Source organism: Hippoglossus hippoglossus, chromosome 5 (genome assembly GCF_009819705.1).
Source record: "Hippoglossus hippoglossus isolate fHipHip1 chromosome 5, fHipHip1.pri, whole genome shotgun sequence".
Classification (NCBI taxonomy): domain Eukaryota; kingdom Metazoa; phylum Chordata; class Actinopteri; order Pleuronectiformes; family Pleuronectidae; genus Hippoglossus; species Hippoglossus hippoglossus.
In genome coordinates, this window is record NC_047155.1 from 9,489,709 (window position 1) to 9,633,887 (window position 144,179).

The following is a 144,179-nucleotide window of genomic DNA, read 5'->3' on the forward strand; positions in this document are numbered from 1 at the left end:
AGGCTTTAATACACAAGTCACACTGCTCACAGGTAACAGCAGTCAGTTAAATTGATATTATGAGTTACATGATAGAGGAGTTTATACCATATATCCCTATATGTTTATTCTAAGAATTGAATGTTATTTTTATGTAAATTGTTCTTGCTGATGTTCTTGATCCGTGCTCTCACTTATGTTAGGTTATGCTTTGCTAGGTTATGTTTAGGCTGTGTTAGGCTCGGTTATGTCATGAAATCTTTTTGTTCTGTTAATTTTAACCGAGTCTTTGTTGTGCCTTACAGTTTTGCCTTGTGAATAAATCTTTATTGTAGAAGTTATAATATTACCCTCCCCAGATAAATGTAATGTATGACATATCTGAAAGAATTGCTTGTTAGTAATTTGCCAATATGATTCAACTTGCTCCTTCTCCACTAACTCTGCTGGAGAAAACACTCACAAAGACTTAATAATGAATAATTGTATTTATTCATTATTATAGCTTATTGCTGCCCAGCTGTTATAACACGTGTAATGGTCCCAGTGACATCATGTAGCCCTGAGTGGTTTCATGACACAACTCACCGAGGAGACCCAACACGGTTACACCTTTAAATTGCTCCTCCCTCCCTCCAGTCTTCTGCGGTTGCGCGTCAGTGCTCATTGGCTGTGGCTGATAATCGGTCAACAGAGGAGCGGAGGGAGGGAGGCAGGCAGGAGGACAGCAGCATGTTTACAGCTGCTCGCGGGCTCAGTACGTGTCGTGAACGACCCCCTCGCTTCGTCCGATTGTATTAAAAAACGCGACAAATCCTCCAGCGGGACGTGGACGACGATGTTTTGGTGGCGCGCGGGCAGGCTGTCTGCAGCGGCTGCGGATCAGGCGCTCAGGTCCCCGGGCTGCTGTTTGGTGCGAGTCAATGCAAACAGACTGAGGCACGTCACCGGGACGTTACGCAAAGGTCACACGGTTCGGTGCAGGTCTGTCTGTGGATCCGTGGACTCCACCACACATGCGCACCTGGGGGCGCAACAGTCGGAGCCGCGTCCGCTCCTGAGCTGGACGCTTGGGGTCGCGGACTCGGACCGGAGACACTGGGAGCGAGTGGCCGAGAATCTCTTCAGAAGCGTGCGAAGCGAGGGCGGGAGTTCAGATGTTATCAAACCGCCGCCTGTGCACGCAAAGAGGCGCCACGGCAGCGGAGAGCAGCCGCTGGGTCGTGTGTTGTTTACAGGCACCTGGAGAGTCTCCAGCAGGACCGTGCACACCAGGGCTTCATCCATCGCTGCAGCCGCCAAGAGGAGCGACCCCGGGGAGGAGACAGGCGCCGACAAACGGGTGAATTTAACTGCTCAGCTCGATTGTTTGTGTAACCGCAGTGATCCGTTCATAAGAGAATAGGGGTCGCGTCGAGCCGGTCTGTCTGTGTCCCGGTGGCGCCAGTGTTGACAACAAAAGCATGAAATATGCAGAGAGCAGCTCGTCAGTGAGCAGGAGTGTGTTCACTGACAGCCATGATGAGAACAGGCTGAACATGAGGCCCCAAGCTGTGGGGTCTGTTACACATACACACAAGTCTACTGCATTATTTATCTATGTAACACACACACAAACACAACCTTGTAGTTCTATCTTAAAGAGGACACTCATTGGCATAATGCATTGCGAGCCCCTCACCCTTACTCTAATCCTAATTCTTAGCCTAACCCCAACCAAGCTCTAATCCTAACCCTAAAATCAAGTCTTAACCCTCAAGCCCTTTAAAAGTGGGTCAGAAAGTGAGGACTGGCCAAAACGTCCTGACTCTGTAGGTTCTAGGCTCAAAATGGTCACAGACACACACTTGTCTCTCTATAGTTGTGATGACACTCATTGGCATAATGCGTTTCGTAGCCCCAAACCGTAACCTAACTCTAACCCTAAAACCAAGTCTTAACTCTCAACCAGACCTTTGAATTTGTGAGAACCAGCTAAAATGTCCTCACAATGATAGTATTGAACCAAAAATGGCCCTCATAACAAAAGACAGACAATCACGCACACACACACCTATCCTTATTTTGGCGAAACCTTATCCTAAAGCTCAGCCATGACCAGTTAATGCCTAACCTTAACTTAAACACTATTCACTTCTCACCCCTAAACAGGCTTTAGTCCCCATGAGGGCACAACAAACTCATTATAGCTCCTCCTAAGTCATTAAGTCCAAACCCATTAGCTGTGAATGAGAAACTGGCCTATGCTGCTCTGCTGGTGAGTCAGCAGCAGTGGGAAGTGGATAACGATGTAGGTGAACCTGATCTGTGGTGAGCAGTTCTTAGAAAGCACAACACACACCACTACACTAAAGTATTCTGTGTTTTCTTCCTGTTATTCTATATTACGTAATCATTATCTCACACAAGAAGCTCATGCCAGCAGCTCTGTGAGGCTGTTGGCTTCCTGAGGGGCTTCAGCAAAATGCTAACATTAGCTTGCTAACATGCCGACATTTGCAACATGCTGCTATTTTGTATTCATAATGTTTATCATGTTCACCATCCTCATTAAATTTATGACCTGATGTCAGTAGAGTAAAAGTTGGACAATCATCTTTTATCACCTTGGCACCATGTGTTGCCTGAAGTTTTATGGCAAGTCAGCCAGTAGCTGTTGAGATACTTCAGTCTGTACCCAAGTGATGGACTAACCTAACCAACACTGCTCTATCGCTAATTGGGCTAACTAAATATTTTAAATTGCTTTAAACTTATATTTGGTTAACAAACCTAACATAAAAAAAAAGGTTCTTTGCTTGTAAAAAGTGAATATTTCATTTAGGTCAAGACTAGTCTGGCCCACTGGATGAAGGCTGTGGGTGTTTGGTTGCCACTGGCTGCACATTTCATGCAGCATTCTCCAGTTTGTGCCCATTCCCGCCTTAAACAGGTTGTATAAATAGAGGGCTGCTGTTAAGCTTCAGACTCCCACAGGAGGCATTCACTACTTGAACATTTCCCTCGTGCTCTGTCTGTGCACGTGAGTGTGTCTTTGTCCGTGTTTGCATGCCACCGTGACTCTGCATGTGTTTTCCTGCCTCTGAAAAGCTGTTATCAGACACAGCAGTGCCACTGTTCCCCTCCCATACACCCTCCCTTGCACAAGTCTCTTTGGCCGCACACTCACATGACCCTCCCACGCTGCAGCCCGCCTTTACTTTTAGCTCGGCCTGACTCGCCTCTGAAAAGCAAAGGCCTGCTCCCTCGCCCACTTCAGACTTTCTATTGTCCATTGTTTGCACGACAGTGAATACATCAACAGGACTGAGGCTTCATGCAGGCGGCTCAGATTTATATTTAGCAAAACAAATTACAACAAAGAGAAAAGATCATTTTGTTCTCCTTCTGTTCCCTTCTTCATCTTCTTCTTCATTGTCTCTACTCACTTGATTAATTATCTGACTGACACCCACAAGAGAAGACAGTCAGAGGAAAGCAGAATGTCACTATAGCAACTCAGGCACAGATGGATATGAACGAAAGTCAAGTGAATGTATGTATTTCAAAAAAACATCTTAGATTATTACACCATGTGATGCTGAAAAGGGAGCATGGAGTCACTGGTGTAAAAGCAGTTTGAGGTATAGACTGTAAGTAAAGATGTCTCCACTTCTTCAAGTTGTGCAAAAACTAAAACTTGAACTAAAATATCCTGGATACCGGTGCTGTCATCGTGCTCTTTTGATGTAATCGTGGAGTGGAGCCACAGTATTGAGGTCTCAGCTGTGATTCATGATGTTTCACCCTTCATATCACTTAATTATAAGAACCACCTAAAGTGACAGAAGAAAAATGTATTCAGTATTTAAATTACATTTTATTTTGGTGCATGTCTCATCCGTGGAGGAGGCAGGGTTTATGACCAAGGCTGTAGCCACCAGGGGATGATCTAGAAAATGTGGCTTCACTTTTGGTAGCTGTCAGCATCCATCTTTATATGCAGTCTCTGGTTTGAGGCCCTGAGGTCATCATGTAACCAGAATTCATTTATTTTTTATTATTAAAATAGTTTCACAACAAAAATGTAGTTATACATTTTATAAATGCTCAAACTTTGTACATTTCTCCACAGTTCTTTAACTCATTTGGATTTGTCCCAAATCTGTATTTAAAACATTGTTTATACAGAACCCCTGTTTGTTTTATGGATAAGAAACATGTGACATTTAATAGTCACTTTTAATTCACATGATATCCAATGTTCTCTCTCTGTCATTATTTAATTGTCTCATTTCTACTATATTATAATCAGCCTACATTTTGTCCTCATCATTGTGTTAGTTGACTTTGACTTGATTAGCTTCTATACTCAGAAAATGCCTGTTAAAGGTCTCTGTGTAGGCAGCATTCCAAGTACTTAATAAGTTGACTCAGCTTTGTAGGCATCATATCAGTAGTTTGTCTAAAAATACTTAACGACATACAGGCCTGAGCTATTTCCTGTTTCTTTAAGAAGGATTGTGTTTCCTCTTGCCAGAGGAATATTTTTTTTAATGGGAAGGCTACAAAAGAGCCAGTGAACACGATGCCCTCCTGCCGCTTGATACTAAGCTTCTAATGAAAAAGAAAAGAAAGTGGAAAACTGGCAATAAAACTGAAACTGTGATTATTCTTCACCAAGTATGTTTAATCATAATGGAAAACCCTGAGTTAACCTGAGGGGATCCATAAAAGACATTTAGTTGTAATTGTATCACCACAGCAGGGTGATCAGATAAATGAGTGTCAGACAGGCCCATGAGCAAGGTCTCACATGTTCATCTAGAAACAGAGTCCTTCAAAGTTATATGAAAAGCTCTGAGATTCATAAACTGAGGTATTGCATGTTACCTCTAAATGCTTGAAATGTTTGGTACATTATGTCATTCAGATATGTCCTGATTAAAATAATAACTTTATTCCACACTGAATCATACAGAGTTATTGCTTCACAGCTCTCTGTGGGTCTCTCTGCTGTAAATTCATGGTCCTAAGTTTCTAAGTCCTGACACCTAAGAAACCCACTTGAAATGCTGTCGACACAGATGGATCGAATAGTCTGAGAAAATGCAGATGTTTCTTCAGTAAATCTGCAGTTTTGCTGCTCAGTGTCAGGACAATGAAAATCAACATCATAACACATCTAAATAATTTTATCCAATGATGGTTTGTAGCCAAATTTCTTATACACTTGTTGCACATGTTCTACTGCAGTTAACATAACCACATGTGGAAAGGCAGCCCGCCAGGCATTATTCAGATTAAGGATTAAGTGGATTTACATTCTCTAAACATATTGTAGCTTCTTTTTGTTTTAAATTAATTATTTCTTAGCTGCAATGGGTCATATGTCTTTATCGATGCTGTGAGGTCCTGCTGTTTGTTGTAGTTCACAAACCAATTTTATAATCAGCACACACTGTGACCTGAACGCTCCCTGCTACACGTCAGGACAGCGTGTTTGGCGTGTGTTCATCTCAGAGAGTGGTGGAGGTCACAAACACAGAGCTGTGTGCGCGCGCGCGTGTGCGTGTGCGAGATAATATGAATTATCAAACCACACAGCAGCAGCCTCATGTTTAAAACCAGCTCATTCAGCTGTACATTGAATAGAGGAAGCTCATACAAGTTCAGGCTCCGATTGACCTACTTGGATGACCTCAACTTTTAAGCAGATGATGCACAAGACACACTTTTTTGATGATGCATGTATTTCTATATGTGGCCTAAAACTGAAAAAAATAACGTTTAGTCCTTGTTCCTGCCGAGCATCACAAACAGGACATTCTGGCTTTGCTTCTTAAAAACAACTGATTCGGTTTCAGTAAACTTATAAGTTGAGCTGTAACAAGATTAATCAATTAATTAATTTGGCTCGAACTCCAGTTGCTCTTTGGCTCAAGCTTTTAAATATGAGAATGTGCCATATATTAATATCCTCTGTTTCTTTCATAATGTGCTGTCTGTCTTCATCCTCCCGTTCAAATATATTCCGCTCACTCTCAGATATTTTATTTCTGTCTTCATCCAGGACGAGCAGAATTTAAAGGAGGCCTCTTCTACCTCCTCGTCTGCTGAAAAGGTCCCGGGGGAGCCTGAGCCAGAAGGAGGGAAACCTACCAAGATCCAGCAGCTAAAGAAAGTCTTCAAGGAGTACGGAGCAGTGGGAGTCTGCTTTCACGTCGGGATCTCCCTCATGTCTCTGGGAATGTTCTACCTCCTGATATCCAGGTAACTGAAGAGCTCACTGCTTGTTCTATAAGTGGAGGGTCGGGGGGGGCACTTACATTAAGACTGGCTGGGAAACGCAGCTGCATTGATCCTACTTTTGTTTAGTTTTTTTTCTTTTCTAAATTGATATTAGGGTTTGACTAGAGCCCGACTGATATGGATTTTTGGAACCTGATACTGATACCAACATTAGGGAGTAGAGAGTATTGACCGACATTATATATATATATATGAGCAATTTAATCAAAACACCTAGAGCATTACAATAGTGTGATATGTATTACAGTTTAGTTGCAAATAACTATTACTTTAATTATTGAAGTAATGATCATTTCAACAAATCACTTTGTCTCTAAATGGTCAGAAAACAGTGAAAAATGCTCATCACATCTTCTTTGTTGACGTCATCAAATGTCTTGTTTTGTCCAACACACAGTCCAAAAAATAAGATATTCAATTTACAGTGATATTTAAGAACGAAAGCTACCAAATCCTCACACTGAAGAAGCTGATACAAGAGATTTTCATTGACCAACAAATTACTCTACACATTTTTGGTCATCTAAATTTGATATTTAATTTATCAAGGAAGCCATAAGTATCTTGATGGATAATGAAAATAATTGTTAATTGCAGCCCTATAAGAGTCACAGTGAATCAAAGAGCATATTTATAAAGAAGAGAGTCCGGTGAAAAAGGACCGTAAACCATAACAGAACCCATTGATAGTCTGAATCAGTAAGTGATATAAAAGGCTCTGTGACTGAGGGAAAGAGGGAACAGTGAGCAGGACTACAACGCGGCCAACATGTTAAACAATTGAATGCATTCAACATCACTTACTGATATTATCTCGCAGTGCGAGAGCGTCGGGGGTGTAACATTTCCTTTAAACCTAAAGACGAGTGCAGGAAATGACCGACCCGTGGGCAGCTTTTACACCGAGGAACACTGAAACGTCTGCTGTAAATTGGCAGGAAATGGGACCTGTTATGTGAGAGACAGCAGAGTGCGGGCTCTCGAAAATGTTTCCACTCACTCAGCCACATTGTAGCGGCTCTGCTGTTGTTGAAATATCACGACTGGCTCCATCAGACGCAGACACTAAAATCCCGGCGAGTGCTTGAATAAAACATGAGGGCGTTTTCTCATCTCGCTACCGCGTTTTCAGACTTTTAACTTTTCAACAAGATGTGCAGAATTTCAAATCCCTGACATTGATGGTGATGGACAGAGAAATGCCAAAGCAGCACAACACCCACCAACAGTTCTGACAAGAGCATAAGTTTCCTACCCTCGTCTCTCTGTCTGTCTCTCTGTCTGTCTGTCTGGCCACATGCCAGGGCCTTGAATATTAGAGCGACTTGGCAGAGGTTATCTGACAGCTCAGTGATTTCCTTCTGCAGCTCGTAATGACCCTTGAACTGAAACCTGACTCTGTAGCCAGCAGCCATGGAGCATTATCGCTGTGTGTCCAGAGAGCCCAGGCATGTGGCCTGCTAATACAGAGCTGAGAGCTAAGTAAACAGTCGGCAGTGTGCAGATGGATCCTTGTATTTAGCTGAGTACATTTTACAGAGCTGTTAATGTGACAGAGACAGAGAGGCTGAAAAGCCTTGCGCTGCTCTAAACCTCTTGTTTTCACATTCTTCACATATTTATTTCCATAAATAGCTCAGAAAAATGCCACAACTTTACAACAGTGTCCCACATGGACAGTGTAACGTGTAGCTTGTTAGACCCACTTTGGTTAGTTTGATTTCATGTACAGTGTACTTCCTCTTGCAGTGCTGCTTGTGCTAATGTCACCAGTTTAAATGGGTCAAAAGGAAAAACTTATGAAACATTATTTATTGTCCATAGCTCCCTCTGGTGGAAGTAAGAGTGAGTTGCACCATTTACGCAGAACCAAATACACACTACATGTTGGGATCTATTTTCATCTATTTTGGGGCATTAGAGAACCTTCATGTGTAGATGTCAGTATTATTCCAGTATATAACCACACCGTAGTCTGGCCGGGATCTTTTTGTGTGGAGTTTTCATGTTCTCCTTGTTTCCGTGTGGGTTTTTTAAGTAATCTTTCTGTTGCCAGGTAGGACTCAGTGCTCTGATTAACACATCACAGTAAAAACCTCATCCTCCCATCGCTCAGCAGTAAAGTTCCGTACAGAAAATAGATGTATGATACGTTTAATGTAAATATTTGTTCTTGGGTTTGCAGTTTGTTGTAATTCAGACAATAGCTTATAGAAAGTGACCCTATTGTTGAAAAGTAATGCATTGGGATTTGGATGGTTTGGATTTCTGAATGTCAATGTTTGACATTATTAATTGTTATATTTTTTTATGTTGTTAGTGTTATTACTTTGAATTTCTATCCATCCATCTAACCACCTAATGATAGAATTCATGGTTATGTCACACGTATGGTGCTGCAGTGTTAGTTTACTATGTGTCTGAAGCTAGACACTCCAATGTAAAGTGTGCATGTTTTCACTCTTGATAAAAACTGGAGGAAGAGGTAATGTGAGTGAACCTAATTTGTGAATTCTCTGCACCTCTAACCTGTGTGCTGTGTCATTTGTCTCCGCAGTGGGTTCGATATGGCGGCTGTGCTGTGCAAACTGGGCTTCAGTGAGGCCGTCGTTCGCTCTAAAATGGCAGCAGGAACCAGCACGTTCGTCCTGGCCTACGCCATCCACAAGCTCTTCGCTCCGGTCCGCATCAGCATCACTCTGGTGTCCGTCCCTCTCATTGTGCGCTACTTAAGAAAGACTGGTCTCTTTAAACCCCCCACACCGGCCCCCTGATGCCCCCTGATGGACATAGTTCAAACAACTGTATATTTAATTACTCATGTGCTTTTGGCTACAAATGCCTCTTCTCATCTCTCATTGCATTTTTTGAATTCAGGTTAAATATTTCTCGTTGTAACAGAATCCTGTCTCTGTGTGATTAAAAAGACATAAGTGTGACAGTTCTCCAAACACCCGTCTATTTGGAGTCGAGTCTTAACGTGTGTGCATTTTCACAAACCAGAGAGAAAAGTGCAAAGAAAGCTAAAATATTTATAAACAATCAGATGTGAGATCAGGGATTTTGAGTTTCACTGCTAAGCTCTGAGTGGGCAGAGTTTTCTATTAATGCTGTGAAGGTTGCCACCGGGGACACCAGGAAGGAAAAAGCTGATTTCTCCTCCACTGTTCCCTGAGAGCTGACTAGGCCATGTTCTGGTGTTATGTGAATCAGCAGAATAATTCAGGTTGTCTCCGTCTCCTACCTCTCTCCTCTCTCCTCTCTCGCCTTTGCTCAGACTCTTTTTCTCCTCTCACCTATCATCCTATTTTCTGCTGTTGTTGTTTTGCCTCCCTTCTATTTTTCTTCTCAACATCTCTCCCGGCATCCACTTCCTTCCCTCCTCTCATCCATTTTCCTCTTCATTTTCTCCCTCTTGTTCTCTAACTTTGCTAATGCCACTGCCCAAACAGTTTGCAAACACATTAATCTCTGAGTGAGGCTGATTATTGTTCATTGCAAGCTTTGAATGAAGAATGTTGGACGTTGAACTTTAACTATTAAACATGAAGTTGTATTTTATATTTGCTGTGTTTGTCATGAAATACCTTATTATTATTATTATTATTATTATTATTAGTTATATAAGATACCACATGAATTTGTTTTGCCCCTTTTTAGTATAGAATTGCTGTGGATGGATAAAATTACTTTGTCAGGGCAGACAAATACGAACGGAGATAAATGACAAACGCTGCTGAGGAGAATTACGTATCATCGCTGGCTGAATGTGAGCAGTGCCAGATGCCACCAATGACAGCCAAGTGGGTGAACCACACAAATATTGTTGCTATTTTGAGTTTGAGGCTGTTACATCATCAGTCAAAGTTGAACTCCATGCAAAGTCATGCTGTGGATTTGCTTCGCCACAGGAAGGGAATGTTTTAATCACCCCCTCGCTCGCACTGCATGAAAGTGGATGGGGGGGGTGCGACAGTTCACCACTTCTGCATTTGCATACGTGTGACTGTGCCCTGTCTGAAATGGGAAATGGGGTCAGTTGTATTAACAAACCCACTGAGCATAAAACCTGGTTTCCTTCAAGTCTAAGCCTTCAGTGTTCAGTGCAGGCTGATGTTTTCAATGAATTAAATCTACTGTAAACTACCGGGTCAGTGCCAAATGATGGATTGGCAAAGTTTAGCTTCTTGCTTGTGATCACTAATCACTAAGGGCCAATGAATTTGATAGTGAATGGTAGTTTCTCTCTGTATGTTGGCGACCTGTCCAGGGTGTTCCCCTACCTCTCGGCCAATGTCTGCTGATATCGTCTCCAACTTTCCCATGATGTCAAAAGAAAAGTGGTATAGACGATGTATGGATGTGTACAGAAACCAAAATACTGCACTTCCACATTTTCACCACACTGAGGAGCTCCTGAACTACAAAAGCAGTGCAGCCGATCCTCTGGTACAACCACATCCTATCACTCATCTCAGACTGAACATCACAAGAAGGAGAATCACACCTCATGCGTCACACAGACGAGATGCAATGACATGTTTAAGTGATGGTCAATGTCTATAAAATAAGTAAGTGTACCAATGCTATACAATCTCTAAACATTTCTGTCATGATGGTGCAGTCTATGCTTCATTAGGGGGTCAGGTCACCACACACTGACCAGTTTGACTCTTCATAAGAAATCATTATTTTAAGCTCTACTTGATCACAACAGGTCCGGTGCCTGTCTCTCTTCTTGCTCTGTCTTTTCTCCCGACCTCCCTTGCTCCTTCCTTGAAAGTTTGCCGGCACAGCGAGCAGGCCTCAGCTTGTGTTGAGTCCCTGAAGATCTGCAGTGTATTGAATGGTAGCTGCCTTGAACAAGACCCGATCTCTTATCTTCTCTATCTGTGTGTGTGTGTGTGTGTGTGTGTGTGTGAGTGTTTCTTGGCCCGGTAAATAATTCAACCAGGAGAGGTGTTAGCTAAGAGAAAAATACAAGTGCAGGGTGGTCTATGCCAGATATCAACCGCAGGTTTTTCAGGAACAGGAGCTTTGGCAGCATTGTGACACAAACTGATACAAACCAATGTCTCTCCATCTCTCGCTGCTTTCAGACATGCACTGGACTCCACAGATCCTCTGTATGTTTTCTGGAGAAGGTGCATGTGTGAACGCAAATGTTCGAGTGAGACGCGCAGCAGTTTCTAAAGACTTCATCCACCTGACCACCTAATATAAAGTCCGTAGAAATCCTGGAGAATTCGATGTGTAAACATAGCAGGGGATCACCTGCTGGATTCACGACGAGCGAGTGGGGGGGTTGATGACGCTTCTAACACACGACAGATGCAAAAATGAAAAAAACAGAGAAAAGAAAACTAATATCTCCTGATGAAAACACACATTGAAGACACAGACGAACATGTCAAGAGAGTTTGTGGTGATAAGAGCTGAGAAACGATGTCGGCGTTCTGTAAACAAGATCCTGTGATCTCCGCTGTGGAGTTAATACGTCACTTCCTGTCTCTGCCTGCTGCACCCGGCTGCTCCAGCTCTCGCCTGAATAATGCGGAGTATTTGTTGCTGTTGTGAATGCGTCTGTGCAGAAAACCTCCAGCTGTGTTGTGCATGTGTGAAAAGCAAACTCAGGGTAAACTCCTAAACGTAAGCAATTCTCCGGATTTTACCTGGAGGACATGTCTGAAAACGTCTTCTCTCTGTCTCTCTCTCACACACAAACAGACACACTGATACAATGCATTTCCTCGCCCCTTACCCTAATTCCAACTATAACCATAACATGGTCTTAAACCCTTAAACTGACCTTTGAAGGTTAGTTATAAAGTAAAAACCACCCAAAATGTCCACCTCCAATGGACTGAAACTCAAATTGGTCCTCACAATGTATAGCCATACCAGTACATACACACACACATGCATGCGCATGCACACATAGATCCACAGAGGAAGAAGGAGGGAGAAGCCTGGGCCTCATTAGCCATGATGAGGACAGGGAGCTGCCATCGCCTCTCCATCCCCTGCATGTCCCCCATGGCTAGGAACAAATTGGTGACAGCGCTCCCAGCCACTCTGTCGGGCTACCTGCGATTTGGTTCCTCTCCTTCCACACAACTGTGCATTTGTATATGGAGTGTGTGTGTGTGTGTGTGTGAGCGTGTGTGTGTGTGTGTGTGTGTGTGTGTGTGTGTGTGTGAGCGTGTGTAAGTGGGAATTGTAGATGCACACAGCAGAAAGAAGAGAGGGCGGATCAGGATCAGCTCCTTGGCTACATCCCCCCTCACCTTTCCTTCCTGTGAACACTTCATCTGCTCGGCCTTGAGTTTGATGAAGGGGCCCTACCCCTTCCTCCCCCCAATGCATCAGGTTCAAGGGGGTTCAACTTCCTGCCTCAGCTCCTGACTAGTTCTCGCTGCACCTTTTGTTAATGTCAGATACGTCGTCGGCGTCACCCACTGTCACTGCGACGCACACATCGCATCCATTATGGGCGTACAATATATTCAGACAGGCTGCGTTTCTGACGCAAGAGTTGGAAAAGTGTGTGTGTGTGTGTGGGGTAGTTGCAGAAGTGCTGATGCATGCAATGATATATAAACATACGGCAAGAGCACATACTCTCTCTCTTACACACACACACTAATACACACACCTCCTGACAAGCTGCATTTTTCCCCCATGCACCTTCTTTCATTTAATTTCTTCATTCTAATTATTTCTTTCCGTTTCCTCTCCATTATTTTCTGCACCGGCTCATTATCCCTCCTTATTACCTTTCTCCCACTATCTCCCCATCTCCTGACCCGCTCAGTAAACTTGTTAGCCCTCCTGAGTGACAGTGTCTCGACGGAGAGGCACCTATTCCGTCAACCCCGCAGCTTCAAAGACACCCCTGGAGTTTCTTTACAGGAGGAGGCTGGCGTAAAGTTTCAAGGTGCATGCAATCGAACACACTGCGTACACAAACAAACACACCCTCTCTCCCCCTCTCTCTCGTCTGCCTTCAACCCATCGTCTTCCTCCACCTTTTCTCCCTTTTAACCCCCTTTTCTTTATATTTTTTGGCCACTCCTCCCTTCCTCACTTTTTCCACTGGAGCATCTTTCTCTCCAGCTCTCTTTTCTCCCTCTCCACCTCTCTCTCTCTCCTCCTCCTCCTCTCCCTGTCTGAGTTAAGTTTAGCAGAAGCACCTGATGGCGGCATCATCCTGGAGCACCTGTCAGCTGTCTGCCTTCATCATGGCTCCTGTGCTGCCACAGGGGCCACGGGGAAGTAAACCTGGAGACAGTCGCTACTATCAACAGCTGCATCTTATTATTTTAAACACCAGTGCCACTCAATTTCCACCAGAGATGCGTGCTTTTATTTATTTATTTTGTGTTTGTGTGTCGCCGCGTGTGCCTCCTCCTCCTCATTGCTCCTCAGGATTCAGAAGCTCAGCTGTTAAATGCGAGCAATTATAATTGAGCAGAGAGGGAGACGGAGAGACAGAGTTTATCCAGCCTGTGACAGAGAAGAGGAGGCAGCAGGGATAAGTTGTCAAAGTGCTTTTGGCAGCGCTGGAATGTTTTTGACTGACTGTAACTGTAACTCTAGCTCAGTGTCTGTCACTTGTCTAACAGGGAGCTTGGTCACTCCGTTTCCTCTTTGTTAATGTGGATATACTTTAGGATACTTCATGTGGTAGACACAAGATGTGTAATGATACTGAGATTCTTCATCCTGTCTCAGGTCCTCTTAATGCCTCGGCTCCCGTCTTCAGTCAAAATGTCCTCAGTGGAGTCGCAAACTGTTTTTTAAATAGTTCAGACACCATGGGCATGAAACATTGATTTGGCTGAAGGGTGAAAAAAGGATTTGTTTCTACAAAAGCAAAGATTTACATACACTTAACATAAACTATATCCAGTATTAAGATGCCAGCCTGGATATAAAATGAAACACAAGCGCATCTCCTACACCATGGTGACTTCACATGGTTGTGTTTCCATACAGATTGGCACAAACCTGATGTCCTACAGTAGCATTGGATCATTGGTAGTCTGGGTGCTAGTTATTATATATCTATGATGATATGTGCATTATGAAAAGATTCTCATCCACATACAGCTGCTGCGGATGTTTTGCAGTACGGTGCCTGGTTTATCTCACTACGTGTTGAATAATGTACACACAGCAGGTGACAGGAGATATAACAACAGGGAGGCAAAGCCAGGAGAAGATTTCTTCCAGCTTGTTCCACCTCTAAAATCTCCTGAGCACAATAAGGATGTATTTAACAAGGACGGATTGTGTTGTATTGGTGGGAGGCACAAGTCCGTACTACACCCCCCCCCCCTCCTCTTTTCCTCTACACTCTTGAGAATAAATGCAAAAATAGTGATTCATGACAGATTTTTCATTGTCTAAAATGTAATTAGTCATTTCTTTACATTACTTTGAGATGTTGCCATATTACAAACTTTAAAGGAACTGTATTTTTTCAGTCAAAGGCCACAGATGGCATTTTACTATCTAAATATCAGATTTCCCAACTAACTATGCCAAGGCCCAACAGTCCACTTATAAAAACACATTTTAATTTGTTATATCCGTTTTTTTATTTGGATCTACGCCAGCCTATTAAATGTACCTGATTTTTTTCATCCAGATCCATGAATTATTCCCTGGGAAATTGGTGATTATATCAGATAAAAAGATAGATCTTGCAATGTTAGAGAAACTTAAAAAAAAAGTTTATATCCGGCCCTTTGTCTGGATCTGCTCCAAAACCTTATTGGTCGAAGAAATTATTAGATTTTCTTATCTGAACAATTTATTTATGTGTCAAAAGTTGTTGTTTTTTGTTTATACATGTGCATACAACTATGGCAAGAATGTTAGGTCAAGTTTAAATTAAAAAGTAGGTCTGTAAGATCTAATAGAGGTGCAGTGCGCAGGGGTCACCACATCTTTAGATCTCATCAATAACGCTAAATAAAACTTTTAGGGGACAAAAGATATCCGCCTATTCAGATAAGGGTTTCTGAACTGGCAGCAACATCAGTGGAAACAGCCTGTGACCCTCAGATTTCAAGACAAAAAAGTTTACAATTGCCTCTAATTACTTGGACACCATATAATAATGATGATCAATATACCAACCACAATGCAACTTGCAATAACTTGCAGCTATAATTCCATGTTGTATTTTATGGGAGATCCTGGTGCGGCACCAGAAACAATACTTCAAAATCAAAGTTGCGAGATGATCAGTCATAATCAGCGCGTTGCACTCCAGGAGAGGAGCGAACCAAAATAACAACAAGTACAGACACAGCGTTGTAAGCCATTACTGAGCTGCCATTACCGATCGAAGTCTGTTTGCCTCTACACACTTCATAATGAATGCATCTCATAAATCCTCCCTAAACGATTCCTCCTTAAATGATTCCCACAGCTCCGGGTGTCTGCTCAGTGGAGGGCGCTCATGGATCAAACCATTAAACGGGGAACCAGGGCGAGGTGAGGAATGGGGGGCAGCAAGCTCAGGCCCCAGATCATCACCCCGCCCCGAACCACCACCCTTTACAGACCTAATAGAAAGCAAACAGACAGACAATTTCTTTCAATTAGCCCGAACTGGCCGGCCCAATAAATTTTAGTTTGTTCCTCAAGACGTAAGGGCCCTGTTGCATGTCTTGCTGAAAATGAAGACTAATGGGGTATTGTGGAGCTGCTGAGTGCTTGATTTTGTGCCACTATACCACTGCCACTCGGCGGCTCTTCTTTTCACCCACCCCCCCACCAACACCAACCCCCATCTCTCGCCTTCCCTCCTCCTTCCTTCAGCAAACTGGAATCCGTGCTGACCAGGCACAACACAAATGTTTAATACATTTATTCACGACTTGGATTCATTTTCTGTTTTAAGCATTATTCCTGAGTAGTTAGGCGGAGCTATTCATCACAGTGTGACAACAGCAATGAATGTGACCATTGTTCACCCCCAGTGTCATGCTGACGTGAGGGCCTGAAGAATAAGAGTCAGCCACTCAGCTGTTTGCTGAAATACCTCAAATTCAAATAAGTTTCAAAAGTAACAGAGCTCACTATGCAGATAATTCCCCACAACAGTGTCATATTAATAAATATTATAATCTTTAGTCCTTTCTTTATTCAGGTGCATTTAGCATTTTGCGTTTCATTGTCTAATCAACAATAAAATAAATGAATATCAGGGGTTAATCTTTTGTAGATCTAGACACGGCGGTGCTCCACACAGTCAAGACTAATGCTCTGTTGACATTTACATGAACATAGATAAATATAACTTAAAATGTCTTGACAAAAACAAGTGGAAAAGTTTAACCAAAGCATTAATGATCTGACACTGAGACTTACCCTGTTATCTATTTAGTTTTTCATAAATATTCTATAATTATCATTTGTGCCCTGTCTTTCCTTGATTTCCTTTTTTTGTGTTGGTTTTGTCTTGGTTTGTGTGTTTGTTTGTTGGAGTTTGTATTTTGTTTTCGTGTCCGCTGATGTTTGTCCTGTTTTATTTGATAAAATTGTTAAATATATATATAAAAAATAACAAATTATTTTGAGATGATCAAATATTTTGTACATAAAGTGAAGTAAAAGTATAAGTTGCTGAGTAATGTGTAGTTACTATGGTCTTAACTGTGCAGTTTCAGTTAAAGTGAGATTAGATTAATAAAACGACCAGTGGACGGCACTTTTCCTTTGTAATAAAACTGACATAACAGCGATGCTGATAACAACAATAAAGAGGAATAGTTTGAGTTATATTTGCCATCAAACGCTGATGTATCGGAGATCCTCGGGCCACCTCTGCTTGATGAAGGAAGAATCAAAGTTGCTTTGCCATATGGAGAAATATTAACTACAAGTGAAAAGGAGGCAAGGAGACATTGATTTTACAATTCAGGACTCAATCAAAGAGAATTATGGATGGCGATACGAATGTGATTTGCCTGTGTTGCTCATTAAAGTGTGCGTCTCCCTCACTCCCCCGGCAATAAGATTTACCGGGATAGGTTAAATACAGTTCAATACCGCAGAGAGGTGAAGTCACGTGATGGTTGATAAAGGTGGGTGAGCTCGAGGAGGTGGTCGGATGTACAGCGCGGGAGAAGGAAGGAAGGGGGAGAAGAGAGGAACTGAGAGGAAGAGGAAGTGAGACAGAGAGGGAGGAGAAGGAAAAAGGAAGGATGCACACAAATACAGAGAGGGAGGGGAGGGGGGGGGGGGGGGGGGGGGGGGGGGGGGGGAGAGTCCATTATTGTAGCCTGAACAGAAACTATGCATCAAAGTGGAGCGTTTATTGAAAAAACATTTTTATGTGTGCTTCGAGGGCATGAAAATGAGAGGCCCCGTGTTCAAACACATCAATACAACACTGCAGCAACCTATGTATTCTTTTTCTTTTTTCTCCACCCTTCTTCTTTTCCCCAAGATTCCCAATCAGATCTTGTGGCTCCCTGCAGGCTTTTATGCCAGCCACAAATGGTGCGACTGCCAGACTGACAAACACGCAATCACTCAGAGTGTGGAGAGGAGGGGGAAAAAAGAGAAAATACAGCGTCTCTCACTCAGCCTTCTATCACAAAGGACCTTTTAATAAGGCCGTGAAAAAAAGAGCACGTAATCCTGCGATTTCATTAAATGCCCTCATCACACCTGCAGATAATTCCATTATGATTGTGGCAATAAAATGAGGTTTTCATCAAGACGCGCAGACAGAAGGAGGAAAAGCTATTATTCCTCTCATATTCAGAGATGACGCTGCCTCTTATGTTGTGATATTAGGCCATTTGGCAGAATTTATGCCACTCAAGACGATCCATAATGTTGGTAGAGAGAGTTTCTGCACCGACAAAACCAGACACTTGACAGGCTTCATGCTGAATCCGCCGAGGGGTAATCGTTTGTGGTTTTTGTAATACCCCAAAATCTACAGCAAAACTTTATTTTGTTTCTTCACCTTCACCCTTTAATTTTCACATGTGTATTTTTTGCCTCGTCTTAATACGTCTAAAGCGTTTTAAAAGTGTTTACAGGTGCTGAATTTGCAAACAAATCCAGCACCTGTAAACTAAAGGTGTAAAAAGTCTTACCTATGAAGTGTGAAGGGCCTTTTTTCACACTACAGGATAATAATACATTATTAAATTAAAGCTGAAAAACACACACACAGACATAAATTCCCTTTGTCAGGTTGTCTGTCAGTATTATTTATTCAAAACATATTTCGGGCCTCCTGCAGGAATACCAGTTAATTAATAAGATATTATTCACTCTCCTTTCAGCTGATATGCATTCACCTGCTGGTCATTGACCTTTTGGTGCAAGCCTGGAAAACTGATTAAACTATTTGACCCTTTTGAAATTAAGAGGACAGTTTATTGTACAATGGGTTTATTTCTGCTTTTCCCTCCCAAAATACCAGTGAGAATCACAGGTTGTGGGTAAAAAATGTTTTTACATAATGAGTTAAAAATGTTAAAAAGCATAAAGTCAGGTAATGATTACCTCTGTTATGCTTTGAGTGTTGTCCCTCAGCAGGATTACTCAAAAAACCGCTGACCTGATTTTCTTGAAACTCTGTGGAAGGGCAGGGTATGAGCCAAGGAAGAATCCACCAAATCTTATTCGGATTTAAATAAAGGGGAAGATCCAGGAAGTGTTTGATTCCTCTAACATTGTGAGATAGGGCTTTATTTATTTATTTCAATTTTTTTTTTTATTTATCAAGAAATAATGTGGAAATCTTCATGAAAAAAGGAGGCGCAGTGTGTGAATATCTATGAACAGATTACATGTGATGCATATCCAGAAAATGATCACAATGTATCTGATCTCAATACATTTATATGCAATATGGTGATAAAGTGGCCAATCAGATGTGGCGAAGGTATGCACTCTCAAAGTGCTCTTCTGGGTTTGTCATTTCACATCACACATAGTCTTTTGATCCATTGTCAATATTAAGTTATTGATTTGTGCAGCTTTAAGTTAATCTCCAAAGCAGTGATGGGAAATGTATTTAAAATGACAATAAATCGAAAATCAATAGGGTTAAATTGGTTATTGAGGTGAGACAATATTTAGATATTCCAGGTTTATGTATCCTTGAGGGTTGAATGAACACAAACCTACAGAAAATAAGGTCTAACCTACAAAACATTAGGGTAGACAGAGATGAATAGAAGAAGAGGAGAGAGTAGATAAAGAGTTTTATTACAAAGTGTACCCAGGCAGAACTTCAGCACTGCCACGATTCTGTCAGCTGGCACTGTGGATGTACAGTATAGGGGCTTCTCCACAGAACTTATATTACTGCAACAAAAATTCCAGCACGGCATGGAATATGTGACAAAGGAGAAATGGCGAGGATTCTGTGTGCTGTCTGGAAGAATTGGAAGCTATGTGTTTTTGGCATTCATGTCACATCCCTTTTGAAAAATGCATCAAAGCAATTGCAGAACTCGCGGGACTGGGTTTGGGCACACAAAGTCGTGACCATCATCCAAACCTCACTGGTGGTGAGGGTGGAGGCGAGCTGCTGCTCATGGTGGAGGGTTTGAAACGCGCTATACTGTGCCACTTAATAATAAAAACAAGTGCCCAGCTAGAGCATGCTAACACAGATTCCTGTAATTTCTGCGGATGAGCCTGTTTAGATTTTGAGAGAGAGTTTGTGTGTGTGTGTGTGTGCGCCTGCATGCATGTGTGATGCCTCTTGAAAAAGTTGGAAACAGATTGTGTTGTTTTTCATGTTTACATTCACACATGGCGATTAGCTGGAATGCCTTCTGCTTTAAGAACAGCTCTCTCTCCCACCTTCTGCTCAGAGAAATCAGAAATAACGATGGCCACAGTCTAACCATGACTTTCTTACATGTGCACTAACTGTTAGGGACTGAAATTAGAACAGTCGCAGATGGATAATTACCCACAGATGTCGTACTCTCTACTCATCTTCTACTTTTTTTTTTAACTCTTAGCCTAGACTACTCTAAAAAAAGAAAAATAAGTTACTCTCTTTGGGTTGTTAAAGAAAAAAGCCTGTTTCTATTACAGGTGGGAATTGTGTTCCTTGTTTAAATAACACTACAGTACGCAACTATCAAATAAAAAACTATAGGGCTGCAGCTAAATTATTTTCATTATGATTTAAGCTACCAAATATTTTCTCAATTCATCGATTGCTTCTTAAAAATTAGGTCAGAGAATTGTTTTTAAAAATAGGTCAAATATACAGATATAGAAAATGAACTGGCTCTCAAACGTGTAGTGCTGACATTTTAACCTACCTCCAAAATATCTCTGAGATCTCTGCACAGCAATATCTTATTACTTAGCAACTGACCTATACGCCAATACCAATATATCATAGATTAAAAAACCACCTGATAATATCAGACGTGCTGCTTTATCAGTCAGGCTGTAATTTATAATGAAGTTGGTTGTGGCAGGACAGTATTTCACATTACGCGTCTCAGTCCATCACACCACACTGCACTTGGTGGTCTATTAAAAGGCCTTCACGCTCACAATCACTCTGTCTGCAGTAACTGCTGCTGCTAACACAGCCACAAGGTTCTGCTCTGTTTATATCAAAACCTGCACACTCTGTTTTCAAAGTAAATTCACTGGAGGATTTCACAATGCACCCTGCATGTTATTTATCATGTTGTCCTTCCACATATGGTATTTCTAACAACAATCCGTCATAGGGTGTATAGTACATTTCCACATCCATTGTATTGCTGCATCCTATATAACCACAGAAAGATGCGAAAATTGATATGTACTGTATGCATCATGCTCTGTGGAAGATTATTGACTTCCTTCTAAACATAAATAAAACATGAGAAGCAAAATAAAATGAAAACAAAATTTTGCATCTGAGGAAATATGATCAGTTATCCCCCAGATGAAAAGCTACAAAACATTTAGATCACAGATTTCCGAATACATTTTAAAGAAGTAAGATCTTCGCAACTGGATCTCCTTTGTTATTAGTAATTATAACTTTTGCACATGAGGAACCTGATATTTCAAGTGATGCAGTGCATTCTTTTTCAGTGTGTTCCTGTCAGAGATGAAAGATAAATATTCCTCTGGGGTCTATGCAAGAAGGTGACACTGTATGATGACACCCAATATCCCAAATCTTGAGAACATTCACTCTTTTCATGAGGTAAGAGCCAATAAAAGGTCATTGTCTCTTACTCAGCACCACTAAAAAAAACCTTTAAATTCTGCTTTAAGAAAAGATGTTGCAAGGCAGCCCTGATGGTTTTATATATACAGTATATACAGTGTAGATTTTATGCATTAAGGTAGAGGGTCTATCTCACCCTCTTATAAGGACTAGAATTGAATAGTGGCACCCCTGCTCCTGTGTCCAGGCACTGGAAATAGAGGTCAAGATTCTAAATAAACACAGTAACAGTCAATCTCTGTACGATCATGAGCCACAATCTTAGGGAGAGAAATGAGGAACGGAGCCATCTATTATTTGAAAGCCATCCTGGTGGGATCAAATGTCGCAGTCACCACTTATTTGTACATGGGTGAAGATGTTTGATAAGGCTCCTGTATTCCCTGGATGTATCAGACTTGTGTCACTGAGGGGACACATGAGTACTCACTACTCTCTGAGGAATGAAAGAAAAACATGTTGAGAATTTATGGAAGTTGTGTGTGTGTGTGTGTGTGTGTGTGTGTGTGTGTGTGTGTGTGTGTGTGTCTGTGTGTCTGTGTGTGTCTGTGCGTGGTGGATTTCTGAAACACAACAGGTTTCATAACCTCATTGTAAAGACTTTAAGAAGAAAACAGATGGACACTCAACACATCACTGAATGGTTTGATGCGAATGGGAAATATGACAATTATATGCTATGACCTTCATAGTCACCACATCTCAACGTGAGTAGCTATGTGTGATTTTGACACCACCATCATCAACACACAAATGTGCGAATGAGGAAATATAAGCTACACATTTTAGTGTTACTGCCCTTCCCTTTAAAATCATAAACTTGCCTACAGTTTTTCAAGGTACTTGGCAGCTTGTTCCCAGCATCTTGGAGAACTTGCCACAGTTCTTCTGTGGATTTAAATCGTCTCTGGCTATGTCCGTAATCCCACAGTCACTCAGTAATCCCTACTTCAATAAAAGGTGACTTCTATTCAGACGACATTATAGTGAGCTGATCGGGAGAAGAGAAAAACGCTTTTAAACGCTACATTTTCTCTGCGTCGGTCATTGTCGCAGGATTCTGAAAAACAACAAAAACAATGTGGTCTTCCAGTAAAAAATCCCACAATCAAATTTAAATGTTAATTTTATTCTCAGTATTAAAAATTTCAGGTAAAAAACAAGTTGAATGACTGTGTTTAAATGTATAAATAAACTTGTTTGCTGCAGTTTGTGATGCACTGATCTGCTCGTATTTAGATTTGTACAAAAGATCGGGCGGTTCCTGAGGCCCTCTCTCTGCCGCAAGCGCAATGCATGATGCTATAAAGTGCTAGGTTAGGGACTATCCGTTGTATGCTACTTTTCACGATGCATTGTTGGAAACAATGTGTCCACTATATAGGGGCTAAACAAATTGACAATCGGACAGCACTATAAAATGGCGAACGAGTACTACTACTACTACATAATGGACTATACAGTGATTAGTGAGTGATTTCGGACCCAGCCTCTGTGTTTTCTGTCTCTTCATGTAATCTGAGTCGACTGAGGTCGAGATAGTGGCTCTGTAGAGGCCACTTGTTCTTCTCGTAGTTCTTTGGGACAGTGGCTTTATATTTTAAGTAGCTGTCATGTTGCAGAAATGATTAAGTCCGATGCCTCAGTGATGATTTGCATCATGGATAAATATCATATGGACATCTTGAGTACCTAAAACTTTTGATCAATACTACAAACTGTATGTACAATATTGATATAGCTGCTTTAAGAATGAAACAGATGTGTAGACAGAATGCAAGTGTAGGAATGTAGTGGTGCTTTGTCTGGAGGTTGGGTCAAGTCTAGACTACTGTATTCATACATACCAAAGAAATCTGATTAAAGCCACTCAGCCTCTGCTACATCACCAGTGGGAAACACATTTGGATATTGCACTCTTTCACTGTATTTTCTTTTAAACACTTGGCCGGCAATCTGTTATGGGGAACAATGGAGGAGACTGATGAGGGAGGGGGGGTGGACATATTGACTTTTTCTCTCCCCTCTTTCGTCTTAATGCATCTCATTTCCCCCCCATCCTCTTTTGTTGAAAACCCTTCCTTCCCCATCAACCTTCATCAATCTCTCTATCCTTGCTGGGTGAAAAATTGCACCCATTACCCTTGTCATGTGGTATACAGAAATAGCAATCTTTCCACTGACAAATGTCAGGTAAAACAACTTAGGGTGACTCACAAGACTGCAGGACGAGGGCACCGCAGCATAAATCACTCCCAAATAATAGACAACTTTGGTACAGTAAACACGTTAAAGTTGATGAAATTGATGCACATCCCAAAATATTGTAGGTTGTGCAGAATGAATCTCTGCACATGGATGAATGGTTTTATATCCTCCTCATACTCGGAAATATTGATCTCACAAACTGCTAAAGGAGATAAAAAATGTGTTTTGTATTTGGCCAGTTACATGAGGGGAAACCTACAGTTACAGCAGGGCTCTGTCTTGTAGACTTGAACCTAGGGTTGGTAAGATGTTTGTCAAACACTTTAATCATATTTGTTAAAATCCTCTCTACATTCTGATAGCCATCAATAAAAATAATAAATAATAAAAAACTCATCCTGCAAGGATCAATAATATTAAATCAAAATTCATGCGAATTACACAAAACACAGTTTCAAAGTCATCAAGATACATCATCAAGAAAACGCAGATGTCTAAACAAACATTTTTTACAGTACACGTTGAAATAGTGAGCTAGAGTGAAAACATTGACCCTTCTGGTGGTGTCTGACTGTATATCGAGATGGACAACATGACGGCTCCCCGAAAGTGAAGCCAAATCATCTGGATAATCGCCCTGATAATTCCATCACCAAAGTCAATGGTATTTATCCTCTCACGAGGACATTCCAGATATTTCAGTCTGGATCAGAGTAAAAGTTGTGGCCCATCAGACTAGGGTTGCCATCCCTAGAGCCATTACATCAGCATGACTAAAAAATGAAACCACTCTGCCTCGTCCACATAAGCATGATAAATGATGCAACCAGTACTTTAAATAAGGAATAATAATTACCTGTGCCATTTTGCCCAGCGTAGCAGTTTGGTGTTAATTACATTAGGTTGCAAACTGTTGTTAAGGAACCTGAAAGGTCTGCAGGTGCTGCATCACAGACCAATCAATTGTCATTACCGGAGACAAAGGTCTCAACCCAAGGGACATGTTGGACACCGCTATTACTTCTCTGCTCTTTACACTGAACGAGATCGGCAGCAACATTTATTGGCTGCTGGGGGATGATTTAAAGTATCAGAGTGATGGCTATCCATAAAAACAGTCATTTTAGAAATAACAATATAACATGGAACTATCCAACACAATAGCTGCAGTGTGGGTGTGAGGTTTAAATATGAACCCATTATTGGAGCTGGCTGCTCTATTGCTGCACCACCAGGAGAAAATGTTCGGAAAATATCTGTGTGTATCTGTTGTGTCAGTAAAAATGGGACTTTCAGTACCTGCAGTTTTGTTGCTGTCTAACAAAACACTTTAGAGAACCCAGTGAGCCTCAGTGGAAACTTAGTGTCCTCAGCTGACATGATTACGAGGATTAGGACTGTCGCTCCCTCTCTCTCCCCCTTTCTCCCTCTCGCCTCTGACCCCCTGGTTTATCCAATGGGAGGGAGGGAGCGGTGGCAGAGCAGAGGGGAGAGATTGTCAACAGGCTTCTGTGCACTGGCAAGGGCACTGTTCGACAGCTAACAATCAGCTCTTTCTGTCAATCTGCACAGAGACACTCACTCAAGTGGAGACATTTGTCAGACTTTAGTTGAGTTTTTGTTTTCATTTGGTGGATTATATTTTCGTTGAAGAACAGTAAAAGATGATTAAGACCATGATCCAACAAGCGAAGAAACACCCAGGGGTAGGTTGCATCACATCATGTATCTGGTATAATTCTTTGACTATTTATGATAGTTATGTAGGCCTAATAAACTGATGGTATAGTAATATATGCTACGCTACATTTTAGTTTGTGAATACATTTTCTGAGACTTTTGGCATTAGTTTTTCACCATTTCTTTTTTTCAGTAGTTTTAAATTAATGGAGGAAGAACACCTCAGCCCATTCTAATTACTCAAAGTCAATCTTTGAGCTTCTTTTAGATTATAAACAATTATAATTTCATAAGCAGTGTGAACGCACATCATTATTTTGGCATGTTAATTTGCTATAATACTTTGTTTATGATGAAAGACGACAGAAAGAAAGACACAGAAGCTGTCTGTGCTTGTTTTTTTCCCCCCTCCCTGTTGCCTCTGTGGTTTTCTGAGGGTGACCCAAATTTGAGGATTGACGGGGTTGGCTTGGCAGTGCACCAGAAAAGTAATAAGGGCAGCAACAGCATCAAACTAAGTATAAAACACTTTCTAAAGCAGTCAGGCTGAATGGTGAAAAGGTGAAAGCCTCACTTTTGTGCAGGATATGAAGATATCAGCACTGGGGAATGGACAGCTCCCCTCACGCAGGCCTGTGTGTGTGTTTGTGTGTTTGTGTGTGAGAGTGAGTGATCAAAGCTGACCTGCTTCTTCTGTGCGGTAGTGTGTGTGTGTGTGGTGGGTTGTGTTTGCCTCGATGATCGAATTTGATCATCTGCAGTCAGTCCACAGTATATCTGCACTTGTGCATGTTTTGACGTTCATGTGGATGTGAAAGAGAAAGAAAACTTGTATTTTTTTCCAGGTTTACTTGGAGAAGTTGAGAAGTTTATAGTAAACCTGCACAGAGAAGAATTCAGCAAACATAAACCCCATGCTGGGTGAGCTCAGGGTACGAGACATGACTGAGCAACTCTGTGTCCTAGAAAGCAACTGGAAATATGGTTTGTATTAACTTGATCTGGTTAGTTAAGTTTTCTGTTAATGTAACAAGAATGACATTCATTTATTTGACACTATAGTTATCAGTAAAATAGTCACTGTTATTATTATATGTAGGTTTTCCACAAATATAATAAGTACAACAAGTATAATATCCATTTGTACTGATTGCAGCTTTAATGAAATGTTTTTATGGTTAAACATGGTCTGGTTTAATGCAAAAAAGTTCACAGAGACTAAACACACAACCTACTTCAACAAAAATCATAATCTGTCCTGATGACTTTAACCAAAATGTTTTTTTTGCCTGAACCTAACCAATCATGAGTGTGGATGTGAACAGTTATATGTGGTGTTAGATGGCTAGATGTATATCTAAAAGATAGAAAAATTGTTTATCAATTAATTTGTCAATTAGTTATTCAAGAAAAATAAATCGGCAACTACATCGATACTTGGTTAATAATTTCAGTGATTGTTTTGCCCGAATCCAAGGCAACTCCAATGTCTCAAATTACATATTATTCTGCTTTAAACTGAAAATACTTTTCATGTATTGAGTTAAAGTTATTACACAGCTGTGTCCCAAGTGGTTTTAAGTGTGTGGCAGAGGGAGGGGATATTTTCTTTAAGGGAGTGAGTTTTGTCAGCAGACATTCTGCTAATCAAGAAGACGGCAAGTGACAAGGAAATCAGACAGAAGACAGATGTCTAGATACAGCTGAGTAGAGACATCCTTCAGTTCAACCTGATCAAACTGTCATCTCTCTACAGCTCGACTAGATCTGTGTGGGCTGAGAACATCTGTTCACCAGCGGTGTGACTCTGTCTGCCTCTCTGCCTCCGTCTCAGACATGAGAGTATCACATGGCGGAGCAGAGAGGAAATGTATGGCAATGTGTTGTTGATGAATAGATGCTGCACGGCGAGAGGATTTTCACACTTAAGCCTTGGGTGTTTAAGACGACATATCACATTATCCCCCTGTCCCCCTAATGTGCTTTTCTATTTTAATTCCTGTCATCATCACAACTCAGAACATCAAATTAAACTGTGTCTGCATGTGTGCACACATTGAGTGTGCAGCCTAGGTGTGTAGGCTCATTTCTGTGTGTGTGTGTGTGTGTGTGTGTGTGTGTGTCTGTCTGTCTGTCTGTCTGTGTGTGTGTGTGTGTGTGTGTGTGTGTGTGTGTGTGTGTGTGTAATGCGGTCGCTCAGTCTGACAGGTATACTGTAGTGTTGAGGAGGTAAGGCTGGCACACACTGACATGCGGCAGCTCTCTCTTCCACCGCGTCCTTGCCCATTCAACCCAGGCTGACAGTGAGCTGCCTTACACATGGCCTGGGCCTCATGCATATGGAGGAGGGCAGCGAGAGGGAAAACAAGAATAACAACTATCCATGTTTGTGTGTGTGTATGTGTGTGTGAATTTCACACAAGTTTGTGTTACCATATCACAGTCAACCACTTAAAAGAAAATGGTTGTTTACCTTCATATGTCTCTTTATCTGAGATTAATTTGTTCCTACTCTCCTCTCTCCTCTCTCCTCTCTCCTCCTTTCATCTTCTCTCCTCTCCTCAGCTAATCCCTCAATTTTTCTTCACGACTCTGGGCATGACCGGGGCCATCCTCTACCTGATCCGTCTGTCAAGAGGGCCTCATGTCACGTAAGTCTTTCTGATGTGTACTTTAGTAATCTTCCACCTTTCCTATGGAAATATGTGCATTTACAGAATGTGAGCTGAATCTAAACTCGGGATTATTGTCATTTGATATTAACATTTTCAATATGGCCCATAGGGTTGGGTCCTGTTAGTCCCATGTTGGATCTGGGTATATTTTTGGTAATGGATTAGAGGTAAATTAATCTCTTACAGAATCTGTCTTTTTTTTTAAATTATTTTATTAGCAAAGAGCAGCACAAAAAACATTAGGGTAAAGGAGTTTTACTTTTAGTGAGTGCTGTCTATGTTTTTCACCAGAAGAAAGTAAATATCAACAGTAAAAGATTATCAGATGTACATTTTTAACAAGGCCAAAAGGATAGTGGGATATTGTCTCTGCAAAATAGTTTCTCATTAAACGTGTCAGGTACTCATATAATTAACTTTTCATATGTTATGATGCTGATGACTTTCGATGATGGTGGGTGTGAACTTTAGCTTCACTGCAGCAGTTTTAGGTATTCATCATTTATTTGTGCAACTTAGAAATTTGAGTCAAATCAAATCTAATAACTGACAAACAAACAAACGCTGGTGGCAACAAGGTCCTTTGTGGAGGTAAAAATAAACTTGTTATTGTTTTGTGATGAACAAACTATACACAGTTAAAACATTATTGGCAGTTATGCAATTTGTTGGGCAACACATCCAATCAATCATCAGTGCCAAGTTCAAATCTGCACATAATGTCAGCCTGTTGATTTAATTGTTGAACACTGTAGCAAACATTGATAGTGAAACTCAGGTGTGATAAAATACTGTCCATTCATACAAGTGCACTGAATTTGATACGACTATCACAACAAAGCTTTTATACAAGCTGCATGTTAAATTAGAGTTTACAACAAACGCAGGTGGCTGGATTAACCTGTCATGTTTCAGAATGACAATTTGCACCAACCACGGTGAACTCAGTGACTGCTTACATGAAGCAAATGTGCACGCTCATGTCCTATTTTGAGCCACACAGAACCACTTGTTCTGAGGGTCAGCCATAAAGCCTGACCTCATCATCAGCTGGTGATGAGTGCTGTGGTCAGCCTCTGCCTCCCTCTCTCTCTGTGCCCGTCTAATGTTTGTGATAATGGAGAGAGGGGGGGTGCTCGCTCTGCCATCAGTCTCTCAGTGTCTTTGTTTGTGCTTTGGCGGCATGACATGCTACCGCAGGGGGAAGAGGAGGAGGGAAGGACAGTCGCTGTGAAATCCAGACTTTGGTTAATGAACAGAGGAGCGATGCCAAGTCACTGGGCTGAGTTCACCTCATCTCATAATCACCTCTCTTTTTTCATCATTTGTCTCCATCCGCCATCTACATCTTTCTCCCTTTTGTCTCTGACCTCCTGCTCTTTTTTTCCCGTCCTATTTGTTTACATTTCGGAAAGTTTCTCCCCGTCTCTTCTTTATTCTCTGCATCCCCTCTTTGCCATGATCAAGTATGCCTCTCTCATAATCCTCCTGTCTCTTCTCTTCCCTCTTTCACGCCCCTTTTTTCTCCATACTCCATACATAATCTTTCCACTTTTGCAGCCTCTGGAACAAGAACAAGAACCCAGAGCCCTGGAACCAGCTTGACCCGACCTACCAGTACAAGGTGACTCTTCCCATCACACTCTCATGGCCTCCTGGCTCAAACCAATCAAGTTTGTTAGAAACGTATCCATGCAAAAATCATTTCATCAACTCAAAAACCTCCCCAAAATAGATTTAAACAAACCAGGGTTGGCAAAATGATGTCAGATCAATATAGTTGCTTCCTGGCTTTCAGCACATCTGTTCAAATAAAAGGAAACAACGAAGGAAAACATGTCTTTCAAAACTAAATGAAAGCAAATGGAACAAGGAGCTCTTAGTGGTTGGCAGTAATTTCCCTTACCTCCTGAACTAGGCCAGCACGCCTGACCAGCTAATGAAAATATTAACCACCCAGACAAACTCCACAATAGAGCAGAAAAACAACCAGCTGACAGAAGACGCGATCTGGATGATGTGTTTTTCAGAGAAAAGAACGTTTTCTGAGGGTTTCAAGGCTGCGTTGCTTGCCAGTGGAATGAAAGACTCTGCAGACAAAAGGTCAGGACATGGCATGTTTAATTCTCCACAGCAAGGCAAAGGTCTCACATCGAAATTCCACTGAAGTCCAAACAACGATCATAATGAGGACGGGGAAGCGAGAGAGAGGGGAAAGAGAAGGGGATAGGCGAGAGTTTTAATGGCAGTCAGAATAAAGAAAAATACACAGGGAGGAAATAATCACTGCCAGTGGAGAAATGTGTCTTTTTCATGGTTGGAGAGCTGCTATGTATGCTGACATCCAAGCAGTCACACAATGCATATTATCCATGACCTATGTATTCATGTTTTCCTAAAAGACTCAGCAAGATAAACATCTGTAAAAAAGCTCGAAAGAATCTTTGGTGAGCAAATGCAGGCATCAAAATCCATATCTGCTCTATAGATGAGAAGGCAACACCTTAAACTCAGTTTTTTTGGCCAGTGAAGTCTCCAAAAGACAACACTGATTAATTTAATTTAAGCAAAGCAGATTTAAATGTATTCCTCCTGCCTTCCGCAGTTTGTGGCCATCGACACAGACTACAAGAACCTGAAGAAAGAGGGCCCTGACTTCTAAAGGTCCTCCAGCAGGCTCCGGCTGCACTAGGTTTGGCAGGACCCCCCGCTGTCCCCTCACTGATGTGAAACGTCTTCCTCTACATTTCCTCAGTCTCACATCGTGCTCTGAATTAACACTGTAACCTTGTGAATACAAATGATTAAAAACGACACAAGACAGAGAGCTGGTTCTTCTGTGTATGAGCATTTACATTGTTTATATGCAACTTATTTTCATGTTGGGTATTAATCATCACAAAATAATCTACTTGGGGCTTCAGTGAAACGGTAAAAATGATGATAATCTGTTGGAGAACTTTCTTGTGTGAACCATTAACTGTTAATAAAGATGGACAAGACATCTTCACTTCCTCCTATTGTACAAAAATGAAGCCGATTCCAGATATGGGTGCCGCCCTTTTGTATTTTTAACATCATTTGGAGCCAGAGTCCGTGCAGTAGTGATTGTGGAGCCGTGGTCTCAAGGTCCCACCGATACACACACTCAAAAAACATGAATTAGTCTCAGCTGTCAATCGTGACGTTACACTTGTTTGTTTTGCATCAAATAACAAATTTAAACCAAAGTTAACGGATAAACTAACACTTGCATCAATGTGATAAGAAAAACCTGAGATAAATAAATACCATCTTTGAGAAAAACAATTTTGATGGGTACTTTCACTATTTTGTTCCATCTCCCATCCAATAACATGGAGGAGGTGGGGTTTATGACCTACACTGCAGCAAGCCACCACGGAGCAATCGAGATTATTTGACTTCACTTTTGGGAAACCCATAGCTTCTCTATTAAAAGCTGCAATAATCAATATATTTTATAGTCGCACTGGATCAAGCCAGAGTATTATTACCAGACTCAGCTGTTCCTCTGTGCTATAGATCTTTCTACCATCTTCAAGCTCATTGTATTGTTTTTCTAAACTGAAACTAGGCTGTTTTCGGTTCATGGTCATTCATTTGCAGCAGACAGCTGTTTTCAGACAAAAAAAAAACTCCATGTACACTACCTGATGACCAGCAAGTGGCACACAAACATTAGCTGGTAAACCATAGTGGATCCTTTAACAGCTTGGTTGAACACAGTGCTTAATCACATCACTTCAAAATGTAGATTACAACAAAAAAGAGGACACATAAGAATAACTACCACATCTGCAACAACAAGAGACGGCATCATAATATTTTGAAGAACTGGTGATGCACCACATGGTAAAGTAAAACATAGATATTGAACAAAATAATAGAATAAGGACAATGACACACAGAGGAAACAAAAGAAAAGAGTTTCCACACACTTCATATTGTGACAGAAGAGACGTAGCACCATAAATTCAAGGGTTAGGTTCATGTATTCGATAAAACAGCAGAGGACACCTTTTCCAGGGACGCCAGGTGAAGGACAACCTCTCTACTTATTATGCCATCCGTGCTGCTAAATTAATAAGCGTGTGACTATTATTATTATGCACACCATGAAAAGCCAATATTTGTGGTTGACTGTGTTAATGAACCCACGAAGCTCCACAAAACCAGACTTTTGCTTTTAATTTCCAAGGGAGAGACATTATTTACTGAGCTCATCACTTCACAAATCCAGCACCGCGGTGACAAGTAAGTCACACATGCACTCACGCTGAGATATGAAGTTGCAGATGAAGAGGACCAAAATAGAAATTAACCATGAGAGATGAATATTCGTGTGGGTCATAGCTCTCTTTTTCAACCAGTTTTCAGTCCTAGAAAGATGCAGTCCAAGGAGACGAATCGCTCGACTGTTTGATCACTGCCCGTCTGGAAAGACCAAAACATTTTCACTTTGCTGAGGAGCAGGAAAACGACAGACACAGAAAGTGTGCCTCCTACTGGCATAATCTCCCCATGTCGGAGTGCTCATTGAATGATGAATTTTGGTGTCTGTGTACACCTGTGTGTCTATGTATCCGCTTTCAGTATCACTGTACACCCGACAACATAATATCCAGCACTAATGGCACACAAACTGTCTGGATGTCGGACCCCTGAGTTCTCCTAATATACTACTTAATAGACAATCTATGTTCCAGGCCCCGCATGGGTCCATTTATGTGTGTGCGTGCACGTCTGCTCCCTTTAAACAGCAATATGCTTCCTGCAGCAGCATGGTGACCTGCCCAGTGGGTATTGTCTGTTGCTGGGAGGTGATTTGTGTGTGTGTGTTTCAAATGCACGAAACCCGCTGACAGGTAATCAGCCGGGCCAAAGCATCACACTGGGGCATAATCACAAGGTCACACACACACACACACACACACACACAAACACATGCACACAAAGAGGGATAGTTATTATAGAACCTAAACGGCTTTGTTGAGATTGGACTGGCTCGGTGCGTTATATTATCGGTACAAAACTTTAAAGCCGAGAGTGACTCACAGCAGCAAATCGCTGCCAAACAATTTACCAATTAGGATAAATGCTTGTAGAATATGTCAAGATTCTGTTTGTATTGTCGCCGTCTCTTTTTTTTCCCATGCCATTCGCATTCTCCCCTTTCATTTTCCAACACTTCGAACACAATGTCCCTTTTCAGATGTCTATTCTGAGCTTTCTTTATTCAATAATATGTTGTCCTTGCCTGCTTTTAGTCATTTCAACTCAGGCTACCAATAAAATAGGCCCATAGAGCTAAATTACAACATTCGTATGGCTTCAGCTGTTAGAGACTGTGTCAACAAACCCACGCAGTCCTCCTCTAAAACAGCAAACACTAAGGCAGACATGCAATCCCAATCAGGCCTCAGTAGGCAGCCAAGCACGGCGGTGTGTGATTAAGATCTCCGTTTTACAAACACAGGTTGTGTTTGTCAGTTTTCTACTTCAGAAGTTGAAGTGAGAGCACTTTCTCGACACGCAGACACTTCAGCACTTGTCAGTTAAGAGGCAGAGTGAGGGAGATTGAGAGAGAGAGAGAGACCATCTCCTCCTAGATTACATCCTCTCTGACGAGCAAGAGCAGATATTTTTAGATGAGGATTAATTTTAATGGGTGAGATAAGAAGTGAGTCGTGGGTGGAGGAAGGGACGAATAAATAAGTAAATAGGACATGCCGCAAAACAGGAGGCAGCGGTGGCAGCGCTCGGGTAGAGTGGCTGTTGTTGCGAGGCCCTGGGCAGATCCACTGATCCAGTGGAGATAGTGAGGCCTTTCATCCTTGAATGTTTTCTCCCACAGCTTGAAAAACAAAATCAAAAGAGCAAACCAGTGCTTGCCCATATCTACAAATGGAGAGACCTTTCACATCGGAGAGGCTGCAAGGTTAGATGGTGCAGAAAAATAAGCCAAGAAAAGCTGCTATGATAGTTTTGAGGTTTAACAGAAAAATACATCTTGGTTAAGCATGTTTCAGAACTGAAGACAAAAGCTTTAAGAGTTCATTTGATAAAAATGCCGGGGGGTTGTACTGATGCAACAGCCCACTGGCATTTGTCTCTGTATGGCTGATGTCTATAAAAATAATTATGTATCTATGTGTATGTATATACTGTATTTTTAATCACACATTTCAGCAGCTGTAGCCATAATGAAACATGGTTTTGTATTCACATTTTTCTGTATTTTAAGTTTACTTAGAAAAGTACACTGCTGTGACCAATACAGATTGTGTTTACAAGTGAACCACTGGTAAGCACAGCTGAAGAAAACAAACAGCAGATCCCACTAAAAATACGACAATGTACAAGGCAACATTCTTCCTCCATATGTACACACACACTGTATATCTATATATGAGTCCCTAAAACTGCCAGCAGCGAGTTTATGATATACAGCATGAGAATAGCTCATACCGTGTTAAAAGCAGGACAAAGAATTATGCTGCATTGGCAGTATTGTTGCTTGAATCCCTCCTCGCTCCTGAAGCGAGGAGGGATTCCATTGAGTTAGACCAGGTGAAAAAAAACCCAGGTTTCATTCATTATTGGCTGCCTGCTGCAGGTTTGCTGCAGGAGTGGAGGAAGTGTTTGTTTGCTGAAGGTATTCTGGTAAAAATAATAAAATCTGTGTGTGGAAGAGGTATAACCGACTCTTTCAGACACAATCTCACTGACTTCATTAACACAGATACAGACACCTGCTGGGACACAGTTTCCTGGATTGGAGATCAGGGGCACTTTCTAGACGATTATTTGAGGATGGAAAGATTTCCTTGTCCTCCTGAGTATCATCTGAGTGTCATTAATGCAGCCGATAGCCTGGATACAAAGAGACAAACAATAAAAAGTCTGTTTTGCTTTAGGAGCTCAAAGATAGTGTTTCTTTTTCTTGAAGAAAGTGAAATTTATAATTGAAGTAATACATTGCAGTGACCCAACCCCAATACATTAAAAGTAAAAGCCAAAGTTTCCAAGAGGCCTTTTTCACTGCAGACATTTTTTACTTTTTTCATTGATGACTATTCTATTCAAGGGTCAAGGCCATGACAATGTGACAGTGAGTCAGCATGAACAAAAACCAGGAATCTCAAACATGGAATTCAGCCATCATCAATTATTTTTATTTACACCTTACACCTACTGAAAAAATTAGTTTAATTGTATGGCCACAGTCTCCTGTTTGATTGGGTGATATGCTCTTGTCCAATCAAACTCTCAACAGGAAGTCACCAGAGTTACATTCATAAAGGGAAAAGCGATTATTACATTGTTTTTGGCAGCAGGAGGAACAGACTACCTGAATCTTTTTATGGAAGAAGATTAAAAAGTTTTACTGCAACAGGCGTACTTGGTCTGGTATCCCTAGTACTTGCAGGCAGCATTACATTTTCAGCAATAACAATTATCTCTTAATTGTCACAGTCAGCGATGTTGAAATTAAGTTACATATTCTATATTTAAATCCCTCTGATCACCTGTGCTAGTCCAACACATCAGATTTAAATATTGGTAGACAGGTCTTGATTGACATTTCCCCAAATATTAAGTTAACTTTGTTGCACCTGTTAGGAATTTATTGTTATTCGCTACATTAGTAGCAGCAGCAAGGTGTGGTATAAAAGATTAGGAGTATGATTAGGATTATTGTACAGAGGCAATACTTGTGTTTCATTACAAGGTAAATGCAGTCAGTGCATTATCATGGCTTGGATGTCTAAATAAGACTTGGTACATCATTACAGACAGACAGACAGACCCTCCTGTCCTGTGTTTTAGTATCACATAACTTCTGTCAGGACAGGTATATGACAAAAGGACATGCATGAACACTCTATACACACACACAAACCAGTTAGGCAGACTGAAGATACATTTTCTAATTAATTGCTGGCATTGTCATTTATCCCTCTCTTCATTAAACAGACGTGATTTATTGTCAGATCAGCTACGATGGGGACTGAATTTTATCATCTTTTCAATTTGTGTGTGCGTGTGTGTGTGTGTGTGTGGGTTCCTGCAACAACAAGGGGAGGATCAGAGGGGAGTTTGTAAGGCTTTGATATATGACCAGCATTACGAGGAAATGTACCAGATGGGCAAAACAGTGTACAATTATTACAATTATAATTTCATTACATTTTTTCTTGCTTACGGACCTATTTATTTTACAGAGCGATTTCACAATCCGCTCTGCTGCTAAAAGATATCGTTCATATGGACAGACGTGTGAAAGACTGTTTGGTCTTGGCAGAGCTATGCGTTCTACTGCGTGCCATTTTTGTTAAGGTACGCTAATAGCATAGTCAGAAGCTGAATCATTCCAAAGAAGGCAACACCTCAACACAGATACCATTAGTCAGTTTCTCTTTAGCTATGGCCTTTTGATATAGTTTTGAATTCTCCATATTCTTTTATTCAACCCTGCTAGCATACACCAACCTCAACACACCAGGCATTGTTACAGAGCTGGAATGAAAACATGCAAGAATGCCAATAATAAAGAGGCATTAGCAATGAGGCCAAAGGTCTGCTTACATGTACTACTACTACTACTACTACCAATACTTCTACAATGCAGCACCAGATGCCATGTGGGGAGTCTTCAGTATGCTTAGTATTTAGTGGATTGAGCTGGATCTATATATAAACACAGTTTTACACCTGATTTGTCAGTCACAGGTCAAATCATTGCGACAGATACTCAATTATTATTAATATGAGTAACATTGATTGTAGATGCAAACCTCTTATGAAATGTTATGGACTGATGAGCAGAGAAAAACAGCAGTGAACTGATCTATAGTTTAAGTTGAGTATGAATGCAGGCGACGCAGCAGCATTAAACTGCAGAGAAATAAGCATCCGATTCAAATATGACGTTAAGAAAAAAAAAGCAAACAGTAAATCAGACAATCACATCAACACAGAATGGCTTCCAGTTTAAATATTTCTCTAAAGTGTCCCATTAAGGCAATATTACAGAGGAATAGTGTGTGGATGGGCCACTGGAAAGGCAGCATGGGAATTACAGGATAATGTCAGCACCATCCAACCAAAGCAAACAACATGACAGCAGATCACCGTCAACAAAAAGGATGACAGCAAATAAGACCCAGCAGACAAACACAAACAAAACAAGCCAAGTTAGCATGAGTAGCAATCACTTACCTTGATGAAGAAGAGTTCCCTGGTATCTGAGTTGACAGTAAATCCTTTGGAAAAAGTATCACAAGTTGTCGAGGGCAGCTATTCCAAGTGTTTGTTGAATCCAATAATCCACGTAAAGAGTAACTGAACTGAGCAGGTGCATGCTAACAGCTAGGAGAAGTTAGCAGAAGTTAGCAGCAGGTAGCAGAAGATAAGAGAAGCTAGCAGCAGTTAGCAGCTGGTGGCATAAATTAGCAGAAGTTAGCCACAGGTGGCAGACGTTAGCAACAGGAAGAAGAAGCTAGCAGAAAGTAGTAGAAGTTAGCAGCAGGTGGCATAAATTAGCAGGAGTTAGCCCCAGGTGGCAGAAGTTACGATAAGCTAGCAGCAGTTAGCAACAGGTAGTAGAAGTTAGCAGTAGGTGGCAGAAATTAGCAGCAAGTAGTAGAAGTTACCAATAGGGGGCAGAAATTAGGAGAAGTTAGCAGTAGGTGGCAGAAATTAGCAGCAAGTAGTAGAAGTTACCAATAGGGGGCAGAAATTAGGAGAAGTGAGCAGTAGGTGGCAGAAATTAGCAGCAAGTAGTAGAAGTTACCAATAGGGGGCAGAAATTAGGAGAAGTTAGCAGTAGGTGGCAGAAATTAGCAGCAAGTAGTAGAAGTTACCAATAGGGGGCAGAAATTAGCAGCAAGTAGTAGAAGTTACCAATAGGGGGCAGATATTAGGATAAGTTAGCAGTAGGTGGCAGAAATTAGCAGCAAGTAGTAGAAGTTAGCAGTAGGGGGCAGAAGTTAGTAGACGTCAGCAGTAGGGGGCAGAGGTTAAGATAAGCTAGCAGCAAGCAGTAGAAGCTAGCAGCAGAAGCTAGCAGCAGGTGGCAGCAGTGTTACATATCTTTCACAAAGTCTTTTTTTCTATGGTAGACTTTGTTATCAGAGTGTTGACGGGTTAGCTTGTTTCTAAAATAGTTCATGTACAGCTAATAAGCATCTGTAGAGCTTCACTGCAGGAGGACAGATGCAGACAACACGTGGGACCCTGTGTGGGACACAGGTTTATGTAGCCCGCCCTGTCAGTGAGGGGTTGTTAGATTTGTGTTACAGCTGCTAGAGGAGGTCACATGTGAGTGAAGGTGTTTCTACAAGGACCACAGCAGCTCTGAGCCATAGACTGTACATAAAGAACCTGCTCAGGACACAGATCACTGTTTGGTTCATATATTCACGCTTTTGGACCCTGCTAAGGAAATATAACCTTTAATAGTGGTGTAATAAACCTCTAACCACTGTCCCTCAACCCATTACTAAATGAAAACATCTTCAAAACAGCAGTGGAGGAAATAAAACGTATCTTATAATTTTGTCAAAGCCTTTCGTTAGTAAAATACGTGTGTAATTAGTACAATGTTTTTAAGATAAAAGTAATTAGTGTATTATACACTGATTATGTGGTTTGTATGTAAAATTGTATTTGTAAAGTAACTAGTAAGTTAATGTAAAATAAATGTAGTGGAGTAAAAGTTACGATGTGTTTTATATTAGTATCATATAAATGTTAAGTACTTCAAAGTTAATCATACAGTACTTGAGTGCAGTAAAAGTACTTTGCAACACTTCAGAGCTGAAAACCAGGTCTCAGGCGTTAGATCACACAATTTATAGAAAACTTTCCATGGTTATTATTTCTCTGTATGATTTTCATTTCCAAACCTTAACCAGATGAATCATCAATGAGAAGACCGACCTGATTAAGTGATTTAATTAATCACTTTGTACACATCTTATTAAAAATGTGTTACTGCAGTCACAATTTCAAACAATATAACACACAAATACATCAGTGCTCCCAGACAAATGTGCATCATCACAGTCTAGATAAACACACACATAGAATGATGGCCTTGTAGTGTATGTGTATGACAAGAAATGTATAATAATATCACTCAGACAACATCAGTTACGTTTGAGTTATTGCGATTTTTATTAGATTTCAGCTATTAACATAAAAATGTTCTGTAAAAGGCAGTTCAAACTTGATGTACAATCGCTGGCAACACATCAGAGATGAAAACAAACAAATAGTGCATTTACGAACACTTTAGTAAAATACTTGTTGGTGCATTTGGCAACATCTACCCTATTGGCTGTCAAGAAATTATCCAGTGATGTGGATAATTCATATAATTCCGTTGACTTTAGAATCTGGGTTCTGTGCAATGTAAGAGAGAAACACCCCGTTTCTAATGGCCTCTTTTCAGTTGTGCTGTAAGACCATTTCACAGACAGAAATCTCGCTTCCTCACTGATGCAGTGATAATGACAACAGTGCCAATCTGAGAACCAGAGAGACAACAAAGTACCGTGAAAATGTTTTATCAAATCCAGCTGCATCACAGTTTTCATGTGGTAAAGTAAATGACACTCAGAACAGACACACTGCACAACAAATCACTTTTCCCTCTAAATCCACAAATCATATTGATACTCGAGGTGAAACGATAGTTACACAGTTAATTCTATTTAAACAATATATACAAAAGTATATACTCTTTGTAAATGCACTTGAAGGAAATAATCCAGGATGACATCTGTATTTCATTTGGTTGTTTATGACATAACTAATATATAGCGCAATTATAATCTGACATCTATTATACGAGTGCCGAGAAAAAAAGATGCAATTATAAGCGTAAAAAAGAACCTCGTTATTTTCACACCAAGGAGATGTTTCCAAGGCGGGCTTATTATATTGTAAAGCAATCTGATACAAACTGAGTACTTCTACTTCTTGGAGCAAATTTGATTATTTGCTTTAACTGTTGGCATTAAATGTATTTTTTTTTAAATGTGACTAAGTTTGTAGCGATGCTTTATATTAATATTTCAGTCTCCTGTGCACTCAGACCTAGACCCTTGAGAGACAAGGGTCGAGACAAATCTTTACTGAGTTAAAGGGATACATTTCAAAAATTATATTTTGAGAGAATTTCAGATTTTCAAGAAAATTCTCCTTTGGGAAATTGTTATATGGTCAACACAACATTTTTGATAAAACAATCCTTCACATTATGAAGCTTTCTTATGAACCTGGTTATGTAAACAGTAAATTAGTAAAAAAAACAAACATGCATGCATCTCCATGTGAATATAGCAATTTACATTACTGATTTTAGTTAGGACTCCTTACAGCATTAAGACTCTTTAGCATAATTTATTATATTTACCAATTATACATTACTCAGGCCACAGAGGCTGTGTGACCAATAACTGTTGGTTTTATTTGATTCAACATGTTGATTTAATCCTCGCTCTAACCAATGTTACAGAAATGTGTGTAAAAACAAGTGATAAAGATCTTCTACACATACAATAGAAAATATTTTCTTCGCCCCTAAAAAAACCCCTCTGTAATATTGTATTTTTTTCTTTGCCTCAATATGAAGGCCAGGTTTCTCCCCCCCTAAAGAATATTAAAATGATGACTGCAAAGAAGTATAAAAAGGCAGTTTCCCAAATCTGACTGATTACAAGGAAACTTACGTTTCATCCCACTTTACTGGCACCAAGCACATTTGACTACCACATGACATTTTTCCCGTCTCCTTAGACATTTCTGCTCAGCCAGCTTTCTATCACCTGGCTTTCAGCACGCTGAGTCCGCACAGACTGGCCTAATGGTCGTCGAAGCCTGGCATGGGGAAGGGCCTGGCAAAAGCTTCAACGCGGTGGCGTAGGTCAGCGATGCGAGCCACAGTCTCTGGGTCCTGGAGAAGAAAGTTCTTGAAGTCTTGGAGCTTTCCTGGAAAAGACAACGGAAAAGAGTGTGTTCATAATATTTTTAGTAACCACAGAGCCTTCTTTTACTCTCACGTTTCTGGATTCAACAATTTATTATAGCATAATACGATTTATTTGTTGCATTTCAACTACCAGGCTAAACTGTAATCTGTCTCCCTCCTCACATTAGGCTTACCTGTCTTTTTCTTAACATCCAACGCAATCTTAAAGCCCTCGTCCATGAACTCCACCACTTGTACAAAGTCTCCTTCTTTGAACTGCCTGGATGTCAAGGCTGGAGCACCTGGAACGGAGAAGATTACATATTTTATTTATTTATCTTTTAATTTAGCCTTTATTTAACAGGAAGGTCTCATTGAGAAACAATATATATTTTGCCAAGGAGTCCTGTTCATGATGGGCAGCAAATGAAATAAAAAAAAGTTTCAGACATAAATACAAGCAGAAACAGATGAAACAAAAAAATCATACTAACAAATCCTGCAGCTTGAAATAAAAAGTAAAGACTGGTAATTTCTTCCTTTTACTTTTACAGTTTAACTGTCTGCTTTTCCTTTTCGTGCTTTTTTTAAACTGAGGAACCATATGGTCTTTGGAAATAAAAAATAAAAAAACAGAACCTTCTGGAAATTTTGAAATAGTAGATTCTAGATTTGTCAAATCCAAACAGATGCTGACAGACTCCAGATGTGTCAAATCCAAACAGATGCTGACAATCAATAGGTTACAAAGGTGCAGTCCAAGTTTAAATAATAAGAGCAGAGCATTGTGCTGCTGGTGAAGTATTTGCCTTAAGATGATGCTAAATATGTCACAGTGTAGAAGTGGAGCTCTTGAACTTCCTGGAAGATGATTAAAAAGCCAAACATGCTTAATTAATTATGTTTTGCTCAGTGCTTGTGGCTTAATTGGTGGCTGACTAATTTCCATATGCAAAACTACATTTTAGAAAACTAAGCAAAACAGACCAAGTGGAGTCGACTGCAAAGTAACTATGACAAAAATAAACTCACTCCGTCTCAGTGTGTTGGTCAGAACAACTGACCAGCACAACTGGACTCATTATGTTGAGAGTAGGAATATCATTTACAGTCTTTTGAGCTATAAAACTTTCTGATTACACAAATCAGCACAGTTATTTTTGTTTGCTAATAAGTATGACATGAACTTGTCTGAGTGGAGCTAAATGTGGTGATGTCTGAAGCTGTTCCTTACCTAGCCTGAGGCCACCAGGAGTCAGGGCGCTCTTGTCCCCGGGGCAGGTGTTCTTATTGGCAGTGATGGACGCGAGCTCCAGCACCCTCTCGGCTCGAGCTCCGTCGATGCCCTTAGGCCGCAGGTCCACGAGGACCAGGTGGTTCTCGGTCCCGCCTGAAATATTCAGCATTAACAGTTAAAACTTTTGAAGAGGTGGAAAGTCCAAAGCTTCATGGACACATACTTCACTTTTTAGCTTTTGATCAAACCCTCTCAACTTTGAAGTAATGTTGATGAGGTAATGTAACAGTTTTATTAAAAAATGAACATGACAACCTTCATGAAGTTAGCATTTAGTGCAGTACTGCTGCATTAGACTACTTTAGTTTTAAATGGGTGTACCTAATAAATTAGCATCTGACTGTATTTTATTCTAAAAGGACATAGCTGAAAATGTCTAAATCATAAATAAGCAGCTTACTTGAGAAAGTGCACGATTATTTCTTTTACAAGTTTCTAATTTAATTTAATCAGTATAAAACACCTCTTTCCTCTTTCTCTTTTCGAAGCGACATCTACAAAGGGATTAAAAATAAAAAGAGTATGCAAATAATGCAGTGTAAGCACAGGACGAGTCTGTATTTGTTAGGGTTTCAAATGAAGGCTTCACATTCAAAAAGAAGCTGAGGCCAGCGTATCGAATGCAGTACAAGATTCTATTTTTCAGTCACAACCACAAAGTGACCACTTTCTGGTTCCATTTTCTTGACTGACGAGGTAGTTACTCTGACATAAGCCCATTTGCACATCATGAATTTAAATGCATTTCCTTTTTTTTTTTTACAATGTAATTTCGATGCGGTGACAGGACATTTCTCTTTATTGACCTGTGTTTTAGATTTTTCTTTATCGTGTTTGCTGAGCCAGTGTTTAAAAGTAAGAGAATGCTTAAATATAAATTAGATTACCTGATACCAGGGTGTAGCCTTTACTGAGAAGAGCTGTGGCCATTGTCTTAGAATTCTTCAACACCTGGGCAATATACTCCTTGAACATGGGAGAATTAGCCTGGTCACATAGAAAAGATAAGGCATTAATATATACACGACATAGTATTTTTCTTTATTTTTTAAAACTCAAAAGTCTTTCTTATTTGTGTCTTGGGAGATAAATACAGGATACTTTCCTAATATGACCTAAACTAAGTGAAACAAAGCCAAACATGTTGAGAACTTCCCTCCAGTGGTTAAAGTAAAATATGCGGCTTGTCTGTCCTCTTTAACATATTCAATTTCAATAACCGTTTATCACAACATTAATGACCACACAGTTCACACTTGGGAAAGAGAACAGACAGATGTCTGCCTGTAGCTCAGGGAACAAGCTCCTGATCCAGGTGGTGTCAAAGCATCTCAGGGGTAAGATTTTGTTTCACTGTAAAATTTGATTCACCAGTTATCAGTGTCTTATTACGAGATAACAGAGCAGCGTAATAAAGCGCTACATCAATACAAAATTAGTTATGAAACAGGGCATGTGTGTGCAGTACTGACCTGTTTGAGTGCCACAGCCACACCAGCGATAGCGTGGTTGTGAGGTCCACCCTGCAGCGAGGGGAAGACAGAGAAGTTGACCTTGTCCTCGAGGTCATACATGATCTCCTTCCCCTTCTTGTCCACTGAGCGGACGCCCTTACGGTAGAAGATGAGGCCAGCCCTGGACAAAACAGAGCAATTTACTAACCAGACATTTTTAGCATTTAATCTTTCTCTAAAACCCAAGTCAAGGTGCCTCCTCTTGCACATTGGCTGTGCTTCTTACCTGGCTCCACGGAGGGATTTGTGTGTGGTAGTCGAGACCAAGTCAGCGTATTCAAAGGGAGAGGGGATGGCTTTGGCTGCTACCAGACCGCTGATGTGGGCCATGTCAGCAAGCATGTAGGCCTTGATGTCAGTACACAGCTGAAAGAGAACGGGTGTAAAAGAGGGAACAAAGACCAAATTATACCCCACTGCAGGAAATATTCAGTTTTTATCTTTGTTTGTTTGTTAGATAGCAGGATTATGCAAAAACTACCGGACAATTCACAGTATGGGTCAGGGGAGAAACTATAAAATATTGGTACGGATCAGGGGTCATTTTTCAACTTCCTTTAATGTTGTGGGATAGGCTTTTTCTTCATTACATTTTTACAAATTTCCTAAGGAATAATTAGTAATAATTCATGGATATTAGCAAAAAAGATCAGGTTAGTTTAGGGGAGTGGTATCTTTGCATGTGTGCTATTTGGTACAGCTTGATTGAATTTAAGGAGACTGTTGGGTCTTGATGGAGGTGTACTGAGAACTTTGCAGTCAGAAACTGCCTGAAGTTTACAACCTTCCTCTACACTTCAGGGAGTTTCAGTCTGATCTTCAGGATCTCAGGACAAAAACTCTGACCGTCAGGTGCCTGACTTGGTTTGCTGACAATATTCCACTGTTTAGCAAAATAAACATCTTTAATCTTCTTTTCAGTTTACTTTGCCAAATTGGGAGACTAAGTACCAAAACGGGTTAGTCGTCTTACCCAAGAGTACAGACTGTGCTCTGTACTGTATGTTGAAATGTGAGATAAAGAGATACGATCTCCGGGCTCTAATACGTTTACATTTTTCCCCCACGGTTAAGATTTGATAACTAACACTACATCTGTTAGCAGTTCCTACCAACTCAAATGGCAGATATTTCAAATGGGAGCTGGTATAATTACACTCTTCAGTTGTCTTCAGAGGCCAGAAATATTACAGTATAATTCAATAAATCCTGGCTGTCCCTTGCCAGTATTTATTGAAAAAGAGACAAACAATAAATAGCTCGCTAACATGCAAATGACTTGCTGGCGAATGATCAGAGTAGTAAACAATCTTTTTAGTGCTCCAATTAATATGCATTATCATGACAACCTCCCTTCCCTCATATCTAAACTGGATCAGCGCATGTTTATTAGATTAAAAGGCATGGGAGATGGCAGGGTTACTGGAGGGGGTAAAGAACACAAGAGGGTGATGTGCAGTAGCTGATGAACACAGATAGTGAATCAAATTTCAGATGTGGGGTGTGTGTTGGGGGGGTGGGGGCTGCTTCAATCTAGGTAACAATGCTGAAAGTCTGGAGAGGAGCCCGGCCCAGCAGATTCTGCCATAAAACAGAGAGAACAGTTCCACAGAGACATGCCAGGAGGAAAATATGGCCCCACTTCAGGCCTAGTGGCAAAGTAGTTATGGTGCTTAATAAAAACACAGCTCTGTAATGGTGGGACACTCCATCTGATGGTGCAGGCTAAAGTGGAGCTCTGCAACAAAGGGAAGCAGTCACGGACTGAATGAAGTGATTCAGCGAGTGGGTATAACAAAACAGATAAAGGGGCCTCTTGTGCACTGCCAAAGAGCAGTGAAGTGTGCGGCTAGAAGTTGGTGCTGCGTATGCGTGAGTCGGGGCCATGTTTAGTTTGGTCGAGTAGGCAAGAGAGGAAGACAGCATCTGTGTTGGTGTGCAAAAGGTGAAAAGAGCCTCAAAATCGGTTTGTGTTTGGAAGTCAAAAGTTAAAAAGTGAATATTTAGACCAGTCGCCGTCTCTTTCTGCTCTAGTTTTTAGAACAGACAGAAATATGTTTAGAAATAATCCTAGCTGGGTTTCACCAAGGGAATCAGGTGAAGTGACAGGTGAGTTTAAAATAAGATGTCCTTCTTACGGCAGGATGAGAAGTGGAATAAACAGGCTGCTGGTAGAGTGAAACACATAAATAGAGAGATGGATGGGGTAAAAGCTGGGGGACTTTTGAATATACAGAGTTCTCCGTGCACCTTCTTGATGCGGGCGTAGTCAATGAGGCGGGCATAGGCGCTGGTGCCAGCGATGATGAGCTTGGGTCGGAACAGCTTGGCCGTCAACTCCAACTGCTCGTAGTCTATGAGTCCTGTTGCAATCTGCAGAGACACAGAGAGAGAGACAGTGTGAGAGGAAAGAATAAAGAGGACGTGGAGGAGGAATATGACAATATTAGAGGGAGAGTAAGGGTCAGGAGAAAAAAACAAAAGCAGAGAGATATCTTGAGGATCCAGAGAAAAGATAACACACTGGAGGGTTTTTTTTCCATTTGAAGATTATTTGAAGCAGCTGCAATTGAGGTACTTTGGCTACCTTAAAAGGGGAAGAAATGTATCTAAGGGAGACATTTCAACCCATCATATCATGGAGGAAGATGGTGCAATTGCAGTAATCCCCCCCTACTTATCCTAATTTAACCTTTCAGGGATCTACTCAACTGGTGTAATGAGGCTGAACAGATTGGAGGTTGGTTTGGAGACTTTTCCTGCTTTTTTCACTGAACTGAGCAATAAAGAGGCATGCTCGACAGTCTATTGTTCAGTGGGTGTACTTCAGAGTCACATGAAATGGAGTCAGGAGCACTCAACTGACCAGTTTGTCTTGTGTCAGAATCTGAGGTTTTAGCCCCAAGCCTTCACTCCAAGAACCAGAAAAGAGAGACAAAAGAGAGAAAGGACAAGATGGAGGAGAGAAACAAAGTGAGAGACAAAAAGGATTGAGAAGAAGGCAGACAAGAAAAAAAAGAGAGAAAAGAAGAAGGGAAAGCTTTATTTAGACAACCTGATAATCTCCCATCTCCAGAGCACATCTATGGATGCCCCCTCACTCCATCAAGCTGCTCATTGTGAAGACAGAGCCAGTGGTGCTGGCCAGCCTGTCGATTTCCCATTATCTCTCTCGCAGAGGGGTCCTGCCAGCCCATACATCAGCAGGTCTGGACATGCAGACTTTCATGGCCATCCATCAGCCGCTAGCAACACTACCACACAACTATGTCCCAAGGAAATAAAATGCTGCACACTAACACATGATGATGATCTTATCTACATTTTTAACTTGAAAAATTACTGGTCACATCCGAGTGGGCCTGTTAGTACAGATCATCATGTAGGTGGAAAGCAGCACTTCAGTTGTTTTATGCTAATAGGACTGAATGGCTAGATTGGGGAAAGATTGGCCACACATCAAACAACACTTGAGTTTAAGTTGCTCTGTCTGGCGAGCACCAGTTAGCGAGCGAATGTCTGATGGGATAATGATTCCCTGAGTTAGATACTGAGGCTTCATCCACACTAATACGTTTTTGTTTTAAAAATAAAACGATCTCCGTTCAGGCAAAATTTTCAGTTCATATAACAAACCCTAATTCCATTCAAATCCCAAACTTGTACAAAGTATAATAGAATAATAGGAAGGTAAGTCAGGGGTAGCTGTTTACAATAACTTCAAACTGAGAAAATCTGCCTTCTGAGGTGGCTCAGTCAGAGCCCAGACCATAACCCAGTGAGGACAGATGCTGTGGTATGACCCCAAGAGAGCGGTTCACACCAGACGTCCTAAAAATATCACTGAACTAGTTCTGCAGATACATTTTTTCCACCAGCAATGTAAGTTTTATGTCTGTGTTGTTACATTTTTTGTTGTTCGTTATGCTTGGTGTCTACACTTGTGAGTAAGATAAAGCTGAGGTCACATTTTATGACATTTCATTCCAGATGTTTCACATACATTTTCTTGCCTCACGGTCCAATAAATTATTTTGCTAAATATCCACATTAAGTGCAGTTTATCAATAAATACCTGCACAATTTAATAAGTAGCAGAGATGACCTTGTACAGAGTGCTGCTGCAGAACAAGTAAAGCTTTGCACTGGCAAGTCCAGATATCTGAGAAGTCTGTGGCAGCTCTGACCAAATGTACACGTTCAAGTGCTGGTTTATAAGTGAGTCATAGAAAACAACTGACCCTGAAATCCTGCACACGACTGTCTGAACTTTAAAGGACCAAATTATAGGAATTTAGAGAAGTCTTCTCATCCGACAAGCCAACTTGATCATACATAACATTGATTAATTAATTTCAAATATGGTTCTGTATAAACTGTATCAGCTGCACAGCTCTCATGATACTATGACAGGCTTTTATCACTGTTTTATCAATTTGTTTAACCAAAAATCATCACCATTTTTAGGAATCTTGTTTATCACTGGTAGAAGACTCCACTTGTTTGTTAGTTGATACCAGTAGTAGGGGTCTCTACTTACGTTTAGCTTGTATGGCATGGACTCAAAATAGATCGAGGTTGCTGAGATCCTCTTTACGTCAGACATGTAGCCATGGGTCAGACTTGAGTGACAAAAACATACATGCAGACAGACAAACAGGCAGACACATCAGTTACAATACTTTGCAAACAACTTGATTTAGGTAAAACAAAAGTAAAACAATTTGCAGCTAAAGAAAAAAAAAAAAAAAATTCATTCCTCTGGTCCTAAATATGACGCAGTAGCATTGACATAGAAAACGGGGCAACTTCGAAAAGTGTGAGTAGAGGAGAAAATAAGTGACAGGGCAGTGATTAAGTGTTAAAAAGAAACCACAGTAACTACTCACTGTCCTCCGTCGGGCAGGTCCAGGCCCATGATGCGGTCGTGGGGGTTGAGGACGGCCGTGTAGACGGCAAAGTTAGCGGGTGAGCCTGAGTATGGCTGAACGTTGACACCCCACAGAGATGGGTCCAGGTCAAAGGCCTCCAGGGCTCGCTTCTGACACAGAAGCTCAATTTGGTCGACCACTTCTGCTCCGCCATAGTATCTTTGAATGTATGGTCACAGGTGTTTGAGAGAAGGAAAGAAAAGGAAACGTGATTTTCTTTGAATGAAAAATACACCACGTACAAACAGATCCTGGAAATCACTTGCGTAATGACGTTAAGATATGAAATCAGTTTAAGCCAATCTCAACGATGGTCAGCAGATGTTGACCTGACATCAGATCTGGGACATATCAGGTGAAATTACAGAGACCTTTTGGCTTCATTCATTTAAATTAGTTCATGACATTTAGGTGTAAGATTACAGACAAGTATAAGGTGGGGGGAAAAAAAGATTAAACATATTCATTAGGAGGGAGATTTACTTTAGGCAAAAGAAAAATCAAAGGAGGAACATTTCAACAGTTCTGTTTGCTGCTGTTAAATGTGAATTATCCGAGGGAAATAATGGAAAACAGAAAATAGAAAACATCCAACTATCCGCCTGGCACCAAATTCTTCCCATGTATCCCCTTAGGAATCTTTTTTGGCAAAGCAGAGGCTGTGGATTATTCGCTGTGTGGTTGGCACAGTAATAAGGCTAGAATGCACAGTATAAATCAGTGCGGGCCTATACGTGTGTTTGTGTGCGTGACAAATATCCCGAAGCGGATATCAACAGCGTTAATAATCTGGGGTGTGGCTGGATAAATGCTCACCTTTTCCCTGGGTAGCCTTCAGAGTATTTGTTGTTCAGACAGGAGCCCTGAGCTTCCAGAGCTGCTCGGCTGCAGAAATTCTGTGGTGGTGACACAAGCACACACACACACACACACAGTCAGATCAATGACGCCATTGGACAAAAGGGACAAGGATGGCAAATTAAAGTCTGTTAAGTGATAGTGAGAAATCCCCCCCCAGCTAAAGGCAATCATTACAGTATTGAACCTCTGGGCTTCCATAGACTAACACTCTGCACTTCACAATGCTGCTTGAGGATACAAGATAATATAATAAACTTTTCTGCCGTTTTCATCATTTTGCAATGTGTGTGTGAAAAATACTTTTATTTCAGTGAGTGTGGTTTTCTGCAAAGGACAATTATTCCACACATTTATAAAACATCTGGTCCATGTTATTGAACATAAGACATGTTAAATAAGATTTGTTTAATATACCATTACCAATAACTGATACAGAACTGAGATATTTATGAACCCAAATTCAGTAAACTCATTGCATTGATTTATTTTACTAAATTACTATGATACATTAGATTGGACCAATAATGATCTTCAAGAAGAATCATGATCACAATAAGATACAACTTTAGTTTATTAATAAGATCATACTTAAGAGGTATTTTGACAAATATTTTAGAAAGCTTTGGTTTAAGCCTTGTTTTTAGAAAACCATTCCCTCATTTTAGCTTCTCAAAAGGGGAGGATTATCTATCACGATGAAGGCCTTATGATTCCATATGTTGGGATATACAACAATACTGAAAGGTGATATTTCAATCTAATCTTGTTTTTTGTTTTAAAAACATAGTATAAAGAACAAACAACCATATGAATTAAATAATTGTTGTTTTTTCCTTTATAGAACAGTTGGATCTGCATTTGCATTCATCACAGTCCCGGTCACATCCAACATCCTTGCACTAGTTTTTATGCAATCAGCGAAGCAAGAATCTTTTGGTAAACATATTATGTAAATAAACAAAATGTGAACTGACAGTTTTACATAGAGTAGTTGAGAGGGATCCACTCATTCCATTTGCTGTGCTCTCAATTTTGTTGTGTCCCCAAAGTGTTTGATGTTGGCACAGTACATTTTGCAGCTTGCAAGGCTCTTGTCAAATGGCTCCTTGATTGTGGAAGCCTAATCCTCAGCTCTGTACTCCACGGGAGCAAGTAACACTATTTGGTTTCAGCCATTAGTGGTAACATCATCGTCACCAGCCAACATTAACGCATACCACTTCCTGTCTCGGTTCATGTTGGATATGATGAGTAGAATAGGTGAGTAATACAAATTTAGCAATTGAGGATTTAAATACAACACAAAACTTTTGTCCTGCCACAATTTCGGCCCTGCTCTGTATGCGCGTAACCCCCCACAGCTTTTATGGCAACCTCGGATTAAATTTTTTTTTCCTGTTTGACTTTCCTCCACTGAAGTTTCTTTTTTTCTCATTTTTAGAGAGTAAAAGGTTTCTGTATTTCAGAGGATGCATTTGTGAATATGTATTCTGGAGATCAGGAGAGTTTCTCCAAATCATGTCAAAACCTTCCTGCAACACAGACACTCTTCCCTCTTATTTATTTTATAAAATTAAAGGACAATGTACATTTTTTTTTAAATAAAGCATCACAGGACTTTATATTAAATTGCTTTAACGTTTTTATTGTAAGCTTAGCACTGGCAAAGTGTTGAGCTGCATGTTTATGGGCACATGCATTATGTAGGAAAATATGTCAATTTCATAAAAACAACACATTGCCGTTTTAATCATGCTGGCCAGTTATAGGCTCTGACACAAAGAACACACAAACACCTACAGACTCCACCTGCTCCGGTGGTGTGCGTGTTGTGTGTGGTTATGCTAATGTTTCACCTGGGAGCCAAGAGAAGATCAAGGGAGATAAGAGCTCCAGTACCAGCTTTCTGCCGCGTCCGTCTGTCATGCTGACGACTGTGCATATATTAGAAAAATAAATTAATTAGCTTTTCGGGGACTTGAATGTGTGCGAGTGCGGCTGTTTTTACATCCCGATGGCGACTTCAACCTGAATACACAAATCCGTAGAGTCCATGTAGTCCAGCCAACTTTATACAACTGTATTTTTTAACAAAGGCCACATTTTAGCACAGAGGCTCCAGTTAATGACAAGTACTTTAACTGCATTAAAGTAAAAGGTCAATAGGTACTTTATCAAATCAGCTGTGCGTAGAAAGATACTATTTTTAGGGTCAGGGTGGGTTCAGGTAGTGTTAGGGTAACAGTTAGCACTGCAGCATTTAGTTAGTTAATGTCAGGGTAAAGGGTTAAGGAACTCATTTTGTGTACGAGTGTGTGTGTGTGTGTGTGCGCGTGTGTTAGTGAGATGCGCCTTCAGAGAAAGAGGTGGGAAAGAGGCAGAATGAAGATATCAGCTTTATCTCACACTCGAGTGGTCAGGCTTTGTGCTGAGAGGGAGCTGATATACTCCACTGAACAACTACTGTGGCAAAGAGACAGGAGCAGAGAGAAAAAGAGCCACACAGGATAAAACCTTGCCTGCTCTTTTGAAGAGTAAAACATTTTACATTTCACACCATGCAGCTTTGGAGTGAAAACAAAGTGTTACACAAATGTGCTGCAAATTATTCAAGCCACGTTTGAATGAAGAACAGCAAACTGTGCACAGCTGGTCAGTGGGTGAATAATGAATGAAGAGTGAGGTCAATTTGAACTGCACATGTCAGAGTTCATGATATCGGTTTTGTGTATGCCTGAGTCAGAAGGTCACAATTATGCTGGAGAAGCAGTTCACTAAAACTAAATTAACTGTTATGTAATATTAAGTAATTTTTCCAGTTGTTACTGAAACGTACATATACATGTTCATAATGTTTGTGTCCTTAAAGCACTGGACAAATGAAATCATATTTAAAAGAAAATTAAAGAATCTTGAACACTAAATTGAATCTTAATTTCTGACTCATTGGGCAGCCAAACAAACTCATGCATTTCTTGGAAATATTGGGAAATATTTATTGGGAAATATAATCTGTGGAAATGTATTCCCAACACTGGTGCAGAAGCTCCCACAAATGTGCTGCACTTTGCATTTTCACTTTCTGTCCAGTTCATACCAAACCAGCTTGATCGGGTTTAAGTCCAGAGACTGTGCTGCTCTTCCATTATTGGATTCCACAGTGTGACAACCAGTGTGTCTTTGTTTCCTGCCTTTTCCCCACCATTCTGATAACAATAGGCACCAACACTTCCTGTCCTGATACTAGAGGTGTAGTAACAGTTTGTTCCTACACTGACTTTTTCACACCAAGTTTCTAACCTTGGTTTTCTTGCTTATATTAGCAAGGTTATTTAAGGTTATTCACTTAACTTGAACCTCTTAAATCTCAATGAAACCAGAGCAATGGGGCTCTTTTAATTTTTTAAACTGTAGTGTGTATATTTGAAAGTTGTTTTACCTCAGACGCAATGAGCTCCAAGCCTCGGCACTGCCTGTCCTTCTCTTTCTGCAGAAGATACCACATCTCAGGGTCGTCCTGGGCCAGGCTATCCTGGCCTGTCCATGGACGATCTTCATTCGCGGTATGAGTGGCAGCGTGGGACTGCTGCCCACGTACACTGGCAAGAAGAGGGGCTCTGTGGCACAGAGGCTGTGGACAGAAACAAACGGTTAGGGGTTTTAATAAAAAGAGCGGGGATACAAAGAAAGGAAAACAATCGAGTGACATATTAACTTAGTGCATATCTTATCGGCAGATTGTACTACTTCAAAGAATCCACAATACATCCACAGTATATCCACTACACACCCATGCCTTTCCAGACACGTATACAAATGTACGGAAAACTGATCAAATTTTATGAAAGGTATTGAGTGTATTTTGTCATATTTAGTACAAGAATAATTAGGTGATGACTCATGACCAAAATTGTGTTTTGTGAGGTCACAGCAACATTGACCTTTTACCACTGAATTCTAATCAGGCCATCCTCCAGTCCAAGTAGACGTTTGTTCCAGATGTAATGAAGTTTGCTAGAATTCTTCAAAACCATTATGTCCCCAGTGAGGGTGTTGTTGGCACTTAGGTTTAATTTGGACAACTGTAGGTTTTTTGGTGATTAGGAAACATTAAGCAAGATGAATTATCTTTGTAAAAAATGTGGCCCTGTTAAAGGAGGGAAGAATCGATAACAATGTGTCCGATGAGAATGTGCTGATAAAGGTAGTTGGGGCTCTTCTCTTAAACAGGCACCAACAAATAATAAGAGACAGGTTACACAGAAAACAATTTCTCTGCAGAATGTATCAGATCCTTTTACACACTTGAAGTGACACTCTGATTTGTCCTACATAAATACAGAGACATTTGAAGTCTCTTGCCCTCCTCTGTTCCTCACAGTCTAATATGTAGCCTGGTATAATTAGAAGCTGGCGTGTTTGCATGATATCAATTATCAGCATGGTTGTTCAATTATGCCTCTATCAGCACTTCCACAAACTGAAGGACTGACTTTTACAGCCCCAGTGTACCAAAGGAGGCATATAGAGAACAGATTCAGCACTTCCTGCTTATCTAATCTGGACTGGAACTGGCGAGTTTTTCCTCTGCTGCTGCTGCAGTGCCTGATCATGTGAGTGTGCACAGTCCATGCAATTTTCACTGGCTCTATATCTTTTTTTTAAAGTTTAACATGAATACTGCTACTCGCTGGGCTAAGTCCCTGGTGCTATCCCTGGCTTGATATCACATACAGTAGATGCTTTGACTAGATAATAATAAAATGTTAAAGCTACATGCGTGTGCCCTTTAGTGCACAAGTCTCCTTTATAAACCATTAAACAACAGGGAAAGCACCGAGTGGAAGAACTCTGAGGTTAAAAAAATCCCCGACAGGTTGATTGCACTCAGAAAAAATTGGCTGTCTCCTGTCATTTAATCAACAACATGATGATGACTCTGTGATGAGATCAATCCCACCACAACCAACCTATAGTTATCATCTGTACAGGTGTGCTGGGGTGTGAGGGACAACCTCTCTTTAATAGCACCATTAAAAAGCAATTAACACAATGCTCAGGACCGACTGAGGACACCCATAAGACAAAAAAAAATGGTTGAGAGCTTAATCTTTTGTAGTGGTTTTATTGCACCGTAAATCTAACAAAGACACTAACTATGAGATTTTATACTTAAAAATAATGAATATTTGTCTAAGGCAGAATGATAAATGCTTCGTACACCAAATGAGGTAAACTTCTCCGCAGGCAAAACGACCAACCATTAGTTTACAATGGTTTCTACTGTAGTTTATATTGGATTTTAATAAGTGTAATTAAAATAAGACTATGCACACATGTCATGTGTACCAACTATGTGCTACAACTATATAAACATGTATGCGTTTGTAGATTCATTTGTACACGGGAAACTGGCTCTGCACCGTTGTCAATCGCTTGCTCTCGGTTTGTGGACGACATGATATTTGGAACTTCCGTCTCAATCTTTGGCAGATTTTTGACCAATTCGCACAGAGAAGAGCTGCAAGACTAAAACAAGAGTCTACCTAGAATCTGGATCCGTACAACAGGAGACAGGCTTCAATCAGCAGATGACAGACAAAGTCAAGCATGTTTAATAACCCACTGGTCGTATTTCAGGACAGAGTTCATCATTGTCTTCTCCTGGTCAGTGTGTGCTTTGCTCATGTATCCTGCATTATCTTGAGTTTTCTAACTAAGTGTTATTTTTGTGTTGATAGGGAACTTGGGCTCAAAGCAAAAATAAATATTTTTTTAGATTTAGCCCAAATGCAAAAACATTAAGGGGGCAATCTACACACTTTGCCTGATGGAGGTGGCAGTTTCTGGAGGAAACATTTGTAATCTACTGACACACCTCTAAGTGCACTGCAAGAGTTCAGTCACAACATGGCATTCCTTTCATAACTCTCACACAAACTGACAGGAAGCCACCCACAAATATTCAAAACCCATTTCATAAATAGAAATGGATCCAAAAACATGAAGATGTGCACAGAATAAGTTCTGTGAATTTGCCAAGATTTCAGTATTGAATGAGCTTACACAACAAAAATAAAAAATGACATGTTTGTGGACAAATAAATTCTGTGAGTTATAACTATTCAAATCCAATAAACCATAGTCTGAGAAGCTTGAAGATCGGCTCTTATCTAGTCCCTCGCTGTTTGTCCAATCCTCTCTACTCCGCTGCTTCCTCTGCTCCCCGGGGTGGCAGAGGGGACACTGGTGACACACCAGGGGAGGCGACAGCCACATTAATGGACGATTTCTAACAATCTCTACCTTGGCCTTCTGTCACCAGTGGCAGTGGTGATGGTGGGGAAGGGGAGAGGGGCCCCCCCGGGGGTTCTGGCTGAGATGAGGGCCTGGGGAGACAGGTCAGGCTGCCTCTGAGGACACGTTTCTCGCAGAGAAATCACACGGGTCATTAAATCTTGACGGGAACTGTCCTTCGCTGTCTGGGTTTCTGCTGGGACACACCAGGGCCAGGGTAAGCAGCCAAAGAAAAACCCAACACAAGGCAAAGCTGCCATGGTTATAGCGCAACTGACGACTGCAAAACAGACAAGGGTACCTCTCCCTCCTCCTCTGCACCTCCACACTTCTCTCTGCTTTACTTTCCCCCTCCTTCTGTCCCCATCATGTCACCCTACACTGCTAAGCACACTCAGCCAAGTTGCACCCGTGTGGCATTTTTATTAGTTCCTCATGTCAACCGTATCACTGCCATGGTGTCCAAAGAGGACAGCTCTGGGCCTAAACAAACACAGAGGTCAGTCCCAGTGGTCTTCCTCGCTGCCTTCCCGCCTCATTTCACAGCACTGATCATTACAGGAGATTAATTAATAAACACAAGATAAACTGATCCAAGAAGTGTGAGATCCAAGAACAAGCACCAATATGTCACAGAAGAACTATTTTTGGCGACAGATTATGCTGTCGTTTGAAGGTGAACTGGATGAAAACTCTGCTGTGAGAAGAGGGGCAGGATAGGCCACATCAACCTGGGCGTTGAGCACAAAATAATGGCAGAGTCACAGATGTGCTGTATCTGCATGACAATGATAAGGTAATTGTCAGCAGTTTGCCTTTCCTGTCAAACATCTGTGGCCAGATGACAATGGCAGAGGAAAAGTAACAGAAAGACTGAAAATCATTTCTTTCATTAATCCTACTTCTGTGTTATTTTTGCCCATTTCCTGATGCAGCTTCCAAAGCAAGGCAATTTTACAGATGACTGCTGTCCATCAGTGGCTGTACCAAACAGCATGGTAACACAAGAAAAACAGAGGGAACTAAAGAGAAGGAGAAAAAAAAGGTATGTACGGTCAGAGAGTAGAAGTGTCAACAGGGCAACAGCATCCGTCAGTCTGACATGCAGTTGCTTCTTTCCCTGTCACTGACTAATAGTAGGGCTGTCCGTTACAAATTGCCCTGTGATTCAGTCTAGATGACACCAGACGGAGAGATCTGGATGGGGTGAAGTAGCGTGAAGGGACAAAGGCAGAGTCTGAAGCGTTTCCACTCTATTTGGGTCAAAGGGTTGTACGGGTGACAATCACAGATTTAAGCGATGCCAGAACGACTCAGTTTTGGTGTAATTCTTCCATAACGCTTTGTGCAGTGAAGAAGATGATGGTGAAAGGGCTCTTCACGGGGCTTCCTGATGCTTTAGTGAGTCAAGATACATGTGCATGGCCTTTCTTGAACCTGTGCCCTGTTGGGGAATACCAATACAGACATGTCCTTCTTTGACGAGGAATAAACATGCTTTGCTGTTGACATTTGTCTAGGGGTTCAGATGTGCTTTCATAGGGTGGGTTAATCGGGCAATACACTACATATATAGTTCTGCAAGTGATTCTGGTCTTAATGAGGAACTTTTTTACCAGTTTGAGGGATGTACAAATGGGCACAGCAAGGCCTAAAAATAAGGACCTCCAGTTCATATAAAGTATAGTAGTTTAAAAGACAGTTTCTGATGGGTGTACAGATGTAGCTGGACAGCAGTCAGTCTCATACACTAACTCTAACCCTGTTTCTTTTTCCTTTATTCCCCAGATGTTCAACAGAACTGTCAAATTAAAAATCTGCCAAAAAAAAGAGAAAGTTTAAATACTTACTTACATACTAGCTACACTTAGTTTGCTGCACTAATGCATTACATGATAAATGTGTCCTTTTGAATTCAGATGTTCTAAGGTTTAAGCTTTTGTCATCCATGTGCTGTAGATTGAATCTAAGATTAAGAACCTTCAAAAGTCCCTTTATTTGGTACCTATGCAATTCAAACATCATCTGTAACAGAAAAGAGAGTATGTTAAAGTCGTACGTTAAAGTCTGAGGCTGTACTTGAGCTCAGCATCGCAATACGAAGGAAAGTTAGTCTTATTCAGGCGTAGCTCTGACACTGATGTAATGTGAAGCACCAAGATGTCTCACCCAGTATGATTTGTTGGAAGTGCAGAAACTCAGTTCGCTCATGGTTGTGCAGTAGTGTTACAGAGTGATGGCTCTTCTCCCACAAAATATCCCTGACAAGCACTGACTGTGGTGTGCAGAGACAGACAAGTTTAATTTAGACTTGTCATCTAGTTAATTAGTTTGAGCAGATTCGAGGACTCATCAGCACCAGGTAAAAATGAAAAGCTGCAGCTGAATGTTTCCTACACTGCATTCATTACTTATGTTAATGATGTTCACTTATTTGCATTGGAGCTTTCTAAACCTGTACAGTCTGAACTGGAATCCAATACCTGCAGCAACTAGCCCAATTCAGAACAACCATGCCAGTGATGAATAAGTAAATGTGTGTTTGTCAAAGAAAGAAATATCAACAAAGTTTCCCTGGTAACAAGTAATCTTCATGGCACCAATCCTTAATCTGTCCCCTAAAGATATCGAGGTCAACTGAAACAAGAAAAAACTGCACTATGACACATGATTTCACCTAAAGGAAGACGGTCTTGTGAGTCCTTTGATAATTCAATGAAGAGTCACATTTAACCACTTAGCATCAATAGGAAATGTGTGCAAGCATGTGAACCACTTAGTTTAATAGGAACCGTCCAACATACTGATGGTGACTTATAAAATCTAGGTCTGAGTGAGAGCCATCTCCTGTAGGACATTTTTGTGAGTGATGGCAATGTGTGCCATACAAAAACAACACTGGTAAAACAAGACTTGTAGCGAATGGATTTGAACTGCAATTTTCTCATCCCCCCCCCATAACCACCTGAAACTGTAACAGCGTTTGGCTGCTTTCAAAAATCTTTGTTCGACTGGACGTCTGTAGACAGCTCACTTTTCCAGTGACCAGCTCTACAACTGTACAATGAAGCAACAGCACAAAACACTCATCTTTTGTGCTATTGTGGGAAGTGTAAGAAAATGTCAGATCATTAAGAAACAAGACGACCACCACAGTCTGGGTAATTAAGGGGACTCTCTCCAGAGTGGTAGAGTACCCTACAATTACTGTCACAGTGAAAAAACATTAAAAAATGAGGGATTTTTATGCTAAGAATCGCACTGCATATTGTCCGAGGATAATATCCTGTCATTAAATTACAACTTCATGAAGCGTATAACCAACAGTGACAGATGTCAATAGAGAGAGCAAATTCCAAAAGGGAGAGAGGGGCTGCTTCACTAGTCCAGATATCAACAAACAGGCGAACTCTGGATCCAAAAACAAATCATGACACTAAGAATTGAGAAATCTTGTACCTTGCCTCGTGATAAACAAGGCACAGCAAAAAGCAAGGTATGCTGCTTTACAAAAATCTAAAGCTCTAAGTGTTTCAACTCAAATTCTTCATCACAATGTAAAAGTAAGTGGCAGCTAATTGTTTACAGCTAAGTTCAGGTAATACACCGACAGCTGTGTGTATTGGGTCAGTGGACCTTGGACCTTAGACTCTCTATATGAGGATAATATCTATATTGTATCATAATCAAAAATAAGATTACAATACCATGGCAGATACAATGCGGTTATAAATATTCCAGCAGTCAAGAAACTGCTGACACTGCTGAAACGTTAGATATTACTTCCCTTATATGACAAAAAAAAAAAATACAGTGTTATCTGTTTCATAATTTTCTCAAAGTTGGAAGTTAATATTTGCTTGAAGCTTGCAGAGTACATTTCAGACCTTTATTGCACTTTGGACGTTGTTGAGGCCAGGACAACTGATTTCTAGTTAATATATCAGTGTGTGACGCTTCTCTTATATCTGCATTGAGTAACAAAGACTGAGGCTCCTAACCTGAGGTGCACTTCAGTTCAAAAACAGCATATATAAAGCTGTAAAATGGCAAAGTGCAGTTCTCGTGTTTTCATAACCGAGACCAAGTCATAAATGCCGAGAACAAAGTAAAAGATCAAAGTGACATGTCAGGAACGATTTATGTGGCAATGACTATGTGCAGCGTCAGTGCTGGTACCTGTATGAACCAAGTCAACATGTGAACACATGTTAAAATAGCACTTTTTAAAGCAGAATGTGCTGCACTTCACACAGCAGCACACTCAGCACAAAAGTTTCAGGTGGCATATGATGCAATCAGGTTTTTGCTTACATTTTCCAGGATGGTGTGTGTGGGTAGCAGCAATGTCACCAACTGAGGGATTTTATGTATAAATTTATGTTTTGATAAAATGGTGATCAATAGGAACTTAAACTCCTTGTTTCAGAAACACTGGAATAAAAGTCTGTATGTCTTCTTTTAATCCCTGTGGACTTGTAACGTGTGATCATTGTGTTTCTATATTTTTGCTCTGTATTTTGTCATTTATCTTCTTTCTCTTTCTTAGGATCCCCATGCGCACCAGCATAAGCTCTTCCTTCTGGGGTCCACCTCACACACAGTCATACACATTACTTAAACATAAGACACAAACACAAACAATAAAAACATTTACAGCTCATCTCGTTAAGCCTTTTAAGTTCATACAGAAGAGAATCAAAATGTGTCATTATTTTATCAAATATTGGGCAAAACACCAGATTTCAGATCATTTATAATTCTTTTAAAACTTCATAACACATTTTCCCTTTTCCTTCACACAGTTAAGTAATAATTCTTAACAAAGAATGATATCTTTATAATAACTTCTAAGTTTTGTTTTACCCATCCTGCACAATTCCAAGGAAACAAGGTTATAATACTTCTACTTTCACCATAATCCAAATATTATCTTACTGATGAGGACCCGTGAGTCTGAAACAAAGTTAAACTCAGTCAGATAAACTGAACAAGTTCTTTTGATGCATAGAAAAGTGTCCGTCGTGTTGCTGCTGACTTTTCCCCACATGATGAAACTGAGCACTCGCTGTTGCATCATTACGTGGACTCTACACCAGCTCTACACCACGCAGGCACGTCTAGCCTGCTAGCTTAGCAGCTAGCTAACAACTGACAGCGTTCCCATTGAGAAACAAGAACAACAACAACAACAACAACACGAGCAGAGCAGGAACACAAATAGCAGCAAATGGTCGTTAATCATTTTTTTTAGAAGGTGACTGAGCTTACTCAGGCAGAAGTGGACAACTGGACCCCCCCCTCATGGCTGTAGTATTAAGTAACCCTGACGTTCATCTTGCTAACAGCTCACAGAGAGCCGCCATCTCTCCCTACCTGGGAAACAGTGAGATACAAACTGTGTTGATCGATGGACGTACCCGTGTGAGCCGCCTCAGCGTGAAGGACAGCATGTTTCCAGTTCTCCGTCCAGAGGAAGAAGCAGCGCTGACTGGCTCAGGAAGGACTGCGAGGATGTCACCGATGAGCCTGCCGCAAGGGCTGCTGGGAGTCGTAGTTCCGCTGCGAGGAAGCCGCCTACACGATCAGCTGTCTGTCGTTCATGTACTCACACGTTGCATATCCGTGCAAAGGCTCATGGGGATTCTGAGCACATGGTAGCTAATATCGATATTTATCACAATTCATGTCACATCATTTTATTTCTAAGTTCAAAGGCTGGTGCTTGCTCTAAAGTCAAGGTTTTCTTTGATGTCAGTGATTGACATCAAAGACACTTGATAAACAGCAAAAAAGTGAACAAAGGACAATTGATTTTGTCTTATAGCTTCTCACTATCCTTACTCAATGCATATATATATATATATATTTATTTATTGAAGCCTTGTTATATTGCTATTGATTAAAATTAAAATTAAATTGCCATATATGATTTATATAGTTGTGTTGCCAAGATGTGCATGGTTGTGCATTTTTAATGAAAAGGGAAGTGGTCTGAGAACATATATTTATTTGTCATAAAACATGGTTAAAGAAAAATAAATACTGGATCCATCCCTTGATCTGCGTCCGCAACAAAATTCAATGAGTTCATCCCAGGACCAGGCCCCGTCCCTTCCACAGGTTTGGTGTGTGGACTGTGTGACTTTCTTTGATAATTTTTGTATAATCCTGCTAACAAATAAACCCACAAACAAACAGCAGTGAAAGAACAACATTCTTGGCAGAGGTAATGAGTGTAGGCAGCTTTCAGTGGTTTTATCATCTTATGGAGATGCCAAATAGAAACTGGTTCAATCAAGATAAATCTGTAATCCCACTGAATCTCCATGTGCGTAGTCATGATCATAGAAGTTCACTAATTTGCGGTTTGAAATGTGGAGTTTCAACAATTTTGCACCAATTTTCAGATATTAGGCCTCGGATCTTCCAACTTTTATTAGACTCCAGGGTAAACAAACTGTAGGATTTGTACCACATGATCAAAGTGTCAAGAGATCCTAAGTAAGCATCTGAACATTGCGTTGCTATTGTGTACTTCTTTTTCTCAGTTTATTTATAGGTATACAAAAAGATTGTGAGACTCACACATGCATACACAGACATGTGATCACATCTGGTGTCACACACAGAGGCGCACACAAGGATCCACAACAACCTGCCTGGTGATTCGCCACCTAACGATCGTAGCGCGTCTGTGGGGAGGGGAAGAGAATCTGGGTTGCAGTGACTCCCATCAATCTCTGTGCCCGGACTGTCCTCGCCAACTTGTGTAAGATACATGGACCTCCCCGGACCTCCAGCTCCATGCCATCGATCATGAGCATAATAGGGTATTGAGCCTCAGTGAGATGAAGATTCAATTAGCATTGACTGTGTGTTACCTAATGAAATTCCGAGCACCATTAATGTCGAATCAGAAGTGTTGCAAGCACTCTGTGCCGGGGGAGAAATAAAGGAAGTGTGAGATGGGCTGAAGGAAGGTGGGTGTTTCAAGTTGAGTTTCTTTATTTCAATCAGCGAGAAGGTGGTGAGTTAATTGAATTGATAAAATATTTTTTTAGAAATAGCATCACTATCCCACAGAGCCCATGTCGGGTCACAGCGAGAATGAGGATTGCTTTAAAATACTTTTCTTCTATTCTTTGTGAGCCACGTGTAGTAGAGTGCCGCTCTGCACTTTTCTGTCTGAACCTGTCCAAGGCCAAGAGAAATCCAACCAAACCCGACAGGCATTCTGTTTTGTTGTGTCCGGACCCGACCCTAATCCTGATGCAGTTAATGTAAAGCTGCACTGACACATGGTTATTGCTTGTTTTCCCCGAAATTACAGATGTGCTGTGTAAAAAATCAACCTGGCTAAAGTGACAGACAAAACCAGAACCTGAATTTCCTTTCAAAATGTTTGTCCGTACCCCGCCCGGCCTATCTGGTCCCAATGGGTCCCCATACACTCTTACACTCTAACATGTGACTCTTTTCTGCTGATCTCCTCCCAACGCAATCCTGCAGTATGGATCAGCTTATTGAATTTTACTTTGAACAGGACATAAGGTAGGCTGATATAGTACTACAGGCATTGTTGTATGATCAGTGAAATTAACAAATTCTTAGATCAAGAGGCCTTTACGAAAGAACCCAGTACAGTGATCTGCAGGATGCTGTCAGATTCATTTGGATCCAGTTACTGTTCTTAGGACATGGATACAGACAGACTTGTGTACTTTTAATGAAATGACAACGTAATAACATTTTGCATGTAACGCAAAAGTAATCCTCCAAAATAGTCTTGCTGTGACCCTTTACTGTCCGGCTTTGTCTTTCCACCAGCTCATATTTTCAGCATAAAGAAAACTAAGATAAATCATTAGGTAGCTGTGATTTGAACTGTATCTGTGGCAGCAGAAATACAGACGCCAATAAAATGTGAGGAAACCAACTGGAGGCTTACGTGCACCTGAAAAAATGTTTGATCAGGTGTGCACTACTTGCTTTGCTTGCATAGTCACACAAACAGAAATCTGTCAGTAATATTACTTCCAATATAATAGTTCTTTTTTTTCAGTTAGAGAGTGTGCATAATTAAAAACCATATCAGATACCTCCCTTGGATTCTATTAGTGTACATACCAACTCAACCCCAGAAAGAGACACACATTATTGTCGTCTTAAGAATGTCTCACAGTTGGTTTTTCATGTTAGAATTAATTCAATATATTTGAGAAAATTAAAATTGCATATCTTCACAGAAGGCTCGGGCGTGCATTTCTAATCGGAGTGAAATGTAACTTAATTTAAAATAGTGTCCTCACTGAGTGTAGATAATGTGAATACGCTGCTTGGCTTGTGTCCTGCAATTTTGCTTCAGGCTCAGACAGAACACATTCACCCAGGGAGAGACAGACAGTTTAAGAGATTTTAATGTGCTTTTTCATACAGTATATTGTATGCATATCCAGCATAGCATTTCTCATACATATAACTCTCTTATATCCAGGTTTTGAAACATAGAGCTGAGAGGATGATTAACAGTCAGTCTACCATAACGTTACGCCTGCCATACGGTGACGGCACAACACAGCCGCCTCGGAGGCTCACTCTGTACTCGGAGGGCATAATACTGATTCCAGCTGTTTTCAACCCGAAATTCTCCAACTGCAAAAAGTAATAACACCTAGAAACAAATATCTAAAAACAATAAGTGTGCTGAGTTTGAGTACATTATTTACAGGGAGGAAAAAAAAAAACTAATAAAAACAGAAGTTAACAAATACAAAGTTGGAAAATAATTCAGAGAAATCAGCCATATCCTAACCATCCATAGCTCTGATTATACGTGTTTTAAATCCACAAGTCACGGCAGTTCAGAGGCAAAAAAACTGTCCCCTGCATCTTCACTGTAATCAATATGACTATCATATCCATCATTATCATTATTATCATCATCTTTGACATTAACATTGTCTCTTGATGCTCCTCTCAGTTCAATCTCACTTACTTATCCTAAGTAAGGGTGCTCACTTTGGAAGTTGTAGTCCGGACACACTTTTTGAACCAGCTTGTAGTCGATGCTGAAGAAAGAGATGAAAATGCAGATGACCTTGAAGGGTTTGGCACAGAGCCAGGCAGCGTGGGATTGGGTGTGCTCTGTGAAACAGGTCTGAGACGGGTCGTACAGGCAGGGTTTGGGCTTCTTGGATCTGTTGGTTTTCTCGTACTCCACCCGACAGTTAAAGGTCTTTATCTCTTTGGGGTCGACGGAGGACTGCCGGGTCTCCTGGAGCTGGACGTTCTGCTGGGTGTGAGGATGCAGCTGCTGAGGCTGGAGGACCTCAAACTCCACCACTTTGGATGGCGGCACGATACTGACCGAAACATTCCCCAGGCTGGAAGAGTTGTGGCGGAAGTAAACGGTGAACGTCCCGTTGATGTGGTCCACGATCTTCCCCGTCACCAACAAGCTGAACTTCATGGTCTTTACGTTGAAGTAGAAGTCGCCCCAACCGAAGATCTTCTTGGTCTTGGATATCTTTAGCGAGGGCTTGCGTTTAGAGCGGTAGCCTGTCTGGTCCAGGAGCAGGGACTGGTTCCGGTTCGGGTCGTACGGGTTGAAGAAACTGTAAGTGGGTGGCTTGGATTTCATGGGTGTCTGGTCGATGGAAGTGGAGAAGATACGGGTTTGGTACGGAGGCTTAACCATCCCTCCTGTCGTTCCTCCAACTGCACCTCCACCCATGCCATATGGAAGAGTCTTCATCACAGACCCCACTGGGCCCAGGTCTGAGAAGTCCACTTGCTTCTCCAACCCTTGGACCTGAAGAAAAAAAAAAAAAAGTAAAAGAAGAAGAAAACGTTATTGACAATGTCACAAAGGCTATAAAAAATGTTTCTACATAATCTTCAAGTAGACTCTCATCCGAAGAAAACTTCCGCATCAGTAATTGCACTCCATAGTCTGAGTATAAAGATGGATGACATGACAGCTCCCAAAAAAGAAGCAAAAACATCTCAAACACCCCCTGGTAGCTGACTGCAGTGTAGGTCATAAAACCAGCCTCCTCAATGTTAGTGGATGGGACTTACACCAAACAAAACAAAAAATCAACAGGCCAAATTAACTTTTTCTAAAGATGGTTTCTATCATTTTAGGTTTAGTCCTCATCTCACTGATGCATGTTCAAAGTGTTGCTGATTCTGACAAGTTTGGATGTAATTAGTTATTTGATGCTCTAAAACGGGGTGAAAGGTGATGATTGACAGCTGACGTCAAAACTGAGCCTGACCCATGATTAGTGACCTCAATTCTGTGGTTTCACTCCACGATTGCCCAAACCTCTGGCTCCAAATGATGTTGCCAGTGCAAGATGGCAGCTCCCATATCAGGGATATTTTGGCTTCGTTTTTGTGCAGTGAGAGGAAGTTGAGATGTGATGTCCATCTTCACATACAGTCTATGTTTCAGTCATTGAGAAATTATGTAAGAATTAAGACTTTAGTCCATCTGGAGCAGCGTATGAAGGACAACACAACAATATGATATTGTTATAGAGCCACAAAGTCAATATAGCATGGAGGTCAGGATGGATGGATGAGTCAAAAAAAAGAATGACTTCGCCACAGGACACAGTTTCCTACTGATGCAGATCTTTTATCGATCCCTAACCTTAACCAAATGTTTAACCCTGTAACCATGTCAACAAAGGTGTTCTGTTAATATGACACATCAGATCAGAAAACAATTCTATGTGTCATTTGGAGGACTTGTCTTTCCAGAGTTATATAATTCCAACTCAACTATTTTTAGGGCTGAGAACAGTGTAAATGGATATTCAAACTGTTAGAAATAGAACCAACATTTCTGGCAGAAATCCACCATTTTGGAGTCTCCAAAATCCATATTATTGATCACATAATTTGGATCCTGCTCAGACTCAAAAACAGCCAATCTGGTGGAAATTCAGCCTAATTCAAAAATTAGTTGAGTGTAACCAGTCAAAAGCTGTCTCAATTTAAACAGTGTCTGTGCATCAGCCACAGAGCAGCATCAATGGACCAATTGTAAGGTTTCAGCACTTTGCTTAAGGGCACTTAACAAAATAGCTGGCACCCAACAACAGTAGATTTAATACAAAAATATCCAATGCGGATACTGTGGAAGTAGTGCAACCAGTTTGTGGCTGGTTTCTCTAGCTCTAATTTACCTGTACTCCAAATACAACAGTCTGGACAAACAGAAACATTCAAATACATCTCCATTATGTCCCTGCATCAGATCTTTTTGCCTGACTTACTTTTTTTAATTTCAGCGAGCATCCAACTTTTTCGATTTTGCAATGATTCATCTCCTGAATCGGAGAAAACAGACCCATCTATTTTTATTAGCACACTTTAATTTTGTTGTCAATGTTGCTCCAGAGAGAACAAAACAACCACTCTGCATGTAAGGTAGTGGATGTGAGCCTTTGTCTGTTCGTCTGACATCTCTCTGTCTCTAATCCGCAGCCTTGGTGGTTATTCACACGGCTGATTGACTGGAGATCTTCCTCTGCTTTCCTTCATGTGTCATCAATCACATTACTGCCATGCTCCCATACATACGCATTCAAACAAACACACACGTTCACACACATGCAAAGACTACAAGCTCGAAGCTGTCATGAGGTGACAGGAAGAAGTATTACAAATGTTGGGAGAGGTTACATGTGCTTCCCCTGAGGATGCTTTCGGGTGTGGTTTAAAACTATTCTTCTGGTGAATAAACAAACCAAACAAAATATTAAAAATAAATGAAAAAACAAATAGGATCAGACTTTTGATCATGCAAGGACAGTTTCTGTCTCTATTCACTCTTATCCAGGGCAGTGGAACAGACAGGTTTGTGCCAAAGCTCTCCTCATCGTTCATCAATCACCGCACCTAATAACGACTCCACATCGCTATTTGCAGAGGCAACAGTGCAGCGCTCAATACAGCTCCTAATGTATTCAGTCATTCAATTAACATATCTATTTCTGTTGGCCATTCATTAACATGGCAGCAGTGTTGACTTCTAAGTAGATTGATTGAGGAGAAAATAACTGAAAATGTATTGACCACTGAAGGAATGAATTACCAAAAAAAAAGAAAAAAAGAAAGGTGTTGATAAATGACCAGTGACTGGGATAATGAACCACTGAAGGTGTTTTTTTAACCCAGACACTGACTCCCTTTGTGGCCGTGGCAGGAGGGTTGTGCAGTGGTCTTGCAATTTTGAGTGTGTGAATTGGCGATGTGAGCTGATTCTGACAGGTAGGAATAATATACAGTGGATGGCGGGGAGAAAAAAAACATCAGAATACATACGGCAACAAACAAAGTGTAGAGAGCATGCAAGATGGGGACTTCCTGTGAATGCGCTGTCAGCACTGCTGTCAGCTAGCTCCGTGTGTTGCCATCTGTCAGGCTAACACTCGGCTGGTGCAGTCCTAATCACTTCTCGAGCTGATGGCACAGAGCTCGAACTAGCACCATCATCATAATCCTCAACCATCTTCAGCAGCAGCATCACACCACGAGCCTCAACCCAACCTTCAGGGTCAACTGCATGAAGCTCAAAGATGATTTCATGTTGGGGCCTGAGGTCGGTCTCTCTAAGGGGGGGGGGGGAAGCAAGTGTACACAGTCAGCACCTTTGCCAAACATCGACTGATTGGAAAGAGATGAGTGTGTGGAGAGGGCTTCTTCTTCTGTGGCATGAAAGTAATAAAATGCCAACAGAAACCAATAAATAGATGGCCTTTCTATTAGCATAAATATGAATTTTTTTTGTGCTTGACAGTAAATCCATTTAAAGGGTGAGGATTTGTTAGAAGAAATATCAGATATTTTCTCTTGACATGAAATCCATAAGCTATAGACTTTTTTGCAAAACAGCGGATGTTTGCTATAAGGTCATATCAGGCGGCCGCAACCGGCGTCAGGTTGACGGATTGGAAAACACAGCTTCACCCGTTTTTCTCTCCTCCTCAGCCTCCATTCAGTTCGGTTACAATGAGTGAAAAGTAAGTTTCGCAGCAGCAGCCGGAGGGATGTTACTGGGGTGATGAGGAGGTTAGGGAAAAAAGGTGGCTGCACACAGACAAACACGGAGTTGAATAACACATTCAAACACTGAGTCAATTACAGACGCTCTGGCTTGTGTTTGTTCAGAACTAAAACATGTAAAACGCGATGTCATTCAACAGTGAGCCACGAATAAATATTTGTTACTACCATGAACATAAGGCAGGGATTAACAAAAATAGATATAACGATACAAGGCTTTTGGTGTATAATGTTTCCTGAAGTATATTTAAATCCGATACAGGTACTTTAGTTTATATCAGTTACTTTAATGTAGGTTAAAAGGACTTTGGTCTTTATTTTACTTGTGTTTCACAGTCTTTATATAATAATACACACGTTCACAATGAGGAATAGAACAGGACTCAGGAGTTTGTAACCTTTGCAGGGACAGTCCTCTGACAGATGAGTAATACCTTGGACTTTAAGAATGCAAGCCTAATGAAAAAAAGTGAGGCCTACTTGCCAAATAGTGTATGAAGTACCCATTTGTCCAGTCTGGAGTCTACAGCCATGCTACAAACGTTATGGGGCTGCACACAGGAACAGCTGTGTTTTGGGCTGAATGATAATAATATGCTCACACTGACATGCTGATGCTTCACTGTTAGAATTTCTACTATGACCACGTTTGGAGTGATGCAAATATCAATAGTTTTGTTAGAATTTCTCATAAACCAAAAATAAAGTTTATCACGTTGCTATTTCAAAAGTCAGGAAAGAGTGTTTGTGCCAAATTTCACCGTAATAACCAAAATCTACAAAATACATCAACATCTGTACAGAATATTGTACCAGTAATCTAGTTGACAGAGTAGATAGTTGAGATAATTTAAAATGCTGACGGCTCGAAAGAAAAGTCATTATGGTTCATCCCAGAGGGACCATGAACGTCTTTATAAAATTGAGTGCAATCCATCATGGACCAACCAACCGACCTTTCCCGGCCTACAACCAGTATGCAGTATGGCTAAAAATCTGACTGTGAATATCACAAGGTGAAATTAGCTGTGTGTGAAATCACTGGTAAAAAGACGTATTTCCAGTAAACATGTCATTTATCATGTTCCACTGAGGTTAGACACCATTATCTTTCCACACTTTACTTTTACATTAAATCTGCACCAGCTTTTTAAAATGATTTTCCTCTAACACAGAAAACAAACTTGAATACGTAATTTCCAAACCCATTCAGCCCACTAGAAATTATCTAACAGTAAATGTCAGTAGAAACCTGACTTGAGGGGCCAGTTTGAGTTTTCACTTGCGGGCCAGTTCGGGCTCCCAGCCTGACCATGCTCCCCACAGCGGAGCTTTACACGTGTCAACACGGCATTAATGTTTCCTCCCTTTAGGTATGAGATTCCTGTTTATAGAGGAGGAAATTATAGAGGGAGATGGAATAAGTATTGTGGTGGACTTATACATATGTATGATACAGACAATTCAATAACAGCACAATCACAGAAAGAACAATCAGATTACAGAGCTTGGGAGATAGAGGGAGATAGTGAAGAAAATGTTATTAGTGGAGAAGTGAGACGAGGAGAGGAGAGAGTAAGGAGATCTTGTACATTTTCCAGGAACGGGGAACATTAATCATCTTTAACTTCATTTTGAGGTTCATATGAGCAAAAAGCATCCTTAGATGGAAGGCCCTATAACTATATACCTGGAAGTACATGCAAGTATGAAATGCAGGGATTGTTCAGTGAGGAGAGAGAAGTGACAGAAATAAAAACGACGAGACGCACATGCAGGCGGACGGAAAAGACTTGAGAGAGGGAGTGAGCCTGTGCAGTGAGGGGGCTTCACACTAACTTATTAAGTAAGAGAAGGTCAGATGAGCTGCAGCATTGACTGCCGAAACCTGATATATCACATGCCACCACAATTAAGATCTCTTTTCATCATTAAGGAAGCTTTGGATCAATGGCAGCACCTCGGCATCTGCTCTCTGTCTTCCACACTCTGTCTATCGGGTGTCCAGCCCTCCGTCTGCAGTTCACTCTCTCTCATATTCATCCATAACTTCCACACCTCCTTGATAGCGCGAGTATTCAGAGGAAATGGACCTTGTGCTCCGGCCCACTCCTGCCACCCCTCCCTCCCCCTCCTTTTCCCTCCCCTGGAGGACTGATGAGAAGATGAGAGCCGCTTGCGGAGCTCTCTCCCAGGCTTGTTCCTTTGTTTAATTGGAGTTTTATCGGTGACAATCAATTCATTTCTATCTGAGCTCCAGGCTGCATTGATCTGCTGTCACAGAGAAGAGTCAAATGTACAGTTCCACTCCCACCGCACTACAAAAACCACAGGCTTCGACGCCAGCTACAGAGGTTTTTTCTTCTTTGACTTTCTCTTTCTGCTGCTTTAGACCTTGTTGTGATTAGAAGTAGTGAGGCTAACCTGTTTCCTAAGGAAGGATGAGAGTGAAGGATTTGTGAGGAGTCACAGGGTGAGATGTTGTGCAGTTGAATTCACATTTACTTTTTTTAGCCCCTTATTAAGCCCCTTTTCCACTGGTCAAAAAACCCCACTAACATCTGGCTTATGTTCAAAATGAGAATGGAAGCAATCACCATTCACTCCCTAGTCAAATGACGTGACACCCGGGTGAATGTGCTGATGTCTTCTACCTCTTTATTTTGCCAGTTTAGATGCCGACGCTGCACCTTTTCCAGCACAAGGTTATGACGTGCAATGTATTTGTGGGTGTTGGTGTTTAAATGGCCATGAACGATTATGCACTTATTATTTTCTAAATCTTTTGAAAAACATGCAACATCAATTTTTTCTTGCAGATACGATGCAAGCGATCTAAAATTGTTCAGTGGTCACTGACTTCTCCTGGATTTCTACAGACATGATACCAGGAGGCCAGGCAGGGAAAGACAGCAGAAACTGTTCACACATGCACCTCATCCGGAGAAAACAAGAGTTCAGTGTTTGTCTGAAAGCAGCTTTGGTGTGACATGGATGTGATGAGGGTCACAGCAGTTTGCAGCTTGAAAACAATGGAGTTCTATCAGGTTTGGAGAACGACAGGATCTCGCAGAGCAAGAGGTTGACTGAGGTGGTTGTAGTGGAGCAGGGCCTGAGGGTGAAACTCTCAGTTTGTCAGGTGAACTACACGTCTGCCCTCACCTGGTTATTCAGCTCCATAGGCTCTGAATAAAAGGAGAATTTAATTGTGGAAACAGTCGGTTGTAAAAGTTGTGATAGACAAAGTGCAGACACAACACACACAGCAGGTAGTTTAAGAAAGTTCTTCACGCGGAGATCAGCAAGGAGCAATCAAACTGAGCAGGCAGCAGGACTCTAACAACAGGTCATCATATCATGGAGGCCGGTTTCAGGCAGGTAACAGGTAAACGCAGCAGGTTGAGAGAGAAATACTAAAATGAAAAGATACAGAAAATCTGAATAAGACGAACGGCAGGCAGCCCTCATTAGATATAGTATTGAGACTGATTACAAGAGATACACAATTTTTCTGATTCAGATACTTCAACTCAAGGTGTCTTCTGATACAGGGAACAGATACATTCCAGAAGTCAGTCTGTCTGTGGCTTATTGGCTTCACACTTGGCATGTGTATTGTTAAGGGGCCAAGGAAGTGTAGTGTTGAATTTGGTGCTATTTGGACATGTGATAAACTTTAACTACACAGGTGACCAGCCCTCTCTAGCAGCAGCGACTGGGACTCATCAGTGTATATGATGATTATGAGTTATAAGTGTGTTCATGAAATCGGGAACAACAACAGCTTCTCCAGTTCAGGGTCGTTCACACTGAGTCGAGCTTCGCAGGACTTTGAATTAACAGGTGAACAGCTCTGTGTGCAGCGTTGTGGCTTCAGGGTCCAGCAGTCGGTCTTTACTTAGCTCGGCTCAATTACTGCAGGTCACTGCTGCAACCAGCATCACCACCGACCAGACAAACAGCCCAATCCGAACACACAGGTTTAGAAAGGCCAATGCACTAGTTTCAAAATCAGCCGAGTTCACTGAGTGGAATTCATTCGATTATTTTTTTTACTAGGAGGTAACATGAGGCAAAAGCTGTTATACAAACTGTATTAAATGTGGATTGGTCGTACCCACAGCAGATGCCCAATAAAGTGATTGTCACCAACAAACATCGTCACTGATACCAACGTGATGTGAGACTGTTGTATTCCTGCTGATGTTGATGATGGACATTTAAGGCCAAATACAAATCACAAATGGGAAAACACAACAGTAAATCACACAATCAAGTTTTCTTATTTGCTGTTTTGTTTCGTGACTTCCCATTATATATTTTTATTGCAGTGTTTTCCCATTTTTTTGTTGAGTTTCGCACTTGAGGGTAAGAATGAGCTTTGAGTACAGACACTAGTGCCTTCACTGAAAAGATCTAGTTGATGTGCTTTGGGCGTTTGCAGTTGTTGTAAGATCACAGACGCCTCCCTGTGGCACCTCAGGGCAGACCTATAGGTCTGATCCCAGGGATTACAAATCCCACCTGATTTATGAACACAGCTGGAAAGGACGTGGGCTTCTCTTTTTAGCATCCTACCACTGTGACCCTGGAGCTGAATGACCAATGGAAACCGATGGATTTGATGTGTTTGGACAGAGCTGTCAACAGACACATTGGATGTGAGAGAACCTTTTTCTGTTTGGTTAAAGGGTATTTTTTTGTAATTGTACAAAGTGCGTATTGCTACTGTAATAACGGTACTAATCTGTGAGGCGAATGAGAAAGAGAGAGCTGTAGTGAACAGATTTAGCTGCTATAGTGCGGCTCAGACATTTTTTTACCAGCCGTGACTCCTCTATGTCTCAAGAAAAAAAAACTTTTCTGCCTTCTTCCAAAAAAAAGAGAAAAAAATGGAGAACTGAAAATGACATTTAATTACAAAGAGCGAAATAAAGCCAGGAGGAAAAAAGATAAACCAGTAGGGGGGGAGAAACAGAGAGAGAGAGAGAGAGACAGAGAGAGAGAAAGAAAGAAAGAAAGAAAGGGGGAGAGAGAGAGGGGGGGGACAGTAAAAGCGATTTCGCAGTCCAGTGGTGTCGCTGGATTATCATGAAAATGAAAGCTACTGAGTCAGGGAGTATCAGGGAGCAAGGAAATGGAGCCGGGACAGATAACACAGTGAGGGAGAAGAAGAAAACGAATAAGAGGACGAGTGTAGAGAAGGCAGACACGTCTGTAAGACAATATGAGGCAAAAGTGCAAGAAAAGAAAAGAAAAGGTAAGAAGACAATATATATACGACACACAGTGAGATTATGAGTGCAATAAGACAAAAAAATGAGAATCACTTCACCCCATAGAGAATAATCAGAGGTTTCTTGAGAAGTAATATCTGTAATATTGTTTCAAGAAAGACCAGCTCAGCTCTGAAATCATAAAAGTCCCTTTTCCTATGTATCAGGCAGAATTTAAGTAGTCTGGCCGATGATGAGCAAAAGTTGCACTTAAAAGAATCTTTACTCGAACATCTTGTAGCATATACAGCAAATAAAATGATATTAAAGTGTTTGGATCGGGCATTTACTGAGGAGAGAGAAAGACGGAGAGAGAGAATGTGAGATAGTGCTCTTTTGCCATTTGATGTCTACATAAGAGGATTTATGAAGGTATTGTGCGCTGGCTTAAGTGTTGTATGCTGACAATATTGCAAAATGTTGCAGATGCCACTAAGATTGGACTTGACAGGGAAATGTGGAGCTCCTCGGTCGTGGCGTGCAACGTGCCGCGAGTGCAGCAAGAAAAAATAAAAGGGATTTCTTCAAGGTTCTTTAGGGTTTTATTATTTTCTGCAAATTGTTTTCTCCGTACATTAAGTTAACCCAGGAGTTTGGGGGGAAAATAGTGCATTTATTGTTAAGATAGATTCACTTATTTAAAAATTCTTATCATCAACACTGGTTAATTCACAGGAGACAGTTAGGTGACTGTCTCTGTGATATTGCCACAGGGTGTTGGGTGGAGAGGAAGTCAGACAGAATAATACTGTCTTTTATTAAACAGGGTTTCTTTTACCTTTATCCTTAATATCACGAAGCAAATATACCCCCTTGGTAAATGTTGAATATAACACTTCTTTAGAAATTGTCTTGCTATGAAAATTAGAGCAACAATTTAAATCATATCCAGGGAATTTCCCACTTTCACGAGTGCATGCATATGGACTTTTTAAAGTATTCCTCCCTCTGTGATTGTGTAGGTATTCAGGTAGCAATGGCTTAGCAATAACGAGTGAGATGAGATTTTCTCACATCTGTCTGGTAAAGGTAAAGTTGTAACCAGCCGCTGGTTGTGTTAGGTTAACTACTCCTTCAAATACTCCCTGCTTCATGACATTTAGACTGCACACACAACTCTATTTGATATGTTTGCCTTCACATTCATAAATTACACATTTATTCAAAACCCGGTAGTTAAATTTGACACTTTCTAACATAATCTGAACTGGTCTCAGCTGCTTCATTCAGCTGTTGTGCACATTAGGAGCTGAACTGGAGTGATGGTAGAATTAAATGATTTCTGCCTTTTTTGGTAAAAGAAAAGTACAAACATACTAACACTGTAGCATAAAGGAATGAAGGCCCTACACTTGTAAATGCAGCTGCTATAAATACAAAATACTGCATTTGTAAACACCATCATTATAAATCAATGTAAGATGTGAACCCAGAGGAGGCTGCAGAATCACCCAGTGAGTTCAAAATCATAATGAAAATAGGTGGGCTGCCAAGAGCCCACACAAATATAATCTTTCAGACATTAAAATGTATCAACAGTCATTTTAAATCAGTTATGGTGTTTACAGGTATCCTGCATCCTGAAAATATTCTAAAGTGATGAAAGTAAAAACAGCAGCTGACAGAAAAAAAGAGCTGAAGAGCCGTTAATCTCACAAATATCTCAGTGGTGCCGGCCATGTTGGGATTATTGGAGGATAGGTATCTGACTTTTAACCCTGGTAGTGGTGTGGATTACTCTTAATATAATGAGATCTGCAGTGGAGCGACCAAACAGGTACAAAACAACAGCAGTTGCATAAACCAGTAAAAAAAACAAGAACAATCAGTGTTATTAATCCATATGAAGCCATCATTACACTTTACATGTCAGCAAAAGCGCAGAGGAAGTGTATTAGAACGTAAGAGCTTTACAGAACTGCCAGAGGAAAAATTAGTAATGGTAAACTCTGAGGGTTAATAATAATGAGGTTTTATAAATATAATTCTCATGCAGATTACATAGAACCTCCGTCATCTACATGCTTTTCCTGTGATGCTCTATGATGCATCAATGCATCATAGAGCCGACATAGAGATGAAAAACCACATCACACCTATGGTCAATTAAGAGTTAATGAATAAATGTAGTTATTAATTGTGTAATTAAGTTAACCTCATCTGTCTTTGGACTGTGGGTGGAAGCCAGAGTACCACGACCAAACAGGGAATTAAACCAACACCCTTCCTGCAGTGAAGAAACTGTGCTGCCCTGGATACATGTAATAATGAATTGAAATCTATAGAAATAATCTATAATCTACTACAATTATAATTAAAACAAAAACAACTTCTATAAAACAGAAACTTTCCAAAGAACATTGTGGACTGAACTTGATTCTCATTAACAGCCTTTTTACAACTAATGTCCCATGACCTGACAAACAACTTTTTATAAGATCTTGTTGTGCCGCTCAGAGGGAGAAAGTTAATACAAACAGCGCTATGCTTTATCTATAAAGCCATTAGAAGCTTTTGCTCCCAGGTGCCTGACTTCAGTGACCATAGATCAACTGTGTGCACTCGTCCTCCCTTTTTTTTGTTCTTCATATCTTACCGCTCACGTCGGATCAGCATGCCGCTGTCTTTTTTTGGCTCGACTGGCAGGGTGGGCAGACTTTTCCCTGCATGGCTCCGGTGATGCCATGGCAGCAACTGATCAATCACCAGAGACAAGTCTTTGGGGACCCATCGGAGAGAGGACGGAGGTGCAAGGGGGGGGGGGGGAGGCGTCGGTGGTCTGATGATGTCTGGTTTGCATGCAGGGTGGCAGGCAATGCATCAAAAGATGACAACTCTCCCATTCCTCCTTAAATAAGGGTGGTGCGACTCTTGCTGGCTGCGGCTTAACTTTAATCATTCATCTAAATAACTGTTGCAGAAGTCTGGCAGCAGCAGACGCGCCGGCATGGATGTGGGGGAATATGAGAAGTGACGTGGCGCTCTTGGCTTTCTCATTTGTAAAACGTGTAAACATATATTTGACTCAGATTGCGAGAAGCACAGAAAGCGCTCGTCCTCATCACCGCCACACCCTCCTCTCCCCTCACGGTTCTCCCTCTCACAGATTTATGTATTGAAAGAGTTTGGGATTCATCGAGGTTCAGACCAAGCGAGGAAGGTTCGGAGGAGGTTCTGGGTATCCGGGCTCGGGCGGCACGAGCGTCGTGTTAAGCAGCTAAGTGACAGTGATTGATGCCCTCTGCGTTTTTGCAACTTATCAAGCGTATATACCCGCACTCGCTCCGCAAACAGCAGAAACATTTGATATAAATGAGGAATCAAATAAACACAAGGGACCGGCGAAGAAGAAGCAGAAGAGGGGAAAAGAATCTGCATAATGAATAGATGTGATGGAGGAAGAGGAGGGAGAATAGAGGAAGAGAATCCCAGTGGGTGAAGCTGAGCTTGAGAGACGTCAGTCAGGGACGGATACTGGGACACATGGGCCTGTGACGACTCCGACAAGTCACCCAGGCGGGAAAATAAAGCCCGGCTTCCTCAGATTTGTTTCCAGTGCTCATCAGTAGGAGAGCTGCATGACAGATGGACTGGCACTGAGCGCAACGCGAGCGTGTCAGTTACTCACCATAATAAAGACCTGCTCTTTTCCCTCCATCGCTCCCTTTTTTTCCCTCCAGCCACCTGCAGTCCCTCAGCCCACAGCCCATTTCATCTCATTTCAATCTGCCTTCGTCTGCATCCTGAGCTTCCTCCTAACAAACTCGTTTTACACACAAGAGGTTGGGAACTGAGGTTTGTACATTTGAATCATTACTTTTATGTATTACAGTATAAATACTGGAAACTTTTTTATTTTGTCATATTTTCTTGCTTAATCCATTCCCTTGTCGTTCTTATGTTCTTTCATTCGTTCCTTCCTTGTTTATTTCCTACTTCTTTTTTGTCATTCAGTACCTCAATACCTTCCTTCCTTCTTTCCTTCCTTCCCTTCCTCCCTCCCTTCATTTCCTACTTCTTTTTGTCATTCAGTACCTCAGTACCTTCCTTCCCTCCTCCATCCCTCCCCTTCCTACTTTTTTGTCATTAGTTCCTCATCCATTCCACTTATCAGTCCATCGATGAGAGGACTTCCTTCCTTCCTTCTTTCTTTTATTTCTAATTTCTTTTTGTCATTCAGTTCCTCAGCCATTCCACACATGAGGAACAGGATTCCTTCCTTCCTTCCTTCCTTCCTTCCTTCTTTCCTTCCTTCCTCATTTCCTTGCCTAATTTCCATCTTTACTCATCTATTTTCCTCCTTGCTGATATCCTTTCATTTCTCCACCTTATCCCTTTACATTACATATATATATAATGTGTACATATAACAACCTCCAGATGCCTTCCTCCATCTCTGCCATTCCATCCCTTTATATTTCCTCATTCTTCTTTCTTTTCCAGCCTCCATATCAATGCACACATTAACCTCCACAAAGCTTAAACCAGCTCCTGATACTTCCTGTGTTTATTTCTCCCACCCCTCATTCAGTCAACTCCATTCACCCACTCTTATCTCCACTTTCCTCTCCTCCTCCTGTCAGAGCCCTGACCTCCCACCTTCTCTCCCTGGTTCGGGAGTCAGCAGACTTTTGGGATGTGTTGGGATGATTAGACAAAAGATGAAAAGACTAAGCGTTTCCGTGTCTGCTCCTCCCCTGCTATGAAGGATGCTCTCCATGTGTCCGCCGCAGCCTGCGAGCCCCGGCGAGGCTGTGTGGGTTATTCATATCGTCTTCACCGGGGCTGATGGCACAGTTAATTGGAGAGAAAACGGTGGGAGGTGCCAATGAATAAAACCCCTCGGAGATGCTGGCAGCAGGGCACGACGACATTCCCCTGTTCACGTCAAGGTCATGCACACACACAAAAACACACACCTGCTACTGAGGCTGAAGTGACAAGGTCGCTGCAGCTTTATTTGCATAGAAAGCACAAGATTATCTCCAGTGCGACTTGATACTTTAAGAGTGATTTGATAAAAATGCACAAGGGAATCATACATTATATTGTAGATTTGAAGATGAGCTGTAACATACTCATGTGAGAACATAATGTACAGTAACTTTTCTCCTCTCTTGCCTTTTGGATGCCTTTGCCAGTGTATAAATCACCCAGCTTCAAGGGCGCAGCGTTGGGACCCCTAACTGGGATCTTTCACATCCACCATCTGGACACAGAAAACCAGAGTGCTGACCAGCGGACCTGCTCTCATTCTGTTCCTCAGGATGCAAGATGTGGGTGTGTATGGATATTATAAATCCATTGACTGCTTTAGTGTGTACGGGACTTCATTTAAAATCCTGGCTGCAGAGGAACAGAATTGGAATATAGCAGGGGTGATACTCTGAGAGGGAATGAGAGATAGAGATAGAGGGAGAGAGGGAGAGACATGTACAGACAAACAGAGAGCCAGCGAAGCTGTCAAATGTCTCTGCTCATCCAGAACTGTCCGAAGCATTCGTTCACACTCTCCCTCCCTCGCTCGCTCTTTTCCCCTTTGCTCGGCCTCCCCCCTGAGACAGCAGTCCTCCATCATTCAACTTGGTTTCACACTCCGAGACCCAATATCAGAGCAGATATGAACAGAGATGAGAAACCGAGGATTGTCTTTCCACGGAGAGCTGGTGTCCACTCACTGCAGTTCTATTTGTGTCATGCTATCCACTGGTGTTAGTAGAGCTATATCTCTGTGTCTGTCTGACCGCCCGTCGTCTCTCCACCAGGACGAGAAGACACAGCAGTGTCCCTCTTTTTCTCCAGTCTCAGCTCACTGTCCACAGCCAGATGCGCACGTACGCAGGTTAACACACCCGAACCTCATCCTTGACTGTAAAAACCCACACACTCACTGTATATTCAAATAAACACGTCTGTGTGGAACGATGGAATAAACCAGAATATCCAAATCCTCCCACAGTTCAGAGCTTCTGGGGAGGAAGACACTTTTATTTACTGGATCAACACAGAAGTTATCGAATATTTTCCTCCCTGGATCAATGAAGACTTTATTCATAATTTTCAAAACAATCAATAAAGTCTGTCTGTCTTTCTATCTGCCCACAGATAGTAATCTGATTATTAAAATGACTAAAACTGTTAACTCTAAATGTTGTATTTATGAAATTTTGGTGCAGATCCAAATAAAAATCCATATCTAGTCTTTTAAATATGTTTTCCTAAGGGGACGGTTGGGTGCAATTCTAGTCAAAAAAAGAGTTATGCCTAAAACAGTGACTTAGTGTAATTCAATTAGATACTAAATTCCCATGTAACTTTATTTGAACTTTAAGTTCAATGCAAAGAGTCAATGCTGAGAACTTGTTAGTAATTAAATTAAAGTTAAACTCATAAATAATTATATACATTAAACACAAAATGTATATAATTAAATCACTCTCAAGATATTTCATGTATTCACACTAGCTTATTTTCTTATTTTACTATTGTGTATTCATTTTGTAAAACTCTTTTTAAAATTCTACTCAGTATATTTCTCTTATAATTATTACCCTGTGTTTTATTACTTACTTAACTACTTTATTTTACGACTTTTCACACGACTAACCGCTGCGATGATAAACATCACGGAGTAAACTTGGTGGAAGGTGGAGCAAGAGGTTGGTCCATCATGTTGACATTATTATAATGAACCATTACTATCTTTTAAAGGAACTGCGTGGTTCAAACAATGAGGCTAAATCTCTGTTACACTTTCATCACTATATTTGCTGATCCGAGATCTGTGCGACTTCTGCAGAGGAGTTTACTCAGGTACCAAGAAACTCTGAGGATTTGTATAAAAGAAAATGAAAATGTGGCACTGCTATGATAGCTGCATTTGTATTTCCTGGCTGCTCTTCCTCACACGGCTCGTGTTGATTTAACAGCGATATAAAAGGTTGTGGACAGACCAGGACTTGTGACTAATAGTCCGGCAGGATCTGTGGTTCAATTACCGCGTGGGGCAGCTCTCCTCTGTCCCTGGGCAAGACACTTTGCTGGAATAGCTTCAGTAAAACACACACACACACACACACACACACACACACACACACACACACACACACACACACACACACACACACACACACACACACGCGCTCAAGCACACAAACACCGCACAGCCTTTATAAATGTGATGTCACTGACCAAAGGATATCAACACTGATACATTTCTCCTCCTGGTTTTTTTTCCCTTAAAGATACGTCCAGAAGAAACATATTGGAGGATTGGATATTGGCACTATCTAAATGAATGTTTTAGGGCCGCCGGGAGGCGCGGCTCTACGCACCGTCTGGGTCTTTAAAAACCGGGGGACAGCTGATGAAAAGCCCGGCCGAAGCAGCCTATCCACAATGAGTGAGAAAACACAGGAAATGAACAGTGACCTGTGAATTCAATTCCAGCTCTTTCTCTGAACTCTTTTGAAAGTTAGTTGGTGGGAATTTTAACCGTCTTCATCTGAATTCACAGTTTCACTCAGCTGGCAAAACTGCTCCTTTGTGATTTTGAATCCAAGGACTCATGATGTGCATCTGGAGCAAACTAACTTGATTTACCGAGAGCTGTCGATGACATTTTGTTCTGTTTAGCGCAGCCTCAGTTTGGACAATGTGTGCTTTAAAAGGCAAAACAGCTCATATCATCAGAGCCATCTCAGCCTTGGCATTCACAGGGAGAAAAATGATGGATGCAACAAAAGCATGACAAGAATTTACCGACGGGGTCTTTCAATGACGAAAGTGAACTGACTTGACACGTTTGCACACACACACACACACACACACACACACACACACACACACACACACACACACACACACACACACACACACACACACACACACACACACACACACACACACGCCACACGGTGAAAATACAACATGGTTCTAAAGATCTGGCATGTTTCCAGAGCAGATGGGTGAGTGGGGTGGGAGGGTAAGGTTGAGGCTGGTGGGTAGGGGGTGCAGGAGAGCGTCAATCTGTCATTTCTAACAAGCCGGGAGACTTGGAGCCAGGGCAGGTCACAGACACGGGAGACTCACACACACGCGCACACACACACACACACATGCCCGTTCCACGTCCTTACGTATGCGTCACATTCCAACTGTGGCATTCCTGCTAATTAGAATACAAATTAATGATCCAAGCAAAGCAGACAGGCTGCCTCTCCCTCCCTCCAGTCAACATTTAGCCTTCCTCACGGCTGCGTCTTCCTCCAGGCTGCATCGCTTTGAATTATTTTGCTCTTTCTCCTTTTCTCTTTTGCCTTTAATAAAAAATCCTTTCCCCCCTCTGTGTTTTCATTCCCACATTCTCCTCCTCCAAGACAGGTGAAAGACACACTCCAGACTTTATCAATATGTCACTTAAGAAAACAATTAGCTATTTATTGGTTTTTTTCTTACGACCACACTACAGCTGAAGCTGGGATGTAGGTGCCATGTCACCTTAACTGCATCAAATGCCGTGTTCATGGTACATGATTTTTTAACCTTATTTTCCAGTGTCCAATGATTTTGGACGTCTCCCAAAATTGGAGCCAAAGCGGCGTTCGATCAACAGTCGCTAATCGCCTCTGTGTGAAATCTTTACAGACACGATTCCAGCCGAATCACGACAACTACAGTAAATCAGGCTGCAGGATGCTTTTATGTGAAGAAGAATAGAAATGTAGTTAGTAATAGGCTAAGTTACAGTATGAGCCACACAAAGTAAAACATGTAAATGTGTAATTATCCAACATTAAATTATGACCAATCATGAGCCAGTCCCAGCTGTCAATCATGAACTTTCACACCATTTTTAAAGCATCAAATAACTAATTTAATCCAAAATGAACATTTGAACAAACAGAGTGATAAGAACTAAAATGACAGAAATCATCTTTGAGAGAAATTGATTTACTTTTTAGTTTGGTCCATGTCCCATCAGCTAACATGGAGGTGGTGTAATTAATGACTTATAGTGCAGTCAGCGGTCATAATGTCAACATTTCTGCTTGAACTTTGTTGCCCCAGTAACAGGCTGAAATGTAGTAAGCTGCCAGATGAACCTATACCTTCGGAAAAAAATCTTCATGATGGAATATTTAGGAATATTTGTGAAAAAGCTGTGGTGTTGAACTACATCTTCCCCTGTATCTTTGAAAACGTTGCATCCTTTGTTTCTCTTACATCATTCCCCCATTAGCATTAGCATGAAATCCGACCGTGCGTACAGTAACATGAAGAAACGGTGGATAATTGGGTGTGTAACTCGAACAGAAGGAGCACTGGTAGTTCCCTCGGAGCTGTGCCGCTGAATAAATTGCTTGTTTCTGTGATTGTATCTGTTATTCTTTCAGGAGGAGCAGTGATAGATTCTGGGGCAAAGTCAAAGAAAACAACAACAGCAGCAGCAGCAAACTCAATCTGGCAGTGCTCCTCAGCAGTCCAGGACACCTTGCCCATGATGCATCAGCGGAGGGCTGACCTTGAGTGCTCGGCATTAAGGTCAGGAAGCATCATTAGTCCTGCTTCCCCGCTGCAAGGCTAAGAATAGGAGCACGAACACAATCACTCACTCATCATCTCCATATATCTTTCTGTTCTTGCTTTGTTCTCACTCTGGTTCATTATTTTTTACATGTCGGGGATTTGCTGGAAAGACTGAAACAATTAAATCTCCCACTGTAATACATGTGGGCCTAAGTGGGATTAAATGAGCAGCAGCAGCGCAGCTCTGCATCGAGTATCATTATCTCCGCTGCCAAATCGATACGCAACATGAATTGCATTGCATCTCCCTTATTTAACACTCTGATCAAATAACACAAAAGAATTTATACATTATTTTTGTAGTTGTTCACTCCGGCTGCTTCTTACAGATGACATTACATCTGGTCATATGTTGGCACGTGCACCATATACCTGCAGTTTGCCAGTAGAATAGCAACACTTTCCATTATTCAAATAAATAAAAGCGACCTGCTCTTTTGTGTAAAACGCGCTGCAAAATAACTTCTTACTTGACAGGAGCAAAAACCGTGTGTTTTTTTTTAAGCACATACAAATCACCTGCCAGTAAAAGCCCACACCCTGCATCTCTGTTTCCCTCTCCTCAGTCCCTGCTGGGGCTCTGGCTCACAATCAATACCTTTCACCGCTAAGCCAATCTGCAATAATAAAGGCATTACAGACAGGGGGAAAAGAACACCAAATCTTATTAAATATAGGGAATTGGTCTCTTCCGTTCTACGTCTTCCTGTCTCTTGTTGCCTAGGTGAACAGGAAGCCGCTCCATTGGACGGGCTGGCAGCGGCTGGATTGCTTCCCTAAATGTTCCGGGACGATCAACAGGCTCAGGATGGGCGCCGGTGTTTGTGCGTTACAGGTACAGTTTGGAGCTCAGCATTCTGCTCACCTCTCCTACCCGCCATGTATATTTCACAGGATTGTCTTTTATATTCCGTCTGTGGCTCAGCGGTGCACTCATCTTTATTTCATTTCGTGGCATTTTTTAATTTCAGCTGAGATATTCTTTTTTTTTTCTCTTTTGCACCCCCCCCCCCCCTCCTCCTCCACCACCACTGCCTCCATCCGTCCTGACAACCCCCTCTGCCGACTGAATCAGTAATGGCATTATGCATCTCGGAAGCTTTTAGCAAAAACAAACTCTAAGTCCGAGTCTGAAAAGAGGGGGATTCACATCGTGAGCATCAGTGTGACACGTGCCAATTATTTTGTCTCACAATGAGTAGAGATCTGCAAATGAGCCACTGCGGCAACTCTGTCACATACACACAGAGAAATTATATTTCATGGGAAAATTATAGGAAAGGAAGGTCAATTATTAAAGGCTCAGGCCTCCAAAACAAAACAATCCAACCAATTTCATCTTCATATTCCTACTGGTGTTAAAGTCCCAATTTTACGAGAGTAGAGTTCTAATTTTAGTCTACGTGACATGTTAGAGGGGGAATATTGGAGGATCAGTGTTGCATGCGTTACAACTGGGAATGTGGAGCATCTACATTGTGTGTGGAGCATGTACTAAAGTTACACTTTAGTACAGATAACATAACATAACAGTAACATCAGGAATCTGGAAAGATTGTGCAGGAAATCCGGAGAATGAGATATAGGCTTGGCAAGGTTTTGAAGTAGTAGGTAGTATAAAGATAAATAAAGTTATCTTTGATGGTTATTCCCTAACTTTCTTTGTCAAAACATTATAACTGATGATTTATTACTTTATTCTTGTGATATTTCATTCTTATTCTTGAATTTGTCTTTAATATGACAAGTAATATGGTCAATATGGTAATAAGATACCAACTGTGATAGGTAGGAAGGTATTATTTTAGGAAAAATATAGTTCTTTTATTGTATCAAAATATATTGGATAATTTGTATTGATGCATTAACATAAAAGCTGAATTTACATGTTGTAGCTGGCTGAAGTTTAAAAAAAGCAAGTTATTTTATATACTGTGGGGAAGTTTAATGTGTAACATACAGTGGCCTAAAGAAGTATTCAGACTCTTTAATTTGTCCTCACTTGATTGTCTAGTATATTCAATTTTAAATGGATTAAATTACTATTTTAACACATCAACCTGTAATCACAAAGCAAAAAAGGAAATTTGCTTTTCATCAATCAGGTCTTTATGGTGGAGCAGCGAGACAGAGGCCACTTATATGACACTTGATGTTGGCTTTTGGCAAATAGTATTTAAAGGAAATAAGAAAATACATTTTCTGGTCTAATGACACAAACATTTAACTCTTTTGGGAGTTCCATGTCTGTAGAACACTGATGATCACCTGCTCATACATGTCATACATCAGCAGCAGGGACAGGGAGACTGATCGGAAGGAAGAACGCAGTAAAATACAAAGAGGTCCTTGAAGAAAATCTTCTTCAGGGTGTATGTGACCTGAGACTGAGGCGACGATCCACCTTTCAGCACGGCAGTGACCCGAAGCAAACGGCCAAAACAAAGCCGGAGTGGCTCCGGGAAAAGTTTCTGCCCCGACTTTAACCCCACAGAACATCTGTGGACGACCAGAGGAGACTTGCTCAAGTAGAAACAAAGCTGTATTATCTGCCAACGGTGCTTCTACAAAGTTCTGAAATAAGTACTCTGAATACTGTTGTAAATGAGGGATTTCAGTTTCTGAGTTTTGATAAATTTGCAGACATTTCTAGAAGCATGTTGTTACATTGCATTTGTGGGTTTTGCACTGGGCAATGATGTCAATTTTATTTATATAAATTGACACAAAGAAAAAGTGCAGGGGCTGAATACTTAATGAAGCCGGTAAATACAGTAAATATAGTAACTATAGCTGTCAGATATAATAATAAAGTCAAGCGAAAGTATAATATTTCTAAATGTAGTGGAATACGCGTTTGAAGTATTCAAATTAAGTCTTGGCAGAAAACTTGAGAGATGAAATGAGAAATCAAAACCATACTGTTACCTCAGCCCCTTTTACCAAACATGTGAATCCAGCACACGATGTGGACATTATTCTCTCAGTCTTCCTAAACATCATCTTCTCCACGAGCTTCAGAACGACGACAGAGCTCCTCAGATCGTCTCATTACAGTTGGCTCGCTCTCCAGGGGACAATTAACCCACAAACACAACAATCTAAACACACTCTGTTAGCTCTGCCAATACGCCCTCAAGTCAATGCAGCTCACTCTTTATTTTAGACACTTGTTTGTGGTCTTGGTAAAGCTGCTCACGGGCTCTCTAGACAATCCCAATTAGCTGCTAATTAAAAACTATAATGGAGACGTTTTGATCGTACCGAGTCAATTTGAAGAAGGTTAGCCAAAATTAGATACATCACATACTGTGTGTACAAGGTGATGCATTGATCATCACATAATAGTGTTTGGAGAATTTTACTAAACAAAATGAGGAGTGGACTTTTCTGTACAGTGACCTCTGGCTCCTGCAGCACTGCGATGATTCACCCAAACGTTATTGAATTTCTCCCAGGCTTTTTTTTTTTCCCTTTTTAAAACACAAAGTTTGTTTCTCTTTTCTCATGGGGTTATTTTAAGTAGCTTACATGATAAAGTAAATGTTCTTTGAACATCACAAATAACCCCCCCATTAAGTACTTAGTACTAAAGCTGTGCGTCATTACTGGCCGTGTGGTCCTTCCTGTACGACACACACATTCAAACAGTGAACAAACAACATGAGCAGGTAGGAGTTCCTCTACTGAGCCAAAAATAGATGTTTTCTTTTAATATGCTGTATTTTCATGACTATTTTAGAATTCTTCCTGTCAACAGCATAGTTAGTTTTTAACAAGCTATGAATGACAAAAAAGCACAGCCACTCCTTCAGATGGCAAAATGGCATCAATAAATCCAACTGAGAGAAAGAAGTAGACGACTTAACTTGAATTAATGTCACATAACACAGATTAAACTGTCAAACAAGCTGGTCACTGCATAACGCTAGCAAAACCACAGGGGATCATTTTACACAATCTTATTCTTGGAGGAGCAACACAGGATCATTTCTCTCAATCTTCTTAAACAACAGTTAATGACAAGCTTGTAAAACAACAACAATGATTGAAAGAATCAATTCTTTAAAGCACTGGTGGAAACCACGAACCATTATACACATCAGTTTGCATTGCCTAAAAAAGTCAAACTATCAATATAAATGCATGTAGCTTAAAAATACACAAGCACTAATTTAGATTGTTGAAATTGCCCAGTGCATCAAAAATAAGTTAATGTCTTTGGCTTTGAAAACCAAATAGTGGAAATTGATCACTGATGAGACATTTTCAACTTTTTCATGTCATGCAAACATCAAACCCACTGCACGGACCATAGGGTTTGTAGTGCACATTTGGCCTATTATTATTATAATATATATATTTAATTAGTTGTGTGCCAAATAATGCCTTTTGTAATGTCCAGAAATAGAAAGAAATTGTCCAAGAAATAGTGTAACACAAATCCACTATTGCTTATACATATGAAAAAAACATCTGGCTTAAAGGATTGACACGTCTTTATCTGACATGACATTCAGTCTAATCTATGAAACAAGTATGGAATTATTTGGCTCAGAATGTAATCTCCACAACACTGGAATCGTGAATGGGAAGGAGACACTGGGATTTGATATCGCAATAAAAAACAGGAATGAAATCATGAACCAAACCATTTGGCAACAGAATCTAATCTTTGCTACATCAGACGAAGCAAAAGAAAACGGGAGGGTGGTATCTCAACAAAGAGCATTTGTTATTACAGATGAAAATCAATTCTAACACCACAGTCACCAGCAGCGTTGTACTGTAGGTAATATTAATGTGGCCTAAAACACACATCCATGGTTAAAAACACAAATTAAATCCCAAAGCCTTTTGTAATCCATGTCCTGTAAAAAGATAATAACTGGAGCAGGTAGTGCATCTCATATGAAATTAAAATAAAGGAAACGTGGGGGAGGAATGTGATTTACGGAATTGATATGGGTGACACAAGGGGGCTTGGATTAAACATCGGAGAAAATTACAAAAAACATTTATCAGCAACATTCATTTGTAAATCTCATTTTAATCTCCATTTAGTGGATGTGGCAATCTCCAAATAATGCACATCCAGTTAAATACAAATAGCTTTGCCTGATGGGATTTTGTAAGACGTGATAAACCTTGAGACACACAATTATGTGGGAACAAAATTTGTGGACACGTCATTTTTGATATTACTCTAAGGTTAAGTCCTCAAGTCGATCACAAGAATGATGTTCAGGCTTGTAAACTACACCATAAATTCTGGGTGTGAGTCATTTCTCCAAGTGAGGTTTTACACATTCAAGGTCCACACAGGGAATTTTGATACCAAACCACTGCACAGGTATGTATATACAGTAGTACGTTTTCTTTTTTTTAAGTTCTTGGCAGTTCTACAAGGCAACAGAGTGATCAATCTTCCGCGGATATATTTTTAATCTTTTTCTTTCTGCCCTTGTGTGTGCATGTGTTTGATTTATGTGACTCAGCAGGCCGACACGATGGACACAAGGGTCTCTCTCGACACCGCCGGTCTCTAAATACTCGGCTGTCTGATGCAGAAAGACACACGAGATCACGCTGGCCTCCTTATCTTCACGACAAGAAAACATCCAACCACACAGGGCGACGGAGAAGAAATGAAAAGGAAATGAACGCAGAGAAAACAAAAAGAGTTAAAGGAGGAGAACGGTGTAAGTGGTGGAGGACGGAGAGGAGAACTGAACAAGACTGAGTCTATGCAAGCTGCTCTAATGCTCTGCACTTTGTGGCACGGTATAATGCAAAGGTCTGTCACCATCTTGGGGCGTTGTCACACCAGAATCCAGAACACACATTTTTACATTTTATGCATTTGACCTGGTTAGTTGTAGTTTCACAGTTCAATTCAGGGAGCGCGTTTAAGACTTTTGTGTGACGTATGTACATTCTGTCATTATCATCTACTTGTGCTGCTTCTACCTAGACATGAAATTGATTAGTTAGTAGACGAGCATGTGTTTGTTATTCATGTGTTATCAACTAGGGTAGTAGTCTTTCTGTTTGAATGGAGAAAATGAATGAACCGATTCATTTCATTAACATTGGTATGGTCTTACTGCCAGCATCCCCAACTGCAGGCGCTGTACTCAACACTAGTTCGAACGCACCAAATTAACGTCCTCGTCATCAAACATTACACCTTCAGAGGCAATGTCTGAAAGCAGTGCTGCAAACCTGGTCAAGTCAATTTCTGGTTCTTCTTCTATTTTTTAATGCTGTCTCAAAAATTGGTCAAAAAATCCAAAGTGTCCAGTTGTGTTTTCACACTGCAAACAGATTGAAAACATGTTTCAGTTTCATCTAGACCGAGACCACTTCTTTGTGTTGAACACAATTTGGTCCAGTGGTTCAGACCCTGGTCCAAGGCCCGTTTGACACCTGTTATTTTGGTTTGAAGTAAACTGAAAAGTCAGAAGATGCGGACTAAACAAAGTAGGCGTGAAAAACGTCCTTAGTTTAACATGAATGATTACAATCCATCAACAATTAGGATGCATCATCATGACAAGATCACAATGGATCATAGCAACAACGTGAATATACGGACATTTCATGACAATCCACCATATTACTGTTGAGACACCAACATACCCATCCAGTCTTTGTCATTATGCCACATCTTTACCAGTAGCATCAGCTTTAGGTCAAGTAATAATCGCTATACTCATAGGTTTTTCATCAAGTCGAAAATCAACAACAAAAATATTTTAATATGTATAATTTCAACGGTGAGAGGGAGATACGGACCCCAAGGAGTCAATAGCACCCAATTACAGGAAGCTAATGGGTATCCAGGAAAATATCTTTGGTGTTACATTCGAAATTCTCCTTTTGAAAATATACCTCAGACCAGTGTTGGACTGACAGCCGAGCTAGCAGAGGAATAACGGTGACACAACGTAACCAGACATTCTACGTCATCGATGGCTTACACAAGGAAAACAGTTTGTTGGCAAATTAGGCACAAAACAATAAGGACGACAGTATTTACAGGTAAGATTTAAAACTTCTCAATAGGCTACATCCAAACCAACTAACTTGCTAACAAACTAGCTTGCTAACCACAGCTTGCTGAAAAGCTTGATTGCTAGCAAGGTTTTTTGATCGACAGCTAATCTGAATCTTCAAAGTCTGACTTTTTTGAGTTGTTGATATTTGTATTAAATAAGTGGTTTGTTGTGTTTTGGTTGTATTTTGGTAATTAACCAAATGGAACTTCAGCGTTTCTTTCTCTTCACCTCTGCTCAGGGACGTTTTTTTTAATGTTGATGTTCATGGTGCGAATGTACAACTTTGTACTATATTCAGTCTTGTTGTTATTTGTCTTGTAAAATGCTGACAGGAGGTCACTTGACTGCAAAGTAGTTATTCAGTAAATAAGTAAACAAATACTTGGACTCAATTCACTCTCTGTGTCACTGATTGAACAGCGACCATCATTTCTTTCTAAAAATATGTTTCAATAGAAAATAGTTTTTGGGTTATACACAGACAAAGAAAGTATCCTCACTAAACAGACCGGGGACATTGTCACAAAAAAAAAAAGAAAAAAAGAAAAACACTCTTCCCTTTTGGATACAGATTTTTCTCTGGAAATCAGCTCACACTGTGTAATATGCAGAAAAGATATGTATCCTGTGGCATAAAAACCCAATTTATTTCAATATCAAGTGTCAAATTCGGTTAATGTAAAAAATAATAATAACTAGGGCATTGTGTTTATAACTGAAATGTTTGTTACACAGAAGGGAACCAAAGAAACGTGGCAGTTAGTGCAGGATTGGTCATCTGGATCACAGAGCTCGCAAATGAACTGGATTCGCTCAAGCGACAACTCTTCACTGGCTAAACTGTAGTTGCTGAACTTCATGCACTCATGCAACATATTTCTCTCAAGCAGACATGCACCGGGCGTCTGAGGTTATGCTTTTTTTTGCCAAATTCTCTGCCCAAAGTCCTGAGGAGAGGAGGAAGAGTATAATCAGCATTCCCTGGCTGGTCCTGCAGGGATTACACCGTTCTGCTGTTTCCCCTCCTTGTTTATGCTGCATTACATTGTTCACACTCTCCTCAGCAGAACATGCTGAACACGGCCCTCTGCACCGAGATGTCCAGCCTCTCACTGGCGGAACATATGTGTCTATTTCTCTGTCTGTCGCTCTGTCTGTCACTTCCTACCCCCTCATTCTCCGCCGGTCTGTTTCTCGAGGTTCCACATTATGTCCCTGTCACTGGCTGGTCATGTCGTTACATGCAGTTTGGGGCCTGGTCCAAGTGTTTGCCAAGGGGAGGGTGACATCTGGTGAGCAAAGTGAACTGAGGCTTCAGGAAACTGGTTCCATCTGCGGGCGTCTGACCGCGGCACACAAATAATTTTTTTTTTCTTCTTTTTTTGGATACGAGCATGTGTGACCCAACTGTGACTCTAAATGAGTGAAGAGGACTGCAGTTCCAGTTATCTTTAGAAAGGTCAAAGTCAGTCAGAACTCTATGTTTCTGAGGACAAAGCCACTTTGAGACATAATGAGATAATGAGGTGGGATTTTGGTATTACCTAAATTTCTCTCATTTAGCATCAATATTAATTTTTAACCTTTCCTCAATCTTAAATCTTGCAAAGAACCATTTATTCTTGTTGTAGATCTAATTTTGAACATGATTCAGCATCTGCATTCCCTGTATTTCAATCCCCACAAAGTTTCTGCATCAAGGAAAAACTTTTAGGAGGTAGTTTTGGTAAAATGTGACAAAACTTTCAGCTTGAGTAAAACCAATACATCCTCCTATCTTGCCCAATATTTGTACAGTGAAATTGTGGTTTGGTGTCTTCCAAGAATAATTCCAACAAAATCTGTATGAGCTTTATCTAAGGTTAAGGTTTGGTTACTTGTATGTTCTTAACTTCATCTTTAACTGTATAATATGATCATACAGAACAAACAGCCAGTTGAGTGACAAGTCCCTCCATTCCTTATTGTAAATGATCTGATCTTAAGGTGGATCCAATCGTCACAAGCGAGGGGATTTTGTTCTACACCAGCTGACCGTGCTTCGCTATTTGCAAACAGCAAACACCTCGCCAGCCTTGTCAAAACCGAATGAGTGAACAAAATTTGTGGGCTGGTTCTACAAGGCTACTCACTTATTAGAAACCTCCACTTTGACAGCTACAGCCCGTAAATATTATTCTCACGATCCGAATCTGTAATAACATCCAAAGCGTGAAGTGGTAAAATGCATGTCAAGGTCCTCTAACACACACTGACAGCTAAGCTCTGCATGAGGAGTGTAATGAAATTTGCCAATGTGAGGGATATAGATGTGAGATGATTTTCTCAAGTTCAGTTCGCGATGTACTCCTCTCCCTCCTCAGCGCTTGGCCTAGACTCCCTCCCCAGCAACCTCCTCTGGGCCAACTTGGACCAAGTTAAAGGAGAGAAAGTCTACCCTCACCGCCTCCACACACACGCCATTGCTTCCCTCCTGCCATCTATCTCCTCATCCCCCCCCTTGCTTCTTCAATGCTCAGGCTAATTAACTAAAACCCAAGCAGAGATTTTATATAATTCAGCAGTGAACTGCCATGTCTCGATCCAGAGACACCCAGAGAGAAACATGGTGACGGGAGCCAGAAACCACCAGGACAGGAAAACGGAAAAATAAACCTCTTTTCCACCAGTGCACGAGGAGCTGGAAGCTGAAACTATGAAATTCTCCTCACATATTTTATTTCTTCAAGGGCTACATTTTAATCAGACACACTGCGGGCCGGGCATGACCAGTATCAAGACAGGGGAGCGGGGTATAGAGGAGGAAACGAAAAGAGCAATGCAAGAGGAGGAGAGATGGGGCAACGGAATGAAAGATAGAGACTCGATTGTGAAGGTTTTGACAGGCAGGTGGCAGGTGAGAGAGGTGCAGGATGAGAGACAGTGAGAGGGAAACACGGAGGAATAGACTGAGAGGTGCAGGAGATCTGTGACCAAATGGATGTGCCGAGTGCTCGCAAATCTCCTGACCCCTCTGCATTAGGCTCAAGTCCGGCAAACAATATATAAAGAAAGTTTTGACATGGGGAAACAATCCGGAGAAAACAAATTAACTACAAAAAAAACAGCTTCAACAGGCATATTGTCTTGCTTTCATCTGAATAATGCATCCCATGTAACTCCTGAAATCCTGAAAGGACAAAAAAGGATGCAAACAAGACTCCATTATTACATGTCTGAAAAAAAAAACAACCGCATCAAATCCCTGACATTCTTATATGTCCAGTGGATTTACACCGGATCTTTTATTTATTAAGATTGTGTGATTGCCGAGGTGGCTTAGTGTACGAAGGTGGTCACCAGCCTCACTAGGTTACTTATGTCTTTTTATTCCCTCTCACACTGTCGCTGTTTTCCAATAAATTCAATGCATGTCTGAATTAATGCATTACAAGCCACGCTGGAGATATTAAAAAATGATAAAAACTAATCCCTCCTCCACAGTCCCATCTGTGGCAGCAGGGGCTTCACGCTGAGCTGACCCTGAGCATTCTCTGCCGTCTGCACCGTGAGTTATGATATTTGGTGTCGCTCGGATTACACTTTAATATTTCATACATGCACACAATCCTCTTCTGCACTCTCCGCCATGCGTGTCACTATTAATCACAAGGTGTTGTGAAAGCATAAAGCTAACTATGTATGTAACAGGGTACATGTGTGGAAACCAAGAAAAAGAAAGTCATGCCGATGCAGTAAATATGGAGGTAATTACAAACTGTGCACATACCGACACACGCACATACACACCCTGCTGTTTTCTTTTGATTGTGCAACAATACAGTGCTCCATTGAGTCTGTCTCTCACACCAGTAAACACATGTGAACGCATCAGAATACAGATCACTCGCACCGAATAGCAAAAGTATGAGGCGCAGCGTGCTGTCTCCCAGAGGGAGCTGAGACCAGGCAACGCATTGACCACGGGCAGCAGCGCCGTGCCATAACTGGTGGCCCCCGCCGAGAGCCGAGCTACTCATCATGCATGTATGAAACAAACACGTTGCCCGTCATCAGGAGCCAAACGTCCCTTCTGATCTGATCTATTTCCAATGCTCGACTCTGCTCCTCGCAGCCAGGAAAAGAGAGAGAGAGAGAGAGGCAGAGCAAGAGAGGGGTAGGGAGAAAGAGGGAGAGAAAGCGAGAGACACTGCTCACATCCTGATGATGACTGGGGACCTCTCAAAGTGGAGCAACATCAGTAGAGCGATCCAAAGTAGGGCTGACCACTTCACACCCAGAATCCCCCTCTGCTGCTTTGTTTAAGTCTCGCAAAAAGAGGGCAACAACAACCAAACCCACGGAGGGAAGATTCAGAAAAACTAATAATTGAATACATTACTGAACAAAATAAACAACCAAAAAAAAAACAGCTCCTCCACAAAAAGAGAAGAAAATGGCAACAGTGTTTTCAATATGATAGACACTTGCAAGTTTTCATCCTAATACCAAAATGACACCTGGACTTCGGGATAGGACCCAATCTGCCTGACAACTGACAGAAACTGACTTTTGCGTGACTCGCTCACTGACTTCTTTCGCCAGCCAATCATTTCATTCAGTCCAAATGAAATGATTGGCCCTGTTTCTTACAGTCATGCGAGGGCCACAGACACCAGCTTTTTTTGTATTTAGACTACTTTATTTATTAATGGCTCTGGAAGTTAGAAAGATTTGAACAAATAAGATAAAAAGTGTCACAGAAACAACTTACTAACCCTACTTTTAGTCTTAATGGTAATGCTAGCATGGCAAAATTCTCACAATGATAGTGTTACCTTGCTAGTGTTTAGCTTAGTAATGTTAACTTGAACCTGGATGCCATCTTAGTTCAACATGCTGCCTTGCTAAAATTTGCTAATTAGCACTGAACACAAGGTACCGCTGAGCCTGATGGGAGTTTTCCTTTTCTTTGGTGCATAACCAAAGTACTGGAAACAATTTTGACCCTATGAAAAGTGAAGGGATCACCAAAATTAATAAATCTCATCCTGATTTCAGTTCCAAAAAAAGCACTGGGGTTCGTTACTCACTCCTATAAAAGAAATCTCAAGCTCAACATTCAAAATAGTTCACTAAGACATTTTTGAGTTAAAATCAACAGTAAAAATGAGGGATGAAAAAGTGGATTTGTTTGTGGAGCTTCTCTCTGCTCTTCCCTCCTGTTCAGGACAATCTGCACACGATGGCTGTCTGCCCTTTTGACTGGCAGCGTAACGGGGGCCATGACAGAATGCTGTAATGTCCCTTTATCAGCTTCAGCTAAGTGTTCATCTTCTCGCCCTGCCATCATGGCTGTAATGCCTCAATGGTAATGTCGCCCTTTGTTTATCACACCTCTGTTATGACAACATAGAACAATACACTACTGCATGTTCCTTTTTTTACCCCTCGGCTGTATACATGAGTTTCTGTGTGTGCTTGTGGATAATTCACTCCATCTCCATTCCAGGCATGCATGTCTGTGTCACATATATTTATGGCAAACACATTACAAGGGATATTTTCAAACTGATTCCTTTTCAGCCGTTATCGCCTCCTCAGACAATCCCTGTTTTTGCCCCCAACAGCTCGTCTCAGAGAGCAATTTCCCACAGTCTCTCCATAAGGCCTGGTGAGTCATACACAATACCATTGTAATAATGGTAGCCCATTCATTGGGGTAGGCAGGGAGCATTAAAATGCTGTGCGAGTTTGTGTTCTGCACAGTAGAGCTCAGTTCGTGACAGAAATCAGGCCCAAGAGGAAAAATCATAGAAACGGATAATGTCCCAAACACTAGAACAACACAAACACAGAGTTTAACACAATTAGAGTTCCTGTTTGTTCTCTAACATCCCAGAAACAATTCAAAGATCTCTGACAATCGCCATCATCAACACCTCCTGAGCTGGCAGTTACATAGAGAGCTTTGATGGGGGCTGGATGGGGGCTCCGACCAGGAGACGCCAGACCCTCTCGGGGCAGAGGCAGCAGCTGTCCACGGGCCTTCTCCTCCAGATGATCCTGGCAGGGAAATTCACGTGGTCTGATGTGGAGCCCAATGTTCTGCTCGTGTCTGACTAACCATGGTTTCCCCGTCGCTCTAGAAATAACTTCTCCAACAACACGTCAGGCACATTTTGTGCTCGTGTTGAAAACGGCTCCCTGAGCTGAACTGTGCTCCAGTGAATGAATGAACTAAGCCTCTCATCTCATGGTTTGAAATGATGTGTGCTTCCATGATGCCAATAAATAGAGCAGTTGTGTGGCTGAGGTGTGATGTTAGTTGTATGTATACAAACAGTTTAACTGTTATGGTATCCACTGACACTCAATCAGACTGACTTTATCCTGCACCTACATTCGGATACATCATCTAAACTGCTGCCTGTGCACAATTCATCCATTCAGTAGCAGTATTGCCTGTAGCAAAAAGAGTGGGAGTATTCACACCACAGTTTTTGCATTTGCGTGCTTTTGATATTTTCATTTAAATATTACAGTTTAAAGGGAATATACTATGTTAAATTACTGTTTTTATTATTTTTATTTTATTATCATCACTATCTTTTAGCAGTGATGGAAGCTACAAATACCAATTGTTACTACAGTTTTGATATAACTGTGCTTTACATTATATATCTTACTTAATTACCTTTTACTTTCACTTTATTTTATGGGCAAACACCCAAGTCTACTATGTTTGACAGCTCCAGTTACTAGAGCTGCTATTGTTGTGATTTTGCTGAGTAAAGGGTTTTGTTTTTTCATAATTATACCACAAAGCACCTCCACCACTCCCACGTGTTATTTTAGCACAATAAAAAAGATAGTGCAGACAATTAGAACCACATATGAAATGAATGGTGGTAAAGAATAAAAAAAAAAATAAAATAAAATACACAGGTAAATTTAAAATGACAAAACAAAAGCAGTACGTGAACTTGACCCAATGGTGCAGTGCAGTCCTGAAGTTGAATAACAGTGAGTAAGTAGTGGGACCATCAACAGTAAGAGCACAGCAGAATATATTGAGTATATATAACTGTGGCTATAACCATCTGGCCATTCTCCATAATGAGTACTTTAAATACGTACATTTATGTGATAATACTTTTTCAAGATTCCAAATGCAAGGCTTTTACTTTTAAGATTAAAGTTCCTGAATACTTCTTCCACCACTGCCTTTTAGTTATTATAGGTTAAACAAGCTGCGCCAATGCAACAGTTATAGTATTCTGACATGTTGTGAAGGGTGTGGCTGTAACCTGACGTGCCAGATGGTTTGTTACACGGAACCATCTGGGAAGATTTTGTTTAAAAAAAAAACAGTTGGGAAAATGACAGGCGCTCTTAAAAAAAAACACTTGGCAGGTGATTGGACGAACCATCTGTCTATCACTGTCCATCACAGCGGCTGCAGCGAAAAAACATCCCTTCCAACAAAGAGAAGCTTTCAGGGGCTGTTCTTTACTCTTCCTCTGACAACTGATGCAACAGCAGCATCCAAATAACCTTGTTAGGAGCCGATGTCGTCGTTTAATGTTATTTCTCGCCACCATCACACCTGAGACACGCTCCAAACCGCAGGTCCTCGCTCATCGGAAGACGATTTGTCTGAACCACTGTGGTTTGGCCATGAGCGAATAGCTGGGGGCCTGACAAGATGGATTCTCACTCCTCACCCTCCCGAGGTTAGGGTGCAGCAGTTCAGTCAAGAAAATGTTTAAAAGAAAACATTATTCATCCTGCTGAGGGTCGTGCTTTTTTAAAGTCAAATAGAAGGTTCAGCCTTCCTCCTCAATTACTTTCACACAGTGCTTTAGTGCTACACATCATTTTTGTATTCAGATTTATTTGGTTGGGCAGTCAAGCCCTGCATAATACCAGCATTCCAATAATCTGTCCAGAGAATGTGAAAATTGTCAGTATTACATGTGACATGTTTCATATGCAGGCACCACACTGAGACGTAAGTCTGTGGCTGGAGCTTCCAGTCCTGTTCCTTCACGATGATTTGATTTAACAAATTGTACAATTGTACAATTTAACAATCTGTACGAGTGAACAAAAAACCAACACATTTCGTAGTGTCTGAACACTGCAGTGGTGTGTTTAACATCTTATATTAGCTCGACCTTTCTACAACACAACAGAAGCCAAGACAAGACAAGAAGGGGGCATCTTATTGAAATGATCAGCTTCTGTTTCTCTGATTTACATGTTTTTTTTCTTTTCCATCATAAAAAGCTTCAACCAATCGCCCGTGTTATATGAGCAAAAACAACCATCTGGCATTCACACCCCTGTCAATTCAAACCAAAGCAAAACTCCTCTGGCAGCTGGAGACTAGTTTATTCAATTAATTAGAAACAATAAAGTTTATCAGTGCACACTCATATAAGCACATCTATATTTACATCTATATTTGTTTAAAAGTAGTTTAACAGATAAGAAATGGTGTGATGTAAATGGGGGGGGGGGGGGGGGGGGGGGCTGATCTAGATGGAGGATAAATGAAGGAATGTCTGTCTGTCCATCCTTTGATTCAATTCAGTTGTCTAATCGACTTCAAACTTTATGGCTGTTTTGCTGTGGCTCAGGAGGTAGTGCGGGTCGTCCTCTAACCAGAAGGTCTGCAATTCGATCACCATCTCCTACATTGGGCGGGATACTGAACCCCAACTTGTCCCTGATGGCTGTGCCTGCAGTGTATATGATGTGTGATAGATAAAAGTGCTGCACTTAGAAGCACTGTATGAATGTGTGTGTGATTGGGTGGATGGCAAATCTGTTCTGAAAAGCGCTTTGAGTGGTCGTCAAGAATAGAAAAGTATACAGAATTTATATTTACCATTTACAAGAACCATGCCGAGTTATTGGTTGAGTTTTTCAGGAGAGGCCAGTGCCCCCTGTGCCAGAGGTTAAGAGACCTCATCCTCAAACTGGTTCCAAAACTGTGAAAACACCTTAGTTTCTCAGTTTCCTGTTTCCTGCCCGAAGCTGGAGCTCAACCTCAGCTTTTAAACATGACACATCTGTTCTGCTTCAGACTGGCTGCATAAAAGTAAGTAAATGAGGTCATGTGATATATTTACTTTCAAGTGGCCGCTGGATGACTCCACTCTTTTCCTGGACATATCATCATCATCCTCTCAGCTTTATGTGGAAACTTTGCTTTTTAAAAGCACTTTGAGACACACACTCACAGAACAAACATTAACCTACATACCCCTGATTCACTCTTCTCTTGACTTTCAACAACCTCTGGTTATTTACAGTGAGGCTCTGTAGGACCAGTCGAGGGGGAGGAGTGGAGTGTAGATGATAAAATGCAGCTACCTACACTCCCCCTACCTGTGCATGATGCTGTCGTTTCCTCTGCACTGAAGATGACAGAATATATACAATATTGAAAAAGGTTGTGTTATACAGTTTGAATGCAAATTCACAAGCTTTGCGGATATAGCAACATCGTGACATACAAAAAAACCCACACAAATGAGCAGTAAAATGAAAGAGTGGGGATCAGAGGTGGAATATAACTGCACACTCACATACACAACCCAAACCCTAAACCTATAAAAGTAAATGTACATACAAACTGATGATCTGATAATAGTAAGACTAACTTTTTTTTCTGCATTACAAATACATTTACTTCTTTTGCCGAAGTAGTTGGCAAATAATACTTATATGGACTTTAACTTTTACGCATTTTTAAATTTGCTATTTTCTAAACATTTCTTCGACCACTAATCACTTTATGCACACACACACACACACACACACACACACACACACACACACACACACACACACACACACACACACACACACACACACAGGCTGCAAAATATGAATGTCTGACCCAGGAAAACCTTTAACATCTGCACATCAACACATTAACTGGTGGATCCAACAGGAAATGGAGCAAACACTGGGAGCAGGTCTGTTTAACAGTGAGAGCAGCAGCAGCAGCAGCAGCAGCAGCTCTGTTCATGCACCTCACAGGTTCTGGATTCTCTTCTTTTGTGTGTTAAAATAAAACCTTGCTTTTATCAATAGTTTCAGACATAATTCTCCCTTTCTAAGAACTTCAGGTGCAGTCAAGCTGTCAGTCAAACAGAAGGTGTTTGGAGTTGGCACAACCAAAATATTGGCTCCGTAGTATTCATTTCTGAGCCTGCTGTTCGCCTCCATTATTATAACTGGATATCTATTGTAGAAACGTAGAGGGATTATGATGCAATTATTGCACACACCTTACTTTATCCTCTTTAAGTTTGAAAAAGAACAATTTAATTCAATCGCCAGAAATGCAATTATATATGTTATATATTAATGTCGGCTGTCGACGCTCGCGCAAAGCAGAACCCACAAGTCTGTAATGATGTTTTATTTCACATTAGTCTAAAACATAGGACATGCTCACACATTAAAATAAAATTCTCTTCTCTCCTCAAGGCCGATACAAAGCCTGGGGTGGAACTATTCGCTGAACCGAGCAAGTGATGGCTTATTTTAAAAGTAATGGCTTGTCAAAAGTGGAGCATAGAGCCCTTGAAAGGGGGAGAAAGCAAATTAATAAAAATGGATCGTTGCTTAACCTTAAGCAAACCATGTTAGAATTCATTAAAATACTGTATGAATCGGTGCCATTTTTTAAAAGAACGCTTTGATCTGCGGGAACAATTTCAGAGGCAACAGATATAGCAGTAATGTGATTGCTTCTGTCATCCTGATTCAACAGATTACACATCTAATCGGTTTGTGAGGGGAGAATATAATTTGCACAGATTACAGACCAGTGGGGCCTCCTGCCTGTTGGAGCTGGGCTGTTTGACGGTTCGGATGATCCACAGACAGATGGACGGACGGAAAAGACGCAGCGAGTGGGAGGGAAACCACCAACCACCTTGTCTAATCCGTGCTGGAAAAACATCTGATCCTGCTCTTCTGATCGTTCAGAGATTTATTTTTCGCTTTCCCCCCCACAATGGCATGAATAAGTGCGTAACATGTGGGCACAAACACGAGGACACACAGCAACTGCGTTTCACATACACATTTTCCCGGGACAAATACAAAGACTGCTGAAACGCAAAGCTATGCAGAATATGAGAGACGTGATTGCAAGGGAAGTAGGACTATATATATAATGAAATTAAAGTGACTCAGTTGCTGTAATATCCCGGGGGTATACAGCTAGTTGTTTTATGGGGGGAGATAAGAGGATTTTGTCAGGTTGAGATGCCGGCTAATGCTATTGTTCCTACTGGGAGCATAAAACAGTAAAGAAGCTTTTCACACATCCTTTCTTCTTTTGTAGTGCTGTTACTGTAGATATCGTTTCAAAGTACAAGGTGTAAGGAATTACGATGTTGCAGCATTAGACGTCATAGGCAGGAAACAAAATTAGTTTTTCGGTATTTAAAAATATTTACAAATGTAAGAGCCCACCCACAAAATGTTCCCATCCAAGTATGTCAACACAAATTCATGTTTGGGAAATGATTTATAAATTATATTCTGAATTTTTAAGGCGTTTACAAAATGTAAACGATGATGTTTAGAAGACGACTCTCATCCTTTTCTCCCTTCGTCTCCTCGTCTTCACTTTGCAAAAACTCACTTATGCACTCACACATGTGCTTCAACAGGCCTCTTACTGACTCTGAATGACCACTAAAGGTGGGTTTGTTCAAAGAGACCACCAGATTCAGTTAGAGACACAGTTAATGTTTCCTTCTCCTCTTTCACCCTCCGCTTACTTCTACTGCCCCTCTTATCTATCCTGTCTTTCCTTCTGTCCGTCTTTCCCTGTCTTCACTGCATCCTCTTCACTTCCTAATCCCTCGAGCTAATGGTGCCTCCATGTCAGATCATGTCAGCGAAATCACTGAGTCATCTACACCAACGTGCTCTTTGAAAACAAACCAGATTCTTATCCTCCCTCACGCTTCAGGAAATAAAAGGGAAAAAGATCTAGCTTAAATCCAAATGGAGGATTGCTGAAGAGCGTGGCTGATAGAATCTAATACCGGGTTGAACCTGGTGCTTGAACCTGAGTTGCACTCTCGTGCGGACGACGCACAGCAGTTCTACTTCTGCAGGAGACATGATTTGCATTCAATCTTCAGGAGACGTGAGGGTGTTATTACCTGTCACAATGCAACCTAACCCCAATCTGCCAGCAGCCTGTTTAAAAAACCCACACATCACCAGTATGTTTCACCAGTATGTCGGCTACTGTTGGCCACTAAGCAGTGAGGGTCCCCACCCATCCGCCCCCTGAGCTCTTTCAGTCCTTACACCACACGGTGTGACGACTGCATTAAGTTCTTGTTTTACACTTCAGGGCTGATTTTTTTTAAAGCTTTGTATAAATAGCAGATTACAGAAGTCGTGTCATAACCGCAACCAGATTTTACAGTGTCAGCTTCTTTTTTTTTTTCTTTTTACAGCAATATTTGTATAGATACAGTCGGTGGTTTCTAATGAAAACCAGTCGGGGTAAAGTTATCCATAATGGAAGAGGAGCAGAGAAAGGGAGGAAAGGAACAGGAAGGAGGAGGGAAATGAAGGAGTCAGAGGTAAAGAAGAGGGAGGAGATGGCGAACATGGTGAAAGGTCATGTTTTTATTCTCTTTCATTTCTGGCTGAGGCCAAAGACACACTGAGTACAGATGCTGTCTGCTGGGACAGACAGACTCCCACAGTATTCCGTTGTATTGTGTTGCATTGTGTTGGGTGGTATTGAATTGTATTGTGCTCTGTTGTGTGTTGAGGTCCAGATATAATATCTCGGCTGCATTATTACTGTCCAGTGTAAAGCAATCAGGAAAACACTCGTGCACAACAGCCAAAAACGAGTGAACGCGCACGTACCCGCGCACACGCACGCCTTTCACCACAAATAATCAGCAGCTGCAGCAGCCAAACTACAGTTCGTGCGTAAAAAAGTCTTTGCCACGACGATGCCGAGATAATAAAACAAGCCACGGGCGAGTTTGACTTCTGAAGAAAAAATTAGAGGAAGTCGCTGCGAGCGCAAGAAGATAAATAGATAAGGAGCAGTGCGTAAAGTGGGAGTGAAAGAGAAACAGCAGAGATCCGCGCGTCTGGAGATCGGGCAAAAGTCGCTCATGCGTTTCTATTTAAACTAATAAGACACAAATAGAGCCCCAAATCCCCCCTTTACAGGTTGCTGTAGTTTAAACAGCTGTTATGGGTGTATACAACTTTAAATTAAGTTCCATAGAGCAAAGATTTAAAGGAGATTCTGAAGATACAGTTAGAAAAAGGCGATGAAAAAACAAACTACAAAATAAGCAGGTCACTCTGGATGTGGTCAAATGGATAAAATGTGTTAAACAATAGAAAATGTATCATGTTTTTTTCAGTGGACTGATTTCTAGGAAACTGACCCCTCTGACAGAAGAGGACAGGTGCTTCTCTCCAAACGCTTCAATACCCAACATCTCCGGATGAGAAAAGATATCTTTAAGTTTCTTCTTTTTCTAAGGATGAGAATAAACTCACCTTCCGTAGGATCCACTGGCAGAGGAGAACTATGGTCCAACCGAGAACCTGCATGTCACCTTCCTTTACAGCGGACCACCCCGACAAAAAAAAAAAAAACTACACGTCTCCCTGGATGGACATAAAAAAAAGACACAACGCCGAATCCAAGCAATCCCAAGAGGCAGGCGACGCGTAAAAAGTGTTGGAAAAGGAGAGAAAACACGCGTAAAGTGTGTTTTTTCAGTCAGTGTCACAGTGGATTTCTGCGGACAAAACTTTGCGCGGTGGCCTCAGTTGCTCCGGTCCGCCTCATGTGGCGCATCCATGGCGCTTGTCTCCGCTCATGCTGGACGTGTGGCTGGAAGTTTGCGCGCAGGCAGTTTGGGAGGTGGAGGCGCAGAGCGGCTCTCACTGAAGATCACCAGTGCTTTGGGAAGCTGACTGGTGGATTTGGAGAGATGAGATCTCGCTCTCACCCCCTTCTCTCTCCCTCTCTCTCCTTCCTTTCCCTACCACCCTCTCCCTCTCTCTCTCTTTCTCCCTCCATGCGCGCGTCACGGCGCACAGCGGCTCACGTTTACTGGCATCAACACTGACCAACACTGCGTGGAGATGATTTAGTCCTGTCGGTGATGTGATGAGGAGGTGACTCTCTACCTGGTTCTGAATCAGAGAGGAAGCTGTGCACCAAGCCTCGGGGAAGTTAGAGCAGTGTAACCACAGAAAGAAAGAACGTGGTTGACTTAGAAATAAAACAAGGTCAGTCAATTAATGCTGCTAGTGGATTGACAGAAAACGTGTTGGCTAATATTTTATTATTGACACATTTTGAAGTAATGGTTTAGACAAAGATGCCAAAAATTATTAGGTCCCATCTTGTAAAATTTGGGTTTTCCTTTGTCATACAAGATAATGAGATGATTATGTTTGTGTGGTTGTGTCTCTGAGAATTTGTTTGTATGAAAATAGTAACATTTCATAATGTATGTAAATAATAGCTTCAGTCCCATTTCATACCACGTCCCAGACATTTTATTCAGAAAATGTTGACTTAATAATGCCAGATTTTCATAGAGAAATCAGATCTGTAGCTTTACATGTGTCTGTTTCTTTGTAGAAAAACATCCACTTATCCATCCATCCATCCATCCATCCATCCATCCATCCATGTATTATAGTGTTTATCCTCTGAGGTTCCCGGTTGCAGCTGGAGAGAATCCCAGCTGACATTGGGCGAAAGGCAAAGTACACCCTGGACAGGTCACCAGCGTAACCAATCAAACTAACCTCAATCTGCATGTCTTCGGACTGTGGGAGGAAGAACGGAGAAAACCCACAGGGGCGAGTATGCAAACCAGGACCCTTCTTGCATAGGCGATAGTAATAACCACTGTACCACCCTTTCCCAATTGTATACAATAAAAAGAACTACACTTCTGAAGCTGACGACACAGTACCAGGTTTAGAATTCATGTATTAGGCTGCGTCATCTTTACCTTCAATATACGTGACTCTGCCCCACTTTGTGGCAGCTAAACGTCTCCTAACCACCAGCGAATGGAAAACAATCATCATCTTACACAGAAACATGAACCTTGACTGCTGCTCTGAAGTGAGTGTGTGTGATGGAGGCCAACAGCGCCATGCTAGCCAGACTATAAATTCCCAGAAAAACAATTTTGAAATATTAATGTTGCAAGGATATATTGGGGCAGCGTGGCCCCACATCTCTCCCTGATGGCCGGCCCCAGCTGCCGCCTGCCCGACTGTGCCACCTTCAAAATGAACTGATCTGGGATGCCTGGCGTTTTTTTGCTCGCTTGTCTCGCAAGTTTTGTCTGTGCGGAGATCAGCGCATCTGTCTCTGCGCGTCTTTGTGAATCTGTGAATCAGCCGTACATCATCGGACTGAGTGACTGACAGACCTCTCTTCTATCAGCATAATGTCCGTCTCAACTTTCTGTCAGTGCATGATGAAGTGTGTCCCTTCTTCATAACCGTCTGTCTGAATGAGTGACTGACCAGCACGTTTGTTCCTCATCCCAATGCCACTTTGTACTTTCCACCGGTCTCTCTTGCTGTTTTCACACCTGTCTTCCCAGTCTGTGGCTTTTACCAGATATTTCCAACACATAATATAGTCAGCACACCAACTGTTCTTCTCTGTCACCACAGAGAATTCAATTTCCAATGGCATGAGTGTCTCATTTTTTTGTTCTTTTCTTCCTTTAAACGTCTGCTGTAGACTTCATCTGTCCTGTGAATATAAACAACCCTGTTTGGCCTGTAACCCTGAGATATGGATCCGCACATCAAACACAAACATCGCCACACTCTCTACTTCAGACAGGGGGCGTTCTCGCTCACCTGTGGCATCTCCTCATACTTCCGCTCTTGCCCTGATGAGGTCAGTTTTAGTGACTGCTGGTCAGAGTGCACATCACGTTGATGTGCTCAGAGCTGCTGGAGTCCAGACTGGTAGCTGCGCCACAGATGGAGATGAGTGTCTGTGCTACTTTGTGGTTTTGTGTGACTGTATATATTGTATGGTAGCAATCTGTTATCGCTCTTTGAAATGCAGACTCTCTGCAGTCTGTCCGAGGCTCTCGTGTGAGTGAGAGTGACACAGCACTGCCTCCCTGAGAGACAAAGAGTCACTGCAGGCGGAGGCCAACTGCACCGAGAAGAGCTGAACACCAGGCACTGTGTTTCTACAAGGGAGGGAGTGCAGTGATAGGAGGATAAAAATATAATCATAGTTCAGGGTGAGCTACAGTATGATGCTCAGTAAGTCTGCAGAGGACTGGATGGCCACGATGGTAAAACACAGACAGCTGGTCAGACAGATGTTTCTGATGAAATACCTGCCGAAGCAGAATTTCAAGTGTGAACCCTTCTTAACCATCGTTCAGCCAATGTAAACATTTACATAATCTGTCAATAAAAACAGGAGAGGATACACAACGATATTAAGTTACATTTCAAGTGTTCAGAGTGATGTCTCAGAGGACAAACTAATCCTCCTGGAGTCTCCTGGAAAGAATGTTTCCATGTAAATTCCAACATAATGAGGATGTGTTTGAATATAATTTGTTTAATTGCAAAATGTGCACTGATAACAAACATTATGTGATTTAACTCTTCTTACAATATACATTTTTTAAACCGTCTATAACCATAGACTGTGTATATAAAGATGAACAACGTGTCCCACCTCCTCCAACTATTCAGAAATTGAACCAAAATATCCCGGGTACGAACGTCTTCATCTTGCGAATTTGGAAGAGTTTGCTCAGTAGGGATCATGGAGTGGAGTCACTGTAGTGAGGTCCCTTTGGTAAACCCGCTCAACCAATCGCCAGTCAGTCTCAGCTGTCAATCATGTCATTTTGCCCTGATTTTATAACATCAAATAACTGATAAAAACCAAACTTTTACGAACACTTGGACAAACATCAGTGTGATAACAACTACCTAAAATTTAAAAAACCATCATCAAAAATGTAATTAACGTTGTCTTTTTAGTTGGGTCCATTAACCTGGAGCGGGTGGGGTTTATGACCTATACTGCAGCCAGCCACCAGGTGACAATCGAGACACTTTGGCTTTACTTTTTGAAGAGCTGTCATGTCGTCCATCTTTATTTACAGCCTATGGGAGTAAAAAGTAAAGCATCTTCAAAAGTTCAAGGATAAATATTAGTCAGCAGTGACTTGAAGCTCAATGTGATCGCTGTAGAGTATCAAATCAAAACTCTAGTTTGTTTTTCCACATATATGCGGATCCTGATCTCCAGTGTCCTTTGCTTCAATGTTCAGCCTCCATCACAAACACCTCTGTACAATTAGGGAGTGGCACAAAACCATTCTTCTTCACACACACAAAACTGTTGCATCTAAATTAGAAATGACAATTCCCTCAAAACATATTTGGCTAAATGCAGAACTTTGGTGTCTGAATGTTGACAGCACATGCTACATAACCCCAGCGTCCATGGTTTGATTCTGGCTGTAGACCATTGCTGAACATCACACTCCTTCATTTCCGTGAAGAGCAGGTTTTTGTGACATAAAAAATGTCACTAAGATGAATATAAACTCACACTACTTAATGTCTCCCTGATTATAAAGAACAAAACACTTCAGAGTAAGTTACCATTTTGGTTTCTGTCAATCTTACAGCTGCTGTAAATCAGTGTGTTGCACCCATTGCTTCATCTTCAGCCGACCATGAAACCCTGTCTATCAAACACAGCGGGTCTCAAAGAATGTGACCATTTCCCGTTCCCATCACGGCCCTGCGTTCAATCTACTGTCTGTGATTTGTATGGCCACAGCTTTCCTCCCACTGCTGGAGAAGGGATGCTGAGTGCAATTTCTGATCCACATTGGAAGTGGCAGGTGAATTTTGCCCAGCTGCTCCCCTTCTCTGTTCCACTTAGCAGCGATGCTGTTGTTCCGAGTCTCCCGGTCGCCAAATGGTTATAGTAAATGAATGAACATGCTCCAAGCAAGAGCCGAATGCATCTACTTTCAAAAATATTATCCTCACATCACGATCCTCTCTTTTTCCTTCCAAAACGTCGAGGGAAAGTTTTATCATTTACAAAACTGCACGGCGACACGATGCTCGTGTTCATCACCTTCATGTTTGAGAACAAATTATAAGCATCTACCATTAATGACAATAAATTACAGTCAGGACCAAGGGCCTCAAGTCGTCGGCACACATCTAGCCATTAAACAGCCTTAAAGCACTTTACACCATTAATTCTATTTGATAAATTAAGCAAAAAGCAGGTGGAGGAGAAGGAAAGCAAGGAGGTAAAGAAGGATGTGTGAGGAGGACAACACCGTGAGTGTGATGGAGGAGGAAAAAGCAGATAGTTGAAACAGGAAAATGAGAAAATGAGGAAGAGTAGAAAGGGAATGGAGAGGACAAATAGGCTGTGGTGGTGGAGGAGAGGAGGGTGGTGGTAAAAAGAGACCAATACTGAAGAGGAGGAGCAGAGAAGAGGAGGAGGTATAGTAGGGAGGAAGATAAGGCAGTGGAAATATTAGGAAGCGGGATTTACACAGAAAACAACAAGAGGAGATGTGTATTTGATGTGTAGATTTTACTGAATATCTACAGTATATATGTAACAATTACTGTTAATGCTATTTATTGACTGTGATAACAACCACTGAGGTTTGCGCTGGAAGTTACCTTGCTTGTATCACAGAGATAAAAAAATAAACAGTGTCCATGTGGTATCTATGTAGCCGAGGTAGACTTGAACTGTAGTTTTTTGTTGGAGGCACATAAGCAGTGATGTACCAACCCTGTGCTGCTGCAACCCCTTAAAGGTCTCATGTGTAGGATTTAGTGGAACACTTGGTGGAATGATAGGATGAGGAGACAAAGCAGAGGAAGTGGAGGAGAAAAAGAGGCAGGGACGGGAGGAGGTCGGTGAGGAAGGGTGGAGGTGCAGAAGGAAGAGGAAGGAGCGATGTGATGCAAAATCAGCCTGACAAGGTCGAGCTAAAACGCTAATTATTAGAGCACGTCAACCCAAGCTGGGGCGACACGGTGGTGCAGTGGATAGCACCGTCCACCATCCACTGTCCAGGTTCTGGGTTTGAACCTCATGGCTAACAAGAGATTTTCACTTTGCATGTCCTCCAGCTTCCTTTAGTCCAAAGACATGCAGGCTAGTTTATTTAGTGACTCCATAGATGTGAAAAGTGAGCGTTAATGCTGGGATTGGCTCCAGCCCCCTGCCGCCGGACCCTAAAGGATCAGCTGTATAGATGATGGAATTGAATCAACACAATCTCAGTGCTCATAAAACAAGCTCACACATGTCAGGTAACAGTGTCTGTGGAAGATATGATGCACGATTGGTCCCAATTGAACAGTTGGGAAAAAAATGAAATTCACCATCACTACAGAATTAAGTCCCTTATCTTCTTAATGAGGTAAAACATTTACTCAGGATAGTTATTAGTAATTATAAGCATGCCAATCGACAAAGGGAAAATATAATTAGCCTAGCCTTTGACACTTTGTGAAAGCTGGAATATTTATTGCTAAAAATAGACGGCTGTGCAGTCATTGCAAACATGACAGCAAAAAGAGAGCAGGGAAAAAAGTGTGGATGAATGACAGATTCCTTGCCACTGCATGAAGAGCTCTGGTACATGCACAATTACACACTTACACACACACACACAGACACACACCTGCTAACACATACATCGAAACGCCGATCCTGGGGTGTCTAACTCGGAGGTTAAGGAACACAATGACGAGAGGTCACCTGGCAGTAATGGAGCCTTTTGTGTGTGGAAATAGTAATTTCCCTGTGTAGTCTCGGGGTTTCACAGATATGATATGAAACCCCGTCATTTTGTTTTCCTTTCTATCGATTTCAGAAAAGGAGAACGTGTGGAAGGCATAGAGGATGAGAGGGGAGCAGGAGCGGAGCACGGGCGGTGTGTCTGTTGTGGGTGTCAGGACTGAGCCATTGTCATTCAAATGTTTTGTTGCAGGAAGGGAATTTGAGAGGGGAATAGGAGAGATGAGCGCTAATGGGGAGCAAAGGGAGAAGTGGAATAATTGGATTTGATTACGTCTGTCTGTCAGTGCGGGACAGGACATAATATGCGGCTGGAATTATTTTCACCGTGTCACAAGGTGCGTGTCTCATTGTGAAGTTGGTCCAATGTGAAGAACTTTATACAATGGGCATTGTCTCAAGTTCAATTTTTAGCAGTTTGGCTCTCGGAATGTCGATCGGTCATTCAATTTCTTTGGCCCGGACACAACTACTGGTGAAATCGCCTTGACAGTATGAACATTTTAAAAAAGTAAGGTCCCCAGAGGATGACCTTTCCTTCTATCGCACCACCAGCTTTGTGGCGGCTGGGACTCATGAACGTAAGTGACTATTACAGCAACGGGCGAAGACAACTGATTCCCCAGTTCTAGGTTCTGTGAGTCCAACCTGACTGAACCGTGAATAAACAGGTGAACAGCTCTCTGTGCAGCAGCGGTGGTGCAGTGTCAGGGCTCTGCTGACTGAGTCCAGCAGCTGGTCTTTATTTGCCGCAGCTCAATTACTGCAGGTCAGAAAGAAAACTGCAACCGGCATCACCACAGTAAACAAGCAGGTTTGGAAGGGCCACTGCACTAGTTCAAATAGATAAGAGGACTACATTTCAGTTAGTGAGAAAAGCACAGACTTCACAGACTTGGGCTGTGACTCCAACTTTTGAAAATGTTCACAACTTAGTTTTTTTATTTTTTATGTTGCTATGAACCATGGCTGTTTTCTTCTGAAATAAAGAAAGAAAACTCTGAAACAAAATGTGTTTCCTTTTCCTATTTACCTTATTTGCCACTGATACCATCGGAAGTTGTACAAAAGGCCTTAGGATGGCCATGAATAATGAAGGCTAATGCTTGGACTACAGATAAAAGTGGGATACAAGCTGGGAACTGATTGTGTTTGGCCTGAAGGCATGTGGGAATGTGTCTAATGCTGAAAGCACTCTCTGAACACTCAGGTGACCTCAGGTTACATCGATGATGTGTCCAAATGCATCAGATGACAAACAACATCAAACTCATCTGTCAACACATCCATCATTTTAGACACAGCCCGGCTGCAGAAAAAAAAAGGTAGAGCGTAAATACATCTAAACATCGCATTGATCAAACATAATCAGATTCCTCCGTCTGACTCCACCATACACCACAGTTTCTACACAGCTTAGATTTGATTTCAGCTGTTTTAGGTTCATGTTGTACTGTGACATTATGGATAAAATGTCTGGTGCTACAGGATCCTTATAATGGAATCACTTTACACACACTGAACTCACACATACACACAGAGTATCGTTAGCATCAAACTTTACAACTTTACTACAAGCTCATTTCCAACATTAAGGTAATCTCAGGACACATTTCACTTACTAGAGATAAGTCAGTTTTTGACCCACGTTCATTGCCACCATTTGTACGTTGCATGTTAGCAGCGCTCACAAAAAGGTTTTGTGAATCTGGCCTTGAGTGTGGATCAGGCTGCATCTGTACGAACCCGTCCGAGCATGAGAGAAAACTAACCGAGCCCGACCCGGACCTGACAGGCATTTTGGTTCCGAAGCAGCCCTGAGCCTGATGCAGTTAAAGTAAGCTGCACTGAGTTTGTGATACCCTTTACCCCTGTTGGGCCATGGTTCTTTGTGAAACCACACTTCGGCCTACATGTGCCGTCAAAGCCTGAAGCAGCATGTCCCTCCAGGACTCAGTCTCCCAGGGGCCATCAAAAACCAGAGCAAGGAACTCAGTCTCCCAGAGGGCATCAACTTCACACAGAGGTGTGAAAACCCCCCCAGGGACACAGGTTTCAACTCCCATTGGTCACTCTGGACCCCATGACCTGTGAGGTCACCGGGCCAATATAAGGCCTGTTCTCCCCCTCTTCTGTCTCTTCTGACCTCTTCCTACAATCCTTCCACAGGAGGGAAGGCTGTCGAGCCTCTTCTCCAGCTCACATCTTCTCTTCCCATCCAACTCTTCGAGAGGAGCACAAAGGTGCAGCTTCCAGCTCATCTCACCAAGGAAACCTCCTCGCCCTCCAAGCTCTACCAACGTCCTAGCAGCGATGCGATGTCCTGCAGGAAAACTTCAACCAGCAACTGAGCTACACAGCTCAACAGAAACCAGCAAGACGACACAAAACTTCGAACTGCACAGCAACTTCCTTTTTCCCCTTTCCGCGGACAGGTAACACAACTGGGCTTAATAATTATACTAGGCTAAGCAAGACTGTTTATTCGATTCTGTGTGAGGTTTATAAGTTTGATTTGTGGTGTTGTGATATTTTGGGTACAAGTTATTGAGAAAGTAATGTTAGTCTGTTATGCTCTGCACAGTCTTTCGTTGCATCCAATCTAGTAACTTTGTCTAATTTGGCACACACACAGACACACGCATAACTCTTCACCTCATTATCTCTACAGGTCGTAAACATTCCAATAGGTGGGGGAAGGGTGTTATCTCTTTGGCCACCCGCCATTTTGGAAGCACACAGACACACAGACACACACACATGTATACACACATACCTATCTTTGTTTAGTAATTACACTATTAGTAATTTGTGTTTTTATACTTTATTATATTCATAATAAATGTTTTCCTTTCACAAATGCTTTTTTATCAATGTTGCATAAGTGAATTTTGCCAACCTCTACACTGTCAAGAACTCCATATCCTTCAACTTAGCTAACTATCTATATGGTAATTTTGGTTATAGTTATTAATTTAATTGTTAATCAGAGTTCCAAATTTGTAGTCTTATTCAATAAATTGGCTATCTTTTCCCTTCCTTTGAAGGGTGGTCCCCCGAGGTAACTTTAATCAATTAAAGTTATTATTTAATATTAATAATAAAATATTAATATTTAATATTTTATTTTGATAACCAAATTTATTGAATGCCGAAAGGCACACCATTTTATGGTATCACATTTAATGCATTATGGCACAACACCCCTGTCTCTGACACACATGGTTATTGCTTTTTTTCCCTGATTACACGTGTAGGGTAACAAAATCTGCCCAGCCAATTCAATGTGTCTATGTTTACATCTATGTGCTTCTGTTATGTCATATGTTCGCAGTTTGCCATATGTTTCATTAGAAGGAGAACTAACATAGCATGGAGGGAGCTACAAACAAAAGGTTTGGAGGTATTTCATGCTTATTGCACCAACATGTTTTACAGCTAACATCTGCAAAATCAATGTTTTCTTCACATTTTAATTGCATTTACTTGTTAAATTTTGTTTTACAAAGTTTATAGCAATGTTTAAAGTCAAGCCTGATGTTGCCTTCCACATAAAAGGATCCTTCCACACAGTGAAGCACACAGCTTATTAATCAAACTGGTATTAGAGTATCAGTATTAGGACTGATCGTTGGATTCCTGGTTTTAATAACTGCGTTGCACATCCGTATGAATATGAACAGAGGCTGATAGTCAGCTGGTAGCCAAACAGCTAAAGAATGACCCAGTGATGCTAATGCATGAATGAAGCAGCTGGTGACATGAAAGTATCTAAATCCAAGCTCCATAATAACTGTGATGACAAGCAAACATGTCAGTTGTCTTTACATTGGACACGCAGCACATTTTCATTTCCTGTGTTTATCTGCGCAGCTCCTCACAAAGACTAATTTTCTATGAGTGAGAGCACCCCTGCCCTCAGCGCTCTACCGCACACAAATACAAACACGAGCACACAAACGCACAGGACGCATAAAGACACAAACAAATGGAGACAGTCAACTGGAGCCAGTTGCACCGCTGCTGCTGTTGGAGTGTTGTTATATCAGTAACCGTTGGAGATAAAAGCCCCTTTAAGCAACAATGGTTATAAATTACCAAAAATAATCTTGCAGCCAGGAAAGCATAGAGGGCCTGTCAGCACTCCGCAACTCCCCATCTGTCACACACACACACACACACACACACACACACACACACACACACACACACACACACACACACACACACACACACACACACATACACACACACACACAGTGTAACAGCAGCAGCGTGCATCTGCTTGCACACCCCCCCGCCACCACCCCCACCTTATTAAGATTCATATCCCCCGAAAGGTGACTTCTTAGTCGGGCACAGTGACAACCCCGCACTCCTCACCACCTTGCCCCACAAGTTTCCTGGAGGTGTAGGCACAGTGACAGGTAGCTCTTCACTCCCCTGGGCCCTGGGCAGGGGTGTAGAGGTGGGTGTGTGTGTGTGTGTGTGTGTGTGTTGCTCGGAGGGTGTGTGTGGGGGGGGGGGGCGTATCAGAGTGGTATAGGTGATATGGAGTAGGATTATCAAGTCAAAGATGCCCCCTGTAGATAAGGAGTCTCTGGGGAGAAGTGGCTGTCTGAGAGCGCTGGGAGCTGAAGTCTCTCTTTCGCTCTCACTCATCCTCTTACTACCTGTGTTGCTCTTGCTCTCTTTCTGTCTGTCCTGTCTGTCTGTCCTGCCGGTCTCCTGTCTCTCCGGGCTTATCTACGTCTCACCTCCTACGGCTTGCCGTTCTCTTTATTCTCTGACATACATTCTCCCTCCTCCTCTGTCGAGCACTCCGTCTGCACTCCAACAAATGAATCAAGCCACTTGACTCCTGATCCGCTGTGCTGTTAAAGCTAATTCTCAGTTCCCCGCAGCAGCCAATACGAGGACATGGGGGGGGGGGGAGAGCAAAGATTCCACTTAGTTTCGCTCCCCCTTTTGATTGTTCCATTTTGTAAGAGGTTGTAAGTTCCCTCGTTGTTTGTCCTGCGCGGGAGCTCGGCTGCCGCCGTGTCTGCTTTGTTCTCTCCCACCATATTCACTGTGGACACTTTAATCAATACATTTACACCCTTTTCCACATCCAGAAGATGAAGAATTAGCACAGAAGAGGCTAAATCTTGCCTTTAATTCTTTTGCATGGGCTGAACATGCAGTGTCTCTCTCAGCTTATCTAACAGCAATATTGACAGATGCAGATCTAGGGGCCAGGAAGGGGCCACGATTTATACAGAGGGCCCAATTATACGTCCAACATCCATGCACACTTCCTGATTGAGTAAGGTGCACATTAAGTCATTCCTTATATACTGTTAGCTCTATAGCTTTGAGCAAAGACACACATCATTGTATATATTTTGAATACTGTACCTTGTTCAAGCATATTACTTCAGAAAAACATAGAAAATAAAAAGTCTTCATACATTGTTGTGTTTGTGCACTTCAGGGGCCAACCAGATTTCAATTGGGGCCAGGAGGGGGGGGGCTCTGGCTCCTGGATCTGCCCCTTCTCTCAGTTTTAACAAAATTCTTCCATCGGTTGAGACATTCTTGCACTCGGGAAGCAGTGACATTAAAGAGCAAGAATAGACAAGCGAGATTGACTAAAATTAACAAGTAGCCCATTCAGAGCTGGTATTGATCAGTGATCGCACTCAAGAAGATGTTAATAGTTTGATTAACTTAGATTTTCTTTGTAACTTGTAAAAGTTCTCTAATTGTCTGGTGTGTTCGATTGTCTCCGTCTATTTGAGCCTCTTCCGCTCTAATTAACACTGTAATCATCCCAGTGGGTAAAATTGTATTAGCAGCAGTTGTAACGATGGACAAAACTACAACAAAAACTATGAAATTGATTTTGATGAGAACTTAATTGGTTCTCACTGTGTGGAGTCAGCAGACTCTTGTTATCTTCATTGGTGAGGCCCTGCCAGACCTGTTATTACAAAATATTGTTCATATTCACCTCTTGCCTCGAACAAGTTGACCAGAGTTTCTTTGAGCTGCTGCTGCTGCCGCTGCTGACATCTTGTCAAGTGGAAATATTCCCACCACTGAAGATGAGCATTTAATAGTCTGTGTGGCTGGAGATTATTAGTGGTGACAAGAACAAAATGACAGAAGAAGTTAAAACGTGTCGCTATGAGACTCTCACACAGAGATTTTAAATTGCTGAGTTTTAAAATCACATGGTGGCAGATTTCTGACATTTTAATTAAACCTTTTCACCAGAAGAGACAGTTTGAAAAAGGGGGGGGGGGGGGGGGGGGGGAGAGAGACAGTGCTCCCACAGCTCATATTATTTTGTTCCCATTCAGGTGATCTCAGTCTGTGGATTTGACTCTGTCACATGCAACAAAGAAGGATGACCAAGAAGCTGTGTTTGAAGCCAATTCACTCGACCAATCGCGACTCGGCCTCAGCTGTCAATCATGACGTACTTAGAGCATCAAATAGCAAATCAAAACTAAACTCACTGAAAAAATTAACACTCGTACAAACATCAGTGTTATAACAATCTTTGAGAAATCTTTTTTTAATGTGTAGGGCTACTTGGCGGAGGCAGGATTTATAACCTATACTGCAGCCAGCCACCAGGGGGACGATCGAGATGATTTGGCTTCACTTTTGGGGAGCCGCCATGTCGTCCATCCTTTTACACAGTCTATGATGGAAACCGATTTTAAATCAGTGGTGTTCACTGTACACCTTTCATAAAGCCACTAGCAAAGAACATTTTTTGAAAAACATGGACGTGCATGTATAAGTGATCGGTAGAGTTCTGTACAAGGGCACTCAGAGACATGTGTCCTTCCACTGCAGAGACACCGATTCCTTGGGACTAGAGAGACGTTCAGAAACGAGGGAGACCGAGCTGAGAGACTGAAGGTTGGTCGGTTGGTGAACCAATCGGATGGGGTGTTTAATGAGGTGGGCCAAGCACACAGGCAAGGCTAATACCTTCACACCAGGCTGATTAGTGTGAACCTCCCCTAGGCTGCCAGCTAGAAGCAGGTCTAGGTGTCAACCTGGTCCTCATTATTACTCTTCATGCAGGGAGGAAAGAAACTATTTTATAACCTCTTTTTCCTGCAGTTTAAATGCACTACTCTGCAGGGCTTAGGTTATTTCAGTTTACTTTGCTGTGGCCAAGTGGATGCTATGCTTGCAAAAAAAGTTTAGCGCTATAAGCCAACATGTTACAGAATATAAGATGAACTAAATAATACAATAAAAGCAGAAAACTGACTGATGTGGTAAAATCATTTGTTTGAAACCTTTCGATGATTTGGTTTATCTGCTGCTGTTTGACCTAGTTTAACTTTCGGACAATTTCTGTGTCAAATTATGCGAAGCAAAACTCTTTCTTTACAAAGCTACGGAATTATATTATGCTGTGTTGTGCTATAAAATACAACAAATCAATAAAAGGGCAGAAATTAATATAATATGTATTATGTTAGTATAATATATAAACAGCCTAGATGAAATCAAGTAAGCCTTTCTGGTAGGAGTACAGTTTAAGAAGTACAGTTTTGCTAATTTGCTAGGTTAATATTTAGCTTTATTCATCTTTAACTACAGTTGTCTATGTTGTTTTAATCATTGTATTATATTGTATTGTATTATTTGCATATTTCCATAGAGTAGTGATGGGCATTTTCTAACTGAGGTGGACTTTTGATCTTCCAGTGTCAGACTACAGCCCAACATTTATAAAGATTACTGACCATGGCTACAAGCTATCATTACACTTGAAGAATGATAAAGGAAACAACAGGAAAGTGGAAGAGACTGAAGTTAAGAGTCCGTGTGAGAATAGTTGGTCACTATTCTGCTCCAACTAATTAACAGCTCAAGAGCAGCAGCGTTGACCTCTGCATGACAGCGTGCTGCCTGAAAGGTCCACATGGTAACAGCTTCTTTATAAGGAAGGCTGCCTGATGTATTGTGCCTGGAAAAGGAGAAAAAAACCACCCACTGCACATTCACCACAGAAAGTGCAGCTAACAACGGTACAGCAGTTGGCTCCTCACTATTTGCAAAAATGCTTTTGAGCCCTCAACATGATATGGCACAACCAATTAAATGTGTTAGCGAGCCATGAGAGGAAAGACGCCTTTGACGAGAGAGGACTTTTTTTCTTACAGCATGAACTGCTCACCTCGCAGAACAACCAAAGACGGAAGGTAAAGAAGGACGAGAAAGGGGAGGAAAACTGTTCTTTGCAATTACAATGAAATGTTGTTTTTGTTCATGAGCTACAGTCAGTTGTCAGAATCTACGTGAGACACTGACTGCGTTTACATGCACACTAGTGTCCTGGTTATTATTAGGTTTTTGAAATACACCTTTTTTGTGTTTTCTGCATTTAGACGTCAAATCCACATGTCAGTATCCCAGATAAACCCTGATTCTGGTTTTGAGAAAAATGGATTTTACAAGCTGGAGAAAGAACGACAGCGGCCAAAGCGGCAGTAAGGCGAATAAGCCAAATCTGCAACGCGATGTTGGCAATTAATAAGCCCACTATAGATGGCGTCATTTTCAATAGCCACCAAAGAGGAATCACAATTATCGGTATAGGCTGTATTGTTGTTACCATGGCAGCATCTAACATCGAAGGCGTCTGCTCAGACAGCACACAGTTATGAGTAACCAGGATACTTGCATTTACATGTAGGCTATGGGGAATATGAATAACCTGATTTCTCAATGTTCAATGTAAACACCATATCCAGGATACAAGTGCACATCTAAAGGCTGTCACTGTCGTCACTGCAGGGTTTATGTCACCGGCAGAGTTTCACAGCACAAGGACCGTAAATTTAACATAATCGACCCGAAATGGAAGCTCAGTTAAAATGTCAAAGCTTTTGTTTCTAAGTACCAACAGGACAACCTTTGTACAGAGAAGGCAATTACACATTTAGACACAAACAACCATCTTGCTCACTCCCTCACTGCACGCACACACACTTCATTAGCATGCCGCGTCCAAAGTGGGATGCAACGCTCAGGTTCTGTCCTTCACTTTGAGATGTGGATGGAACAAGGTAGGGCAGGAGATGGCAGCTTAGCAGGGACGGGGCTGTGGCTCCTAATGAGCTCCTTGTTGGCGTCCCATCAGCGCAGAGCTGGGTTTTCCCCTTACATTGCATTATGGGAGCTTGTTAAGAGACATTACCTTTAAAAGCAGTCATCCAGCAACAACCATCACCTCCCTGTTAGTGTGTCTATATTATATATTATTGTTATTATAAGTCATGCCTTCTGTTTCTCTTTGCCTCGGCCTTACTCTGGTTTCTCTCACCCTCCACAGGAGCCTCTTTCCTTGCTCGTCTTACTACATCTCCCCTCCACCCACCTGTTGTTCTGGCATTTTGCTCAGAATTTGGATTCCCCTGGAGTAGAGTTCCCTGGGGAGCAGATCCACAGCCTGCCATGTTTAAATGGGGTCAGAATGACAGGAAGTACGGGAGGAGGACAGAAGGCTGAAATACAGGAAGTGGAGGATATGCAGAACGCATCTCTAATAATGACAATAATTCAGAGGAAGGGGAAAGGGAAAGGGGAGGTCTTTATCTTGAAAATGTCTCTAAAAATGACATTCATAAAGTACTTTTCTGCATTAAAGCAGCACTATGTAACTTCCTGCTCCCTCTGCAGCCTCTCCTCCATTTTTTAATCCATCATCCATCCTCCATCCTCCATCATCCATCATCAATCATCCATTCATTCATCCATACATCATTCATTCATTCATCCATCCATCAATCATCATCCATCCATCCATCCATCATTGTCAATTTGAATGTCTTTTCGAGTTTAGAACGTTGTTATCCCGGCAGATTTTATTTTATTTTATCTTATTTTATTTTTCCTATTAGTATTTGATGTATTGCGTGTTGCTGTCTTCTTGTTGTACCTTTGACTCTGTGAAGCACTTTGGTCAACCAGGTTTTTTAAAATGTGCGATATAAATAAAATTGACATCGTCATACTGTTGATCGTTGCATTATGGGAGAATTGGGGTATGCAGGTCTATTGTAGCCTCTTTAAAAAGGCCCAGACACAACTGGACCTAACCCACCACAGATGGTCACACTTCACCTGTGGTCCGTATCAACAAATCTACTCACAAACACGTTTACAGTCCCAGTTTAGGATTGTGCAAATATTCCCAACCTGTGAGGTACGTTGTGACTTCTTTTATTGGATTTATCACAATTCTCACATACAGTATATCAGTATTGGATTTATCATAATCCCATTGTTCAATAATAAATCCAGTGTTTATTGAACTTGTACTAATTTATAAAATAAATACTTCCACCGACTGGTTTCACTGCACATGCAGCTGTCAGAGGTGGGTCTTTTTTTTCCTTTGGCGCTCGTAAAGTTTTCAGTATTTTTACTATCTGTGCTCTCCACAGTACTTTTGGAGAGTTTTTTCTAAAGAGCTCTGGCTTGGTTGGAAGCTGTGGTTGATGTTTGTCAGTGAAAACTAGAGAAACACTGTATGTGATGTCGAGCAGGAGAGACAAACCTGACAGGTTTATATGGTTTATCTGGTTTAACCCCAGGAAACCACACAGCAGACTGAACGATGCAGTGAAAAGACCCAAAAAGAAAAAACTAAACAGAAAAATACATGTTTTTTTGCTTTTGTTTAATTTAGTTGGTTTAGTTTTAGTTTCACAGCTTTGTTGTAGCATAACTTGTATGTGATTAATACAAATATTTAAATACTTGGAATCTGAAGTGTTACATGTGGTACACGTCACCATTTCACTTGTTCCAGTGTGTAATATGACCAAACTGCTGATATTTGAACTTGCTCTGGCTAATGCTACACAACCGGAAATCACTTCTTCTTTACCGCTGCAAAACAGCAGTTGTGCTGTACTGGTGAGTTCTGTTTTTCGAGAGAGTGATTTCCCAGGAAGGAAATGTAAAGTTTTCTTTGGTGAAACTAATTATCCGTTTATAGATTTACGTACTTGTCGATGAATAACGCAACATTTTCAGCAGTGTCAGAGGCTATTCTGATTCTGGTGTCATTATGAGAACATCTTTTTTTATCTGATGTATAATTAAAGGAGCATCACCACTCCACACAGATCTGATGTTTTTCATCTCTTATTCTAATGCTTCATATGCGTCATGATTTATTCTCCAACTCTGTTTCCACTGCACTTTCTCACGTGTGTTGTTTTTGTCCAATATGAGCATTAAAGTTTTATGCAACATGTCGCATTTCATCTCGGGTTGTGGGTAATTATAATTTCACTATCGTCTGACTTTTTATAGAGTTAACAGAGACAATATTCAACAGATTAAAGAACAATGAATATAATTGCCCGTTGTAGTTGTGATTCAGTGTGTTTATTGCAGAGCATCAGTTTGGGTTGTTGTGGTTAATGCTGATTAATTTGTTTAGTTGAATTTAAGTCTTGCAATTGATTTGCTTCTGACTTCTTAATGGCTGGATTTGTTCTCTAAAGAAACCAAAAACAAAGAAGGAGAAGCAGAAAACTGAATGAGAGACGGACTATGCACAGAGCTGATCTGTGTATATATATATATATATATACACACACACACAGATATATATATATATATATATATATATATATATATATATATACTGTAACATTTCCAAGTGGTCTCCTATGTAGCGACAGCACACCTGTTTAATTAGCCGATAATGGGCGCACTAATTGATGCGGGCTAATTTCAAGTCATCATGAACTCGTCATATACGGCACCAGAGGGGTTGGATCCACGGAGCAGGAGATACTCACTGATAGCTGCTGGATGGAAGAGAGGCTCCCCCTGATCAAACCCCCACATCAGCCTCTCTGAGGCCTCAGATTAGAAACGTGGTATCCCGTCGATTACTATCAAACAACGTATCATTTATTAACACTGGGCATGAGAAGACACTGCTTAAGATGATCGCAGCAACACTCGAGTGAGCAGCTGCTGTGTAGATACAAAGGGAGATTAAATAAATAGATTTATTTTTATGTCAGCGTTGTTATTCCCCCCCTGTAACACTATAATGAGCAGTGTTTTGAAGCTTGGCTGAAGGATTCGGTGGAGTGGTCTGAAGGATTGTGAGGCACTGGACAGTGGAGAGTTGTAGCTGGGGAGAAGACACAATCCTCTCACACCCCCAGGCTTTTCCATTATCCCACTCTTTCTGGATCATATAACACAGGCTGTGTGTGTGTGTGTGTGTATTTGGCTGTGATTGCGCTCATGTGTGTATATATCGATGTGTGCACGTTCACATCCATCTCACAAAGTCTCTCTTCATTTTTTTTGCTCCTCCCGTTGCTGCTCTCTCATCCAGCTCCGGTCTGTTGAAGCTTTCCCTTTTTCTCTTTTTTTTTTACCACTGGTAATATCTGGTTTGTTCTTCCAACTGGGCGTGTGTCTGATATTAATTTGCCAAGTGCTTTGGGTCCTGAGAACTTTGTGGGAAGAGCAGAAAAGGGACACAAGAGGAGTGAGGGGAAAACAGCAAGATGAGGAGAATCTTTTCATTCACTGTCTGATGCCACGCTGTCGCACCACAGATGTTTCCTTTTTTACTCCGCACACACACACACACACACACACACACACACACACACACACGGCCACACACTGTTACGTACAGGGGAAAACAGAGAGCAGACATGAGACAGATGTGCAGGAAAACACACTTGAATAATTGGTTCCACATTTTCCTTAACACAACATTCACAATATGTAAATTGGAAGTTAACAGTCACTTAAACTTTATACTAATGACATTCCCATCAGACTTAATTGTACTCTGTGTGGAGCATTATATTTGAGCATGCTAACACACTAAACTAAGATGCTGAGTATGATGTACTTTACATTTAGCTCAAATTAAAATCTACAAACCAATCAATGTCAGTTGTATGTAGAAGCAGCCCAGGTAGGCGATGACTACAACATGTACCTGTGTCTTTAGTCCCGCTCCCGATACTGCGATGTGAAACCAAAACTAACTAGATCAAATAGAGACGATGGAACAATGACACAAACCTTGGTTTGGACACTGGTCTGGACTTTCAGGTGTGAAAACGCCACAAGTACATCCCTTTAAAACACGTAGCTGAGGCAGCTGTTTTCGCTTTTAAACAAGCATAAGTAGATGTGGACACCTAACGTGGACTCATGCCCTGCACTTAAAACCATGGACTTTGATTATTAAAATAGCGCCCCCTTGTCTTACTGCAAAACTCAGTCAATACTTCTTTTCTCACTACACTGCAATTCCACTGCAAGGGAACAATAAGGAAGGAAACACAGAGGTTTTACTTTTGAAGATAACTTCTTAATTTGACTTAATCTGACTGATGAAGACTCATTTTAGCTTTAGCTGAATTTAAAACAGAATTAGGACTGTGGACTTAGATTTGAATAACAATAGTTTGAGCATAAAATCATACTGCTCCTGTGGTGTCATCCAACTGTCCGTAAGCCCCAATATTCGAATTTGACTCGAAACAGCGTCATTTACACCAACTCCAAAAGTGTTTTGTGGTCTCAAGCACTTCACCAACCCCTCCATTGGTATAGTGGTGAGTAGAAAATGAGTGAATTTCCTTTTTCGGTGAACTATCCCTTTAAGTGTAAAAATGTAAGTCAATCCTTCAATATTGTCCATCTCCCAATCTCCTTTGCAACATATCCACATGCATATAGACAGCATGGACTCTGGCAGGGCCCTGGCCCTGAACTGTTGGTCGACTGTCCGTGCTCCTCTTCCACCTCTAAACCTCCCTCAGTGCGGTCAAACCCTGTGTTCTCTACGTGTGTGTTGATAGACAATCTTTGTCAGTACCTGTGCCCCGGGTCAGCATACGCCTTCTCTCTCTTACCCACCGCACAGCCGCGCGACTGTCTGCAGCCTCACAAAGCAATGGAGTAATGAGTCCCATGACAGTCGGGTGGGAATCGGCACTGAATAGGTAATGATGGAGTCTGAAGGTGCTGGAAACACTGGCGGTGTCTGATTGGAGGTTATAATGTAGTCTAGGAGCATTCTTCCCTCTGCTTGTCAGGGAGAGTTGTGCCGGCACAATACACGCTATCCAAAATTTATTGTATAAGACCTGCATACCTGTGTTAGCATTGTGTTCCCCACACACTGCCCATCAAATCATATTCTGATCCCTATGCCTGGTTAATGGTCTATGCATACAGCTCTCCCCTATATGTATGTATGCTATACGTGCCGCTGGCCTCATAATAGGGAGATGTACGCCAAGACAGACAGCGACTCGGACGCTTTATATTCAGAGGCGGTGGAGGCCAGACAACCAGTAGCTCACTGGCTGGAGCAAGGATCCATGGGACTTCCGCTGACTTCAGCTTGCATTACATTCAAATGACTTGTGTTACTAGTGTTAATGTGCTACTCTTCACAGCGAAAACATATATCGCATCTCTGGATCTGTGAAGAATAGCACGTTGTGTGTGTGTGTGTGTGTATGTGTGTGTGTAACATGACACCGTGTCTTCCTGTGCTCATCTCTGTATGTCAGTACTCATGTATTTAGGTATTTATGCTCAGAGAGAGGCTGCCTCGTAGCGCCTGAAGCATAATTAAAGCCCGGGGGTCTGTGCACAGGAGAAGTTGTGCGAGATGAATCCGACACAGCAACGACCGGCAGACAGTGATAGACAGGAGTGGACAGTCATCTCTGTACCTTGCAGCTCCGGGGGGGGACTGGGCCCATAATGCTCTATTCCTCCCATCTCATCTGCGGCACTAGACAGAGAGATAGGCCACATATTCCAATTTATGGCTTATCTCATCATCATCGTTCCACTGTCTCATTTTGCCGCCCTTGAGATTTCAACCTTGTCATCCAACTGGTAATCAGAGTTGTATTTATCACTGTACCATCACATGTCTGTGATTAGCTGCTCAGTGCCGACGGCTGCTTCTTCTTCTGCTTTAGGTAGTGTACTCTGCTACCTTTGGATCAATCTACAATCCATGAGCAACACACCTATCAATTAAACCAAAGTAACAATTACTATATGAAATCCTCAGAAATATATCACCTCAGGTACATTTGGAGTTGGACTGGACAGAAAACAAAACTACCGGACACACAATTGTGTTTAACTCATAAATTTGTATTCATGCCATGTAGCATGTTTCAGGAAATCTGCACCCTTCAAAATAAAGTTTTTGTTTTACCAAAATAAATCCTAAATGAGGTCACAAGATATCGCAAATTTTGCAATTCAGCGGTGCCAACGATTGTATAGTTATAAATTATATAATTTCAGTCAGGAACACTTTTTCATGATTGCACAAATGTGAATACAGTTATTCTTGGCCCGGATAGCTCCATTCTTTGGATGTTCCCTGGATTAGCCACGCAGCATGCTAAGATAAAACAGGGAACACATGCAAAAACTGTGGGAATAGCAGGCAAGATACATTTGTTGAAGATGAATACCAAATGTACTTTTTCTAGTTTAATGGTGGAAGAAAAGGTTGCAGCATCAGCCACGTGGTTCAAAATGGTTTAAATTACTCTCTTAATTGATTGTTGTGTTTTGGGCGTCACACACATCAAAGCAATCAGAGAGTCATTTCCCTTTGCCTTTAAAAACCAACTTGCACTTTGCTGTCTTCCTGTGAATTTGCCAAATATAAGAGAGAACCCTTCTCTGCGTCTGTGAGCAGCATGTTTGCATGTTGTGTTCCCACCTATGTAGGTGCATATTACTAAAATGAGAAAAAACTAAAACACAGTGGAAAAACTACAGAGCCGACTACAGACCAGGTTGTTTTGGTGAATCACGCATTCGCTTCCCGCTGCTTCAAAAGAGCAAAGCACCTGACAAAGACCACATTTTACAACCAACACAGCCACGAGCGCTCAGATGGCCGCAAATGCATTTTCTATTCCAACAACGTGGGCGTTGTATGGGGAAAATTACAAGTGCGTCTGAAACTATAGCAAAGACGAAGGTGTTGCACTTGGCACCGCTTTGTGCTGAATGAAAGATTGGGCCCTATGTATTATGTATGTAATTATAGCCTGTTTTCTTATATTGTGTCACGTTTCTCCCACACAGTTACATGCTTTTCTTTAATGCTCATCAAGTGCATGAACACCTGCTGGAGCTGGGACTGCAGGGCGGAGATGGCGGCCAGATGAATATCACAGTTGTTCATCATCAGGAAATATCTTCAGCTATACGTGCCTCCTTCATAAACCACCATGCCTCATTTTTATTTCCTCAAATATTAAAAACATTACTAAAACAGTTCCTCGAAGCACCTTTCCTCTTCCCACATAAGTTTCCGTGGAGGTCACAAGCGTCTTGTGACGGGAGTTTAATCAGGACGCCGACATGGAACGGCGAGAAGCCTGAACACCACAATGAGGTTTTTCAGCTTATGTCAGCACGGAGCAACAAAAGCTATGGCAAGTGAGGGAAAGGAGAAGTGGAGAAAGATGGAGAAGGAATGCATAAAAAATACTTAGAACCTGTCAGCCATTAATCTTAAGAGTCCTTCCTCGATCGAGCGGCTGCAGAATGGTTGCAGGGGGCTTTACCTCTTCCTCCCCATCTGTTTAACACCCGGCAATGTGTGCATGGAGGTAAATACACACATACACATGCACGTGTGCTGCTAGTGTTTCTCTATCCGTCATACAGGCGAGGTTGCGAGGGCCAGCTGGTGGGGACGAAGACCGGCCCCCCAACACTCTGGGCAGGGACCCATTCAGTCACCTCGTGCTATTAAGCATGGAGCTCACTAACAGGAGAAATTCAGCGTGCAAGGTCTTTACACCACACTGTTTAGGCAACTTACTTATAGGCTTATGCATACACACTGATTCTCTTTATCCACTAACCCCTCCACCACCACCTCTTTATCTTTATCCATCTCTCTCTCTCTCTCTCTCTCTCTCTCTCTCTCTCTCTCTCTCTCTCTCTCTCTCCTTTATACATACACGCACACACTCTTTTACACACTCGCTCCCTCAGTCTGATCTTGAGAACAGGGACATTTTTCATTGTCAGGAACCTGCTTGAGGAAAAACACCAGTGGTAAGGTCTGCTGATTTCAGCAGGATAGGGATTTAAACATCATACCTGCATGGCATTGTTAGTGCAAGAGCCTCTTCACTCTGCTCGATAAAGTCATCCATAAAAACGGTATTATTCCTTTTTCTGGATTCTGGCAGCTGGCATTTGGCTCGAGTTGTGAAGACGTCAAAGAGGAAGCGGAGCCCAAATCCCCTCAGTGGACTGACCGGGGATGAAACACACTGACCCTGTTACAGTTGGAGATAAGACTCTGGTCAAACACATGCAGCAGCCACAACAAAGATGAATGGAGAGTCAAATGTGAACATGTGAGGATTCACCCTCTCTGTGGGTGGTGGCTGTCTTTTTACGCTGTGTAGGAAAACTAGTTCACAGTTACATTCATTCATTCATTATTATTATATTATAAATACTTTTGTCAATCATTTTTCCGAGGAGTTGCTTTTAAAACATACAACGATACTTGACTCTGACTCCTATTTTGTGTCTTATATGTTTTTCTGCACCTATTCTTTCATGAGGTAATTAATAATGTACAATATTCATTTATACAGTATAATAAGTCCATATTCAGTGTGTGTGCACAGGAGATTTCAAGTTTCCAAATTAGAGCTCTAAGATGTTTACTGAATAATAGTTGTTAACTTAACTCAGATTAAAGCTGAACACGGAGCAACAAGTCCACCCGACAAAACAACCACATAGGTCACATGTCTCTACGCTTAGGAGCATTTCCTGAACTGGTTCTATAGTGACAGGAGATACTGCAGATAAACTATTCAAAATGGCCGTATAGAGATAAATAATTAACCAGTTATGGTGTTAAAATGCTAAAGTGACGTTTAAGCAAGAATGACTGGATTTGATTCAGAGAAATATCATAGTTTGGGCTTCAATAAATAAAAGAGGACCTTTGTTATCATGACCTTTATAACAATTCAGTATTTGCTAAAGAAAAAAGCCTTCAGTTGCATATATCCATTAAATGTTGCACATACTGTAAATAATGAGTAAATATAAGATGGTTGTACAAACAGTATTTTTTACAGGAGGACAGTCTTCAATCTATCAACAGATGAACATGAAATCTGCCTCGTACTGTAAAATGTGCATTCTGAAGTAAAACATCGAAGACTAATCCAGACACACTATTGATCGGAGGGGAGATCAGAAAGGCAGAATCCCTGCATCAATGAATATTCTACATGAAGTTTTCAGAACTAAATGCTATACTGACATTTACAATCTGTGCTCTCTAGTTTCTAAGTATTGACATTTTTCAGATAATGTGAACCCTCCATCTAGTAGCACTTTGAAAATCAAACTCAATGAGTTCCTACTTTCTCCACCACCTCTCCTCACCTGCGATCCCTCTGCACACCTCTTGTCGGTTGAACCCTCGTTCATGAGTGCTGACCTTCCTGTGAGGACATGTGATAAGAAGAGAGGGTAGAGGAATTAGCCCAGTATCTCCTCAGGACTTTCATGTCTTGGTGTCTTAATAAACCTGTTAATCTCAGGGTAGGTTCCTCTGTGAGTCAGGCTCAGCTGCTAAGTTTGAATACTTGATTTTAACCTCTTCATTGTGAGATTTAAACCCCCTGCACAGTTACTTCAATATGTCACTTCATGGGCCCATTGTCTGAAGAGAGTTCGGTTCTTTAACCTTTACCCAGTGATATACAAGCTCAGAGGTGTGGCTGCAGGCCCGAGCATCCGTAACGTCAGAGAGGAGTCGAGAATGTCACAGGAGGAGTGAAAACAGCCATAAACTCAACTGTTATCTTTTTAATTAGGTTTGAATCATTTAAAAACAAATTTTAAAATTTGCAGTTTCTAATTAATTTCATTGAAGCATCTCAAATGTGAGAATTTGCTGCTTTTTCTAATTCACAATGAATATCTTTTATTTTAGACTGTTTAGACAAAACAGGCCATTTGAAAATGTCACGCTGGGCTGAGGGAACCTGCGACAGGCACTTCATTCATTCTGAAAACAAAGTCAACAGGTAAATTAATAATTAAAGCGGATTCTAAAGGCTCAGACACTTTATGTCTAATGGTCATTTTAACTATTGGCTACACTGCCCCCTACAATTTCTTGTGGTACTGCTTTATTCCATCTGTTTCATCCGTGGCTGTAAGGCTTCAGAATACGTGCACTAACACGGACAAAATAAATGCAGAGACAGAAGGATCCGTTCATTTCCATATCTAACGTTGAGCACAAATGAGACAGTTCTCGGTATGTTACATAATTAACTTGAATCAATTAGGCAGGATTTCATTTACAAAGGTTGTCAGACCGCTGGGTGTACCTAAAAAACTGGGAACAGGGAGTTATTTTACAAAGAGCATATCCTCATACAAGTCCCTCTGCAGTAAGATAAAGAACTGAGTTCTTCACACTCACTAAATAATGTCTGTATCTCCCTCATTTCCTGACTTTGGATCATCTATAACGTTTGTGTTGTCATGATCATAAAGATGCATTTTATGGACACAGTCCAGATTTGTGTTTTTTTCCCTTTTTTGCTGAGATACATAACTACTCACCTACAAGGCAAGTACACATCCACAGCTATAATGGAGGCTTATCATTTGGAGGCAATTTCACACCATTCCGCCCCTAATTGAACAGTCTGTTTGTTACACTTCCATTTTCCCCTCTCCGCCCTCGTGGCGATCCTGTGGGACAGTCCTGAGAAATGACACTCTCTGCGTCTCATTGAGCATCCTGGAGCTCAAACAAAGCTCAGGGAGCCGCACACAGGAGCCACGCGTGGCCGCCTTGACTCATTGCTTCTACTTAGTCGTCATGTGAAGTAATGCGCCAGACAAAGCGAGGGACGGGGAGAGGGAGAGGCTGGACGGGGTCGGCTCGGGAAGAGCATCTTCGCATCGGTCATCAAGGCTAATTGCGGTTCTTGTGAATTTGCGGGGATAAAATAGAAAAAGACAATATAATGAACACGTGCACCTTTCACCCTCCCTCCGTCATTTGGTATGTCTCACTTTAGGTCAACTTCTCTATTTCATAAGGAAGACGCTCCCACACGTACCAATGCAAAGACTGAGTGATGATGAGCCTGCAGTCAGTGACCCCTTCTTCGTTAAACTAATTAATGTCCCTCTAATTGGGAGATGCTTGAGTGTTCATCAGCATGTGAGGAGAGAGGCAAAAAGTCACAGAAATACTTAATTGGGCTACTGATTGGCTGGTGCTAATTGATGGCGAGCGAAGAGGGAGCAAAGAATGGGAGAACGCCGAGCAGGGGGGGAGCCACAGAGGGAGTCGGAGGGGCTGATGCTGATGTTAACAGTGCAACACGTCTGCGTGGTGTGAAATATTCCAATTAAAGCCACCGAGGATCCGTCTTTCTGTTTACCTCTCGCTCTCACTACCCGAACACAAAATGTCAACTTTTTTATTTAGAACAAAACTAATTTCTTGTAGATGTTGCTTTTTGTGGCTGAGGCGACAGCAGAGAGGGAGGGGGATGAAAACGTGCAGATGTGAGCTCAAACTGTTTTTTGTAGCCGAGAGGTGATGATGCTGATATTGACGGTGATGATGAGCGGGAGGTGGGGGGGGGGGGGGGGGGGGGGGCTGCTGCTGCTGCTGCTGGTGGTGGTGATGACAGCGACGGTGCTGTTAGAATGCCCTGCGTCTTTAGTCACGACTGCAACAGATTGCCTCTCTGGTTATTACCACAGAAAAACCAGAATAGAACTAACCCTGCAACAAATGTTAAAACGAGCCTGAGAGCTAAAGACACCCTGTCTTGTTATTTTATTCTAACACAGCTTTGTCAACCTGGGCCGATAACAGTGCAATTACTTTCATGCAGCCTATTTTTCTATTTCATGCTGTACCTGAATCTACAAAAAACAAAGTCCAGTCTTTTTATTAATAGTGCATTAAATACTTTTTGGCTGCTTGACGGCAGCAAAACAAGTTAAAAACACTCGCACTCAAAGCACATATTGAACACTGGCATTATATGCAAACTATCATATTATCTTTTATACTGACAGGGTGAACATGTTAGCAGATCGTGGCTAAGTAGATATAGAGTAGCAGTGTTATTCATCGGGAGTTGATTTGCCAGACATGAGATGAAGACAGATCCAATGTTCTTTTTGTAATCCTGTCCACATCAATGCTGGCACACAGGCTCTTGTTTTCGTCTGTGTCTGTGTGAGTATGTGTGCAAAACAACTCAAAAACACATGGATGGATTTTCACCGAACCTGGTAGGTATATTACTTGGGAGGGGATCTGCACATGATCAACACTTGGAGCCGACTGGTTGTTGCCTCACCACAGAACAAGGCCTGTGTTAATCTGACATTAAACGTTTTTTGTGTCATTATGAAATGGGACGAACGTAGTTGATATAGTGTGTATGTATGTTTAGCCTGTAACGCACACACAGGGTATCCATCACCCCTCAATAGTTCCATTTTAGTTTTCTTCAAAGATTTCAGTCTCTTAATGTCACGATAGGATGAGAAAGGTAAAAATTAGACTTTTAGATTTTGTGATAACATACACAGGTTGTGTTGAAACGTTCAAGCAGAGAGAAATGTGTGTGTGTGCTTCATCCTCGGCACCTGTTTTTTTTGTTAGCTCTTCTCTCAATGTGTTTGTGTTGACTGTTAAACAACATCCACTGGTCCATTTCCAACCACTCTGGATCTCTTCTGAGAATCCCATCTGCCTCTTTGCCCCAACTTGTCCCGCTCCTCCCTTCCTCCTTCCAGCTTACGCAGCCACACTCTGACCTCACACCTCTTCCTCCTCGTTTCGCTCCCATCTCTCACCCTCTTCATCTCCTTAAACTCCTCCCTGGCTCCTTCTTTCATCCGTGTTCCCTCTCCCCTTGTTTCAGATGCTGTCTGGTGTATGATGAAGTGCACATATTGAGAGACTCTGGTTCCCATCTTCATTTCCTTTTATCTCCCCTGTTTGGAGTGTCAGTGTTATTAATGCAGGCCCAGGGTCCACAAAAGAAGGAGAGACCAAGCAAAGTGAAAGAATGAGAGAGAGAGAGAGAGAGAGAGAGAGAGAAGGACTAGAGGGAGACAGAAAGGTGGCACATGGACTTCCAGCAGCAGTAAACACACAAGTAGCAGTAGGATAGAGAGGAGAGGAGTGTCACCGTGTGATTTATTACATGGGTTTCATTAGGCAGCAAACAAAAGGTCAGGGAACCTTAAGGTGGGCCTTGGCAAATGATGGAAAATGCAAACAGTCGTAAGTATTCTTAGATACAATTAACCTTTTCCTTCTCTCCTGGTTCCTCTTTGTGCTTCACCCGGTTCCTTCCTCCCACTCTGCAGCCTGGGTGCAGCAGGTTTCTCTGACCGGGGCTGTCAGCAGCCGCTGCTCTCACACACTTATTGGGCTATAATCTTTTTTCAACGAGGCCTGGCACTGTGAGGTGACCTGTGCTTTGGCACTGAATATTTTTCTCATGCTAATTTGCAGACAAATCATGAGCTATCCATTGTTTCTGCGCCACAAGACCTCTTTTTAAAACTATAGTGTAAAGTCTCTCTCGTTAAGTGCAACTTGTACTTATGTCACACTCAGATGCGATTACGGTCCATTCTCTTGCAGGTTTTTATTTCCTCTCAATAAGTCAAAGGCTCCGATTGTCGTCTGAAATATATTAAATTATATGCTGCTGCACTGACTGCAGGCTTTTTGAGACAAATGTGCTGCTGGGGAAACAATGCAATGGAACTGAAAAGTGCAGCCATTGTTTTCATTTGACATCCGGAGAACATAGTATTTATGTATTTGTTTAGTCAAAAAGGAGCCCAAACTGGATGTTTCAAAGGATTAAAAAAATAAATAACATGCACTTATATAATTGAAAGTTTTTTTGAGACAGTTACATTAACTCTATATTAGACCTGAATCAGTCACTACATCAAACTTTATTCTCATAGCATCTTTGAAACTATTGAAATGCTTCACATGTGATTGACAAAAAATAGGATGTTAAAAAATCTAAGAAAGAAATTTGTTAAAAAGTTAATAACCTTCAGTTTTAGAGACTAATGACTAAGCAATCAGTAATATAAAAGATAACAATTAAAGAAAGTTAAGATTAGAAGATATATCTTATCAACACTAAAACTTTAGTCAAAGAGAATGAGATAAATAATAATGATAAAATGTAAATATAAATGAAAAATTTAATAGAATTATAAAACACTACATACAAGCCAGAAGAAATAGATGGGTTATTAATTAATTATTAAAAATATCAACATTTACCAGTTCTTTAATGGAATAACATCTATTTTAACAAAAGATGAATCCTCCTATTAATGCATAACTAAACGTTTTGATAGTAGTTTATGTTCAATTGATTGAGTGATTCTGGTCTGTTTAACAGGTGTGAACCCAATGACTGAGAATCCTTTGCCGTTGCTCAAACTTAACTTTAAAAGTAATCTACCAGCGCTCACAGGCAATCTACCAAGACCTTGAAGTTTGGAATGCAAGATGGAGTCCTCCTCACTACCCCATCCTCCCCGGAGGCCGGGTAACAAGTTAAAGGCCTCGTAATACATCAAGCGGGGAAGTCGCATGCCTGCACAAACAGTTACAGGATGAAACAACCACAGGGCAGTAAACAGGCTGCAGGAAGTGCACTGGTACCATTCACAGATAATAATTCAGCCAGTGTTTGTGTTTTGTGCTAAATACTTGGACACTTTATTTATTGAGGTGCAGGGAAGCAGGTTTTTATAGCGTACATGCAGGGCAAACAATCAAGATTTCAAGGATATCACATTTCATTTCAGGGCAGTTTAGTGCACTTGGAATTTTTATGTTGACAAGACAGTTGGTGGGGACAGGGTGGTTTATGGATACTTATGATAGAGAGATATAATTGAGTGGCTTTGGCAAAGCGGTGGAGCTGGTGGTGATGGCACCAGATAATTTGTCCCCCGATGTCGGATTCTGGAGTTGAAATCATTAATGTCAGGGACTGGTTGAGTTATGCTGTTGAGTCATTACAAACAGCTCAAGTGCAGACAAATGGTTTCTCCCTCTCTCTATACATGTATAAATATCTATTTATATTTTTCAGGGTTAAGATAAGAGGGTTAGACTTCAGATTATTCTTTACTTTAATGCTGGAGAAAGAAAAACAACTTTTATTTGAGTGAGAAGAATAGCAATGCCGTTCGCTTTAAGAATGTATGTAATTAAAGAAAGAATTTGCTAATGGGAAATCTTCTTCAATACCTCACAATTTACATCCATTTGCCAACATTCATTGCCAGAGCAGTAAGTTCTGTTCCCTGTAGAAAATGTGAAGGTCACGTTGTCGAATTCTGATCATGTCTGTAGCTATTCAGACACAGGAGTTTTCATCCTGTTACACAGCTTCAATAAATGTTTCTCTATTTCTCTAGATTCAACAACATGCTTTACACTCAACCATACCTTAACTGTATGAGACAATTAAATCACTGACAGTATTGAATACTTTCACAGAATGAAGGGGAAAGCTACTGTGGCTGCATCAAACAAAAAGTCAACAAACAATCAAGAAAAATGCCTTATTTCAATGATACAAGTTCTAGTCTTATTGAACCTACAGGGAGAATATACACAGATATATGAGATATCAAATAATGAAATAAATAATACATGAATTTACTGTATCCATGTTGTGTTAATATACAGAGCCCCTTTTTACACTTTTAATCATCATGTAAAGTAGATTTAAAAATAGACAGGACCTGCAGAGACACTATGTGCATTCAAACCCACTTATAACCAGGTTTGCTAAAGGTTTTAATTTTCCATGAATGCACATTTTTACCGAAGCATTTCAAAGTCAACTCCAATTGTGATGTGAGTTTCTATAAGTCACAACTTTTGTTGTGGCAAATTTATTGTTTGCCATCGCTGATGTTAATTTATGGAGATAATCGGTGATGTGTTATCTTTGCAGAAGAGCTTTAAGTGTTGCGTAAAAGATACAACACCCTTGGCAGCATTTTCTGTTACTGTGGATAATTAATGACGCCGATGGGAAAAAAAAACTGTCAGGACTTCAGACCTATTGATCACCGTCTGGAGCACATTATGAATCGTTGATGCAACTTACCAGAGAGCTATGGCATTAATCAGGGGAGAGAAAATAAAGTCATTGGTGATGAACATTCCTCTCACTGATGTTAAACAATAAAATACTGCTGGGGACTGAGTTGTGTTTTTTTTATGTCTGGAAGTCAAGGACAAAAATGTGTCCTGTAGAAGTAGTATCATCCAAGATGCACATTAGGAACAGATCCACAATGTGTTTCATGGCAATACACCTCGAATAAAACCTGACTTTGTTGCATTCTTAAACATTTGAAATGGAAAACTAAAATTACCGCCCTGCAGTTGTATGATTCCACCAACCAGCGCAGTTTCAGTCTACATAGGGACATCTGCTCAAAGTGTGAAGAAATTCCCGAAAGGCAGACTTGAAATATCACATTCAAGAGGCTGAAAACGTGTTTTGTGACATTGACCTTTGACCTTTGACCACCCAAATCATTCCAGTTCATTTTTGAGTCAAAATAAACATTTGCACCAAACGTACCTAAATTAGTTTCTGAGATGTTTAGTTCAAAAGTTAAAAGTGATGGGGACCAAATTCTGATCAGTTCAAATGTGATTGCAGGTGAACATTTGCACCGAATTTGAAAGGATCCCCTGAAGGTGTTTTTAAAATATCGTGTCCACAAGACAAAAATGTGATTTGTGAGGTCAGGGTGACCTAAACCTTTGACCATCAAAGTTCATCCTTAAATCAGTCAATGTTTGTACCAAAGTTGAGGGAATTCCCTCAAGGTGTTCTGGAGATATCATGTTCATGAGAATGGGACGGACAAACGCACACTTGGACGGACGGATGGACAACCGGAAAATTTGCCAGGAATTAGCTTTCGCCAGCAAAAAGGCATAAAAAATGTATATCCTTATAATTAAAGAGCAACAAATGCATAAGATCCAGGCAATCAAAACCATTGGAATCCTCATTATTCATGAAAACAGTACTGATCATGTATTGGTTTCCCACTGATCGAGGGCCGTAAGAGGCAGTCGGCTGAACTCCATGCTGCAGAGAGCCTGCAGGTTTACTGGGTTATGGATGGTCTTAAACGTCCTGCTGAGAGGCTGTTCTCAGCGAGCAGATGCCAAGGTAACCGCTAACTGGCCGCTTAGATGAACATTTGTGCTAGGCAGCCTCTGAAGCACCGCACTGATATCATAACACCACCTGTTCTCTCCAGATCCTAAAGAAGCAGAGGAGACTCCCTCCCCCCCCACCTCCCTGACTCACTCACGTGCCTTTTTTTTTTTTCTCCAACTCAGTTCACTCTCTCTACTTCACTTTCTAATGCTCTCTGAGAGTGAGTGAGACACAGAGGCGATAATGTCCCTCTGTTTGTTCAGTCTATCTTTCCAACAACTGATTGCTGCGATCTCTCCTCTCAACGAGTCAAATGATCGTTTGTTGTTTGTGCTGGTTCAATGATTAGGAGCCTTCTCTGTGACCTTCATTTATACCGAACCACTTCATGCCAATAGCAGACATATGGCAAAATAACTTAGGCATCGATGTCTCTAAAAATCATTTGAAGCCTGAAGTTCATAAATACAGATCAGTTGTGTTAGTTTACAGGTGGATAAGCTTAAGTCTGTTACAAAGATCCCTACTAGTTCAGAAAAATACATTTGTGATGAAATCTACGTTCGGGTTGGGTTGGGTTATGTTCGCTGAGCTATCCAACTGGATTTTCAGGTTCAGGTCGGGTTCTGACGGTTCAAAACAGACGGCTGATTTTGAAATTAATATTTATTAAAGCTCATCTGGATCTGGATTGTGACACTTGAAATGACAAGTGGGGCCTTTGTTTTGCTATATGGAGGAGATGCAACCGCCAGACAAGACTTAATACAGAGTAGTAAAAACACACTGACACACACACACACACACACACAGTTGTGCACCTTACAATTGAATGATTTACATTATGGTGTATCCCGCCTCTCGCCCAATATCAGCTGGGATTGGCTCCACCGCCCCCAATGACCCTTAAAGGATAAGCAGTATAGAAAATGAATGGATGATTATGTCCCCATAAAGAAACAAGTTCCTATAATGAGTAAACAGACATAAGTCCCCACAACGTGAGTAATACCTGGACCACACACACATATATTATTTCAGTTTAATTCATAGTATTTAATACCAGGTTATAGGTGTACATCACTTAAATTAATTTACACCTTTACCCCGTTACACCTTGATTTAATTTACACCTCTTTGCATTTTACGACAGCATTTTACAGGTAAGTGTGTTTTTGCCGTAAGCATCTGTGTAAACCTGCTGTGATCTTTCAGTGAGAATGACTAAGCAAAAATCAAAAAAGGCAAAATTTATGTTTACTATTTAAAAGTTAACAACACACAGTTGGCCTGGCGCTGCAGAGCTGTTAGTTACAAGTTGCTGTGGTAACGCTGGCTCATGAAGCACCCAGATTGTTACCAGCAACTTCAATATGTTTCTGAAGTGTCCACACATCAATAATCGTAAGTTATCATATTTCTTACCACTCTTTCTCACACAGGCTGAATATTACGTAGTTTCAGCACTTCTTTACTTTGTGCTTTGACACATAGTCAAGTAAATGTTGCGTCGGGATTAACACCACATTATTTAGATTTTCCACCGAAACACATATTCTTCAGGATTTCTCTTTGACCTTTGCTGAGTCTGGGACAACAGATCCGGCCTTTTGTTTTCACCACAGACGACAGCCGGAGATGACATGTCGTCCTTTGTGATCAGTTTAGTTATGTGCCTGTTGTATTATCCAAACAACAGACATTTCACTGTGTGAAATAACACGGTGTCACTGTCCACCAGCCTTATGTCAAGTCTCGGGAGTCTGTGTCTTGTCCTTGTTTCGGCTAATGTGACATTTCACTTTGAAAGATAGTCATTCCTTGTGATGGTTGTCTAATTAAAGCTGCTTGCATCTAGTTATTATGCACCGAGGAGGAAGCTGTTACTTATAAGAAAATAACACAGAATGTGCATTTCAATGCTTTTAGTCACGACTGAAATCTAAACTTGAAACACTTGAGTTTTAAAAGGTTTAAAAGGTTTTTTTCAGTGTCACCAAACATAGTTGTTTTCATAATGTTTGTTTGTTAGAAAGATCACAAAAGAATTACAGAACCGGTTTCCTTGAAACTTGGTGGAAAGGGCGGGACATGATCGACTGTTTTCCCACATGAATTCCTCTCTAGAAATAATGCAGAGATCTTTATGAAAAAAAACGATCAGGTTTACTTAGAGGGCGGAAATCTATGTGCAATTTGCAATTTGCTGGTGTTTGATTTAATTTACAGAGACTGTTTGGCCTTGGTGCCATTCTAGGTTGTTTCTGTCTGTTTGCTCCCGAGTGAAAAGGATGTTAAAGGTCACTGTACAATGTGAATTCACAAACAAGCCCATTAACCATATCTTTTATAAAATCACATTTTTTAAATGATTCACAAGTTCCACTGTACGTACTTGCTCCACATTCCAGATGTAATAACCGGCGAAAACCGAGAAAAATAATCCGGGAGCAAACCATTCACAACTAGATAGAATTCATAGTAAATCAAATCACACAAACGAAATAGGGGCAACAAAAGGAGGGAACTATGGAATTGTGAGTAAACTATGGATCCAGAGACAATCTCTTACAAAATGTTTGTCTTTTTATTTTATTTTATATTTAAAAAATGACTGTTGAAACATCACATTTCTCTCACATATACTGGATAGTAGGTGTATGTATCTGTGCTAATTTTGTCTGTGCGGCAGCAGCAATGACTTGTCAGCGATAGGGCGACAGATGGGAGAGTGTCCATCCGCATTGTTGTCAATGCAAAAACGGAGTGTGTGTGTGTGTGTGTGTGTGTGTGTGTGTGTGTGTGTGTGTGTGTGTGTGTGTGTGTGTGTGTGTGTGTGTGTGTGTGTGTGTGCTTTAGTGTGTGTATTTTGTGTTTGAAGCAGTGAAGTGCTAGGTGACCTTTCGGGTGGTGTAGAGGTGGCATCACTGTGACAGTGTGACAGAGCGGGCCTCAGTCTTCCTGTAATGGATGAGCACTCTCAAGGTGAACACCTCTCCTTCCTCTCTTTTCTCTCCCCCCTTCATCCCACGTGTCCCCTTTTTTCCACTGGGACTTGCCGCATGGGGCCGATCACCTTTGGTTGTTTTTGAGCCGCCGTGTGTGAGCGATACTCTCTTGTTCCTCGCCGTTATGGTTTTGTGTGTGTGTGTGTGTTTGTGTGTCTGTGTGTTTCAATAGAGTTCCCTTTTGTATCATAAAAAGATCTGAGTAATACCAAGTGGTTTGAAAAATGTTGTTTAATAGATCACAGTCTGTACCTAATATAAAAAATTGAAAAAGCAAATGCTCACATTAAATCTCCAGCAGGATTTCTTCCTTATCAGTTACAGTAAATTACTACCTATTCCGTTATATTCCATAGTGCTTATCCTGTCAATTGAATTCCTGTAGCGCTCCGACAATCCAGCTGACACTGCCCTTTCAAAGAGCATATTTATGATAATGATGTTGAGGCAGCATACACTAATCCCTCAGAGAGTGGAGGTACAGATTGGGGTTTGGGGCGGATGTACAATCTGTCCATGTTATTGATCTAAGTTGAGGGGACACAGATGGCAGGTCACAGCTACATACTTGCATGATATTGATGAGCGGGTATAAGCAGCCGGCCACCCACGTCTCTGAGAAATGGACCCTGCTGTTCGTCCTTTACAGCCGACTGTGGGAGACACAGTTCTTCTATCCAGGAGACGCGGGAGAAGAGACTACATCACCTCACACATGCCAACAGACGCCGACCAAACCAAACCTTTCAAACTCTGCATTCACTCTAAACGCATCTGGAAATAAATGTAACAAAAAAAGTAAATGATTTTAACAATAATACTTGCTTATGTGTATAAACTACTTCAGTCAAGTCCATGACAGTAGCAAAAATATGCACAGTCTAACTTCTAGAACAGGTCCAAAGTAAAAATTTAGAGAGACATTCAAGTTCAAGAACGATGCAGATTAAAGCAACAGTTTGCATACTACTGGCATTTTGATTTATCAGTATATTAAGGCGGTTGGTCATTAAATATGTGAATACTTAAAACTCTGGATTAACAAACATAATTTTCTTGCCCCATACAGATTCTCATATCACGGTATCACTCCAACACCGTCCCCTCACTGTGTAAATCTCAATGTGGCCATTTCCATTGATATAACATCATTTGGAGATGCAGTTTTAGACTTATGAACACTCATTACAATTTTAAATGAATTGCATCTTTGTGCGCTTGTTATGTGCATGAAGAGAGAGAAAGAAGAACAAGGACATGACCTCTGTGTCCTCGACAGTAGACGCACAACATGTCTCCTCTTTCTCCCAACTGTACAAAAATGAAGCTAAAATATCCGGACAAATATTTGATTTCTATTCGTGCAATGTAACCTGAGATATAAAGTTGTATTAGCAGAATTTGTAAGGGTTGATAAAAAGTGTGGAAAAGTGTTTTGTCTCCTCTGCGGTGAACCTGCCAGGTGGTTCTGCCTGAACCGACCGGGTCACTGACTAAACCCCGTGAGCTCAGTCCAGCTGTGAGCCTCCATCTCATGTCACCTCCGCTCCGTCGCTACAACACATCACTCAAACGTAATTGAATGTGCGACCGCTTTGCCTTAATCGTCCAATATGTTACTGTACACAAGTCTAACGAGATTAACATTTACACACACCGATAAGAGAAATTAGTTATACATATGAGCTCCGCAGTCGTTGAGTTAATTGTCAGATCATTAAACGTTAATGACGTGATTAGGGCGACACTCTCGCTGGTTCAGCACAGCGCACGAGCCCTCGCCCTGAACAGGGGAAACAGCGGAATGATTCAAAGAAGATTGCATTTGTGACAAACACCATTCCCGACTCATCCATCATGCTTGCCAAACTTAGACATTCATTATAAAGTTTGCCGATGGATGCAGCCCGTTCTACTCGGCCATTCATTTTTTAGCCCCTCTCTTTCTCTCTCACTCCATCCCCCCTTTCCATCTCCATCTTTTAACCTCTCACTCTCTCTTTTGCTTTATCTCTCTCTCTCTCTCTCTCTCTCTCTCTCTCTCTCTCTCTCTCTCTCTCTCTCTCTCTCTCTCTTTGTACAATCTCAGTGTGAATGTGTTTCACTTGTTCCTTCTCTCTCTCAGACTGTGGACGGAAAGATGCTGAGCAGCAGTGTAACAAAGGAGGCAGTGCATTAATTAAACACAGCAATTTGCTTTCCTCTCCTTTTTGTTGTGGGGACAACGCCGCGAAGATTGATGGGGCACTGTCTGAAACACAAGAAGCCCACTACATCTACATCTGAGGCCGATTGTGATGGAACACCCATTAAATTGCCAGTATGTATTAAGATGTCAACTTTTATATTATAAACCGTGTTGGTCTGTTTATTCTTATTTTATTAATCTTTCTTCCCCCCCCACACTTTTGCATGTAAGCATATTTGTTTGCCAAGCAGCAGTCATGCTAATATTGGCTTTGTAAGCAGCGCAAATGTCTCTGGAGCAGAATGAAAGGGAAGAAAGAAGAGGTGACAGAAGCAATCAGTTAAAAATGTCTCGGTGAAAATCTGATTCAATGGTAAATGTTACAGAATGTGATCTTTGCCTTCTGTCTTTTTTTTTTCTTGTAAATTTGACACGGCTGCCTTGTGTGAAAGTTCACTTGTTTCTCAGCAGAGCTCAAAACCTCCGCCAACGCCCAACAGTCCCCTTATGAAACCACATTTACATTCACTAGATCTGCACCAAGTTGCAAACACTGATAAAATATCAGTCCCCTAAGCCAGTGGTTCTCAAATGGGGGCTGGAGGACCCCGGGGGTCTGAGGCACACTGCCAGGGGGTCATAGATAGGTTTCCAGATTAATCCATAAAGAATATCATGACATATGGGTTTTGTGTGTTGAATACATGTCTAATATATTTCTATAAATTTGTCTTGTGTTATTCCCTTACATAATTAAAATCTCTGTATCTTGTGCAGTACAAAACACAATTTTTTATATTAAGCAAAGAGGATAAAAGAATATGACAGTGAATGGTTGGTCAGGGAAGAAGAAACATGGCCGAGCATGAGGAGCCCTTGACGGTTCCTTTATTACCACACTAACTTGAATTGGCTGTAATGACCATTTAATGAAGGTTTTTATCAAACAAACACATCCTCTTTGCTGTAAGAGTCCTACAGGCCTTTGTCGGACAGAGGCACTGAAGTGCAGGGCTCCTCTTTGGGTGAATCACCCAACCCTGGGTTTTTGAGGCCAAGGCCGATATCGAGGTTAAAACTTTGATGTTTTGAGACTAAATTACTACCAGGAAGAAAAGCTGTGTGCCATTGTGTCTCTGTTTGACAGATCTCAGAGGAGTCTTCTCTTTTATATCACTTTCCACTCAAGACAATGATGTCACACACAAGGTTCATTTTTCATTTCTTTAAAATTGATTTCATATTAAATTATTTTTTCCATTTCCAGATTAGTTAAAATTGGCTAAGCTGTTTTATTTAATGCTTAGTTTCAGTTTTGTTTTAGTTGTTCAGGTATTAGAGCTCAACAGGCTTCACCTGCAGCAGTGGCAGTAAGTTGTGGGAATCGTTGTTCCTGTATCACAATATTAGTTTGTGGCCGTTTGTATCATGTGTTTGGTCACATCCCATAGAAAATTAATTGACTTGAGAGATATTCTTTCACTCAAGACAGACAGATTTAGCTAAAAAGTGAAACGTTTACAGTAATGAATGGAGCAAAGTGAGAAACTGAACCACTTCAGCAAAAACTAGAATTTAATGGTGCGTTAAGGTCCTCCTCAAAAAGCCAGAACATATCTCAGAGAAACAAAAATGAACATTTCTGGTAACAAAGAATTGCAAATTCGATATCTACTGAGCGAGCCCCAAAAAAGACATGCCATCCAAGACACGATTTCTTGTTGCATATCAGCACATATCTTACTTATCT

At 41.3% G+C, this 144,179-nt stretch overlaps 4 protein-coding genes and 2 long non-coding RNA genes across 8 annotated transcripts; 3 read left to right on the forward strand and 3 right to left on the reverse strand.

Moving 5' to 3' along the window:
- Positions 1-445: 445 nt before the first annotated feature.
- fam210b (family with sequence similarity 210 member B) lies at positions 446-9,216 on the forward strand. 2 transcript variants are annotated; one of them, XM_034585633.1, is made up of 3 exons: positions 625-1,321; positions 6,032-6,231; positions 8,828-9,216. In XM_034585633.1, exons 1-3 carry the CDS (start codon positions 818-820, stop codon positions 9,042-9,044), a joined length of 921 nt encoding a protein of 306 aa, XP_034441524.1. In that variant the 5' UTR covers positions 625-817; the 3' UTR covers positions 9,045-9,216. The 2 variants fall into 2 exon arrangements, with proteins under 2 accessions (XP_034441525.1, XP_034441524.1); XM_034585634.1 differs by lacking the exons at positions 6,032-6,231; positions 8,828-9,216 and adding an exon at positions 1,400-1,583 and having other exon boundaries at positions 446-1,369.
- Positions 9,217-9,260: 44 nt separating this feature from the next.
- LOC117761602 lies at positions 9,261-13,425 on the reverse strand. Its single transcript, XR_004613855.1, has 3 exons — positions 13,408-13,425; positions 12,892-12,898; positions 9,261-9,559 (listed from the first exon to the last, which is right to left on the reverse strand). It is a non-coding gene; the product is annotated as an uncharacterized LOC117761602 (long non-coding RNA).
- An 11,799-nt stretch (positions 13,426-25,224) lies between these two features.
- Positions 25,225-30,890, forward strand: LOC117761601 (cytochrome c oxidase subunit NDUFA4). Its single transcript, XM_034585636.1, has 4 exons — positions 25,225-25,425; positions 27,965-28,050; positions 29,635-29,698; positions 30,680-30,890. The coding sequence occupies exons 1-4, from the start codon at positions 25,384-25,386 to the stop codon at positions 30,734-30,736; spliced, it is 249 nt and encodes an 82-aa protein (XP_034441527.1). The 5' UTR covers positions 25,225-25,383; the 3' UTR covers positions 30,737-30,890.
- A 9,399-nt stretch (positions 30,891-40,289) lies between these two features.
- Positions 40,290-61,545, reverse strand: shmt2 (serine hydroxymethyltransferase 2 (mitochondrial)). Its single transcript, XM_034585408.1, has 12 exons — positions 61,395-61,545; positions 53,117-53,308; positions 49,633-49,712; positions 48,775-48,975; positions 48,426-48,507; positions 46,136-46,258; positions 44,112-44,251; positions 43,844-44,006; positions 43,259-43,358; positions 42,309-42,464; positions 41,269-41,376; positions 40,290-41,094 (listed from the first exon to the last, which is right to left on the reverse strand). Exons 1-12 carry the CDS (start codon positions 61,425-61,427, stop codon positions 40,967-40,969), a joined length of 1,506 nt encoding a protein of 501 aa, XP_034441299.1. The 5' UTR covers positions 61,428-61,545; the 3' UTR covers positions 40,290-40,966.
- A 2,771-nt stretch (positions 61,546-64,316) lies between these two features.
- LOC117761999 (neurexophilin-4) lies at positions 64,317-105,077 on the reverse strand. Its single transcript, XM_034586410.1, has 2 exons — positions 104,549-105,077; positions 64,317-65,788 (listed from the first exon to the last, which is right to left on the reverse strand). The coding sequence occupies exons 1-2, from the start codon at positions 104,600-104,602 to the stop codon at positions 64,973-64,975; spliced, it is 870 nt and encodes a 289-aa protein (XP_034442301.1). The 5' UTR covers positions 104,603-105,077; the 3' UTR covers positions 64,317-64,972.
- Positions 73,984-89,990, forward strand: LOC117762000. Of its 2 annotated transcripts, none has more exons than XR_004613910.1 (6): positions 73,984-74,317; positions 78,014-78,128; positions 78,917-79,613; positions 83,729-83,876; positions 84,646-84,756; positions 89,420-89,990. It is a non-coding gene; the product is annotated as an uncharacterized LOC117762000 (long non-coding RNA). The 2 variants fall into 2 exon arrangements; XR_004613909.1 differs by having other exon boundaries at positions 89,423-89,990.
- Positions 105,078-144,179: the final 39,102 nt, after the last annotated feature.

Coding starts and splice junctions, on each gene's coding strand:
- shmt2 (XM_034585408.1), bottom strand. CDS start 61,427: ATGCTGTCCTTCACGCTGAGGCGGCTCACACGG. Junction 53,309..61,394: donor CGCTGAGGCGGCTCACACGG/GTACGTCCATCG, acceptor TTCTGTCCACAG/CCTCTGTGCCACAGAGCCCC. Junction 42,465..43,258: donor AGGCTACACCCTGGTATCAG/GTAATCTAATTT, acceptor TGAATATTTCAG/GCGGGACCGAGAACCACCTG.
- LOC117761601 (XM_034585636.1), top strand. CDS start 25,384: ATGATTAAGACCATGATCCAACAAGCGAAGAAACACCCAGGG. Junction 25,426..27,964: donor AAGCGAAGAAACACCCAGGG/GTAGGTTGCATC, acceptor TCCTCTCCTCAG/CTAATCCCTCAATTTTTCTT. Junction 28,051..29,634: donor TCAAGAGGGCCTCATGTCAC/GTAAGTCTTTCT, acceptor CCACTTTTGCAG/CCTCTGGAACAAGAACAAGA.
- fam210b (XM_034585633.1), top strand. CDS start 818: ATGTTTTGGTGGCGCGCGGGCAGGCTGTCTGCAGCGGCTGCGGATCAG. Junction 1,322..6,031: donor AGACAGGCGCCGACAAACGG/GTGAATTTAACT, acceptor GTCTTCATCCAG/GACGAGCAGAATTTAAAGGA. Junction 6,232..8,827: donor TTCTACCTCCTGATATCCAG/GTAACTGAAGAG, acceptor TTGTCTCCGCAG/TGGGTTCGATATGGCGGCTG.
- LOC117761999 (XM_034586410.1), bottom strand. CDS start 104,602: ATGCAGGTTCTCGGTTGGACCATAGTTCTCCTCTGCCAGTGGATCCTA. Junction 65,789..104,548: donor GCCAGTGGATCCTACGGAAG/GTGAGTTTATTC, acceptor TTTTTTCTTCAG/GTCCAAGGGTTGGAGAAGCA.